The sequence below is a fragment of the Setaria italica genome, chromosome III (genome assembly GCF_000263155.2).
Source record: "Setaria italica strain Yugu1 chromosome III, Setaria_italica_v2.0, whole genome shotgun sequence".
NCBI classification, from domain to species: Eukaryota; Viridiplantae; Streptophyta; class Magnoliopsida; order Poales; family Poaceae; genus Setaria; species Setaria italica.
Window position 1 is genome coordinate 21,157,051 of NC_028452.1, and position 133,455 is coordinate 21,290,505.

The following is a 133,455-nucleotide window of genomic DNA, read 5'->3' on the forward strand; positions in this document are numbered from 1 at the left end:
TGGAAACAGAGTATGATGGACAAAATCTTATGATCCATCAAGTAGGACCACTGAAGCATGAGCTGAAGTAGGGCTTGCATCATGTGGCCCATATGTAAGTCAAATGGAAGGGATTTATACAGGAGTTGTATAGCCTAGTTTTGAAAGAAAGAAAAGGCAGGCTTCCAATCTCATACTATCCATCTATTCCCGGGACTCATTCTTGCTGCTGTACCACTGTTCCTCTTAGGTTATGCTGCTCATACCACAGTGCTGACAATATGAGTCCTCAGACCTAGTCAACACAAAGTGTTCTCCTTTCCTCCTCTCTTGTCCCTTCCATCTGCCCTCCTTGATATTTCCTGCTTGGGCTGGTTGTACCATACAGCAGCATTTTTGCAAACTCAACCAACACTGTGATGTGTGAACCCCTTGGAGTGGAAGGTGGACACTGGGACTGGTAAAAAAGGAGTGTGCAGCTCAATGGTTCTTTAGTCAAAATACCTGTCGATTGGGCTCCTAATGGACCCAGCTGCAATGCCTCGTCTCCTCATGCTCTGCACCCACATCCTATGGCTTGGTTGATGAGTTCCTCTTCTTGTTGAGGGTTTTAAATATTGTGGGTGAGAAGTGAATTTTCGTGAAAGTCGACGGGAGTGAAGCTGACTACTTCTTTCAGATAGTATCCAAATAAACTAGGCCACACATAGGAAATGTCTCCAACTGTGATAACCTTTTTTCGTTTATGCTATTTGTTGAATATTTTTTATGATAAAAAGGGTAAAATAATGTTTTAGGATGCACATGCATCCCACGGAGGGGAGTAATATGTGCCTTGTCACAGCTACCGAAACCTCACTAATTTGCTATTCTGTGATTGTTACCGTCTTGATAGTCTTTCTATACTTCATATTTTATCTGTTGGTTTACAGAATGATGTTGTCATTCAATTTTCATCTTTTCAGTCTGATGTCAACACAGTAGCATTTGCTGATGAAAGTGGCCATCTCATATATTCTGGAAGTGACGACACTTTATGCAAAGTAGGTCGCTGTTCTAAATTTTGTAAACTTGTCTCCATTAACATATTTGATCGAATTATTTCTCTGATTTCTTCATCATACCTTGACATACGTATTTCTAAGGTGCCTTTTGTGCTACTCCATTTTCTTTATGGGAAAAAAAATCAATTTTACTTCCCTGGAGACTTTTAGTTGTCTGGATAGCCCCTCAGAACTATCCACCTGAACAATTAAAAACAGGGTCACTTTACTACCACCTAGCACATTTATCCTCTTTCCGTTCCACACAGGCTGTGTTACAAGTTGAAATTTTGTGCGATGATATATGGAATCATGCCTTTGTTACAAAATATTTTCATGACTATCAATGTAAGTTTGGAGCAGTGAAACTGCTTTAACCCTCAAGATATGAAAATGTTTGCTAACAGTAAAAAAACATGGAACTATTTTGTAACATATTGCATGATGTTATCTACCATCAGCCAAACTCAAAATACAACTTTTACAAGGAGAAAGAAAAAAGATAAATGCCAGTAGGGGTTGAAGTGTCCTTGTTTTAGCAGTTCAGAGGTTATATGGACCAAAACCTCGAGGGAGTAAGACCTTTTCTAAAGTGGGGACATACTGATTCTTTATTATGCTACCTTAATATGAAGTGCTGGTCAAATATTTAGCGTTTACTTAATCTTCTTATTGTTGCTACTTGATACCATATGCTTGGTATTGTTGCATGAATAAAATGAGATGTTTTGACTATGTTAGATGTTAAACTAACTACTGCAACATTCTAGCATGGCATGCTTATTTCTTTATTTTTATTGCATATCACTCTGACTTTAATTCTCAAATGAAACTAGTGTCCAAATTTAATTCAGGATAACTGATTCAGATGATGAAATTGGCACATCAAAACCTCAAATCTTTCTTTTGTGCCCGTGATTGTATTTTCAACCTTCTGGATTTTTTCGCAGTCTGTTTCAGTGCTTTAGGGTTGGATATTCTGAAGTTTCCCTGGGAAAATACGAAGAAAAACGTTTGATGTTCTAAATTCTGCTCATTTCATCAGTGCTACGGTATGTGATCTTTGTAGTCTGCAGGTCTGGGACAGACGATGTTTGTCTGCAGGACAAGCTGCCGGAGTTTTGTCTGGACATTTGCATGGGGTAACACATATTGATAGCCGTGGAGATGGCCGAAGTTTCATATCCAATGGAAAGGACCAAGCAATCAAATTGTGGGACATTAGGAAAATGATGTCTAATGCTGATAGGTACTCTCATGGAATCGAAATACAAGTCCATCTAGCCATTCCTGATCTTCTACCAATATAAATTTATATACAACTTAAAGGAACATTTTTGCTGCCTCCTTTTCTGCTTTGCTCCTCTTTTTATCTTAATATTTTGACAATCATTGATGGACCACCCACTTCAATTCATGTGCACACCAAATGTGGAAACCAAATGAACATATATGTGGAATAAGAGGGAGTATGTGTTGAGATACTGATCTAAAATGTGTCTGATGTACATGAGATGAGGGTCATGTGTTGTGGGCCTCCCTCAACAGTGGCCAGTTTGCCGACTCCATTCTCTTATCTTAAAAAGGTTTTCAGATTTTGATTTATTGGCCATCTTACAGTGTGATGCTAGTCTATTCTTCCGTGCAGTTGTGCAGATGATGCCCCCACTTGGGACTACAGACTTTCGAGGTATCCACAGCAGAATAAACAATTAAAGCATCCCCATGATCAGTCATTAGCTACATACCGGGGTCATTCAGTCCTCCGCACATTGATCCGTTGCTACTTTTCTCCTGCGTATAGGTAACCTTTTTCCATTTATTCCATTTATACGGTATATCTAGGTGCTTACATCATTGATGTATAATTTTTCTGTTTCTACAGCACGGGGCAAAAGTACATATATACAGGATCATATGATTCGAGCATTTACATCTATGATGTGGTATGGCTGATCTTGGCATGCACTTCATTTATAGAAATTAATCTCCTTGTCGCGAGGAAAGCATGCCATTTTGACAGCAAAACTTTTAGATACACGCTGGGAAAACTTGTGCACAATCTGACAGAAGAAAAGAGAGCAAAAAGTTGCTCATAATTCATAAACAACGTCAAGAACTCTTTGCATATTTGTTTCTCAACTTCGTTTCATGTTACAGGTAAGCGGATCGCAAGTAGCGAAACTTAAAGGGCATCAAACGGCGATTCGAGACTGCAGCTGGCACCCATTTGAACCCACGCTTGTGAGCTCATCCTGGGACGGCCGGGTCGCTAAATGGACCGGTGCCCGTGACGAGAAGAGTTCTGATGTCGATTGAGCCTAGTGTGCAGTGATCAGCAATACTTCGTGGTCTGCGAAAACATACGCAATCTTATATACGGGAAAACTAAGAATAGCTCTTCAAAACAACAGAAGGATCATGTGTTGTAAATTGTAAATACTGAACACAGAAACCATGTTGAGTGCATAAGCACTACTGTGTCCTCTTAAATACTCTGCATAAAAAGCTTCCTGTCCCTACGGACGTGTGTCCTCTTAATTGTCGATGTTCCGCTGATTATTTGGTTCTTAGATCATCGGAAGCTCATCCTTTCTGTAAATGAATTTTCATGGGGTCGTCCTTTTGTAAATGAAAATTACCTTAGCATATCTTTTGATGGGAATGCGGCAAGTAATCGGTATTCTAACCCGGTAGATGCAAGGCGAACACCGACGAAACCTAATTCCATTCCAGATTTTTCCATATCCAAGCAACACAGATCTTCCAACACGGACAGAGAGAGATTTCATCGTCTATCCGCTACGACACCACGCAATTTTAACAGATCCGGCGACACCGGCTAAACCCGATGCCTCCTCTCTAAATCTGAAGATCCCCGGCTACTTCTTGACGCCGTTCTTGCCGGCGCCCTTGCCGCCCTTGGCGTCGGCGCCCCCCGCAGCCTGCGCCGCCTTCCTTGCAGCCTTCTCCTGCAGCGCCTTGGCGTCCCGCTCTCGCCGCTGCTCCGGCGTGAGCCCGTCGTCGCGCCCCTTGGCCACCGGCCGCCGCGCCTGCGCCCTCTGCCGGTCCCGCTCCCGCTGGTCGCCGCGTGCAGCCCCCCGCTCAGGTCAAGGACAACACCATCCAAAAACACACCGAAACAAAAGGAAAGAAAAAAAAAGATTCTACCAAGATCTAAGGATAACAGAACAAGAAGATGAAAATCCAAAGAGAGAGAGAGAAATTCTACGCATGGTGTGGTGGAGGATATGAGTCATTCTGCTGACTTCTGAACTGTAGAGAGAGAAGGAAGATGCGTGTGAATGGCGAGGAAGCGTCTAGACGCAAGGGGAACCGTGAGGTCGAGACGGGACGGTGGGTGGGGATTTAAGCAGCTTGAGAGAGCGGAACGTCTTGTTTCCGGAAGCGTCTGTGGGTTCCGGAACCTTCCGAGCGGGGGCAATAGAGTAAAATCCACGCGACGCGCACCGACCAGCCGTTCCTGCTGCTGCGTGCGCTCTTGGCGATTGTGCGAGCGGTTACGCGGAATATGATTCTGGTTGTCACGCTAACATTTTATATTATAGGTGGGAGGGTGAATCTTGTCAAAATTTTCCCTAGCAATGATGCACATTAAGAGAATTTGCATAATCCCACCCACCTTAAAAGAGAATTAGGATAATCCGTGTCACACCCGATTTTAAGGACAAAATCGAGTGCATTAAATACATGTGCGCCAGGATCAAGTTACACACATGTACGACAATAGTGAATATCAAAGACAGTGTTAAATCGAATAAAGAGAGTATTAACCATTATTACATGACCGAAAGTCTCACATAAACCACAAAGTCTAATTATTACGCAGCGGAACTCCAAAGATGACGACGACTCCACAGGCAGCTGACTGAAGAAACGTACGCCTAGAACTCCTCGAAGTCGGGGTAGTACTCCTCTTCCCAACTAGCTTGGTCTGAACAGCGGTTTTGCAAGGGTGAGTACACTTATGGTTGGTACTCAACAAGTCGTGGGGAATAGTGTAGTGTAAGGCTAATTCAAGGTATGGCTAAGGCATAAATAGCATTCGCTTTTAATTAAGTTGGTCAAGTTTTATTAGCAATTAACTAAGTATATGTTCATACCACCCGAAATTAAACATGAACATAAAGTAAGCAACAAATGCATGAAATGATAACAAGTTTAATCCATCTTTCGATAATATTATCATGTGAGGGTCCAGGCCGCTCTTAACCGTGAGCACGGCTGATCGATCAGTTTAACACTCTGCAGAGGTGGCACATCTTTACCCACAAGTCGCGTAAAAGTTCAAAAGAACTTTGGACCCAACCATGCGGTGTTTGCAAGGCACCATACCACACTTCCGAGGTGTGATTGCATAGGGACGCTACGAGGCCTTTACAAAGATTCGCTAGCAATGTGGTAACCCGCTAAGGTTTCAGGTCGAAGCGAAACATAGCAGTCCCCTAGAGGGCATAGTGTCTTAGCCAAGCCCACTTCCCAAGAGAGCGAGTGCTATATCCCATCAACGCCTCCCCTCTTGCCCTTCCGGTAAGGTAACCCCACGCTAGAGTTTCTAATTAATCAGCCAAGACCAGAGCCATTTAGTCTTGTGGTAGCACTGTTTTCCTGGGTGGTCGCTCCATGTTCCGATTAACAAATAATGGTCTTGTCTTAATGAAAGGTATAACATAAGTAAAACAAGATTAAGCATTATGTTTGGTTAAACCACCATGTACCGAGTAAGCACTAAGCATGAGCTACCCAACATAAAGTAAACCGGTTGGTCAAGGCAAAGGTAAATCAATCTAGGCGAACCTTAATTGGGACCCATCAATTTAATCCTAACATGTGCATAGCATAAATGTTAAGTACGAGAAAGTAAAGGTGTATAGGACAACAAGGTAGTGATCAAGGACACGACTTGCCTTCTTGGTCTTGCTCCTGCTGTTCGTACTCCTCGAAAGCTTGATCGGCAACTCCCTCGAACTGCGGGGCGTCTACACGCGTCACACGAGCACATACAAGCAAACATGGGCAAAAGTAAGAAAACAGTACACCAAACATAGTTAAACAGAGAAAATAAGCTTGAAAAGATGATCTACGCTTTAAAACGAACACGTGGATATAAAGAACACGAAAAACGGAGTTAAGATGCAAAAGATATGAGTAAAACAAGATCCAGGGACTTTTCGGTGAGAAAAACAAAAGTTTCAGGGCTTATCCGCGAAAACCGAGGGCTTATACGTAATTATGCGTATAAACCGAGGGTCTGACGCGTAAAAACATCAAACCCGGACGGCGGGTTGATTTCTGGAAAGCTCAAGGGTTAAACCGAAAAAGGCGAGGGCAGATCTGTAAATATTTTCAACGCGATCTGGACCGCGGGTTGATTTGCGGAAACTGCGGGGGCTTAAATGCAAAAGCGGCGCGGCGTGGCGTAGTTGACCGGTACGCTGCCGGATTGACTGGCCGTGAGCCGTCGGATCAAGATCCGACGGTTGCGGTCGTCGATGACATAGCGGCGGCGGCGGAAAACAGACGGCGGCGGCGGCGAGCGGCGGCGTGCGACGGCGAGCGGCGGCGGGTCGCCGGAGTTAGGCGAAAACGGCGCTCCGGGGCACCAATTGAAGCGCGGGTTGCACCAACAGAGAGCGGAGGGCACGGCGAACCCGTTTTGGGGGTCCTCGTCGTCGGGAGCTCACCGGAGGAGGCGGGCGACGGCGAGGAAGAGGCGGCGGCGCTAGGAGCTCGGATGGCTAGGGTTTCGGGTGCTGCGGCGCTTGCGTTTGGGCGGAGGAGACCGGGGGGTGGCGGCGGCTTTTATAGGGGCCTAGAGATAGAGCCCCGGGGGTTTAAACCCCTCCGAAGGAGGCGGAGCGGAGGGAGTCCGCGGCGGAGACGGCGCGCGGCGGTTTCGGGAGAAGAATCCGGCTGGAGGAAGGAGAAGGCGGGTGGGGTCCACCCGTCAACGGCGCGGGCGGCAGGCCGGAGCGGCTGTTGGGCCGGCGCACGGTGCGCGGGCCGCGCGGAGTAGCGAACGGTGGAGCGGCCGAGCGGAGCTGGGCCGTTACTGCGGGGAGCTGGGCCGCTGAGGGAAAATGGAGGGAGCGAAGCGGCGGGCCGCGGCAGCGGGAAGCTGGGCCGCGCGGAGGAAAAAGAGAAGGGGCCGGCGGCGGATTTGCGGGCCGGTGGAGCTGCAGCTGGGCCGGAGAAGAAAAAGAAAGAGGAGGGAAGGAAGGTTTCGGCCCAGGTGAAGAAGAAGGAAAAAGAGAGAAAGAGAAATAGAAATTGATTTGGAAATTGAAATCAAATCTGGAAATTCAAAATTTAAATCAAACTCAAGCAATCAAAATAAATGCACCAGCATGAATGCACAAATAATTCCTATGATGAATTAATTGAATTAAAGAAAATGAATTTAAATGCCTAGAAATTAAATGACACCTTAATTTGAGCAAATTTTAATGAATTTAAATTATTGAAATTTTGGGTGTTACAATCCGTACGCGTGCGTATACTGCAACAGTACTGATGTTTACGGTGGAAGCACGGGTACACTGGATGTGCAAATTAACTCATCTTTGAGAGATTGATATTTTGCATATCCGTTGATTGAATTTCAGAATTTGTGAATGTTTGTGTAAAAAAAGAATGTTTCACTACCCGGGAAAAATAAAGAATGTTTCACATATGGAGAAATGTATTCTGCTTAAGAAAAAAAAAGTTCCACTAGTTGAATCTCGTGAATGTTGGCTCAAGAAAAAAAATTATGTGTAAGAAAATATTCCAACTTAACAGCCCCAGCACCGTAACTTTGGTTGAATCCTAGATTCAGGCTAAGGGTCAATAAAAAATTAAATTTTTTTCTTTCAACTTGAAAAAAATTAACTATTGGGTGTAACTTGTCAGCTTCCGAGCCTTAAAATGATTGAATAATCAAGGATCTTAAATCTTCATGCAAATCATCATCCGAGTAGTTTTGCGGCGTCCAGCCCCCGAGCTTATGCGCCAGGTAAGCCCTGTAAGTCACGTCGAGTAGTTATTGGCGCTTAGCCCCCAAGCTTGGAAGCTAGCTGAGCCATTGGAGATATTCCGAGTAGTAATTGGCGTTTAGCCCCCGAACTTGGGAACTAGCTGTACCTTTGGAGGTACACTTAGCGTCCTAGAGCGTTGTCGCCGAAGCTTGACTTGAAAGAAAAAAATACATACATTATATAGCATATTTGTAGAATATTGAAAACTACTGAAATTTATTTAGTGATCGACATAAAATGTTTGTTTCGGCCATATTTCTCCCGAGTAGTTAGCCTGTTGCGTTTAGGCTCTCGATCTCTGTTTAGCTATAGCCAATGCGTAGCGAGATCTTTGTCTCCTGTACACGTACGGGCACTGCCATTTGCACAACTGAGATCTTTGTCTCGTGTATATGTGCTACCATTTAGGCATGACAGATGATCCGAGGCTTTTCACGAATTAAGGCGTGTTCTGCTCGAGGAGATTAGTGACCTTAAGAGAAGACAGAAATGAGTAGTCATCGTTGCGACAAAAGAGATTGCGTGATTGCGCGTAAGAGTTTGCTGCCCTCCGGCGAGTAGAGCACGTGTAGTGTGCGTAAGTTTTGTGCCTCCTTAGGGTGTAGCCATTATAAGCCTCCAGTATTGAGTGCATCAAATTTGTGGTTAATGCCTCCAAAATTCAATGTACCAAGCCCGTGGCGGTGCTTCCACAACTCAGTATACCAAAACTATGGCCGTAGCCTCCGTAATTTGGTATACAAAGCCTGTGGCTATCGGTCAACATGCCCCAGGAATAGTTGGCAAAATGTAGCTTTGGAGGGTAATTATCATCGAGAGACATACACAAATAAGTAGTCTGTGCATTGGCCAATCATGCTGAAACAAGCCAGAGAAAAAATAATTATTTAAAAAAGTGGCTTAGCTCAACTCGATGAGACCGCGATGGTTTATTAATGACGCCGACTAGTTGGAGTCGATTCCGACGAGTTGTCGGTCACGTGGAATACGCTCTCGACTAGTTTTCTAGTCGAGATGAATAGTTGAAGTAGTCTGTCCTCGACTAGTTTTCTAGTCGAGACGAGTAGTTGAAGTAGAACGTCCTCGACTAGTCGAGACGATTGGTCGAGGTAGTCGATGGTGTGAAGTCTATCCTGACTAGTTTTTCAGTCAAGACAAGTAGTCAAAGTAGTTGTCAGCGAGTCGATCCAGCCGGATGTTGGTATAATAGTGCCCGCGTACATCTTCTGCGTGTGTCAAGCGAAGGTCTTGGAATCTCTTTGGTAGCTTTTTTGTTGTGCGCACAATGCTCCAAGATTTTGTTTTTTAGGAAGTACTCAGATGGCATCCTTGTCTTGATCTTGAGTTGCGGCAGGTCAACAAATTTTCTTCATTGCCTCCGAGATAGCCCAGAGACGGTGGCCAATTTTCTTCCGGTGGCGCAGCTTTTGGTTTTGAATTAAGCCAAGTACAATTTGATGCCGAAGAGCGCGATTCCGACTAGGCTCCGCCTTGTACTTCGGGACACGGGACGCCCACCGCCCTAATCAATTCTGCGGAATGTGTCATCTAGGTGTGATCATTAATCAGCCTTCTTCGACTCTGCTTGGGATTTGATGTGAACAAGATGAGTTGCTGATTTAATCGACCAAAGAAAGCAACCACACCGTGCCCGTAATCGATTTTTATGATGCCCGACTAGTTGTTGATCAAATGGAATCCGCCCTCGACTAGTTTTTAGTCGAGACGAGTACTCGAATTAGTCATCAGCAAGTCAATGCAGCCGGACGATCGGAGGTCTTTGCTAGAGTCTTTGGTTGTACGTAGCTGTTTTGACATCTTTCTTGGTAGTCTTCCATGTGCATCCTGCAAAGGTCCATTAAATTGCTCTTTCGGCTCCTTTTCCTTTAGCCTATGAAATTTTTTGATTTGACATACGCGTGCATAATCGCAATTTCTTCTTCTTATTTTTTAGGTTGGCCAATTGGATTTGACTTCTAACTTTTGCTTCTAAGCTACCGCTTGATGATTCCGATTCAATTATGATCCGAACTTGACCTTAGGCTGAAACTCAGACTCTGCTTCAGAAACAGTGCCTCGATCCGCTCATGAGATCAACACCTTGTCGGTCTCCACCAACGCCAACGTAGAATTTTTTTTTGATGGTCCCACACCCGCATAGGACACAGCCGACGACCTGGTTGTTTGTCAACTCGGTGATTTGCTTCAAATTGGAACTTGGCGACTTGTTTCTCGTTGAGTAGATTGATTTTGAAGATGAGGTCCTTCAAGCTCGCCCAATGATCTCGATGATCTCCCCTCTCTGGCACGCCAAATATCGGTGTTTTATACCGGCAACCTACCAAGGGGTACCCGAGGTAGTAGATTGGTTGGTGGGGAATCGCCGGACCTAGAACTTGAAGGTAAAAGCGAGGACACAAGACACAAATTTATACAGGTTCGAGCCGCCTGAGTAGCATAATACCCTACGTCCTGTTTGGGGTGTTGTATATTGGACCCTGCGCTTGGGTGTTGAGGTATGAGGATTTGGTCCTCTGTTGTCTCCGCTGATCTAGGTACCCCTGCCCTCCTTTACATACTCTAGGGGGTGGAATAACTAGTCGGTTACAAGGAGGAGTCCTAGTAGGATTACATGGCATGAGTCTTAATAGGATTATAGAGAAATTCTAATAGGAGTCCATCTTCTTCCTTCATGACGGGTACTGGGGATCTATCCCCGACGCCCGTGCTCTTTCCTTCCTCTCATCCCATGGATTTTGGTGCTTCTTTCTGGCCGGTGGCCCTCCAGGGGCATTGTAGCTGCTTGGAGATACGGCCAGGCGCTAGATCCAGCCCCCCAAGGGTTTGATGTAGCAGCTTGGCGCCCGTGCCCCTTCCTCCTCACGCCGCTGCACCATTCGGAGGGAGGGGCTTCACGGCTGCCGTCGGTGCGTTAGCGCGAGCCTCTTCCATCGAGTCCTCGTCCTCCACCTCCCGCTCCTCGTCCTTGACATTGATGCCAGACGCTAGAGCGAGGCTCGATGGCGCGCTGCGCTTCTGCCCTCGGAGGCTTGGACGCCCGGGTCATCGGCGTCCTCGCCCTCGTGGCCGCCGCGGGTCCTCGGGCTCCTTTGCGCTGTGTTGCGTGTTTGCCTTACCATGATCCAGCCGTGCTACGGGTCCTCAGGCTCCTTCGTGCGTTCATCCCCGTGCTGCGTGTTTGCCTCGCCGTGGTTGCACCAGCTCCGCCCTGGTATTGTCGTGTTGCTGCTTGGGTGGACTCGTGCCCCACCTTGGGGGCATGAGTTTGTGCCCCCTCAACTGCTTCTGTTGGTCCCAGATCTGGATGCGGCCCTACCCTACCACCGTGTCTCATCAGCAACAGCCCAGCAACGCCTTCGGCTTCCCTCGGCTTGCTGCACTCCCACTCCTTTCTGACCAATCCCACCTTCTTTGGATGCGGTAGCGCTTCGATCGCTGGGGTGGGCCGGTGGTGCCTCAGTCCTTGGGCACCAGTGGTCATGCAGCGAAAGCGGCGTGCTCGGTACGTGAGGAGGTGCTTCACACCTCCGCACGACCTTGGACTTTGGTGCCTTTTGCCGTGCAATGAAGGTGTCGCGCCCAAGGCGTGGGGAGGTGCTTCACTTCCGCATGGTTTGCCCTTCACTCTCCTGCGACGACCTCCGTCTTAGCTCAGCTGAATTTCTACCACTGCTAGCTCTTGCCTCGTCTTCACCCCTCCTTGCTTGTTGGCATTGGTCGCTAATTTTCTGCTGCACTCCCCTCTGAGGATTCCTCCCCCAGTGCGTGTTGTAGTGCACTGGATTTGTTAGCATCCTGTTTAGCTTTTCAAAAGTTGCGGGCGGCCATGACCAACCTCCAGCGCAAAGTACCAGTCGGTTTTCTAGCTTGTGGCGAGGAGTGATTCAGGGCAAAGTTAATCCTTGCCCGTTGTCAGCCTCCCTTGCTATGAATTGGGCTGCCTAAGGTGCTTGGCGTTTGTATGCAAAGATGGTGTTGTTGGCATGCAAGGTTGCTGCGTGGTGGTTCTTCCTTGGTGCTTCCTCAGCTTTCGTCTTTTGGAGCTTGAATTGGCTCAGCCCATTATGCCTTTTCTGTCCTTATTTTGTATCCGGTGTGGTGGGTTTGTGCTGCGATTTGTAATCCCTTTGGCTCTCTCTCTTTTCTGTCCAACTATGCATCCTGATCACTGTCCTTAGCAACAAGGATGTGTGCTGATCTTGTAATCCCGATTTTGTTCAGGTGGGCTTTCTTAACCCCTGTTGATTCTTAAAAAAAACGATTTTGTGAGACATGTTACATGCACTGTAGGCACTGTTCTGAGTTCTCAGTTTTTCGTAACTAGTCTACTTGCACACATCTTTTTCTTATGCATTCAAGAGCAATTTTTTAAATTATATAACTGTATAGCTTCTAATCTCCCATACGGACAGAGAGGTGGCCTTGTGGGCTCATGAAATAATGAATTCTCAGCCCATCACCACGCCATGGTGCACACACACAGAAGGGAGGAAGGTTGCGTTGCGATCGTCCGCAGCGCCCAAGGACCGGCCGGAGGTCCGACCTCCGACGCAAGAAGGAACGGACGAAGCGAACCGTGCGTACGATCGTGCAGGCTCGCTCTGGCATTCGTACACCTGCCATGAGTATTGCGTACTCTCCGCCGGGCAAGCAGGTGGATTTTGTGGCCAGGCCTCGTTCATTTCGCGGTCGGTTTCGCCAGGAGCCGTCGCAGCGTGCGTGTGTGAGCCGATCAACGAGAGGTAGTGGATGGCCAGCCAGCCAGCCGGGACGACCTCAGGCGACCGGTGGCAGGTGGGGCTTGCCTGGACATCAAGAGGGTGGGCTACGCGACGAGGCGCGTACGGCCGGCCGTGTCCGTGGTCCGCCTGAAATGGCCACGGGACAAAATCCAACCGTGTCGGATCGAATCCCACCACTGCCTCGGTCTGGACCATCGAGCAATTGGGAACCCCGATTTCAGTCTCGACCACTAGAAAACTGGTCGTTGGCATCGCAATTTTTGCCGGTTCACGTACCACACAGTGTTTTGCTTAAGCGACACTCCTGTGGTGCGATGTACGAATGGAACAGCACTTCGATCTTCGAATCTCGGAGGTATTAACACGGCAAGCACATTATCATTCTTGTCTTGGAAGGTTTCGAGCATTAATGCATTATATGATGTCGTGTAAAGCGTTGTTGTTTGGATAGGCTGACGAGACAATGTTTGGGTAGGTGCGGGAGCGAGCGAAATAATTCCAATTTATCAGATTCATTCCGTTTTCATACTCCCACATTGACCGAGAACGCCAGATTGCCACAACGTGGAACAGTGATGGCCGTTTCACTAAGTGCCACTGCCACACCAGCCAAGGCAGCCACCAGTCTCACCACCGCACATGTCAGAAAAAACAAAGTGAATTGAAGTTTCATCGGGCGGCAGAGATCTTGCCGCGCCGCCGTGCATTGTTTTTGGCGGAGCAAGAACTGGCCTCGTGCCGGAGATGAAGGAAAATGCCCGCGGAACGAAGGACCCACCCATCTCCTGCCATGAACAGAAGCGGCAAAAGAGTTGGTGAGTTCGTGCAATCGTGCTATGCAGAGTTTACCTGATGTGATACGGTGATGCTCGCCTCGAGTCGTTCTTTTAACCCAAGTCAACGGCGACCAAGCTATGCCGCTGATTCGGAGGGCGATTCACTGCACGTCTTCTGCGATCGTGCCCCGCGACGCGACTCGACTTGTGAATCTTACCGTTGTCTTTCCGGGACTCACGACCTGACAGACTGTTCCCTCCCCCGCCTCCTCTCCTCTCCTCTCCTCTGGGGCTCTGGGCAGGTCAACCGGCATCGGCCCTCTTGTTGCTCCTGCTGCCTCCATCACAGGAAGAGACAACGACGAAGACAGGAGAGGAAGAGGAGACACGCCGGCGCCGGCGCCGGCGGTCCATGAGAGCCAAGAGAGATGGTACAAGACTAGAAGCCAAACCAAAAACCAATCAGAAAGGCGCATACTTGTACCGTCCATGGACCTCCACCGTTGCCGCGCCGGCGTGTGTATTAATCCTCCGTCAAGTGACCATCATACCACCAAGCGAGGCAGCCCCGAACCAGAGAACCCTGCTCCCTTTTTTTCACGACTCCCCGTCCTCTGCTTTCACGACAAAACGGTGCTCCCACCCTGACGCCACTGCGCGTCCCTCGAAAATTCTCTCCGAGTCAGTCGATGAACGCCGAAAAGGGCTACGCCGTCACGCCGCCGGGCAGTCAAAAGAGCCAGCAACGGGGATGACCAGTCGGCGTCAGGCTTTCGGAGCCGGGGAGCGAGCAACCGAGCTGCACATGCCAAAGCGATCCCTCGGACTCTACTTTGGCGCAGCAGCCAGCAGGTGCCTGCCCGCCGAAGCAACAGCAAACCAGCCAAGCTTTTGGCAAGCCGTACCGTGTCCCCGTCCCGCGGGGCCATATGCCATTGGCCAATGGCCATTGTCAGGGTAGCATGAAACACCCATCCTCTTATCCACTTTAACACCCCCCCATCTCATATGATGCGTCGTCGTCGAGCTGTAATCGCCTCTTTACAGTCTGATGACGACGGGTCCATGCGCTCCGGTCGCCGGTGAGACGGACGAGCAGCCACCTGCCCACCTGTACGGCCGTGCCGTCGTGACACGGCAAGGCGAGGGTTCACGAAAAAGAAGCGAGCGAGCGAGCGAGAGAGAGAGAGAGAGAGAACGGGGACGGGAACGGCAAAGGCCGAGAGGGAGGTAAATGCCCATCATGCTCGGCACGCGGCACGCCGGGGGGAAGCAGTAAAGCGGCGCACCCAACCCTGCACGGGCGCCGCGATCACTGCACGCAACAACCGCCGCCGCCGCTCGCCATGACGGGGCCGTAAGATTAATTGTACAGGCCACACCTGCGCGTTGTGCTCCTCCCACTCCCCGGCGCGCCGTACACGAACACGGCCCGGGTTACAATACAGCACAATACATGCGGCGCCGGGCGTGTACGTGCTGCACTGCGTACGTATGTATCCGAGTTGGATCCCCGGGCATGTGGCTGCACCTGCACGTCCGCGGCGCGCCAACCCGTGTGCAAGGTGCATCGACGCGGCCGGCGTACGGGGGGGCTCGCGGCTCCTCGTACGCGTTCCCTAATCAAGCCTTGGCACCGTGACGTGACAGTACTGGGCGGGCACGCGGGGTAGGGAACCGTGCGGTGCGACGCTTGGAAAAGCAGCAGGGCCAGGGCCAGGGGCCTTAATTACGTGGGATAACGCTCATATTAGGGTGGGATTTGGTGGCCGTGCAGAAGCAGAACAGTGCGGTACGGTTCGCAAGGGTTTAAGTGCCGCCAAATCCAGAGATGGAATTGCCGCCAAATCCAGAGATGGAATTGCCGCCAAAATCATTGGGTCATGTTTAGTTACTCCCCACCTCCCAATTTTGATACTATGCAAAAAGAAGATTCCCCATCACATCAAACTTGCGGTACATGCATGTAGTACTAAATGTAGATGAAATTAAAAACTAATTATATAGTTTTGTTGTACTTTGCGAGACGAATCTTTTGAGCCTAATTAGTCAATATTTGAACAATAATTCATAAATACAAACGAAACGTTACAGTGTGCTACAGTGCTGGAATAGGAATTTTGTGTCTCCCAAATTGACCAACTAAACAAGGGGTTCGAATTGCTGCCACTGAAATTTCATAATGGCGATCCTGAGGCAAATCCGCAGATGCGTGTCTTGAGAACTGCACAGAGGCGGCTCTCTGCAACTGCTAGAATCCGGAGGCCAACTTAACGGTGTGCTGGTTGCTTTCACCCACCGGTAGAGGATAGCAACGAAAGCAGAGTATGGGAAGAGGAAGCAGTGCAGTGCAATTCAGTACGGGATAATACCGAATTAGGGTTGTGATTTGGTAGCCGTGCATATCGGTGCAGACGTGCAATACGGCTCGAAAGGGTTTAAGTGTGTCCTAAGCTACTCTCTATGGTTTCAAGCCTCCCGTGTTTATCGCTATCCATCCTGTTTTAACTCTTAACCGGCCATCTCCACCTCCAGATTCACTGAAATTGCACAATGGCTGTCCTGACTCCTGAGCCAAATCCGTGTCTTTGAGCGCAGGGGTGGCTCTCTGAAAGAATCCCAAGGGAAAAGGAGTACGGAGCAGAGACCTATCGATTGCCTGCACTGACGGAGGAACAGAGTGTGGGAAGAGAAAGCAGAGCATCACATTGCCTGACATTCATTAGAGGAAAACCATTAATCCACAGTACCTAAATCTGTATCCCCAATGATCGAGTTCGATTGCAGTCAGCAATTCAGTGACCGCGTGCCAGATTGCCAAGCCAGATATGTTTCGAATAGAATGATTGCACACACTTGGTAGTCCTATCTCAATGAAGCGAAGAAGAACATCTGGGGGCTTTCCACACCACGAGCCATCCAATGATTTCACGGATAAGATCACAGCAAAACGCGACCAGAAGAAAGCATCCTTCAAGACAGCGCTAACAACTAAAGCAACAAAAGGATCAGCAGCGCACTGTGCCGAGCTTCTGATGTGGCAAACAAAATCAAGCACAGTGCATGCTTGTTAACATTGATTTGTTCAGTGACATGATTGATAAATAACGTCACTGGCCCTTTAACACCATATCATCTGATCCAACAGCATCAAGAGCCAGTGTGATCACAGTAACTAGCTCACTATACAGCAGGGGGAGACACAATGCACGTACACCTAAACAAAAAACTTACACCTGTAATACCCGATTATTGAGGCACTTACTTGTCTGTAACTATCCTCCCAAACCAAAAAATAAAATAAAATAAGAACACTAGTAACAAACTGGACAAATCAATCAAAGAATCAGAGACCACCGCTTTGCAATCTCCACTGTTCTTCAGTTCTTCTGCTTTCCCCGCGATTTCCCACCGATGATCCGAGGCGATCCGGGATTGGCATTGGCGTTGCCGCTGAGGGACGATCAGCCTGGTATCAAAAGCTCAGCCCCTCCACTCGGGGCACTGGTCGGCCGGCCGCGTGTTCTGCGACCCGGCCTTGATCGGGCACGGCGCATACACCGGCGGCACCATGCAGTTGTACATCAGGCAGAGCGAGACGGTGGAGGGGAGCGACGACGACGGCGATATCTCGATGCCCGTCAGGAAGTTGTGCTGCAGGTAGAGCACCTGCAGGCCGCCGGAGCCCACCAGCTCCTGCACCAGCCGCGACGGGACCTCGCCGGTGAACCGGTTGTTGTTCAGGTACAGCTGCCCGACGCCGGCAAGGAGCGGCGAGAGCTGGCCCCAGAACCGGTTGTAGCTCAGGTCCACCACCGGGATCGTCACGTCGTTCGCCGGCTGCACGGGCCCCGCGAAGAAGTTGCGCTGCAGCTGCAGCACGGAGAGGGGCAATGCGAACACCGCCGGCGGGATCGGGCCATCCAGCTGGTTCATGCTGAGGTCGAGGAAGTTGAGCCGGGTCAGCCGTGGCAGCACCTGGTCCACCGTGCCGCTCAGCTTGTTGGCCGACAGCGAGAGGTACTGCAGCCCGGCGGGCAGGGTGGGCACGCCGCCGGTGAGGGCGTTGTGCTTGAGGTCCAGCCGGAGCAGCGGGGACGAGTCCTGGAACGCCGGGACGCCGCCGGTGAGCTGGTTGTGGCAGAGGATGAGGTTGGTGATCGACGGCAGCGCGGCGATGGACGGCGGGATGGCGCCGGAGATCTGGTTGAAGCTGACGTCGAGCGTCCGGAGGTTGGTCAGCGCGCCGAAGCCGTCCGGTATCGAGCCGGACAGGAGGTTCTTGCTGACGGCCAGGAACCGGAGGTTCGAGCACGACGCGAGCGACGCCGGGAGCTGCCCCTCGACGCGCCCCGGCACGAGCGAGAGCTCGGTGAGCGCGGACAGCCTGCCCAGCGCCGGGTCGAGCCGCCCCGTCAGCCCCGGCGACCCGGCCCGCGGGTCCCCGAGCGCGAGCGACGCCACGCGGTCCCCGTCGCAGAACACGCCGGGGAACCCGCAGGGGTCGGCGGTGAAGTCCCAGCCGTCGAAGAACGCCGACCCCGGCATGTCGTCCAGCGACCGCCGCACCGCCTGCAGCGCCAGGAAGTCGACCGGGTCGAGGATCCCCGCCGCGGGGAGCGGCGCCGTCGCCACCGCCGCCAGGACGACGCACGCCACGACGGCGCGGAGCCGCGCGGTCACTGCCATTGCCGCGACTCTGCTCCCACCTCTGCTCTGCGGAAACAAGGAACGAAATCAAAAGCACCGATCAACCTCGTCCGTGGCGCAAAGACGAGCGCGCGGGCGGTCGCGTGGGAACCTTTAAGCGTGGCGCGCGATGTCTTTAAAGGCGGCCACGGCGTGGGGCGTGGTGGTGCGGCGAGGGGGGCGCTGGGCGTTGGCGAGCGGCCTTTGTACGTGGCTGGCTGCCCCCGTGAGGGAAGTGAGGAAGAGAGAGAGAGGGACTTGACGGCGAGTGAGCTCAGGTGGCGTACGCCCTCGCCCTCCCTCGCCTCGCTTTCTCGTGGAGGCGGAGGCGGCGCGTGAGCGCCTTTAATGGAGGTGGTGGTGGGTGGTGCCGCTTCCTTCCCCCCCTCCCTGTGGCAGCACAGCACACGTACCGGTGCTCTGCTCTCCACTCCAGTACCCGCAACCGCAACGCTTCGCCGAGAAGCCAAGGGGAGGAGGAACAGTTAAGAATGCGCAGCTGGGCTCCCGCGGGCGGCGCGGTGGCGGCAATGATGGTGGCTTGGCGAGGACGGGTCGGACGGAGGTGGAGAAGACGTGGTGCGGTGGTGGGCGCAATCAATTCGCTTCGCCTCTCGCTCGCTCGCCCTCGCTTTGCTTGCTCTGCTCGCTCTCCCAGCCCAGCTCTCTGCTCCGCCTCCACAAGCACTAGCCCACTACACTACTACCAGGCCACTCCCCCTTCTCTCCCCTCCTCCCATAGGCTCTCCTCTGCTTTTCCGCTGGTTCTCCGAATTGTTTAGTGGCTTCGGGGTCGGCGTCCCCCTGCGCGGTAGGCTCGGATGCGCAAACGGCTGTCCGAGCCTGAGGCTCGGATCGGGCCGGGCGCCCGGGTCAGAGCATGACAGGTGGGCTCTCCCGTCTCACGTGGCAGTTGGCCGCTATCAATGCGACCGCCTCGGGGGGCTCGGCCCCGAGCCTTTCTGGCACTAGAGACCGAGGAAACGGTACGCGATATGCGGGATCCGGCCGTGGTCACGCTGCGCGTGGGCCTGGAGCACGCTGGACCCACCTGGCATTGGGGCGACGGGCTCGTGGATCTACCCACTGTGTGGGGATTTTGCGACGGGGCCGGAACACGACGACGCGGGCGTAACGGGCCGGTCACCCAGCCCGGGCCCAGCCTTTGGCGTTCGCGTCTCTCTGATCTCTGCTCTGTTCGCCGCCCACGCTGGCGCTGGCGCCGGTGAAAAGGCTTCTCGGCTGAGCAGGTGGGGGCTATGGAGATTAGATTGGATTAGGTTAGGCTTTGTCGCCTGTGATGGGAACGGCTGAAGCGCCGGAATGGAAGCTCGAAGCCTGGATTACCTGCTAATGCCATGCGTCTTAGCTGTGTTACCACTTCGCGCCAGGAACGAAAACGTACTGGGCTGGGGCTGGCTCGTGAATGCGACGCGCCGTTTTGTTGCGTACAATCGTGTACAGAGTACGGGGACCAGGGGATAAGCACGACGTGCATCGATGGCATGGCAACTAGCTGAAGGGCGAGAACTGGATGCTGTTCAACTTAACCTCGAGATTTGTCGCAGCGATCATGTGATGATCTTAGTTGTCGTTTGAGCATTAAGGGACCTGATAGCCGGACAGGAAAATATACGGCATGAGCAGCGATTTTTTTTCCTGACCTTTTCTTTTAACCAAATTCTTTTCCTGATCTGGATTGCTGGATAACGATGCACACACGTACATGGCTCGCTTACGGAGTACTCCTACCTACAAAGGGATGGTAAGAGCAGTGCTTCGTCGATTTCTGGAAATAAACACCGATTGACGGATCCACGTGTACAATGAAAAATTCCTTTCCCCCTCATCATTCCTCCTTCACGCATGCAACAAACTATTGTTTATTTGCCTGATTTGGTGGTCGTGCCATGCTCCGAGACAGGAAGTATTATTTTATTCGCCAGGGTTCAACTTTTGTTTGGAGTTCGACCTTGCGTTCTGACACATAGAAATCGACGCTCACTACGCGCTGTGTTCGTTTTTTCTTGCTCACGGTTCGATTTTTCCTCACACTGGAGCTGCCATAATATCCTCAGTGATTCCCGAAATGCACATGCTACTGCATGGCTACACGCATATGCGAAAAGGTTGAAGGCCATGGCCATGGGGACATGGGGTTTCCTTCGATCTCACCCAAAGGTGAAGGCCACGGCCCACGGCGTCTCTGGCCAAACCGTGCTTACCTTCCCGCCGGCGGGGACCGACATGTCGGAGCCCGGTCAGCGGGCCCACGAGCCAGAGACAGCAACGGCAACGGAATATGGTGAACGGGGGGGAGTGTATCGGCGGCGCAACAGGGAAGCTAACTACTAGCCTACTGTAGGCTACTAGCTTAGGTGGATTTGGTGGCGTGGCACGGTCTCGTGTGTCGTGTTCCTCATGCATTATTTTGGCAGTTTCCTCCTGTGACGGAGGCAGCACCAAGTGGGGTGTCCCAGCGGTCAGGCCGTCAGGGGTTCAGGGGGAGGGAGGGCGTCAGGTCGTGGGCCCGGGGGAAGCCAACGGTAAGATTCACCGCACCACTACACCAGTGGTATACTGGTATGCGGCGAGCTTGCACACGTGCGGGCACGATCACAGTAGCCTCACAGTGAATCGCTCTCAGAGTCAGAGGCTCGGAGCCTGGCTAGTGGGGGAGGCCGTGGACTCGGGTTAAAAAACGAGCAGGAGACGTGGCGAGCATTACCGCATCGGGTAAACTACTCGCCGATTCTCTTCTGTACGCTCATGCCAAGATATGGGCTGCTCTTCGTTACGTTTGACCGGGCCTTTTACTTTAATCTCCACCACGAGGCCACTGCTCTCGCCCGGCGTAAAGCAAGCATGAGGCCTCCAACCTGGCGCGAACAAGCATACAACAACCTGGATGCAGTTGTGTTTCTGAACTTGGGAGCTGGTCGAGAACTGAACAGAAACGGCCATCACTGCTCCAGCATGTTCTCGGTCTTCGACACCGAAGGGCATGCTATTTTAGGAGTATGAACGTGGAATGATTCAGCTGAAATTTTAATGATCGTACTCGCTATACTGCCCGTGTTCAATGCAAACAGCGTTCGATCTGCCGGGCCAACAAACGTTCCGGAGGACATGAAACATCATCATGGTACCGAAATCTTCGAAGGCACGAATAATGGCGTACGGGGTGCTAGTTAACTGGATGGAGTCATGGTTGTTAGCTGCGATGAGAGCCAACGCTTGATCAATGTCGAAAGGTGTGGCCACGCAGACTGCACTTGGCACCATCATTAGGGGATTTGTTTGCATGAAACCAGCAGCCCAGCACGCAGAGCGGCAGAATTGAAGCGTACGAAGTTTCTGAAGGAAAGTTCGGACGTACATGACATCATTGTACCGTGTTATTTGTTTTAAAAAAAGTGCTGTACATCTTTCGTGAGAAAGACTCCACAGGATCGATTTGGCCGGTGCTTCTGCAGTGGCTTTCTACACGATGGAAACACTACTGTACTGTGCATCGGGCAGCTACCCCGACGTCGACCGAGTGAGTCGTCGGCGTCGAGATTTCTCACGAGGCTCGCTCCATTCGGACGATGGTCCAGGCCGGCGGTGGGATTTTAGATGCGATCCAAGACGACTTGGATTTTTCCGTGACCATCTTCGCGCGGACCACCACTACACGCTAATTAATACAGCCGGAGCCGGGCCGCACGCTACCACGTTTGCCTCGTCGTAGGCCGTAGCCCCGTGTGTGGACGTCCATGCGGCCACCGGTGACCGGTGTGGTGGGTGGTCTCCTCTCCCTCTCGGTCGAGATGTATCGTCGTCCCGGCTGATCGCTGGCTTGCATGCATGCCGCGACGGCCGTCGTCGCCCTGGCAAGAGACCGACCGCTAAATGAACAGGGCCCGTACGCCAACCAACCATCACCGCACCGGATCGACCTGCTCGCGCGGCGTCTGTGTGGCGGATGTGTACGGAATACCTATGGATACGACCGCGGAAGACGACGCCATGCTCGCCCGGGCCGTCCACGACGTCCGCCGCGCGCGGCAAGTCCGTAGGGCGTGGTGATGGGCTGACCGGGCCCCTCCCTAGCCCGAACGGTCAAACTGGGCTGGCAGTCACATTCAAGGCCCGTCACGCGGAGTGTCATAACTGTTGACATAATGGGCCAACCACACGCCACCGACCAATTTGGCACACACCACCACAGGATCATACTGTTTGCTCCTTCTACACGGCCCAGAGCCTAATGGGCAGAACATGCAGGTACTAATCCTCCAAATTTAGCCCAGACAAAGTTTACCTTAGCTAGAGAGGAACTTAGAAGTTGGCAAAGAGAATGAAATGTTTTATCCAATGACCAGTCTCCCCCACCTCGCTCCTCACCGATAAATCTCTACTGCAACTAGTGGTCAGAATAACACGTTAGTGGCAAATGTTGACATCAAAAGCCGGCACGTATAAGAGTGCATGAATACGTGTAAATATTTTCTAGTTTTTTAAAAAAGAAATTAGTTTCCGAAAAAATGTGAGTCCCGATAATCCGTTATGTGTCACCAGTCACCACCACCGGGAACTCTCAACCTGGAACGGCCGCCACCTCAGGCAAGCGGGTCGTCTGAGCCTCACAAAATCCGTCCTAATTTCCCAACCAGCGCACCTGCCGATGGTGATTAAAACGTCTAAAGACCTTTTGGAGGAACTGGACAAGCTGAGGAAGAGGTCTGGGCGGGCGACGGAGGCCTCGCATGTGCAAAATGTAAAGTTAACTGGGTGCGCAGCTGCCTCCCGAAGGAGAACGGAGGTCTCGGGATACTAAGGCCCGGTTTGGAAAGGGGGTGTTAAAGTTTAACACCCGACTTTTAACACTTTTTAACACTTTCATATCCAAACACTTATGTTAAAAGTGAGGTGTTAAAGTTTAACACCCTATTTTTCATAAAGGGGTGTTAAAACTTGCTAAAGGTGTTAAAAGTGGTCCCCCTTTTCACTTTTTTCCAGGTTACCCCTTCTCTCCCCTCCCTCTCTCTCCGCCGGCCATAAATAAGGGGGTAATGGAGTCATTTCCCACCAAAAGGTGTTAAAGTTTAACACATCATCCAAACACCCAATGTGTTAAACTTTAGCACTCTATTTGAGAGTGTTAAATCTTTAACACTTGTTAAATTTTAACACAGGGTGTATCCAAATAGGCCCTTAGATAGCTTTGCGACAGCACTACTGCAGTGGCTATGGCACGAGTGGGCAAATGACGACAAGGCCGGGGTTGGAACCGAAATACCATGCGATGACACTGGTCGACTCCTCTTCGCTGCATGTACAACTATAAGCGTTAGGAGATGGAAGGAAGACTAGCTTCTGTCGCTCTGGTTGGGTCGAGGGTCGCCGACCAAAAGACATTGCTCCGAACCTTTTTGCCCGCGCTAGAAATAAAAAGAGGAAAGTGGCGGAAGCGCTTAACGGCAACAAATGGATCTCATACCTCAACATGACCAGTGGAATCTCACTTATACATCTCAGCGAGTTCATCGATCTTTGGAATATGATTCGGAATGAACATCTATGACCGGAAATCGACGACCAAATACACTGGAAGCTCACCAACAACGGAATATACACGGTGGTATCGGCTTACAAGGCTCAGTTCATTAGCCGCACCAAAGCGCCCCGCACCAACACCATCTGGCAATAATGAGCACCGTCAAAGTGCAAATTCTTTGCGCGGCTCATCACCCAGAATCATATCCGGACCTCAAATCGACTCGCTCGACGTGGTTGGACTTACAGCCCATCTTGCCTTCTATGTTGATGAACAAGCAAAACGGCCAAGCACCTACTAGCAGACTGTCGATACACGAAAAGAATCTGGTTGCTGATGGCTCAATGGGTAGGGACCCCAAGCATCCACCCCTCAAAGCAGAGACCATGCGCCACACCGCTCAAAATGGTGGACCAACACAACTACCTCGCCGAGCGTACTGCGAAAAGCTCTGTGAAGCCTCACGCTACTAATTATCTAGGAGTTGTGGAAGAAGAGGAACGCAAGAATTTTCGATCGCCACGAGGCTTCTCCGACGTCCCTTTTTGCTAACATCAGGCAGGATCCTAGATCCTGGCCGATGCAAAGGACCTAGCGACTCTTTTATCCCGCGAGTAGTCTTTTCTATTTTTCGAACCGGCTAGCCGGCTTGTACACATCTTTGCTTTATCAATGAAATATGCACTGTCTTAGTGCCCGTTCGTTAAAAATAAAATCAGTCAATTGGAGTTGGAGATTGCACGGACAGTAGTCCAATCGTACATACGCAAGCAGCTTTACGTCAGCAAACTCTCTCTCTCTACAGAGTGCAATCAGCTAGCGGGTATCACGGGTCAATGATTCACGTAATTTGCTCCATGCTGACCGCACATGCATGCATTGCATCATCCATCATCACAGACTTGTTCCTCCTCCGCTCCGATCCGGTCGTCGGCGTGATCGTGACTCTACGAAACTAACCACCTTGTCAGTTGTCACCACTGGACCTTGGCCCAACGCCCGTTTTTGTCCGATCCGGTCCGGCAGGGCAACTCATGCACGGGATCACCTCCGGCCCCGAGAGGGCCAGAGGCCGGATGCCACGCCGGCCAGTCGTTTCGAGCCGAGACATGGGCCGGAGGGAGTAGGGGGTGTTTGCTAACCATAAGTTGCCACATCTAATATTAAACTTGCCACGTCTAATTTGGTAAGTGTTTAGTTGAAGAATAAAATGGGGCCACGCCATAGCCAGTCCGCATCGCTACAGCGCGAGAGAAGATAATTCTTTTTTATCGATTTCTTTAATGTATTGTTCTGCTGCCTGTCAGAGGAGCAGCACTGGCGCGGAGCCTCTAGCTCCTCCATCGGTGGAGAAATATGTTGTATTTTTCTTTTTTAGCACCATTAGATTAATTTGGTAGCCATGTTGATTATATGTTTACAATAAAATCTGGACAACACGAGGTGTTCATTCTTGAATGTAAAAATGGGTTAACATTCATTCTTATTTCAACAAAAAAATTACAGATAAAAAAAAATCCGTTGTCTCATTACACTCGTTGCAATAGGAGTTTTCACTTTAACAATATTTTTACTAACACATGTTAGTATGTTGATTTACCTGCTGAAAATAAATGATCTGAGGTGTTTTTACTAATATATGGCTAGCAACTAAATAGATGTCACAATTTTTTGCCAAACATTCATGGCCGGCAATCTAAACAGCGACCACACTAATTTTGCCACACCTTAGTTACCAACCAAGCAATTTATTTTTACCTTACAATGTGTCTTGCCACGATGTAGCTGGTACCTAATGTCAGGTGTGGCGAATTATGGCCGTCAACGGCGGCACGTTCCGGATGGCACCAAGGCAAGAGGGCCTGCACGTACGAGAAGACATGGAGCACGCGCGCAATAAACAACGTGCTCCAGTCGCGTGTGCACAGTGCACGGCACAGCCGCCTCCCCGGCCTGCCCTACGCTGACACTCGTGCCCTCATTTAATAGCTCGGCCCGGTGTGTTGGCTCGCACGCCTCTCCCGAGTGCCGCAGCAGCCAGCTCCGTCTTCTCGTCGGTAGACGACGATCAAGCTAGCTCTTTGCGATGGTGAGCGGGTGGACGAAGAAGACGACCTCGTTGCTGCGTAAATGGAGGGCGGCGGCGGCGGTTCTGGTGGTGGTCGTGGCGGCCGTCTTCGTCGCCGGCTGCGTGGCGACGGAAGAGGCGGCGCCGCAGCGGATCCTGCTGGACACGGACATGGACACCGACGACTTGCTTGCGCTGCTCTACATCCTCAAGCAGGACCGATCCGAGTTCGACCTCAAGGTACGTTAGCGATGAGTGCTTAGTAAGTACAGTACTAAAATTTTTCGATCTCCTTGCATCGTCGTCTGTTGTGCTTTGCATCCGGAGCATCAGGCATCAGCTAGGATTGTAATGCGCTTCAAATATGGCGTGGTTTTCCTCGCTTCTCAGAGCAAGAAAGCAAGGATTTCGATGCTTTCTGTTCAAACTTAGCTTAGCATACTAGTGTCGCCGTTAACTAACTAATGATCGTAGCAACGCAACGAGAGATGATCGCCAGATCTCTTTGAAGGAGCAAAGCAAAATGCGTGCAACGGGAGAGAGGTATAGATCGATCGACGAAGAATATCATCGTACTCTGCGTGTATGTTCATTCGTCGCGTCTGTATCGTCGATGCACAGCCTCTGTAGTCCGTGCCAGCTTGGGCCAGGCATTCATTAATTCATTCACCGCCTGGTCTCGATGGCTTGGTTGCACGTCCAAACAAGGCCGCGTCTGTTGCCTTTGCCTAGCGAGTGTAGCTGTGCAGAGCGAGAGCACTGCACACTGCAGCCTGCAGGAGGACAGGACTCCAAGGTCACGTCATTGATCAAATGATCAGCATAGTTACATATTTGCCGGAGATTGTTCGATCTAACTCCTCACATTGTTCAGTTCTCAATGAACCCTAATCTTTTTTTTTCGGCCACAAGAATTTCCGTGCTTAGAGAAGTCTACCATTCCCGGTTCTCAAGTCAACGAAATCTCACTCAATCCCCGAAATATCCCATCCAAGTTGGGTTCCCATTTCCCAAATGAGTACCTCTACAGTAACAGCGTTCCAAACCTTGTAAAAAAAAGGAATTGTTCCTTCAAGAGTACTTCCACTGCACCTCGGTCTATGAACAGATTAGCACACGATCGAAGAGAGAATCAATCTCCCAACTGCAAAATCTTCTTGCCTAAGATAAACAAAAGCACTGATATAGTTCGATGCACTGTCATTAGTCGAGCATGATATACATATAAAATACAGTATATACTAGCTGTAGATAAGACAGTGATAGAGCATCTCGATCCCTGTCTTAGGCTTTGACCAAATGGTTCTGCATGTGTATATATATGTAGTGTTCTTAATATATACACCGCCCACACCGCAGCATATCCTCGAAAAGAATCTGTGAGAGAGGAACTATATAAGTAATTTACAAAGAGAATTTTGTGCGGTTTAAATTGTCGGTTGAAAATGCGTGTAGTATATATACATACTCTATATGTAGTAGCAAAACTTTCTGATTCTTTTCCTCTTATGCTAAGAGATGCACCGGATCATCACCCATATCTGTATCGATTTGTTTAGGCTACTGCCGCTCTTTTATATTAAAAGGAGATATTTCACGGGGAATGCTTTCGTGCTTGAAAGGAGGGGAACGTATTTGGTTCAAACCATCTAGTCCGTGCAACCTTGAAAACTATGGATCAAGACCACAAGATGCTAATCCAATGGATAGGATTAGTGGTGCTGCCTCAAAAGTGGCTGGTGGGTGGAGGAGCTTAGCTGCAAAATATTCCCACCACTAATCCTATCCATTGGATTAGCATCTTGTGGTCTTGATTCATAGTTTCAAAGGTTGCACGGGGTAAATGGTTTGCACGAGATACGTTCCCCGACGAAGAGCGTGCAACTTCTAGAGTTAGTAATTCAGTGGCAAATCAGGGATCAGTCGTAGGGTCAGCTTAGACCATAATTTTGGGTAGACCGCATGACTAACGAGAACAGTTTCTTCATATCCTTATATGGACTTCAATTAACCTACTAAGAATACACGATCACCTAACTAGCTCTGCAACTAGGTGATGAGGCTGCATGGGGTGGTGCGTGTTGCATGATTGCATCCTAAACATGGCCTTTCGGTACATGCCAACAATCCGTCAGGCAATTGGTCAATGGGCTAGTTATAGTGAAAAACATGTTAAATTCTGTAATATTCTGTGCATGTTAAGTTCTCTGCATTTTAAAAGGTGAATATACAAGTGTTTCATGAATGGATTCTAGCTTGATTTTCTTTTGAGCATAATCTAGCTCGATTGCTTCGGTTATTTTTTTGAGAGTTTTTTTCATTACTTTTTTTTTGAGAAAGGGTTGGATTTAATTGATACAAAGGCTATTACATCCAGCACCTTGACAGGGTACCCCTGAGTAAGAAAGAGTTAAGAGTCGTCAAAACTGAAAAGCCCAGTTAGTTCTGAAATGTGGGCTCAGGTTGGGCTCCCGTAGACAGACTCAGGTCTCTCGATGGCCTGCCTTCTCGTAGATGGGCCGGCGAGGTGAGGGTGACTGACTGGTGGGAGGGAGGGAGGTCAGGTGGTGGATGGCATGCCGCCGGCCGCCGCAACCGCCAGGCCGCGCGGCCGGCCGGTCACCCGAGACGAGTGCTAGGGCACGCGCGGCGAGTCAGAGTGCCTTGCGATGCCGGTCACTGAAGGGAGGCGGAAGCCGGCTGCGGGGCATCATGGCGGCGCAGCCTCGGCGGCAGGCGAATCCAAAACGGGTCGCGCCAGTGCGCTCTGCACCTCTGCGTTTTCTCCACGGGTCTCAATGACACCCGCGGATGGATGAGGAGCTCGCTTGAGTGGGGTGGGGCAGAGGCCAATCGGTTGAAGTGGCAGAATGGTGAGATACCAAGGAGGCCTGTTCTCTCTTCACCATCCACCACAAAGACAAATATGAGATATTTGGGATCAAATGTGGTCCTTTTGAGGAGTCTCAGTAGTCAGATTGGGATATTGTCATACTAGGATAATGCACTTAGTCAGCTACTTTGCCTCTTGATTCTGCATATTTCTGATGGTATGGATGGTGCACTGGTGGTAGTGCTCCAATTGATCAGCCCGTTGTAGTTCCTAGAAGAGCCGTCGGTCGCTAGCTGAATGTAACTGGTGCTGTTAGGAACTTCAAGTTTGAGAAGAGAATGCACAGTGATTGATTCGAGGAATCGAGGGCAATATGTGTGGTGGTCCTCGATTGCTGTAATCATGATGGTGCTGCCAAGCTTTGTTTATTGTGTTGATCTCAGAAGAGGTTGTCTCTGGAGGCTTTGCCAGGGAGTGTAAAGCTGGTAGTTTTAGTTGAATGTTTCTGTTCTGTTTCACTTGTTTGTTCCAGTAACCTCACTGCATGTGTGAGTTTATATGTTTCTATTACCAGACCCTAGACACTGCTTTGTATCACTATCTCTGCTTCAGTCTTTTTTTAACAAGATAAACTTCAGAGCTGGAGCAACTTTTGCTGGAGTCCAGTTGTTCTATAATGCATGATACATTTTCTTGTTTACATAAGCAGGCAGTTACCATCAATGTGAATGCGTGGAGTGATGCTGGACATGCTGCGAATCATCTGTATGATATACTCTATATGATGGGCCGTGATGACATCCCAGTTGGAGTTGGTGGTGATGATGGAATATCAGATTCTGGCACCATACATCCAAATGTCGGTGGTTATTTTCCACTGATTGATCAGGTACAAAGTTCTATCTTACCGTCCTCTGTAACTTTGTTATCTAGAGACTACTCATCTCTCAAGAAAGGGGATTTATCATTTCTCTTGTTTAATTCCTAGAAACTAACATTAGGTTAATATTTAGGGCATGGCAACATTTGGAGGCTGTCGGTACAGGCAAGCTATTCCACTAGAAGGTGGTGGACGGTTGGATGTAAACACAAACTTTGGAATCAGAAGGGGTTTCCTTCCACAGGTAACGCATCACTTTTTGTTTCCCTTGTCGATGCTCAAGTAGATCTCTATATGCAGTGGAGGAGCTTGGATTGAAAATGAGTGGGGGTCAATCAAGTAACAGAGGGGGGCAGAATTAAGGGCTTCTTAAAGAAATTTCCTAACCAGGGTGGGGCATGTCCTACTTTGGCCAGCACTAAGCTCCGCCCCTGTCTACAGGTCTCTCAGAATGAAAATGCACATGTTGGCAAATTCCCATGTCCTAAAATTGGTCAATTAGTTTATCGCTGCAACATCTGACAGCTTATTTGATTTCTAAAATAAATAAATTAAAGTTTGGCTGTTGACTCAGTACTATCACTTGAAAAAAAAAAGATCCTAATCCATATGGAACATGTGCCAAACACACTTTGGTCCTATGTTTCCCTTTTATTTTCACTAGCTTAGGCATTTCATGCTGCTAAGTGGAGTTGAAATTGTGTAAACTATCAGCATGAATTATTTACCATGAGAGCTTGCTCTGCATTCTTCTTGTAATATATATTTTCGTTAGTCTTGGGAGCTCCTTTCAGGTTATTTCATGGACCTTTCCATTATCCTTTGAGACTTATGGAAAGCATATTGTAAAGATTAAAAATATAGAAAGGTGGCCACTAGAACCTACTGATGTGTCTAAATGTTTTGGGCAATCATTCATATTTCAGCTGGTGTCAGATTGTTTTAAACTTTGAAGATAACCTGATTAGTGGGAAGTTATTCACAGTAAGGTACAGCACTTGTATTTGCACTTTGTGTGAGACAGGCTGATGCAAAATAAAAACTAATTTAGGCATACTTGTTGCTATATTCAGTGATCACGTTAGTGTGCTTTATGGAAGACAAGCATGTCTACTTTGATTGATTTAGTATTTACAATCAACTCTGTGTCACTATTTTAATCTGTAAAACAGGGTCACAGAAGATACATACCACTTCAGCAACCTACAGTACAACAAGTAATGATAGACACAATATCTGCTGGCCCTACAACTGTTATTCTCATAGGAGCACATACGAACTTTGCTATTTTTCTCATGACAAATCCACACCTAAAAAGAAATGTGGAGCACATGTACATTATGGGTGGTGGAGTGAGATCGAAGAACCCTACAGGTTGCTGTCCAAAAAATGCTACCACATCATGCACGCCAGAGCAGTGTGGTGACCATGGTAACTTGTTTACCAGTTACTCTACCAATCCAAATGCAGAATTCAACATATTCGGAGATCCTTTCGCCGCATACCAGGTATAAGCTTTACATTTGCAAGACAATATCTTTTGTACATCTTTCATGGAAGTTTGAAAGTGGATTTTGTAATTTCATTTCAACTCCTGCATTTCTTAATTTGGTCCCCTTTATCTCTTTTATCATTTACCTTTTATTTTGTCTACCCTCCACGACAAATTTTTTTGTGAGATTATAAATCACTTGTTAGTAGTCACTTTGTTACTCATTTTATTTTATGGTTAAGTGTGCTGTAAACTCTTTGGTACCTATATGTGCTTAATCTTGCATTCATAAAAGCCAGTAATGCATGAATCTATCTTCAGTTCATTTCAGCTGTAGTTAATTTCTCATATGCCACTGGGATAATGCCCAATCCGCCACCAAATAACTCACGCACCCTTTTAAGCCATCACTTTGCAAAAATTCTATCCCCTCCATGCCATTGCTGTCACTTCACTGTTAATTTAGCTACTGAGTAGAGCATAAAGGTCACTTTTGCTCATTATTTCCCAGAAATGATAACATAAAAGAAGATAGCCCCTCACTATGACACTACAACGAGATTCCTCTTGCTCTCATGCTTACACTTGGACCCCCATCAGAAATAGTCTTTTCTTCATTTATCCCCAAAGTTTATAATGATGGGCAAAGCGATCTTACATATTTGTTGGCAAATTGTGGACTGAAGAGCTAAGCAATAGCATAGAAGGATTTTTTTTTCCCAATTAGCTAACATACAAACATCACCAGGTGTTTCATTCTGGCATTCCAATCACGCTTGTTCCTCTTGATGCGACCAATACAATTCCAATCAACGAAAAATTCTTCTACGAATTCAAACGTCATCAAAGTACGTATGAGGCACAATACTGTTTCAAGTCTTTAAAGATTGCTCGAGACACTTGGTTCAATGATAAATTCTATACAGTAAGTTCATGCCATTTACTTCATTTCATTTGCCTCATGTTTTTTTTTGAAAAAAATTCCTGGTTATTTAATTTTTTCTTGTCTTTTCCTTGTTTAGAGCTATTTTATGTGGGACTCCTTTACTTCTGGTGTTGCCATCTCCAGCATGCGCAATGATAAGAAGGGTGAATTTGGAAATGATTTTGCTGAGCTTGAATATATGAACATTACAGTTATAACTTCAAACAAACCATATGATGTGCATGATGGTTCAAACCCATTATTTGATGGTCGTACAAATCCTAAGTTTGGTCTTCAAAAAGGCGGAGTTCATAGCGGTCATGTTCAAACTGGAATTAAAGATAGCTTCTGTCATGTGAAGGGAAGTAATAAAGGAAGATGTGAGGTACTCCAATATAGCAAAATTATTCTTAGGGAACAGTTACACAATTCATTCTTTTCCCTGATAAAAAAGTTTTTGCCGATATTGATTAAACTTGCAAAAAATTCCATTAACTTCCCTCATGTGCATACCTTTATGATGTTGCTAGGCAGGCAGAGATAAGTTGTAAAGCATATTTGCTCGATCAAACTCAACTTTAAGAACCTCATGTCCAGCATGCCTTTAATTCTTCGATTTTAACTTGCCAAAAAGAAATCTCCAAACTGGCATGCCTCATAGCAACCTAGGGGTATTGTGGGCACTTTAGACCTTGATGATACATTTAAAAAGTTTAAGGACCCCACTATGCAATTTCCAAGTTAAAAGGACGTAGATGACATCCCACAACAAGTTTAAGGACCACCTATGCATTTCTTTTCCACATATAATATTTAGTGAATAAGAGATTATGAGAACAGTGCAAATGTTGCTTTGCTATTTAGGAGTATTGGACATTGGACAACTTACTCTTCCATTTTGCAAGTGAATAAGATGAAGTGCGGTGGAAACACAATTTCTGACTAATTATTTTTCTTAGGATGGATACACTAAGGAAGTCTCTGGTCCAGAAGCAGCCCACATTCGTGTTGCTACGAAGGCTAAACTAAACGTGGATAAGAATAGCCCCCTGGACAGGGAGTTTTTCAAGAGCTTCCTTGAGGTAAGCTCTTCTGCCTATCGGCTCATGTCACAAGATTTGCATCTTTAATTTTTTCATTATACCTATTCAGTGTCTACTATGTAAAGTTCAAATGATCTAATAAGTTTGATTCTTTATATATTGCACATACCAGTTGCATTTTTTTTGTTTCTTCCATTTTTCACCTTTTAGCTAGTGCCAAACTATTTACTCAACATCATCTTACCATCACAGAATTACACCACCATGAGCCTGTACTTTTTACAACTTAGTGCTTTCATTGGATAATAGGTTACCCCCTCCTATTTAAATAGACATGTTTTAGAGTCGGCCATAAGAACTTAGAAAAATGACCATCTTACCCTCATTTAGTCCTTTCTAAAGAGTTCCTAATAATTGATGCATGCATGGCTGTTTAGGTGAAACGGCATGGGAAAACAAGTTAATGATGAAGCTAAGAAGGGGTAAGACTGGAAAAACTAGGATGAATCTGTCTAGAAGTTGTGCAATGACATGTATTTTGAAGATAGTAGAAGAGGCTAAAACGACATTTATTTTAAACCGGAGGGAGTGCTAAACTTAAATCTTGTGATCAGGAGTCTACTAATAATATAACAGAACCTTATTTGATGTGTCATTTTTCCTGGCAATCCTGCATGCACATTAGCCTTTGGTGATCAGCTGCTATTTGGGTAACTGATATTCTGTCACAAAAAAAATTTTACAGGAAGAGGTGATGCACCTACATGCATGTGTTAATCTATGAAACTAAAATTTTTCTCCAATCATTCGTCAACTTCATTTATGTGGTATTGGTTCTACTCTTATAACTAAACTATGACCTGCAGGCACTAAATGTTCAGGAGAACTCTGGTCGTTTTGACTTTAAGGCACAATTTCCATTTTACAGAGAGATTCTTTACAGGCCAAACTTCAAACACAAAAACATCAGCAGACCTGTTATTGTTGACATGGACATGAGTCCTGGAGATCTTATCTCCCTAATATACCTCTTGAAGGCACCTATTGAAGCAATAGATGTAAAGGTACGGTTATCAGGAATGGCACAGTGTTGTGCTTCAATGCAGTTAAAGGTTGTTTTTTTGTATTTATTTTGATGCATATAATTTACTATAATGGTTACAGGGGATTTTGGTCAGTGGCAATGGTTGGGCCAATGTTGCAAGCATTGATATCATTTATGATATTTTGCATATGATGGGACGGGATGATATTCCTGTTGGGCGTGGTAATACCACTGCATTAGGCACTCCAAGTTTTGGTTGCGACTATGTCAGTATTATTCCACAAGGCAGTGGAGGACTAATTGACTCGGACACTCTCTATGGACTAGCTCGATCATTGCCAAGAAGCCCTAGAAGGTATCTTATAGTCACCAGATGACCATGTACAAATGAGTGCACATGGCCGAGATACTTACAATTTTATGATTTCCATTGCTAGGTATACTGCTGAAAATTCAGTAAAACACGGTGCTCCTAGAAACACTGACCATCCAGAACTTCGACAGCCATTGGCTTTTGAAGTTTGGCATTCTATTAAAGAGCAGCTTGATCCAAGTGAGAAGATCACTATTCTCACCAATGGACCTCTTACAAATTTGGCCAATATCGTGCTGTCTGACAGGGATGCAAGTTCTTTAATAGAGGTCAGCTGTTTGATACCTTCTTTCAGTTTTATTGCTATTAATTTCAGTTCCAACAGTATTGATCTATGCTAATTGCAGAAGGTTTATGTTGTTGGAGGCCATATCAGAGATGAAAATGATTCCAAGGGAAATGTGTTTACTGTTCCATCAAACAGATATGCAGAGTTTAATATGTTTCTTGATCCGCTGGCTGCGAAAACAATCCTGGAGTCCTCTCTGGATATCGCACTGATTCCTCTTAGTTCTCAAAGAAGAGCTGCTTCCTTTCCATCTATCCTTGAAGCTTTAATGCATGCTGATCACACTCCTGAATCAAGTTTTGTGCACCACTTGTTGCTCTTGCTGCATGATCTTCAACTGAAGCATAGGCTTTACCGCCACATGGTAAATGTCTGCAATTTATTTTCTCCAACAACTTTATCTTGCCAAAAAAAAGAGAATCCCAGAAATTTCGTTCGCGACATAGTATAAATGACTCCATAAGGATTCACAAATCCATACTCTGCAATGCCTTGCAAACTGAACTTGCCTATCAGGAGCTGTAGACTAAATCATCTAATTGATAGCATGGCACTCAACTTTTCGGTCGAGGAAATACTGTGTATACATTCGTTCCTTTTTGCTTAGGTTAACCTGAACCTACCTAATTGCCAATCTAATGTCCGAGGAGTCTCATAACCGGGGGATTACTGTACAGTCACCTGGCACTTCCATTTTCCTCAGGTTTTTCTTTCAAACATTCAACAACTATCAACTTGAAATAGCATCTAGATGACAGTGAACAAAAACAGCTTGAAATAACACTTTCACCTCTGGTCGTGTGTTTGATAGCTTGTGGCGCTCCTGTTGTAATGGTTTAATATCATATTTTTCTTCTCTAATGATATGATATTTGCAACTCTCCTCTGAGAAAAAATTAAGATACTTTCATATAGAGCTTTCTGGGATTTAGATCCCTTGCCCCAAGAGCTATTTGAAACAGAGCCTAAAACTGCAGCTGTGAAAAGATGTCCTAATTGTCGTAGTTGATTCGCTACTGATTGTTTTTTTGGGGTTTATATCATCATAAATATAGGATATGTTTCTGGGAGAAGTTCTTGGTGCTGTTTACTTGGTGGAAGGATTAAATATAAAACCATCTTTGCAACTGAAGCCAATAAGCATTGTTACCAACAGCACAGCAAGCACGGATGGGCAGATTGTTCTCGACAAGGGGACTGCAGGTTCAGTGGAAGTATTAGCTGATTTCAGCACTGAACAATATTACAGTCGGCTCGCCAATTCTTTAGGCAACAAAGAGCAATCTGCTGTTATTGGTAGTTTTGAAGAACAGATTGCTGTCTGGAGCAGGCCACCTCAGAAATTGGGGACCTGAACATACAGCATAGCTTTTGTGCAGCAGTGCTGGTGAAGCACGAACCATTAAGTTTGATTCCAGAGTACATACCTAGCTTGCATTCTTTTCTTTTCTTTTCTTTCTTCTTCTTGTCGTATCACGATACCTGAGCACACTAGTATAACAGATATAATAGATTTGTCCTGTTTATTTGGGCACCTGTAAACATATTTGTTTCTCTTTAGATGTAACGGCCATCATTGTTCAACAATATATATCTATTTATCTACCTCTGTAAGATTAAAATTGCTTGTTTTCCCTAGTTTGGGTTGTTTCTTTGATTTGCTATTTGACTCTTTAAGACGAGGATGAATCATTGACAATATTTGGTGGGCGCATGGTTAAAAATAGAAAATATCGAGGCTTTCCAAACTATGGTGCGTCAAAGAACTCAAGATCGTGGTGTTATCATAAACACTTGACTCTGGCCACTTGTCTCGGTAGAATGAAGGAACTGCAGTCTTGTTTACGGAGCAGAGGCGTGTGCTGGCGCTCTTCAGTGTATATCTTTCCACACTTGTTATTCCTGTGCAATGCGACCGATAACTGCAACTGGAAGGGAACGCCAAGGCAAGTAGCTGCTCAGAATGGCAGGCAATGCACTCTAGAAAGCCAGGTATATCAGTTCATTTGTCACAAGACTCTGCTTGTGCAATGCTTCATGGACAGGCATAACTGAAAGGTAAAACCTTCTCCTTGTTGATGAATGGGAGGTATACGTTGGAAGGTGAGCTTTACATGATCTGTCTGTTGAGAGTGTGTGTGTATACTAAAGCTACATCTTTACATATGCCAAGGATGGATATGCCTGTATCTTTTGTTAGACGATACTATGCATCTTGGATTCTTGGTAAGTGGTCACGCACATCCAAGTAGAATATATTGGTTTCGTCTACTATCCCTTCGGTAAGAGGAGATATATAATTAATAAAAAGTCTCGTACATACGGATCAGGCAGCCGTTTAAACATCTAAATTTCAATAAGCTAAAATTAGTCCTGTCCTGTTTGAATCCGTGACTAATTTTTAGCCATGATCGAAGTCTATTCTATACCCTAGTGGGACCTGCCGCAATGCATTCCCGCGCTGCTTGTTGGAGGGAAGGTATTTTAGTCTTTTGTCATCTGTGGTATGAAACTAAAATTTAGTTAGGAGTTAACTAATTTTTAGCCCTACCTTTAGTTCCCTGTTTGGATTATTAGGAGATAATTTTTAATTGACTAAAGTTTAGCCCTAATGGCCATAGTTCATAGGACATCGATACAGTCTCAAAAGAAAATGTATTACACTTCTAATAGCATTGTATCTAGAGATGTATCTTTTTTCGCAAGGATAGAGATGTATTGTTTCAAGTAGAAAGAATTATATACTATAAAAGTATTATTTATGATGAATCTCATCTCATAACACAAAGTGTAATCCTATATGATTTCTTATGTAGCGACTGTCAAATCAATGTTTGATGGGATCAATAATAATCCTTATCTGACATATAGTTGAGACTTGAGAGCGGTTGTAGGAAAACAATTCGGTTTCCATAAGTATCTGCAAATAAATATACATTTAACAGGTATAAGTGCGGCATGAGTGGGCTTGGTTGGATTCATGCAATCAAAGCAAACCATATATCCTTTTCTGTATAGGAAACCATAGTTCTTCGCCACTTCATTTTTTTAAAAAGGTTACCGATCGAGCGCTCAAAAACCTTCTTTTCTTTGAAGGAGGACTCTAAAGCCCATTTAGAACTGCAGGCCCGTGTTGTGCTCTCAAATAGGCCCAATATACAGTCTTTCACAGTTGATGGGCCTGCACGAGGTGGGCATGGATAGGCATGCCGCCGACCCCTCGCCACCCACGCCGCGCTTGCCGGGGGCGAAGACGAAGCCTACTAGCCTAGGGCACGTGCCGCGACGCAGAGAGCCTTGCAATGCCGGTCGCCGAAGGCAAATGCCGGCTGCAGGAGAGAGGGCATTTGCCTTCGGTGACCGGCATTTGCATATTCACCTGCCATGAAATAGGTCTCTTCGTCTCTGTATCGTCTGGCAGTTTTTTTATTAATTTTTACATAAGTACATTAAATTTAACAATTGACATGCTGCTATCTCTTGATCCTTACCTTACTAGCTCTGGCTTTCATGTTTCTAGGCAAAGGAGTTGCATTTGCACTGATTGTCAACATGAAATCGCACTAATTATCAACATGAGTTATTTACCTTAACAGTTTTGTCTGAATTCTGCTCGTATATTTGTTTTCCACTAGGCTAGGAACCTCCATGGGATTATGGTTACTTGATGGACATTCCAATTACTGGGTGGACTGTAAACAAAGCATATTGTAAAGACTAAAAATATAGAATTGTGGTCACTGGAACCAACCAATGTGTCTGGTTTGTATGCACTTTAATGATATGATAACTAGTGGTAACATATTTGGAGTCAGGAACAGCTGATCACTTATATTTTCAGTCTGTGTGAACCAGACCTGAGGCAGAAAAAAAACCCAATTATAGGCAAACTGCTTGATATATTGAGTGATCACCTTAATGCGTTTCTTTGGAAGACATGCATGTTTACTTTTATTGATTTAGCATTTATTACCACCTACTGACTATATTTTAATCTGTAAAACAGGGTGGTAGGAAATATACACCACTTCAGCAACCTAAAGCACAAGAAGTAACGGCAGAAACAATATCTGCTGGCCGTACAACTGTCATCCTCACAGGCACACATACAAACTTTGCCATTTTCTCATGACTCATCCACACCTGAAAACAAACGTGGAGCACATATATATTATGGGTGGTGGAGTGAGATCGAAAAACCCTACAGGTTGCTGTCCCAAAAATGCTACCACATCTTGCACACGGCAGCAGTGTGGTGACCATGGTAACTTGTTTACTAGTTACTCTACCAACCCCAATGCAAAATTCAACATATTCGAAGATCCTTTCTCTGCATATCAGGTATAAGGCTTAGATTCGCAGGAGAACCCCCTTTTTGTACCCATTTGCTTGAAGTTTGAAAATGTTTTTTTCTTATCCCATTTGCATTTCTTAATTGGTACTACCTCCGTTCCAAATTGGAAGTTATTTTAGCTTTTTTAGTTTCATATTATTATGCTAGTGTATGTCTAGGTGCATATAATATCTATGAACCTAGAAAAATCAAAACAACCTACAATTTGGAACGGAGGGAGTACCCTTTACCTTTGAATCCGCTATTGCATTTGTAGCACTTCTCCCAAGGAACAACGGCAAAATTGCATCCCATATCTTCTTTTTATTTTTTATGTAGCAAATTCTTTTGCGGGATTATAATTCGCATATTTGTTCATTTGTTACTCACGTTAATAGTTAAGTGTGCCATGAATTCTCACATACCTGTCTTTAGTTCATTGTTATTTCACTTCAATTAACAGATCATCTAATCAGATAGAGAGAATTCCTTCTATACCTCTGGGATAATTATCCACTGTCACTGAATAACTCTCATGATCCCTTCTCTGCCCCCACTTCGCAAAAGTCGGATCCCCTCCATGCTTCACTCTTAGCTTGGGTACTGAGCAGGGCATAAGGGACATTTCTACCCCTATTATTTCCCCAGAAATGAGAACTGAAAAGAAAAGGCCCCTGCTATGACACTGCAATGCTATTCTTCTCACGCTCACACTCGCACTTGGGTACCACTAGAAAAGCCTTCTAATTTCCTAATATACCCCCATCCGTCCCTCCCCAAAATAGTATGTTGAGGTCAGCAACATTTATCTGCTCTAATTGATGGCTAAACTAACCATGATCATCTAGAGGGTACCAGTTTTGTCAAATGATAGCCCATAAGGAAGCATGAGTTATTTGGTGGCAGATTGTGTACCAACTACCGACTGAGTTAATAGCATTGAAGGAACCTTTCGAATTAGCTAACATATATATAACCATCACCAGGTGTTTCATTCTGGCATTCCAATCACACTTGTTCCTCTTGATGCAACTAATACGATTCCAATCAACGAAGAATTCTTCTATGAATTCCAACAACATCAGAGTACTTATGAGGCACAATACTGTTTCAAAGCTTTGAAGATGGCTCGAGACACTTGGTTCAATGATCAATTCTATACAGTAAGTTAATGCCATTTGTTCCATTTCATTTGGTACACGTTTTTTTCCCTCACTTTTCCTTACTATTTTCAATTTTCTTGTTCAGAGCTATTTTATGTGGGTTCCTTTACTTCTGGTATTGCCATCTCCAGCATGTGCAATGACTTAATCGGAAATTTGGAAATGATTTCGCTCAGCTTGAATATATGAATGTTACAGTTATAACTTCAAACAAACCATATGCTATGCATGATGGCTCAAACACATTATTTGATTATCGCACAACTCCCAAATTTGGTCTTAAAAAAGGTGGAGTTCATAGCGGTCATGTCCAAACTGGAATTTCAGATAGCTTTTGTCGTGTCAAGGGAAGTAATAAAGGAAGATGTGAGGTAAATATTGCTGAATTACTTTTAGGGGACAGTTGTACCATTCTTATTTTTATGATAAAAGAAGTTGTTGCTGATATTGATTAAATTTAAAATAATTCCATTAACGTCCCTCCTACACATGCCTTTATTATCATGATATGATCTCGCCGGACAGCCAGAGATGACTTGTAAAGTGCAGTTGTTCATAGAAAACTCAATTTGATTTGAATATACATATAAAATCTGATGAAGAAAACATTAAGGGAATGGTGTAAATGTTGCTATTCAGTTATGGTCAAGTAAGTTGCTCATCGATCAAACAAATTATATGAATGGACAATCTTACCATGTAGGGAAACTCAATTTTCTGACTAATTGTTTTCTTAGGATGGATACACTAAGGAAGTCTCCAGTCCAGAAGCAGCCCACATTCGTGTTGCTACAAAAGCTAAACCAAACATGGATAAGTACAGCCCTCTAAACAGGGAGTTTTTCAAAAGCTTCCTAGAGGTAAGCTCTTCTGTTTGTCGGCTCATGTCGGATGACTCGCAACTCATGTTTTTGCATTATTTCTCTTCTATTTCAAACTCTGTCTAGTGTGTCAAGTTGAAATGATCTAATAAGCTTGATTCTGTGTACACTGAAACATGCCAGTTGCACGCCTTTATAGTTGTGTATTGTCAGTATAAATCCTTGGCGAGGTTTCAAATTTTTCATTTTTGATTTGATGTATCCTATGGTAATATAATCGACACATGACAACCAGCTTATCAACATATCAGGATTTACTTCCGAGCTACTTAACATCATCATGAGCCTATATCATTGCAACGTAGTGCTGAACTTCTCTTTTCATTGGGTAATAGATTAGTTATCTTGAATCTCGTGATCGGTAGTACACTGATGACAGGATCTTATTTGACATGTCATGTTACCCTGCAATCCTGCATGCAGATAAGCTTTCAGTACACAAAGTTTCTGTATGCATCTATCAGCAAGTGTTTATGTGAATTGGCCTGGTTTTATGACTAAACCATAATCTGCAGGCACTAAATCCACGTGAGAACTCTGGCCGTTTCAACATTAAGGCACAACTTCCATTTAACAGAGAGGTCCTTTACAAGCCAGACTTCATCAAAAACAAAAAATTGGACGACCTCTTATTATTGACATGGACATGAGTCCTGGAGATATTGTCTCCCTTGTATGCCTCTTGAAGGCACCTATTGAAGTAATAGATTTAAAGGTACGATTATTGGGAATGGCACAGGGTCATCCTCTATGCAGTTACAGGTTTGGTTCTTTGTGTTATTTTACAAATGCAATCTCATTACAATATATATAGGGGATTTTGGTCAGTGGCAATGGTTGGGCCCATGTTCAAAGCATTGATATTGTTTATGACATTTTACATATGATGGGCCGTGATGACATTCCTGTTGGTCGTGGCAATACCACTGCGTTAGGCACTCCAACTCTTGGTTGCAACTATGTCAGTATTATTCCCCAAGGCAGTGGAGGATTTATTGACTCCGACACTCTTTATGGACTAGCTCGATCATTGCCAAGAAGCCCTAGAAGGTATCCTACTATAGTCACCAAATAAACTGCTAACATATTAGAGCACGTGCTCTAGATACTTACAATTTTGCTGTTCCATTGTTAGGTATACTGCTGAAAATTCAGTAAAACATGGTGCTCCTACAAACACTGACCATCCAGAACTTCAGCAGCCATTGGCTTTTGAAGTTTGGCAGTCTAGTAAAGAGCAGCTTGATCCAAGTCAGAAGATCACTATTCTTACCAATGGACCTCTTACAAATTTGGCCAATATCGTGCTCTCTGACAGGAATGCAAGTTCTGTAATAGAGGTCAGCTATTTGATACCTTTTGGTTCTATGCCTTTCCAGCTGTATTTTGATCTATGCTAATTTTAGTTTTGTCGATGTTAGTATTCATGCGCAAGGTTCCTTCTATGCAGGAGGCTTATGTTGTTGGTGGTCATATCAGAGATGAAAATGATTCGAAGGGAAATGTGTTTACTGTTCCATCAAATAGATATGCAGAGTTTAATATGTTATTTGATCCCCTGGCTGCGAAAACAGTCCTGGAGTCATCTATAGATATCACACTGATTCCTCTTGTCTCTCAAAGAAAAGCTGCTTCCTTTCAGTCTATCCTTCAAAAGCCCTAGAGCATGTTGATCACACTCCAGAATCAAGTTTTGTACACCTTTTGATGCTCTTGTTACATGACCTTCAGCAGAAGCATCGGCTTTACAACCATATGGTAAATGTTTGCAATTTTTTCTATTTCTTTGGTACAACCAAAATTTGAGAATCCTGATATTCTTTTTCTCACATCAGTCTATAACCGTATAAGTCCAGAATGATTCACAAATTGATGCACTGATTCAAAATGAACTTGCCTGTTGAGAGTCCTAGAACATCCCAAATTTGGTCACAGGATTTGGGATCGATGGCATGTCCAAATGAAAGCAGGGACACTCATAACTGAGCTTGCCTTCTTTCCTTTTTACTTCGATTTATCCAGCCATCCTAATTTCCAATACTGCTACAGTTAAATCTTGTGAATCATGAAAGTTTTGATGGGCAGCTAGGGTATTTGATGGACCAAATACTAGAACATACACTAAAGTTCTCCTAATCTTGGGTTTTAATAGGAAAAAGGATCAGGATGGGTGCCATGGCCCCTGCAGTCCCCTACTTGTTTCGTCACTGCTTAAACAACGTTAGAGGACATGGACAAAATTATACATGTCACAAGCTGGGTGGAATAGTATTCTATAGCTACCCAAAATTATACATGTCACAAGCTGGGTGGAATAGTATTCTATAGCTACTGCACGAAATTTCAGTAGCAACTGACGTTGACTACTGGCTACTATGGAACGCAGTTCAGTAGTAACATGCTTTCATTTCAGTAGTTCTAAGTGCTTTGTTCAGTACATGCTGGGGTATTATTCTACCTCAGGGCGCAGTATGTGAAAATCTTTCTTAATTTTCCTAGTTGATTCACTACTAATCCTTCCTTGTGGGGTTTATATTCTCAAAATTGTAGGATATGTTTCTGGGAGAAGTTCTTGGTGCTGTTTACCTCGTTGAAGGATTGAATTTAAAACCATCATTGCAATCGAATCCAATAAGCATTGTTGCCAATAGCACAATAAGCACGGACGGGCAGATTGTGGTCAACAAGGAGAGTGCGAATTCTGTGAAGGTATTGGTCGATTTCAGTAGAGAAGAATACTACAATCGAGTTGCTAATTCTTTAAGCAACACGGAGCAATCTGCCGTTATTAGTAGTTTTGAAGAACAGACCAGAATCTGGAGCAGGCCACCAGTGAAATTGGAGGCATGAACATAATTACACAAATAATGAATTATTTTATGTAGTAATCACTGTAAAAAACGACGGTTTCCAAGGGCGGTTGAAACAACATTTTTAGGGGCGAGCGCTACCCGCTCCTAGCTTTCGCAGCTACAAATAGTTGTTTGCAGGAACGGGTAACAGGCCCACCCCTGTAAAGCTTTTTCCAGGGGCGGGTGATGTCCAGGGGCGGGTGATGGTGTCACCCGCCCTGGAAATGTCGTTCCCGCCAAAATTTTGTGCCATTTTCATTCCAATTTTTTAAAATGTGGTTCAATCAACACATTCAGATCCAACACTCAAAGAACACTGTATATACAATAAAATTATATAACCAGTTCCTGCATCAATAAGGAAAGAGTAGGGGTACATCCATGTCACAATACAATATAACCAGCTGCCTGACAATAGTGCAAGTTCGTATATCAATACTTAAGGTTTTAGTGAGAACAAGTTCAAATCCATAAGAAAAGGGTAGGGTCCATCCATGCATTTTACATATTTCATTCTAACCCGGCTCACTTCCTTAGATATGGAACATAGTTAAGGTCTCCAATCGTCCAGTCTACAACTTCATCAAAATAAGTTGCAGCATGGATGAATGCACTCTCCTTCACTTTACATGGATGGTCACATATACTGCTATAAATCTCGAACAATGGAGAGGTTACATGATATGGCCTATAGAAAGTAAGATGATCCTGGAACTTCCAATCTCTGGTGAATATCGGGTTCCACCCATGTAAATCAAATCACCCACCCATGTAAATCAAATCAAACACATCCAAGACTTGATCCAGATCGCATAAAAGCTCGTTGCCGCAGTGGTAGTACCAAAGAGATCCTAAAAGTTGATAATAACATGATGAAAGTTAAAAGATGTAACATAACTAAAGTTAAGAATGATAAAAGAATGTTCGATACCATATCATGTTGATTAAGCCGACAAAGCCTCTCAGTAGTCACAATCACATTGTTTTCTCCCTCCTCAAGTTGCTTTATTCGAAAATATAAGTCTGGCACAAAGTACCCATGATCCTGCTACTCTAGGCAGGCCTCCACAGCGGTCCTTTCAAAAGTTACCCTATTTGGGGCTATTTGACCCCATGCGGCAATTGAAGCCATCGGGATGGTTTCTCCTTGTGATATCGAGGTTAAATTTATTTCTCGAACAGATACTTGAAAAGAGATACGTACTCTTTTAAAATGAGGTTCATTAACAATCTCGGTTTGTACTAAAGGAGAAGTACCAACTATAGCTTCGACAACATCTTTGAGCCATCTAATAGGGTTGATAAGCTACATTGTATGTAAGTAAATTTAGAATTTATTCATGTATAGTAAATAATCAATTAAAAGAAGGAAATAATATTACTATGTTGGGAAATGATCCGTTCGTTCGATCGCCTGTTGGCAAGTCAATGGCGCCATTAGGGAAGTGAAGTTCTGGACGACGAGTGGGAGGGTCCTCGAATATGTACTATCCCCTGCCACCTTCACAGCCGCCACCACCACCACGACCACCTCCACGGCTGCCACTCACCATAGTTAGCCAAAACTATCCAAATAAAATTGTAGTAAGATAGATTATTCCACAAACATCAACTTCAATGATAATTTAGACAAGATAGATTTTTCCAAAAAATCAACTTCAATTATTGTCCAAAATAATGGAAGAAATTTACAATTGTTGGTTTACAAAATAATGGAAGAAATTTACTTGGCGGCGGGTAGGCGGTGGCCTGGCGGTGAGGCGGCAGGGACGAGGCAGCACTCCGGGAGGAGGCTGCCCGGGCCCGGTGGGGAGAAGGAGGCGGCGCTCGGGGAGGAGGCTACCTGGGCCCGGCGGGGAGGCGACGTTCAGGGAGGAGGCTGCCCGGGCCCAACGGCGGGGAGGCGGCGGCACTCAAGGAGGAGGCTACCTGACCCCACGGCGGTGGAAAGGAAGGGAGGAGGCGGCCCGGTGGGGAGGTGGTGATGCTCAGGGAGGAGGCTGCCCGGCCCCGTGGCGGTGGAGAGGAGGGGAGGAGGCGCGCCCCGTGCTGCGGCCCGGCAGTGGAGAGGTGGCGCGGGGAGGCGCCGCGACGGGAAAGGCGACGCTGCGGCTCGGGGGTGGAGGCGGCACGGGGAGGCTCTGTGGTGGTGGAGACCGCGGGGGAGGGGAGCCGCGCCGGTGCGGGGAAGGAGGAGGGATTTTGGCAGCTTGACACCACGTCCCGCGGCTTCTAAAAAATTTAGCTAACTCCCCGTGGGCATTACCATATATAGTGCCATTAGTAGGGGCAGGTGACATCATCACCTCTGTAAATCGTTTACACCCGCCCCTGAAAATCATTTCTCAATTTTTATTTTTCTTCTAAATGTATTTTTAAGGTATTAAATGATCTCAAATGCAAAATTTATCAAATGTCTCGTTGAGCTCTACAATATTGATATAAAGTTTATATTCATCCGAGATAATTTTCATGGATGTGTGATGCCGTCACCCGCCCCTACAAATGGTTCTCTAGAGGCGGGCTGCATATTACAGTACCGCTCCTATTTTATAGGTGCGGGTAGCAATTTCGCTCGTCCTTATAAAAAAATGGGACGCCCCTACAGCCGTTGGGTTTTCTTTTGAGAGTAGATCTCTAGGCTATAAAAAGGTAGCGCACTTTTCTTTTTTTAGACTGGTAGGAAATCCACACTTCCATAGAGTTTGAGCATGTAAGTAAACTGATGCAATGGATATATCTTTTCAATATTTTTATTAGTTTAGTTAGACCGGTCTCAGTGTACAGTTTTATTGCATAATTATCTAGATTGAGAACTAGGTAACTGTGCTAGATGAGTGTCATGGGGATGAAACTCCTGTCTCATCTGATGAAACTCCTTCTATTAATTACCTTGCCAAGTCAGCAATTTTGCTGATGTGACATTGAATTTAATACCATGAAACTCTCATGAAACTCCCCATTGAGATTGGCTTTAGACAACTCTGTTTCTCATTTATTATAACAACCATAATTTGTTCACCAGTATAATTATTAGGTCCGAATTCGCAAGGCTCTCAGAATTTGACACTTTGATCCACATGTCAATGACTCTGAGTGATCCCACATGTCATTGTAATAGGGGTGTCAAATTCTGAAAGACGTGCAAAATGAGACCCAAATAATGAAATCTCTTAACCTATCTACTTTGGGCTAGTTTGGTAGGGCTCTAGCTCCGACTTCTCCTGCGGCTCTGGTTTGGTCAAAAACGGCTCCACCCTTGGAGCACTAGAGGAGTTAAAACCGTTTTATACGGAGAAGCCGGAACTAAAAAAAGTAGCTCCTCCGACTCTAACTCTTTTTAGGAGGAGCTGGAGCCCCCTTATTTTGGAGAAAGCCTGCTGTTTGCGTGCTATTTGATTCTCCAACATGACAAAACATTTAAAAAGAATATTTAATGGGCCCATCATTAATTGGCGGAAACTATCGAGGGTTCCTAAAATCTGGCCTGTCAATATCATGGACTACCATAATACACACTTGACTGAAATGTCTTTCCCACTCGTCTCAGTCGAATGAAGGTGTTGCAGTCTTGTTATTGGAGCAGTAAATATTTTTTAGAATGGCTCTGGTTCTGTTCAGTCCTTTTTTCCACATATGTGCTCATTCTCTTAAGGAAGATGAGAAATCTAACAGTGACAGAGCCATCACCTGTCGGGGAGTTCTCAAGCTGCTGCTGCTGCGAATGGCAGGCAACACACGATGTTATGTTGGAAAGGCATCAATTCATTTGTCACAATGTTCAGATTGTGCTATGCTTCATCGACTGGCACAACGAGGGTAAACCACCCTTTCTTTCTGGCTGGCAGTGCATGGAAAAAAACAGTTCAACCTAAACATAACAACAATTTAGTTGATGCTACTTTTTTATTCCTTCCCAAAGCATAGTGCACCCTATCCTTAGAAGAACTTCCTAGAGATTGTGACGTCATATGTTGAGATCGGTGAGAAGTCACCGGTATGCATGCTGCCCGCCACAAGAGTATGAACCCCAGCTGTGGGCAGATTCCACCGCAAAGGAGCTTTTAGATAGCTCAATGGACTGTTAGTTGATGTTTATGGTACTCTCATATGAAAAGTAAGTTGATTGTTACTTACCTTCGGTTACTTTCTAATATGTCGGGTATTTACTTTGATTCACTTGATCCCCTTATTTGGCCTTTGGCATGGCTCACAGTATACCTTTGATGTGTTTCAGAATATGCAAGCACTCGGTAGCAACAAAATTGTAATGCCTTGGGAAATGAGATTCTACCGTTTTAAACCTTGGCATGCGTAGATTTGTCTCGGAACGAAGTATTTTCATGATATTTTATACAATAATGTAGTATATTTTACCGACTCACCGCAACAGAAATTAGCGGGAAATTGTATTTATATTGAATCTTGGGCGTTGAATCTTCATACAGACGAGTCCCCTTTTTTCTTTTTTACCGTTCTCTTGATTTTACATTTTTTTAGGACATTGATTTTATATTTATCCCTGCATCTTGTTAATAGTAAGTCCTATAGAAGATATGTATTTGCAAAACACGATATATGTTATTGACTGTCAACTGTTTTCCATATACAATTATACCCTCACATCACTTTCATAGTTTCATGCCACCAACCTAACCCAAAGCTAGTTGTTCCTCGTCAAAAGTAAAAAGAAAAAAAGAAACTATATATTCTAGCCCTTGTTCTCTTACCTCCAAACTCCTAACTTTGACACTATGCAAAAAGAAGATTCCCCATCACATCAAACTTGCGGTACATGCATGGAGTACTAAATGTAGACGAAATCAAAAACTATTTGCACAGTTTTGTTGTACTTTGCGAGACGAATCTTTTGAGCCTAATTAGTCAATATTTGGACAATAATTCACAAATACAAACGAAACGCTACAGTGTTGCTACAGTAATTTGCCACCTCCCAAATTCGCGAAGTAAACAAGGGCCTACTTCCACATGACATGCATGTCATCGTCCTGTGAGTCTGTGACTATTATTGCACGACACGCCTTGGTAGCTACGTGCAACTTCGAAGTTCTGATTGGTGAGCGTAGCGTCCCATCGCACTTCATTACGTAGACGACGTGTTGCCGAGACACGAGTCCTATCCCGCCGTAACCATCGGCACCGATCAGCTCCGTGTTTCTCCCCGCAAAGTTACGTTCCTGTGGACGATCAGCTCAGGAGTCAACAGCGGGGGGTCCCTGTCATCGTCGCCACCGGGGGCCACACGTAGGTCGTCGCCGGAAAGCGCCCCGCCTTTGCTGCCCGGCCACCTTGCTCCGCCGGGTCGTTTTCGTCGTCGACCGCGCGTCCATCCATGTTCCACAGCTTTCCGAGCTCCAAGGGCAGCGCGGTGGTGGCCTGGTGGGCGCCGCGCGTCACCCGAGAGCATCGTCGTGCTCGTGCTCCGGCCGAAGGGATCGGTCCATCGGCCTTGTTGGTCCCTGATGCGGCGCTGGTCCAGCCCAGCCGTCGACGATAGCGGTGTGCCACACGCCCAATTGCCTAATTCCCATACCGCAAGAACGGTTCATGAATCTGGAGCGCACCAAGGGGTGTTTTGCTAAACTTTAGCACCAATCATATCGGATATTTGGATACTAATTAAAAGTATTAAACATAGTCTAATTATAAAAACTAATTGCACAGATGGAGTCTAATTCGCGAGACGAATCTATTAAGCCTAATTAGTTCATGATTTGATGTGTTGCTACAGTAACCATTTGCTAATGATGGATTAATTAGTCTTAATAGATTCGTCTGGCGAATTAGACTCCATTTGTGCAATTAGTTTTATAATTAGCTTATGTTTAGTCCTCCTAATTAGCATTCAAACATCCAATGTGACCCTACTAAAGTTTAGCACCTCGTATACAAACACCCTCTAAATTTCTCTAAATTTTATAGAACGGTTTACTAGTTGTGAAACCAAGCACCAGGAAGCATTTACACTAATCACTCGTTAAGAATGTACTAACTGTCTTTGAGTGATCAACGATGATATGGCGCATACATCCTTTCTACACGCCGGGATATATGGCGTGTACAGCAATCCAAACTACTGTTGAATCTACTTATCTACACATTGTCGCTAGCTACATGCCGGATGATACGGTGCATAATATCGACGTATACTATGTGCAGCTCCAATTGTCCATTGTGTACAACTTTTCCTTCTCCAAGTCACTCCTTCTATGCACAGTGACCCCGTGAATGCTACGGTCCGTAGACATTGATATTTTCGCTGTGTACGGCGTGCACATCTTGTCTTAGACTCAATTTGTATCATCTCGGCACAATCATCCTGCTAATAATATGACAAGTATTCTTCTTCCCATCGTATCATACCAAGCTTTTATTTTCTTGCTTACCCCTTGCCTAGGTCTTCACCAATGGTGCGGCACGTATTTCTTCAGTGGTGCGGCGTGGATTTCAGTAGTGCGGCTTGGAGTACAAACGATAGAGCGGGGCCATTTTAACTCATAACTGTTTATTATGATCTCTTCTGTAGAATTTTTTTATTAGAGTAAAGTGGGTGATCGGACTTTAAACTTATTAGACTATGTCACTTAATTAGGTCCCCTGCTCTCAAATTGTAGATCTGCTTATTTAAACTTGGCATTGGGGTCATCTTAGTATCTGTCCTTTCAAATTAGATCCGGCCGCTAAACTTAGTTTTGGGGTGTCATCTAGGTCCTATAGTCTCAAAATGAAATGTGATCCGAACAATCAATCATGATATGATCAAATATTGTAAATTAAGCATGACATTTTTAAATGCATAAATTTGGTACCAAATCAAGTGTCCAATGTTGATTTTGCTAAATTTAACTTAGATTTGTAAAATTGAGTGTATATAATCCAACTTATTTTTAAGCACTATATATCATCACAGCTCGACCATTTGAAAGGTACAATGTACTAATTACATTACTTAATACACAAGAGCATGCATAAGAGTAAAAATATCATATTAAATTGATAACATTTCTTTATATTAAAACGTTTGCTAGATCTTAGGTGGTTTGGATCCTGCAAAACCTAGGAGAGGGATACGAGAGGGGATTGATTTGAACTATTGAATTTTATCTCTTTATAAAGGTTATATTGTTTAATACTTGTCATTTCTAGATTCATAGGTTTAACTATGTATCTAGATATGGTATATGTATGTTTAGGTGCATAGTATGCCTATAATTTAAGAACATACGGATTTGCAAATTTAATGTTGTCCTTTCTCTCTTTAGATTATGGCAGTTACGACCTGTACACAACCATACATTCAACCAAAGCTGGTTGGGACAGATCTACAGAGATAGTCCAGAAGCAAATACGTCAAGTTTTCAACAAGAATCATAAATTGCTTTGGCTGGAAAGTTGAAAAACCCTAGCAGTAGGACACAGTACCTGCCTATATTGCCGTTGTACAGCGACTGCAGCCGCTGCTCGCCAAGCCATCATCCGTTGACGTTTTGACGCCCACACGCGCACCCATCAACGTGCAAGTCGCTGCTAGTTACCACACTACGAACTTCTCCCTGGCCCTCCGCGTGCACACCGAACTCTGTGTCATCCATGGCCACGTACGACGGCGCCGAGGAAGGGGTCGGGATCGGAGCAAGAGCTAGCACCCAACCAAGAACGGCCGGCGGCGGCCGTGGCCGCGTGTTGCTACGCTAGCTCCTTGCGGTAGCAGCTAGCCGCCGGTGTGGGGTGGCGCCGCGCGCTGGTCCTGGTGGACACGCACCGGACACACACCGACGACGTGCGTGCTCGCGCGGGGTTCCTCAACAAGCACAACGACGGGTCCATCGGATGAGGCCACCACGCGGGAAGGACACAACGATCGGCGGCCATGGTCCCGGGCCGGCCACGCACGGACGTGGGGCGGCTGCTCCGCTGCAGTTGTCGACCAAACTGCGGGCCGCACGGGCATCCGGCCGGACTGCAGCACGTTTTCTTTAAGGCTCCCAAATCCACCTCATATCTCATACATTTATACTTATCCATCCTAAATTGCAAGTCATTCCAAGAATCTTAGAGAGTCAAAATATCTCAAGTTTGACCAAATTTATATGATAATATAATAACATTTATGATATCATCTAAGTATCATTAGATTCTTCATCAATTATATTTTCATAGTATACCTATTTGATGTCATAAATCTTTATAATTTTCTCTATAATTTTGGTCAAACTTGAGATGTTTTGACTCTCCAAGATTCTTGGAATGACTTACAATTTGGAATGGAGGAAGTATTTAATTATTAATATATCTGATATATGTGAAGAAATATACGCAAGCAAACGGGGAAAGCATCTTTATTATTATCAAACAATGGCAAAAAATAATGGCAATCAAGCCCGATAATATTTTCCTCTCCACGATAAACACGAACAAGCATGGATTGCTTGGTTGGAGATTCCAACATCCTAGCAACAGTACAAGCCTACCCCTACTACTACTGTACAATACTACAATGACTATCAGACACTAGCAAGAAGGTGAGCAAGTCATCGTATTGCGATAGTGAGATGTCATTAGTACGTGCCTACCATACTATCGTACAGTGTGATTAGGGGCGGAACCAGACAAGAAAACCATCAGGGCCTCCTCTCGGTTCTAAGCCATTCACTATAAATGCACATATAGAACCAACCACAACATTACGTGGTTGATTCTATATACTACCCGGTTCTATAGGAAGTGGTTCCAAACAATAATAGAATATAGAGGAAAAGATAAAAAAAAATAAAGTGAGTATGGATTCTGTTTATAGGTTTTATACCTTGGAACCAATACAATATATGACATCAAATTATTGTAGACACATTTAAGAAAAAGAGGGTGATTCTATACATTTAGAGATGATCTTAGACAACGTTCATATTTACATTAGAGACAGTGTTTGGTTCGCGCTAGGTAACGTAAACGCAAAGGGAATCAGATTACAGTGTATTTAGTGGTGGAATGGGTGATTAACCTCTTTGTTTGGTTGCACTCTGGCAACGTAATCAGATTACGGTGTGGGTGTTGTATCTGATTACAGTGGGGGGAGGGGTAACAAGCTTGTATATATATTATTTAGGTAAGGGATTAGATTACAGTGTAAATTGATTACAAACCGCCGCAACCAAACATATGTAATGGAATTCGTTACCTTCAGTAATCAGATTACGTTACATTTGTGCCAACCAAACACCACCTAAATGCATGTTTTGTCTAGTTTACATGTATGTACATTACAGAGGTCTTACATATATCTTGAAGTGTCTAAAGATGCTCCGGATAGATCATGTACACACGTGAGGCAAAATGATCTTGTTGACCTCTCTAATGTACATAAAAAGTGTCTAAAGATGGTCGTACATATGAATAGAGGAAAAATGATCTTGTTGGCTTTTCGATGAGGCGTCCACGTGAGCTTATTTGTGCTTTTGTTTGCTTGTAGCTAGTTTCGTGCGCTCTAATTCTTTCCCCTACAACGGTTGATCACACTTCCACCGGCTATCTTTTTTGTAACAACACTTTCACCAGCTATCCTCTCACTTTTCATGAGGATGCAAGTAAGGGCGTCTCACATCAATAGCATGCGTTTAATGCCGTCCTCAGAACGCCACTATGCCAATTGCCACCTCTCGAAAAAAAATAAAATGATGCAGCAAGTTACGTCTGAGATACTCACATCAGAAGATCATCTGAGACCCGTGCTGAGAAATCTAGCAGGTTCATCAGCTAGATTAGAGCTGGCGAGAGAAGATCATCGCAGATTCTCCATCTGATCGAGAAGCAATTACGTCTTGTATTTTTTGGAGTTTTCAGGCTGGATCATTAATTGCTAGCCGGATCGGATCGGACGCGTACTTGCCTATACTGCGAGGCCGCTGCAGTTGTACAGCGACTGCAGCTGGTGCGCGTTCATTGACGCCCACGGGCCACGGGAGGTGCTGGAGCGATAAAACGCAGGCACCCCTCGGCCCCCCGTCATGCAGGAAGCCATCGAGGAGAAGTCCTCGATCCTCTCCAGTCTCCAACGCGCCACCGCCTCCGCCGCCGCTAGATATAGTTCTACCACTCTCTCTGGCCCTCCCACGCGCGCCGGCCGGCAGCGAACTCACGACGGCGGCGCCGAGGAAGGGGAGCATGGTGACGATGAGCGCCGACACAAGGGCCGGTGCGGCGGCCGTGGCCGTGTTGCTGTTCGTCGCGGTAGCGGCCGCCGCCGGTGTCGTCGCGGCGGCGCCGCGGCGGATCCTGGTGGACACGGACATGGACACGGACGACGTGCTGGCGCTGCTCTACATCCTCAAGCACAACCGCTCCGAGTTCGACGTCAAGGTTGGTGCCATGTCACCCTCTTTCTCGTGGCTCCTGCGGCCGCGTGCTACGTGTCACCTCCGCCTGGCGCCTTCCCCGCGGTAGTGATTCGCCAGCTAGGGAGTGTGCAATCGAGTAGACCGTGATGTTGTCCATGCAAAAATTATTTATCACGCCGATCATGGCGTCGATTCTGGAGGGGTAATGGATCACTGTGCTCTGAAGATGGAGACATGGAGCAGCGTATGGTCGTATCGTATGATCTCATCTTGATCCTGCGCACGCCGAGATATTCAGATATATACAATCCCATCGCATCATAGTATTATTCCTGGTCTAGCTCCAATTGATCCGTAGCCGCACGCGCCCCAATTGTTTATTGCATCGCCATTGTTGGATATCTCATTAGATAAAAGAAGAATGGAGAAAAGAAGAGGTGATGGAGATAGATACGGGCAGCGAAGGCGCATCTTGGATTTGACTCTCGTCGTCGTCGTCGTTGTTGCAGCCAGCGGCATGCCTAATTTCAACGCCTCGTGGCCGTCAATTTGATGAGCCATCAGATGCCCCGTATCTGATCCACATCTCTCAGTCAAGGCCCCCGGCTAGTGCGTCACTATTGTTGCTGTGAACAATCCAGGCCATTACCATCAACGCCAACGAGTGGAGCGACGCCGGGCACGCCGTCAACCACGTCTACGACATCCTATACATGATGGGCCGCGACGACATCGCCGTCGGCGTCGGCGGCGACGGCGGGATATCCGGCGCCGGCGACATACGCCCCAACGTCGGCGGCTACCTGCCACTCATCGATCAGGTACCTCATCAACTGACGCAATCTTATCAAAGTCCAAGCTAGCACACCATGCATTTCACCACGTGCGCATCGATAATGCAGGGCATGTCCACGGCCGGCGGCTGCCGCTACCGGCAGGCCATCCCGCCGGGGCGCGGCGGGCGGCTTGACATCGACACCAACTCCGGCGTCCGAAGGGGCTTCCTCCCGCAGGGTCCCCGGGGGTACCGGCCGCTCCGGCAGCCCACGGCGCAGCGGGTGATGGCGGACACGCTCTCCGCCGGCCCGACGTCTGTGCTCCTCCTCGGCGCGCACACCAACCTCGCGCTCCTCCTCATGACGCACCCGCACTTGAGGCGGAACGTGGAGCGCATCTACGTCTCCGGCGGCGCCGTGCGGGTCGCCGGCAACCTCTTCACCGCCACCGCCGCCAACCCGTTCGCCGAGTTCAACTTCTTCGGCGACCCCTTCGCCGCGTACCAGGTGCTCCACTCGGGCGTGCCCGTCACGCTGGTCCCTCTCGACGCCACGAACACGGTGCCCGTGACGGAGGAGTTCTACTCCGAGTTCCGGCGGCGCCAGAGCACGTACGAGGCGCAGTACGGCTTCCAGTCGCTGGACCAGGTCCTGGCGCGGCGCAGGAGGCGCTCCGACAGTCATAACAACACGGCAAGTAGTCTGAAGCTCTGAACACCTTCCACCTCCGGCCCTTGTAATAAAACGTCGAGTTCTCCACGAATTCCTTACGCTTCAATGAATTTGCAGGGCTACTACATGTGGGACTCCTTCGCCGCCGGCGTGGCTCTCTCCAGCATGCGCCATGGTGAGACCAACGGCGGCGGCAATGAATTCGCCGAGCTTGAGTACATGAACATCACCGTGGTAACCTCCAACGAACCGTACGGCGCGCGTGACGGCTCCAACCCTTTCTTTGATGGCCGAACTAAACCCAAGTTTGGGCTGCAAGAGGGCGGAGTTCACAGTGGGCATGTTCAGACTGGGATCAGAGATGCCTTCTGCCTGGTGCCGGGAAGCAACAGAGGAAGATGTGAGGTAATGGAATGCACTGGATGCAGAAAGTTATCTAGCATGAGAACTTCTGAATCCTGAAAACCTGCATTTCTCCTTAGGATGGATACACTACGGAAGTGTCCGGTCCAGAAGCAGTGCAGGTATATGTCGCAACAACCGCGAAGCCAAACACCAATAAAAGTAGCTTACTGGATAAGGAATTTTGCAAGAGCTTCCTAGAGGTAACTAAGCAGTATACTTGGCGTGTTTTTGAGCTGAAAGCTCAGAACTCACAATGTCGAACTTGAAGCACAACAATGACCAAATTTTTTGTTCCTTTTCAGGTTCTAAATCTCCCTAAAAACACTGGCCGTTTCAACATAAGTACACAATTTCCATATTACAGAGAGGTTCTCTACAAGCCGGATTTCAGGAATGTGAGCAGGGGTAAGCCAGTCATTTTTGACATGGACATGAGTCCTGGAGATTTTGTGTCCCTCATATACCTCTTGAAGGAACCGAGAGAAGTACTTGATCTAAAGGTGAGAGAAATATACGTTACAAATTAAACTGCATAATTTTTGCAACTAACAATGTGGTATGCTGTTGTACACTGAATGCCTGAAAAAAAAACTCAGTTTGCTAAACTGTGTTTTAGGGTGTTTTGATCAATGGCAATGGCTGGGCTAATAGCGCGAGCATCGATATCGTTTACGACGTGCTACATATGATGGGCCGTGACGATATTCCAGTCGGTCTTGGAAATACCAATGCATTGGGCAATCCAACCCTTGGTTGCAAAAATTCCTATGCCATTCCCCACGGCAGCGGTGGATTTGTTGATTCAGACACATTGTATGGATTGGCTCGGTCACTGCCAAGAAGTCCTAGAAGGTAACCACTCTTCCGATTTCTTTAGTCACTTTCATATCTATGCTAATGCTATAGAATTGTCATAATACATTTTACATCCGTTCATCCCATGATTAGGTACATGTCTGACAACTTGGATCATCCGGAACGCCGGCAGGCACATGCTTATGATGTTTGGCAGTCAGTCAGGAAGCAACTTGGTCCAGGTGAGAAAATCACGGTTCTTACCAGTGGACCTCTCACCAATCTGGCCAACATTTCACTATCTGACATGGATGCAAGCTCTGTGATAGAGGTTTGTTCCTTTTGCCCCCTAGTAGTATGAAACTTCATCAATATTCATTAGATAAAATCTTATAATCCTCTGTACGCAGAGAGTTTATGTCGTCGGGGGACACATCAGAGATAGCGATCATGACAAGGGAAATGTGTTCACTGTCCCATCGAACAGATATGCAGAGTTTAACATGTTCCTTGATCCACTGGCGGCAAAAACAGTCCTAGAATCCAGACTGGATATCACACTCATTCCTCTTAACGTGCAACGGAAGGTTGCTTCATTCGAGGATGTCCTTGCAGCTTTGGAGCAACGCACGCAGCATACTCCCGAATCAAGGTTTGTTCATGGTTTGATCTCGATGCTACAGGAACTTCAGAGGAAACAGAAATTGTATCACCACATGGTAAATGGCTCCTTAAGACTGTCTGTATATTGCCCACGTTCAATTGTTGACGTCTGATGTAGTCTTTAATCTTTTTTACACATTTTTTGTTTCCAGGACATATTTCTGGGAGAAGTTCTTGGTGCAGTTTACATGGTCCAAGGATCTGACTTGGAACCCTCTGTGGAAGCAAAGGCAGTAAGCATTGTTGCCAACACAACCGAAAGCACGGATGGGCAGATTTTGGTCAGGAGAAAGAGTGCAAACGTACTCAAGATACTGTATAATTTAAACAATGGAGTATACTACAACCATTTGGCAAATTCGTTGGTAAACAATAAACAATCTGCCATTGTTGGGAGCTTTGAAGAGCAAAAAGCAATTTGGAGCAGGCCGCAAAAACAATTCATGGCGGACATAACAAAGGATATGAAATAAGTAATTCTATGAAGCAATACTGTTGCGAAAGGATTAAGATTAGATACCAAAAGGTCAAAACAGTTTACAGTATATTTCAACAGTTCAGATTCCAAAAATAGAAAGAGATATCTGACAGAGTTACACGTAAAGGGAATTAATACAGAAAATAAAATATATATTTCTCCAGATGGATTCATTTACTCTGGTGAATGTGAGAAACTTATATTCTGCAGTTGTTTCAAAGTCACAACTTGTCTATTATGTTCGAGATATAACACACCTATAACACATTTCCTTTTATTCCAATATTTTCTCCATTTGTATTGAAGTGTATAAATTGTAGCTTACAGACAACCCATGACTATATGGGCATAAGCAAAAAAAAAATGAGGAAACTATATACCAAGAACCTTCAATGGACTACAGACTTCAAATACAAAAAACGACCAACATCATAATCACAATATACCGGTAGAACATGGGTCGCAAGTAGTCATGGGAAATGTTTAGCCTCGAGGAATCTATTGAACATTACGAGTAATTAGACTCTCAAAGATGGTGTACAGGTCCTTGTTTTCTGGACCAAAGATCTCATCTGCCTTTCTTAATGTATCCTGTAATGGACAGAAGGCCCAGTAAGTACCACTACAGTTCATACTCCTTCCATCCCATGAAAAGTGCAATCCTAGCTTTTGAAAAAAAATCCCACAAAAGAGTGCAATCCTAGAAAATAGATCTAACTACCTGCCTAATTAAGTGGTGAGATCTAATTTGTATGCCAAAACTTACCGCATGTAGCCAAGTTGCCAACAAATGAGGGTATTAGAGTCTTTTCATGCCACCACTAATCTGCCTTAGAAAAACTAGAATTGCACTCTTCATGGGACGGAGGGAGTATGTCGCAAAACTGATAGTAATTTTAGTATATATCCATTTATACCTCTCTGGTCTGCCTCTGTGCATTCAGTTCCTTCACATTAGCCAGGAATGCACCAAATTGCTCATAAGACAAGCGGTTTCTGCATGAGCAACAGTTAAATAGGGAAGTCAAGAGTGCACTTGGATAAGTGAAAAAAAAAACTGTTTTTTCTGATAATTAAGCATCATTGGAGTTGAAAAAATATTTCTTTCTAGATTCCTGGAAAACAAGATCCTCAGGGTCAATTGGACCTATTATGTGGCAAATGTGCAGTTCCTAAAAAATAAATACATCAAACTGGAGACTCCAAGCATCTCCTGTCATTCATTTTAATCAAGTATGTATCAGCAAACAATCCTTTGCCTGAAAACATGGAAAAGAAACCTTCTGCACATACCTGACCTGACGAAAGAATTCTTTGCCATCAACTCTCGTCCGCCCTGAAACAAATGAACTCTCAATGAAAAGGAGTTTATGGGTAGCTTATTTATGATTTTGTGTTGAACCTCGAAATCAAAGAGCTGAACCTGGTAGAGAACACATAGTTCATTTTTTTTGTTCAGTGAGACTGTAATATATCTTGAAGTCTGCTACAGATGGTAGTGAAACTGTAATATACCTTGACCATGAGAATGTAATATACTACCTCTATTCCAAAATATAAGACATCTTATTTTGTCCTAAGTCAAATTTCTCTAACTTTGACCGAGTTTATTGAAAAATACACCAACATCTACAACATCAAATTAGTTACATTTTGGAACAGAAGGAGTACATTATAAAAGCATATTTTTTTGTCAAAAAAGAATGTTAGCTATATAATTACTTTTACATAATCATGTGCATGCAATTGCACTTATTTCACAAAAAAATAAAAGCAAATTTACATTCAGGTAAGTGAGAAACAACATAACTAACTCTTGGGTTTGTCAAAGTTCACCTGTTTGACTTGCTGCGTCAAATGGAGAGCTATAGTGACCAGAATAGCTTGAGGGCCTGTCATTAAACATATTCATTGATGTAACGGAGATCGAATGTCGCCTTGGCGGTGATACCGACGCATAACCACCCCTTGGAGGTGAGCCTGGCGGCGTCATCCTTGGTGTGTTGTTGTATGACGGCAAAAAGACATGCGGACGCGGTGGCCTAGGTGCTGCACGTACAAAAAGGGGTTTGGGCGTAAAACATCATTTAACAGATTTTCATATAGATATTAACTAGATGATAAGATGTAAAGAGAATGTACCATCTGGATCAACTTTGCTACTTTCCTCTGAAACTGAACTTGCAGTTTCTGAGAACTGTGACGATTTGGAAGTTGGAAGTGCAGAATCTTCATCTGCAAAAATCAACTGTCTAGATTACTCTTGATTAATGTGGACGGTGGACCTAATAACAAAACTATGATAATTATGTAGCACCTGATGGCGCAGAGGAGAAATTCGGACTTGCAGCAACTCTTGCACTGGGAGCAGTATTCTACAGCAAAGTAATTATAAAAATAAACCACTTTCCATTAAAATGATTTAAAAATACAAACAGGGGAAGAATTGAAATGCTCTTGTCATGGCTGGGTCTTCAAACTAAAAACTAGAGACAACTTGAATGTCGATGCGAACGACTAACATCACTGCCATCATCTTCCTGGAGTGACTGCATAAGTGTCTTCTTGAAAACTTCCAACTGCGCAAGAATGTAGAATATAAGCAGTAAGGTACACGCTTGCGAAGTTCGAAATGGTACCGGCTAGCAATAGTCATGTACAGCCCTAGCAAGTTGCTGGACTTGGATATCAGAGAAAAACGACTCCAGCAAGTCCAAATGTACTCAAATTTCAGTTTGAAAATATGATTGGATTGCTACGCAATTGTCCCGAATGGACACTAGAAAACACATGAAATACGCTATCAAAAGGTAATCCCAAAGTGCAATGCAATGATGTCCTGTTACCTTGGCGACGTCTCTGTTCAGCTTCCTGACAGTGTTGGACAGTGAAGAGTTCTCGCGCACCAGCGTCTCCTGTACATCCGTCGCCCACGACCAAAGCATACAGAAGCGTCAGATCGCAAGTAACTTGCCCAAATTACACAGCATAACACACAGCTGCTAGCACGACGACTAGAGGGCTAGAGGCAAGCGTCGCGGTCTCCGCGGGCCCACCTGTCAGCGAGAGCTGTTGGCCCGTTCCATGGAATGGAAGGCAGAGGCGCGGCAGAGCTGAGCCCGGCAGCTAAAAAGCGCGACTAGTCCAGCAGCCAGTGAATTGCGTACCTTCTCCTCCTCGACGCGGCGGAGGCGGCCGGTGGCGACGGCAAGCGAGGCGTCGAGCTGCTCGACGCGCTCACGGAGGTCCTCGGCCTCGGCGTCGCGCTCGGCGAGCTGCGCGCGCAGGCGCGCCACCTCGGCCTCGAGGCGGCCGAGGCGGCACGACAGCGCGATGGAGGTGATCCTGCGCGCCACGTCCAGCTGCGCGTACGGGTCCGACGGCAGCACCGCCATCAGCTCCCCGGGCAGCCCGAAGTCCTGCTGCTCCGCCGCCTCCCCCGCGTCGTCGTCCCCCACCACCGCGGCCGGCGGCACCGCCTCCTCCCCTTCCTCCGCCATGCGTCCCCTCACCTGCTCCGCGCTTCTTGGACTTCTGCTCTGTGCTCTCCGGCCCCTCTCTCGCCCGCCCTTCCCGTGCCGCGGCCGTTATCTACCCGCCCGCGTGGGGATTAGGCTGGGGGCGTGCCCGCCCATTCTTTGTGGTGGACGTGGAGGCGTGTGCGAGGGGGCGCCCCGCCCGGCTGCCCGTCGCCAAGGGTTTGGGGTTTGGAGGCTTGCGCTTTTGCGCCCGCGTCGCCCTCGGTGCGCGCTGTGCTGTGCAGGCGCGGGGGGCCGGGCGCGCGCGCGCGTCTGGTCATCGGGGGAGGCGCGGCGCGGGGCCGCCTCGGCCTCGGCCCTCGGCTGCGGGCTGTGTGGCCGAGTCGAGTGTGGCGAGCACGGCTCGCGAGGCCGGCGTGTGGATCGGGGCGCCGTTCGCCGGCCCTCCGGTTCGGAAGGCAGCGTGGTGCACTGTTCTCTGGCCTCGGACGGCGATTGTACACGTTGGAGGTACGTGGTACACACAGGGCCCGGGGACACCTCGCAGGATGTGAACAATTCGAGCCAGGAACGAAAATCCCTTCCGGAGGTTGTTTACTCCAGTGGGCATTTCAGCTGCCGTAGGATTTCCAATCAACGGAGAGAGAATTGAGGAGAGATTAGTGGAAAGATGACAGATTAGGGAATAGATTATTCTCTCCTCATTTAATTTTCCCCAACGCCTCCTGCCGCAGTCCGACCCTTCCCCTTCCCCGACCCCGATGCGCTCTCTCCCCTCCCTCGTTCATCCTCTCACTCTCTCTCTCCTTCCTCTCACTCCAGCACGAGGAAGCGGAGGGGCGAGGTGAGTGGCCGGCGACGTCGGCGTGCTCCCTGCTACGCGTGAGGCCGACCATCTCCTTCTCTATCTCTCTTCCCACGGTGCGCCGCCGGACCTGCCCATGGAAGAGGACCCCGGCTTCCCCAAGACCCCAACCTTGTCGGTGTGTTTCCGTCCTTGGTGAGCACAATGGTTTCTCCAATCTCCTATCCTTCTTCCCTGCCTTGCCATGGCCGTCTTTTGGCTGGATTGCCGGCAACCGCAACCTAATATTCTCTCTCAGATCTGCCAGTTCCATTCGCGGGGAGGCCTGGGAGTGCAGGTGCATGAGCTCGTCACCGGAGCCGAAGCATCCATGGAGCCGCCCTTCCCCGACGTTGCTCGCTGGCGGGTAACCAATAAGCAATGGTGATGGCGAGCGGAGGACCACGAATTCGTGAAAAGGTCCATGGCGGCACCAGGATCGCCACTGTCCCATGCTTCCCGCCGGCCGCGGCGGCGGCGGAGGAAGCTCAAGGCTGTCAACGAAATCTTGTTGCGTTTCTTGAACATCACTGAGAACTTTTTGGTGATTTTTTGCAGTGACTTGCAATTTTTCTTGGTGTGCGCATGAACATTCTTGAATCTTGTTGCTTTTCTTGAACATCACCAAGAACTTTTTGGTGATTTGTTGCAGTGTGATGCAATTTTTCGGTGTATGGATGAACATGCTTGATGATGGATGGTATTTCTTTAAACTAGTTCATATGCGCATTTGTTTTTTTAGATAAATATGAATTTTCAATTTCTAAGAATTATGATGTAAAATTGTTGCTTGTTTAAAAAATAGAAGAAATATAAAGGTAAAATGATGATGAGGATGAAATGATTTTTGCAATTGATAAATGCAAAAAATGTTAACTCTAAGTTATTTGTGAGAAAGAAAACGCCAAATATTTTAATATAAAACAAATATAAAGGTAGAAGAACCTCGGTGACTGTGCGCAAGTACCAGGTGGAGTTTAGGCAATTTTAGTTCAGTTCAAAATCCCAACTTTGACACTATGCAAAAAGAAGATTCCCCGTCACATTAAACTTACGATACATGCATGGAGTACTGAATGTAGACGAAATCAAAAACTAAATCAAAAACTAATTGCACAGTTTTGTTGTAATTTGCAAGACGAATCTTTTGAGCCTAATTAGTCAATATTTGGACAATAATTCACAAATACAAACGAAATGCTACAGTGTTGCTACAGTATTTTTTGGCACCCGAAAGTTGGGCAACTAAACAAGGCCTTAGGTGGAGTTTGGATCTTCATTCCTGACTTAAAATTCATGTCACATTGAATATTCGGAGACTAATTAGTAGTATTAAATATAAACTAATTACAAAACCAATTGCACACATGGAGGTTAATTCGAGAGACGAATCTATTAAGCCTAAGTAATCCATCATTAGCACATGTTTACTGTAGCACACATTATCAAATCATGGACTAATTAGGCTTAATAGATTCGTCTCGCAAATTAACCTCCATCCGTGCAATTGGTTTTGTAATACTCCTAATTAATATCTAAACACACATTCGATGTGACAGGAATTTTAGGAGCTCACGAAGAACCAAACGCCCCCATATAACATGTTGGATGGTGTCTGATCATTAGCCTTAAAACAATAAACTTTAGTTTTATTAGGTTGATCAGCCTTAAAACAATAAACTTTAGTTTTATTAGGTTCTGTTTGGATACACAGTGCTAAATTTTAGCACAACACTTTTAGCACTTGTGCATCCAAATGTGTGCTAAAGTTTAGCACATCCCTCTTCATTAGCACACCCAAGGGATGCTAAAACCTGCTAATAGTGCTAAAAGTGGTCCCTAAGCCCACATTTTCCCTGATTCCCCCCTCCCTCTTCTCCATGCCACACCCCCGCCGCTCTTCCGGTCGACCACCGCCGCCTACCTCACCCTCGCCTCCGCCGCCGCCTACCTCATCGTCGACCACCGCACCGGCGCGCTCGCGGGGCTGCTCTTCCTCGCCGCCTGGACCGCCATCCACGCCCTCGCGGCCCGCCTCGGCTTCACGCCTGCTGGAGCACGCCTCTCCCGTCGAGACCCTCACCAGCTGCCTCTGGGGCGTTGCGGCGTTCCTCGCGCTGCCCCCGATGCCGCCGGAGGCCTCGATCCCCTCACTCTCGGCGCAGGGCCGGCCGTCGTCAGCTCCATCGGGTCTATCTCCGCCTCACCGCACTGCTTCACCGCCACCAAAATCCGAGCGCGCCCTCCGCTTCGTCATGGCCCATGGCACTGGACGCACCCCCTGCCGCTGGTGACGCCACGGCGACCGCTGCGGCGGTTGCCCCCGCCGGCGACGAGAAGGCGAGCGGGTGGCCTAGATATGCGATGGGGGTGGGGGCTCGAGGCTGTGTGCTGCTTGATCTGCTGGCTTTGTGGGCGGTTTGGCTAATGGCTAATAGTGCTTGGCTAAGGGAGCGTTTTCTTCCCGTGTCTTATTTTTAGCACGTGTCACATCGAATGTTTAGATACTAATTAGGAGTAGTAAACGTAGACTATTTACAAAACCAATTACATAAGTGGAATCTAAACGGCGAGACGAATCTATTAAGTCTAATTAAGCCTAATTAATCCATCATTAGCAAATATTTACTGTAGCAACACATTGTCAAATCATGGACTAATTAGGCTTAATAGATTCGTCTCGCCGTTTAGATTCGTCTTATGTAATGGGTTTTGTAAATAGTCTACGTTTAATACTTCTAATTAGTATCTTAACATTCGATGTGACGGGTGCTAAAGTTTAGCAAGTGGAAGAAAACAGGCTCTAAGAGGGGTAGTGGATTGGGGGCAACGTTGACATTTTTCCTCAAAGGTGCTAAAGATTAGCACCCCATTCAAATAGCCCTGTGCTAAAATAAAGGTGCTAGCACTTGCTATTCAAATTGGGCATTAACTACTTTCATTAAACCATCCACTTTTTCTCTCTCATATACGTGTCCACAGGACAAAGATGCCCGCCGGGGCACATACCCACCGAATTGCCTCGTCCAGCCAGGAATACGGGTCAAAATAGAAGCTACTCCGTACCAGTGAATGTAGTACCGGTGCTACTTGTTTTCTGTAATTTTGCGTCTTTTTTTACTTCCTCTATTTATAATGCGTGTTCCTGCTTTATTAGGGTTTTAAAAAAATAAGTTAGATAAAATACCATCTCACTATCTTAGTTCATTTTAGACTCAATCTCCTTCATTCCACCTGTATCCAAACAATGAGGGGAAAAACCATCCCAGCCATTTGTTTCAGTGTCCCCACATTGGAACTTTGTCAATTGCCATCCATGGCCAGTACATGGAAATAAAAACACCATCGTGAATGAAAATCCTTTACTGAATCTTTATACAGTTATGTCACATTAATTTTTGCTAGATTTTCCTTTTTTCCAATAAAACAGAAAGTATGTACAAATAAACATGGAACATTCACAGGCCTTGGCAGGAGGAGGTCAACAAATATGGCTGCCAAGGTACGGGGATTCAGAACCACCCAATGTCCCGGAAGTATGGCACAAAACAAATGGGTCTTACAGTATATGTACAAATCAACACAAAGGGAGCGGCGTCGCGGCAGGCAATGGCAACTTCTCGACAACATCCAGCTCCCTTAATCGTGAATCCGCGGATTAGTAAATTGCCTGGAGGGATCCTGGCCTCAGATTGGAGAGAAGAACTTCACTTCTGGAACGTGAACATCAAGCACAAACTTTACCATGAGAATATGTGCGCACCTTTATTCCATGAAAGCCTACTAAAATTTCACCAAATCCTCTACATTATATTGCACACTGAATGTTGTGGGCACTGTTTTTCATTATATCTTAAGTAAAGCAGCATAGTAAGTTCAACCTGCAACATGAGAAAGGGGCAAAGATCAGACGGAAAAACTGACCGACGGACAAACATTAGTAACTTCAATTATGAGTTCGTGGCTCAAACCTTCTTCACTGAAGGCAAAAACTCCTCCAAGCATGTCATCATTATCCCCATCTTCCTCAGGCTTCTCTCTCTCGCAGTGGCTGCTGCTGCTGTCAGCATCAGTAACAGCTTCAGTTAACTCACGGCAGTCATCGAGTTCTGATATTTTACAATAGCCCTCTTGGAAATACTGGGTAAACTCCACTGAGTTGTGAGAATCAGACGCCTCCTGCTGTCCTGAATTGACAGTGGCGAGACACCCATTTGGTATATCAGTGCTTGCACCGTTGCTGAGCACAGAATTATTAGTTGTTTCAGGCTTGCATGCGCTGTTTGCAGGAGACAGCACTCCATCAAGAGGTCCATCCAAGAGGGAATAGCTGTTCAATGGTCTGATAGATGCATTAGTTTCAGGTGGCATTGATACATAGCCGTTGCTCTTGTTCTCTGCTTTGTGATGGGCAGACAAACTTGCAGCATCAGGAGATTCAATAGAGTTGCACTTCCCCACTTGCTGCAGATTAACAGTTGAGCTAGGTCCAGACAATGGTTGACTAGCTACACCATTCATGTTTGCTGTTTTCCTCATACCTACAAGAGTAAGATTTCTGATCAACGATGATATACCCCTCCATTCGCAAATAAGTGACATTATGGACATTGACAAAATCTCTAAAACAACACTTTGACTAGTAATTTTTGTTTAACAATATTTACAAACATAGCAAAAGTATACTTCTATGACACTACTTTTCGAGACAAATCTATCCGTGTCATTTTCAAAAATTCAAGTCAAAACATAAAAACTACTCCCTCCATCCACTTTTACTGTGCTTTTTTTAGTTGCACATGAATCCAGGATTGTTAGGCGGCTTTTGTTCCCAATGTAACTTGTTTGTCACACAAAATGCCCCTGCGCTTTAAAATGTGCATGCATGCACATGCAGCTAGCACTGGTGAGCTAAACCATAGTTAGGGGCATTTGGGTTAATTTAAGAGGATCATTGATATAAGTGCTGGATGAAAACATGGCCAACTTAAGTGCACGGAAGTTGTAGTTTGTAACGAAAGTTTGAAATGGTTGACTTAGGACAATCACTAGTTTGTGACTGGAGGGAGTAATACAACAAGAAGTAAATTCGACATCATATTCTTACCAGTGTAAAATCCAGATATAGGGGCCACTGGCTTGGGTTCATATTCACCATTATCCTTTACAGAGCTATAATGTGCATCACCAATGTGGGACAAGCCATTCTGAAAGCCTCCATTTGCAATATTCCTACATCATTGTATCATGTTACATGCAATGACATAAAAAGTACTAGGAATAAACTTCATTTAGACTCATCCGAAGTTCACACAAATTAGTTGAAGTATTTTAGGTCGAGCATTCATATCCCATTTGCAATATTCCCACAAGAGACTAACTATTTGCAGGTTAAATCTACTGAACCAAAGAATCCTGTAAGATGCAGATAGGTCTCCAAGGTAGGAAAGGGAAGTGGAGAGACAATGATAAAAGAGTGCTATACTCTACTTTCCAGAAAGGTGTGTCATGGGCAATATACTAGCATTTAAGAATACTTGAGTTCTGTTTTGTTGTGCAAATAAATTAACCCACTACATAATTTCCCCGAAGCTACAAAACATACAGAAAACATGACAATCTATTTCATTATTGAGACCATTTTCTTTCCTTCCTGCATTCATTGCCACCCACAGCTGCATGTTTGGGCCATGCGTCTTGCCATGCAACAACAAAACAATAAGGCAAAATAGCCAAATACATCCCTCAACTCTGCTCTAGGGGTCACTTTGGTCCTTAAACTATTAAATAGACCACATTAGTCCCTCAAGTTTCTCTTTTGGATCAAACTGGTCCTTAGGCTGACTTGGCATGCCATGTGGTCTTGCCATGTCAGCGGTGGACAACCTTTGGATGACTCAGCATAGTAGAATTGTCTCTTTTACCCCTTCAATTCACCATGTCTATTAGAATGGTTGCGTATAAGATTGTTGCAACGAGGCTACAATTCATCGCACCTTGTATCCTATGTTCATGCATCTATAGCTTTAGTTTTTGTTGAACCTTAGGTATGACATCTAACATATGACATTGTTTAGGCTCCGTTAGAACATTTTGATCAATTTCATTTTGGAAGAAAAATAAAGAAGATGTGGCATAACATACTATGCCATCACTTTATTTATTTTATCTTGCTTGAGCAGGCGAGTATGAAAAATTCCTTGTAATATGTGAAATCCACATTGGGTATTATTTATTAGATGAAACAAGGGGTAAATGCGACAATTATAACAAGTTGACTCATCTAAGGGCAACCAAAGCTCACATGGCATGAACACGTGACATGCCACAAGCTCACATGACATCCAGGGACCGTTTTGATCCAAAATGAAAAGTTCAAGGACTAAAATGGACTATTTGATACTTCAGGGACCAAAGCGACCCTTGGACTAAAGTTGAGGGACACATTTGGCTATTTTGCCAAACAATAACCAAACAAGCTGAAATTACACTAGAAAAGTAGTTTTGCATGTTACAAAGACACAATTTCACCATAAATGGACATATTTAATGAACACCAATGCAATGTTTGATATTTTCAAATAATGGAAAAGTTTGCCAAAAAAAAAACCAAAAACAGAACCTGATCTGACAAAAATACCAGATAACTGCTCATCTACAAAAGTTACAAGAAGCCAAGAGTATAAAGGTAGTTTCATTGACAATACCTGTCACTAGAATTTCGCTCAGTATAGTGGAACTGCTTGAATACAGGGAGCAATTCCCTTCTCCTGATTTCAACCTCGTGAAGAGGTAACTTCTCAATCTCAATTTCTCCACCGCTACTGCTAACTGTTTCCCCTGACTCCGCAGCAGGATGGTCCATCACATAGAAGCAAATCTGCCAAAACACAAATAATTGTTCAGTCTAGTTCTTGCATGATTTAGCAAATCGTTTAAAGACACGGCTGTGTACCTTAGATTTCTGCCAGATGGGAATCCTCCATGAGTTTATTTGTACTTCTGCATTTGATAGATACCAGCTTGACCTTTCTCGGACTCTCGTAATCTCTTTCCCAGAGCTACCATCATTTGATGGAGTGGAATCCGAGTGTTCGCTGTCTTCACAGTCAGAAGCATCCATAGCCATCATACAGTTTCTTTGGTTATATAATACAATGTTTGCAATGTTTTCATCTCTTTCCGGCCAGTTTGTCCTGCGGCACACATCCCACCATTGAATTGGTTCAGCAGTAACATGCATCTCATCATCTTGGAGTTGTGAATTAGGACCCGAACCAACTCTCGGGCTGTTACCAGAGGACTCAGAACCCGAAGGTAAAAGTTCATGTTGAATAACATGACCTGATGGTGAATACACCAACAGATGCTCCAGAGCATTAGCCTTCGATGGAACTGGCAAAGAACCCTGGTAGATGGAATTATGGAAAACAGCAGTAACAGAACCAGATGGTACAGATAGTTTTCCACTTGCAGAAGCAGCCACATTGCTGACAGTATTTAGCCAACCAGAAGTGCTATTCTTTATTCTACTGACTACTGAGTTTGTTACAGTTGAAGGAACTTGGTGAAGCTGTTGATCCATAAGAAAGGACGGCTTTGACCACCATGGCCTTGACTGGCATGGGGCAAGAGGTGGCCCATCACTGTGCGATTTCTGTGGCTGCAGACTGGCATCACCACCAAAAGGGGACAATGTAAATATATGGCAGGTACCTCGAGATGAAACAATAGATATCCATTGGCTAAAATGGCTAAAAGAGATGTCTTGTATGACCTGCATGCAAATACAAGGTAATTAACTAAATGAATAAAACCATAAAACATTCCAAAAAGGCTTGTTAATTGCTCAGAAAACATACAGCCGAAGTCATGCCACGATACAGTTTATAAAGATGAACATGAGATGCAGTACAATCATAGCGTGTTGTGCCCGAGCCATTAGCAATGCAGGTTGGCATGATCCTGAAGACATTTATGTTATGGCCATGAACGGAGGCTGTCACCAAAAGTGTTCCACTAGGGTCGAAACAAAGAGCAGATATGGGACTTGTGTGAGCCCTAAACTGCGAGATAACAACTTTGGAAGTGAAATCCTTGATGACTACCTGCAGACATTCAATGAAACTGTCATTACTATAGGATACAATAGCATTGAAGATTTGACTTTTCCATTTACTTAATTTGACAAGGGGAAAAAAGCTTTGTGAGGCTTCCAACTAACCATTCCTGCATTGTCAGCTTCCACTGGATGCACAGTGGAAGGAATTTTACCAGATCTCCTTCCTGGGCTTGATGACAAAGGGGAGTTGGAACCATCAGGCAAAAGCTCCTGGCAATACTTTGACAACGTTTTATATCCCATGTCACCAAGATTAATAATACCGGTAGCTAATTGCTTGCTAGACTCCATTGCATATCTAGCAACTAAGCTTCCGCTGCTAGGAGAAGTAGATGGGCTCACTCCTGGCGAAGGTGTGAGGTTCTGTGGACTTAAACGGCCTGTGTTTGACAACAAAGGAGAATTTGTGGCATATGCTAACCATCTCGGGCCAACAGCCATCGGGCCATACCCAATATTTACCCCTGGTGCACCTTGCAAAGGATATGACAAGACGCTGAGCTTGTTCTCAAGAGTAACAGCATCAAAGCAGTAGATCTGGAAGGCAGTAGAATAAGATGAGCATTTCAAAGTGTTATCTAAAAAGTCCATTTTTTTTGTCTATTTCAATTCACAATACAAGACATAAATCAATGTGCCAAGAGGAACTTACTTGAGCTGCAAGAGCTACAGCAACAATCCGTGGGCTGCAGCGAACTAAATATACAGCAGACCGAAATCGAAGAACATGCACATAGGTGTGAGACCTCAAAGAGTAGAAACGAACAACTGTGGGAGTAGAAATGCAATTTCCAGCTTGAGGCTCACTGTTTGTGTCTCTGATCAGTGCACTTAAGCGGCCACCTTGAACCGCACCCAGGCCATTTGTCTCATCACCAGCAACAACCAGAAGCATGGGATGTGATGCTCTGAATCCTTCAGCACCTTCAGAGCTGACTGGAGTGGGTTGCATTTGTAGAAACGTAACTGGGCCATCGCGTTTTGAAACCAATTCACAAACATTTGCAGCATCCTCAACATCAAGCACTTGAAACCCATTTGAATATCCAACGAGCAGAACATGCTTGAATGATGATGGATGAAGCTCTAGTTTATCGAATCCAGCCCACAAAACCTGTTTATAGATGGAGCGTCATAAGCACTCCTGGATAAATTAGCATAAACATACACTGGCAAATACCTGCAAAATGTGGAATTGAATCGAGCCAAGCACTAACAAAATATGGATAGACAAACATTTTTGTATCCATAAACAGCACCACTTTGTTAAATTAGCAATCAAATAAACAAACACTGAAGAAAAAACAGACGCAAAAACTGTTCACAGCAATAACAAGGCAACCATTAGCCATATGCAATAACTGTCCTTTCCTCTTCAGAGTAACTGTCAATTCCAGTATTTCACTAACTTCTAACTACATTAATTTAACTCATGGTCAACTCACTTAGAGCTTGATTAACTACCACTGGAATTGAGATAAAAAGAAAAACTGCCGCCAGAATTTCGAATCTATGAGGACACAAGATCTACAAAATGACATTATTGAGTACAGATTCCAAGAGCAACAATCCATACATTCTAGTATGTTCTAACTTTTTGTAACTAGTTCAACATGGTTCATGGTCAACTCACTTGAAGCGTGAGCAATTGCACTAGAATTGTGAATCTACTGGAACAAAGGATGTGCATCCAAGCACTACTGAAGACCTACTAGCGCAGAATGCCGTAATTGAGTACACGATTGCAAGCGAAGCGCTAAAGTTAGCAAACCCCAGCACCGAACTACGGATAGTCATGCCTGCAGCAGCGTAAAAATGAAATCTTTGAAGGGGTAGGAGGCAGGGGTGCGGTGCAGCCGACCTGGTCCTTCTCGTCCTCGGCCTGGGGGGCGATGGAGGCGGCGACGGAGGCCCCCGCCGAGCGCACGGTGGACGCGACGGAGCCGGCGTTGGAGGACACCGTCTTGAGGCAGGACGATATGATCCGCAGCGAGCTCGGCAGTAGTCCATTCCTTCCCCCCTTCCCCCGCCTCATCCCTCCCCGCCGCTCCCTCCCCTCCCCCAGCCCGGAGACCACCAGCACGGGCACCCGCTCCGACTCCGACACCGACTCCCCCGCGGCCTCCGCTCCTACAACCCCCGCCCCGCGACCGCACCACCGCTGCCGCCGCCCATCCGCGATCGCCGCCTCCGGCGCCGGCGAAGCCCAATACCATCCGAGTGCCGCCCCCCGCTCCCGCCGATCCCTACCGCCGCCGCGATCCGCCGGCTCAGCTCGCCACCATCTCCCTCCTCCTCCCTCGCCGCTCGACCGTCGTCCCCCTTCCCCTCCGACGCCGACCAGAACCAAAACCAACAACTCCCTGGCTTCTCCCTTTTCCCTTCTCTCTCCCTCCCTTCCCTCTCTCTCTCCTCGCTGTTGCTTTCGTGTGCCTATCTCCCTCCCTTCCCCTTTAAATAATCCCAAGTAATCCCCCCGGTTTGGCTCTCCCCGCCCTGGGCTTCGCGTCCCCGGAACCAACTCCTTTTCGTCCCCCTGCCACCCAGGCCCCCCACGGCTTATCCGCGAGCGCACGGGTCTCCTCGCCGGGTGCCCGTGGCGCGGGCCACGGGGAGGGGAGCTTGCACGCAAGGGGAATATGAGGAGATAGATCCCTTGCCAAGCGGGCTTCCTCCGCCGCTGCGACCTACGCTGCTGCCGAGCCGAGCGAGCGAGCCGTCTGTTTTATCCGCATATCCTCTCGCTCCCTGCAAAAAAAAAACTTGAGCTTCGGCAAGGGGGTTTTTGCTTGGCCTGGCTTTGGCTTGCACACTTCACACGCCGGTGAGGTGGTGAGCGGCGCCCGGTGCCCTCCCCGGGCGGGCGGGCTTGTCTTGGAAGCTCGGCGCGGCTGCCGAGAAAACAGGGCGGGGGCACGGGCTCGGCACCCAAAAACGCGCTATTTTCTGGGCTCGGCGTGGGTATGGTACGGGAGGTGGTTACGCTTCTGCTGTTGCTCGGGTGGGACGACGGCGGGGGTGACGTGCCGGCCGCGGACTTGCTTGGATGCAGATTCGTTGCGTTGGTGAGGTTCGGATGCAACAAACAAACCAGGGAGCAAACGTTCGTTCGGGGAACGCATCCAGCGCTGGATAACCTTTTTGGGTTGGGTTTTCTAAAAAAAGGGTGAATGTATAACTTGTATGCAAAGTGAACCCCGTAAATGCGTATGTAGTACCCGTACTGAACAGCAGCCATGACCCATCTATCGGATGAATCATCATAACGGATTTGCTTTAAGTTTTTCGAAGTTTACGTCTTGGTTTATTTTCGAGAGGAAGGACGAGAACTTCATTGATCGAGTGCTCGTATCCATACTACCCATATATGCTTAGCTAATTTACGGGCGAGTATGTAAAAACTTCGTGAGCTACTCTGTTCTCATCTCTTTTTGTTTCTCCGGGTTCGCTTGCGCAGCACTCCAGCAGGCCATGTCGCCGGGAGCTTATCGTAGTGCCACAGTCCGCAGACACAGTGAATCGTCGTAACACGCTACTACTAACATGGGACCACCGCAACACCTGGGCTACCATACCTTGCCACCGCTGCAACAAGGCTAATGAGTCCACTTGTTAAGTATCAAATTAAACACGTACAAAATGATTCAAAAAAATGAATGTTGACATCCTTGATTTTCTTATGTGTATATAAACAGGGACGAAGCGGATCGATACACACATAATCGAATTTGAATGTTACTATTTTCCATATTTCAATTTGAATTTGAACTTTCTATCACCCAAAAACAATTGAATTCAAGTATGAATAAGAATATTGAGTAGTATTAAAATCAATATCACTAGTCATAGAGATAATTTATGAATAATTTCAATGATGTACTATCATTAATAATATTAAAATTAATGTCATTTATCATTAGTTATAAAGATAATTTTAAATAGTTTCACGTGCTATTTTGTTCTTCATGGACACGGATGGTGTCAAATTGAAGGGAGCGTAACACCCGAAGAGAGGGGTGAATTGGATGGTTTAAAATGTAAGACTCCAAGCACATATAAAAACCTGTTTCAATTTCTATCTAGATGTGCACTAAGTTTTTCTATGTGTTGCTATCTCTACCATAAAAGAGTTTTGCACCCTAGGTTCCAATCCTATAACCTACACATGACAATTCTAAGAAACCTACACATGACAATTCTAAGAAAGGTAAATATGGAAAGTAATGCAATAAGAAATGTGGAAGGTAAATGAGGTAGAGAAGGCAAACTCGCGACGTGACGACACGGCGATTTACCGAGGTATCGAAAAGCAAATCTTTCCACTAGTCCTCATTGTTGGGCCCCTCTCAAAGGGAATGCCCATGTGTCTGTATTTTATACCTAGCAACCTACCGAGGATATCTCGAGGTAGTAGATTGGTTGATGGGGGATCGTCGGATCTGGAACTTGATGGTAAAAGCGAAGACACAAGAACAGATTTATCCAGGTTCGGACCGCCAGAGTAGCGTAATACCCTATATCCTGTTTGGGGTGTTGTATATTGCGCCCTGCGCTTGGGTGTTGTTTCGTGTTGAGGATTTGATCCTCTGTTGTAGTCATATGAGGTCTTCGCCTACCGATCTAGGGACCTCTGCCCTTCTTTATATACTCCAGGGGCGGGATTACTAGTCAGTTACAAGGAGGAGTTCTAATAGGATTACAAGGTATGAGTCCTAGTAGAATTACAAGGGAATCCTAGTAGGAGTCCGTCTTCTTTCTTCCTTGCGGTTACTGGGGATCTATCCCCGACAAGCCCCCGAGCGCTTCATAGTTGAATGCAGCAGTCTTCGAGTACTTTCAGATCCTCACCGAGTAGTTTAGTGCTTCTCGAGTACTCTGTCTAGCTGAATCTTTAAAGTTCCTCAAAGCTGTCATGAGGCTATGGTGTGCTTAAGCCTTTGTCATCTTGATTTTGTAATCTTCATCTTTGGAATGTGATATGGAGGGCGGCGGAAGTCGCACTCAATATGGAGTAACTCCCGAGCCTTAGGTTGAACCGAAGAATCAGGCTGAGGGTCAATAAAATCTTGAATCTTCTTTCTTCATCTTAAAAAATCAACTGTTGGGTGTAGCTTATCAGCCCCCGAGCCTTGGAATGATTAAATAATCAATCTGAGGGTCTTTTAGTATTCACGCTAGTCGTCATCTGAGTAGTTTTGTGGCGTCCAGCCCCCGAGCTTATACGCCAGGTGAGCCGTAGCAGCCACGTCGAATAGTTATTGGTGCTTAGCCCCCGAGCTTGGAAGCTAGCTGACCCACTGGAGATATTTCGAGTAGTATCTGACATTTAGCCCCCGAGCCTGGGAGCTAGCAGAGCCATTGTAGGTACGCTGAGCGTCGTAGAGAGTTGTCGTCGAAGCTTGACCTGCAAAAAGAGATGAATACATTATGTAGCATATTTGTAGAATTTGGAACTACTGAATTTTCATTCAGTGATGAATATAACGTAAATGTTGTGTGTCATACTCTTGTTTCAGCCATATTTTTCCCAAGTAGTTAGCCTGTTACGTTTACGCTCTCAGTTCATGTTTAGCCATTCTACTATGTGTGAGATCTTTGTCTCATGTACGCATACTAGCACTGCTACGACGGAGATTTTTGTCTCGTGTCCTAGCATTTAGGCATGCCAGAAGATCCGAGGCTTTCACGAATTAAAGCGTGTTCTGCTCAAGGAGATTAGTGACCGCTAAGAGAATATATTTAAAATAAGTAGTTGTCATTGCGATAAAAAGAGAGCGTGATTGCGCTTAAAATAGTCATTGAGACTTTTCTGCCTTTGGGTGAGAAGAGCGCGTGTTGCCGCGCATAGGATTTGTGCCTCCTTAGGGTGTAGCCGCTGCAAGCCTCCGTCACTCAATGCAACAAACCCGTGGTCGTAACCTCCAAAATTCTATGTACCAAGCCTGTTCATGGAGCTTTCGTAACTCCGTGCACAAAACCCGTGGCTATAGCCTCCATAATTCGGTGTACCAAGCCCATGGTTGTCGGTTAACATGCTCCAGGAATAATTGGCAAAGTGTAGCTCTATAGGGTAATTTCCATCGAGAGGCATACACAAAAAAGTACTCGGTGCATTACCCTGCATGCCGAAAATAAGCCGGAAAAATTATATAAAATAACTAAAAAAGTGACTTAGCTTGATTTATGGACGACTGTCAATGAAGCCGTGGCGATTGTCGATGAAGCCGCGATGGTTGTTGATGAAGCCGACTAATCGGAGTCGATTCCGACTAGTTGTCAACGGTGTGATGCTTCTCCCGACTAGTTTCTAGTCGAGACGAGTAGTCGAGATTGTCTGTCTTCTTCCTTCCTTGCGGGTATTCTGGATCTATTCCCGACACCGCACAAGGGCATAAACTCCCCGGTCAAGTAACTCCGTAGGATAGCCAATGAGCCTTCCCCACGCGCAAGTGGGTCTCCGCCTGTCGGTTTTTATACCCAGCAACCTACCGAGGGGTATTTGTGGTGAAACCGCCCAAATTAAACAGGCTCAAGTGCGCTAACCATTCTCTTAGTAGTTATTCCTGTTACACGCACTTGAAACGGTGTAATTCGACAGTCCGTCGGGTCAAGCCCGATTCAACCCTTAAATACATCGATCGAAACAACATGCAACAAGTCTCACACGAAGGTGAGCACAGATGATACAACACAGTATTTCAGTTTACAACTATAGAGTTCTTAATTAATTTACAAACCAAGTTCAAAGTTCATAAAAGATTACAAGCCAGAGTTCTTAAATAAAATACAGCGGAAGTCTAAACGATAAAGTGTGAATAAAGATACATGACGACATGAGTAGGCCGCTAACATGTCATCCAACATGAGACCACCTTAAGGCGAGGTCGAAGACCACTCAACCGACCACCCTTCAGGTAAAGGACGGCCATCCCAAGGTTAACCGGCAACCAACTCTATCATTTCTTCACTAAGACCTGAAAGTAAATAACAAAGCAACGCTGAGTATACTAATACTCAGCAAGACTTACCCAACTATAGTATATACTTAGCCAATTCCTAGTATGAAAGGCTTTTGGCTGAGGGGATTGTTTTGCCAAAAAGCAACTAAGAGTGGATCCTTACTTTCAAGTTTTAGCATCCAAATTAAAGTTGAGCTAACCATTCTAAGTGAGCAACATTTTCAAAACTTTTTAGTGTAGAAAAATAATTGATTAGATAATAATATCAACATCATTTCACATTTCCTTTCATTCCACTTCTTACTACGATGTGACGCAGTGATCAAGGTTCTCTTAACCAAGAGCGGTGGCGAATCGATTCGATTTATTAACCTTGTAAGGTGGTCCTATACACACGGCATATGCATGCTCCGTCGAGCTGCATATAGCAAACAGTTCCCTTAGAGAATGATGGCAATTGTGACCTTATGCGACCCTCAAGTGCTAATCCCCACCGGTACCTCCCCGGGTCAGCCGTGAGTTACTGACTAGCACCCGAATAGGAAATAGGACCAACTCAATCTACAATCGTGCCCTTAGGTATTAGGTTTTACCAGTTTCAACTACCTGTTACTTCCAGCATGTGTATAGTACAGTTCAAACTCGATCAGCAGGGCCACAATGAACGGACCTTAATCGACACAGGCGGAGCACAACCACAATACTAACTTCAACTTTATTTCTATCTCCGCATGGCAGGGAGCTCGCCCCTACCATCTGTGGCAAAGAGCAAAGGTATGGGAGGAAGGAGAAGATGAAGGTGACGAGTGGGCCCGTGCCAAAATTTTGAAAATAACTTTCCCCTTTCAAAAGTGCAAGGTGTAGCTGGTCAAAAATCCTCCAAAAATACCCATTGGAAAGATAAAATCACCAAGAACACAATGAAACTTGAACCAACTATAGAGCTAAAAAGAAATGCATAGAATTTGAAAAGGAAAATAGTTGAAATTGAAAATTCACTAAATTTTTATCACTAGCACACATCACCCAAAAATTAGGGAAAATTTTGTAAATTCATCATTTTTCATCAAGTATTTAAATAAAATAAAAGGAGCCACATCTGTATAGCAAAAACTGAAGTTGTTTAACATAGTTGCATTTGAACCATAAATGTCAATTTAAAGGAGTTTAAATGATGCAATGACATGATGCTCATTATGCACTAATGAAGTTCTCTAATCCTAAGATTAACACCCAGGGTGTTACAGCCCTCCCCCTTAAAAGATTCTCGTCCCGAGATTCCGGTGCAACAAAAGTTGTGTGGAAGAGTTTTCGGAATACCTTGGCTTGGAAGAAAACCTGCATATTTAGAATTTAGGAATGATCTTGTTCCCACATGGCTTCATCTTCGGTATGATTACTCCATTGAACTTTATAGAACTTGATAGTTTGATGCCTAGTAACTCGTTCCATATGGAGTAGCCCCCGAGCCTTAGGTTGAATTCAAGATTCAGGCTGAGGGTCAATAAAATCTTGAATATTCTTTCTTTATCTTGAAAAAATCAACTTTTGGGTGTAGCTTATCAGCCCCCGAGCCTTGGAATGATTAAATAATCAATTTAAGGGTCTAGCGAGCTTTAGTCTTCATGCCAGTCATCATCCGAGTAGTTTTGCGGCATCCAGCTCTCGAGGTTATGCGCTAGGTGAGCCGTAGGAGCCACATCGAGTAGTTATAGGCGCTTAGCCCCCGAACTTGGAAGATAGCTGAGCCACTAGAGGTATTCTAAGTAGTAATTGGCGCTTAGCCCTTGAGCTTGGGAGCTAGTTGAGCCACTGGAGGTACTCGGAGCGTCCTGGAGAGTCGTCGCTGAAGCTTGACCTGTAAAAAGAGATGCATACATTATGTAGCATATTTGTAGAATTTGGAACTACTTGATTTTTATTCAGTAATGAATATAATGTAAATGTTGTGTCATGCTCTTGTTTCGGCTATATTTTTCCCGAGTAATTAGCCTGTTATGTTTAGGCTCTCAGTCCCTGTTTAGCCATTGCCACTGCGTGTGAGATCTTTGTCTCATGGATGCATACTGGCACTTCTGCTACGAAGATCTTTATCTTGTGTCCTAGCGTTTAGGCATGATAGAAGATTCAAAGCTATCACAAATTGAGGTGTGTTTTGCTCAAGGATATTGGCGACCGCTAAGAGAAGACATTTAAAATAAGTAGTCGGCATTGCGACAAAAAGAGAGTGTGATTGCGCTTAAAGTAGTCGTTGAGACTTTTCTGCCTTTGGGAGAGAAGAGCGTGTGTTGTTGCGCATAGGATTTATGCCTCCTTAGGGTGTAGCCACTGTGAGCATCCAGCACTCAATGCACTAAACTTCGTGGCAGAGCCTCCTAATTCGGTGTACCAAGCCTATGGCGGAGCTTCCGGAACTCAGTGCATCAAACCCGTAGCGATAGCCTCCGTAATTCGGTGCACCAAGTCCATGGCTGTCGGTCAACATGCCCTAGGAATAATTGGCAAAGTGTAGCTCTGGAGGGTAATTCCCGTTGAGAGGCATACACAAATAAGTAGTCGGTGCGTTGCCCTGCATGCGGAAAACGAGCCGAAAAATAATTAAAAAAGTGACTTAGCTTGATTCGTGGACGACTGTCGATGAAGCCGTATCGATTGTTGATGAGGCTGATTAGTCAGAGTCGATTCCGACTAGTTGTCGACGGTGTGGAGTCAGCCTCGACTAATTTTCTAGTCGAGAGGAGTAGTCATCCTTGACTAGTTTTCTAGTCGAGACGAGTAGTCGACCATCCTCGACTAGCTTTTTAGTCGAGAAGGGTAGTCGAAGTGGACCATTTTTGACTATTTTTCTAGTCGAGAAGAGTAGTTGACTGTCTTCGACTAGTTTTCTAGTCGAGAAGAGTAGTCGAAGTTGTTGTCCTCGACTAGTCTTCTAGTCAAGACGAGTACTCGAAGTAGTCATCGGTGACTTGATGCGGCCTGACGTCGGGGTAGCAATGCTCGCGTACATCTTCTCAATCCGCGTGTGACTTTGCCTTGATCGACGAGTTCTATGCAGTAGCCTACGGAGGAAACCGACTTGGTCTTCAACTGGAACGCGGAGCGCCTCGATTTCTATCTTGGCGTAGATTTGTCTGCTCGGAACTCTGACTCAGCGATTTGCTTCTTGTTGAGTAATTGATCTTGATGATGAGGTCCTTCAAGCTCGCCCGATGATCTCGACGATCACCCCTACCTGGCGCGCCAGATGTCGGTATTTTATACCCGGCAACCTACCAAGGTGTATCCCGACGAACTAGATTGGTTGGTGGGGAATCGTCGGACCTAAAACTTGAAGGTAAAAGCGAGGACACAAGACACAGATTTATACAGGTTCAGGCTGCCAGAGTAGTGTAATACCCTACGTCCTGTTTTGAGTATTGTATATTGCGTCCTGCGCTTGGGTTTTGTCTAGCCTGATTGTTAGCTATTGATGATGGTTCTGAGCTGCCGATTTAGGTACCCCTGATCTCCTTTACATACTCCAGGGAGCAGGATTACTAGTCGGTTACAAGGAGGAGTCTTAGTAGGATTACATGGTATAAGTCCTAATAGGATTACAAAGGAATTCTAGTAGGAGTCCGTCTTCTTCCTTCCTTGCGGGTACTGGGGACTATCCCCGACACCGCCTAGCCTCTCTCGGATGCTCATTGCGGCTTTTCACTTGGTAGAGCTTCAGCAAAACGCCGAGGGCCTCTCCTCCCTCTCACAAGCACTGGCAGCCACTCCACAAACGCGGTTGGAGGGTCCGCAAGACTTACAAGTTTCAAATTTACAACTCTTGGTACGTGCAAGCATCGATACAAAGGAGTTGTGCAAACCTCGCCTAACACTAGGCTAAATCCTAAAGTAATGTGCTAATAGACCTAAACTAGCACTAACCAAGATCTAAGCCTTATGCTAATTGCCTCAGTCTTCTCTTTAGCACTTTGGTGGATAGAGCACTTGTGTGTATGTGAGAACCAAGCCTGTAGCTTCTCCAAGCTCTAACACCCTTGAAATGGTCGGGCAAAGGGGTATTTATAGCCTCAAGCCAAGAAACTAGTCGTTGCTCCAACGGTCACAAAAACAGTGATCACCGACTTATACTATGACCCCTCATAGCCATCACCATATCAATCGATGATCACCGATTCATACTATATATTGCGACTGTGATCACCATATCATTTGGTGTAAGCATAAAAACTTCTAGAGCTGAAGTCGAGCCGAGCCGAGCCGATCATACCGATTCATACTATGATTGCGACTGTGATCACCGACTTATACTCTAATATTGCGACTGTGATCACCATATCATCCTATGATGCATGTTGACTTCAAACCAAGCCAATCACCAATTCATACTATGCTCCCTTCATGACCATCACCATATCATCCTATGATCACCGACTTATACTCTGATATTGCGACTGTGATCACCGATTGATACTCTAATATTGCGATTGTGATGAATCTTCACTGTTTTGCTTCATTTCTTCATGTGTCTTTGTCCCAGCTTCTCTTTTACGATGTCTTGGATTGCTTTAAGGTCTTTTAGGGTCTTATACGTGTCCTCTTGACCTTTGTTTTGATGTGTTTGATCACCCAAGTCTATTACCTTGCATCCATGTGATTAAACCTTGTATACTCGCAAATATTGTTAGTCCCATAGGTTAGTGTTGACATACAATTACCAAAATCACTAATGGCCTAGCTAGGACCATTTTCCTTACACAAATATTTTCCAATGTGAACTAGGTTCAGATACAGAAAAAATTAAAAAAAAACTATTTCGAATACATCTATTTTAATACCATATTAGAATTGGATATTCATGGGTTAATGGATACGGATAACCACATTCATATTCCGCCCCTGGATGCTAGAGGTTACCTCCATTATTAAAAAAAAGGAGAGCCCTGCATTGAGCTCGTTTTTATTTATGAACACTTCACAGCTTAAAAACCTTTGATCTTCAACCTTCCATCCATCCTTGGCCAACGACTTCCACTTGACCACTTTCACCTCATCGAAGTTCAAATTTAGAAGTTTGAAAGTCAAATCTAAAACTTACTCCCTCTTCAAATATAAGACATTGAACCATTCAAAATATATCCTTAATATAAGGTACTCTAGTCATCCTTGCACCATTCTCTAGTCTCCACTAATTCATTTAATTCTCCTATAATGCCATGCAAAAGTTGCCGTTTAATTGGATCCGGACACTATGGCCAATCTTAGTGGGAGTTTTATAGATAGTTTCATCGGCATTAATTTCTATGCCACATCAGCATTTTTCTGATTTGGCAAGATCTTTATGAGGAGAGATGGGATGGAGTTTCATGAAATAAGAGAGGAGTTTCATCCCCATGAAACCCAGCAGGCACAATTACCAAGTTTGCAGTCTTAGTAATAGTGTAATGAAACTGTGTATTGAGACTGGCCTAAGAGGGCACCAATAATCAAGACAATCACAACATCTCACATGTATAATGAAGGGGTTAGGTTAATATTTTCATTACCCACTTAATGTGTCCCCTAATCTCTTTAATACCAATATTTGAGGACTACTCCCTCTGTTTATTTTTATAAGGCGTGATATGATATGGCACGGTCTTTCAAATTACACTTTGATCATTAATTTATTTTATATTATATTGTTTATGGTTATAAAATTATAACAATTGGAGAGTACATTTTATTACAAATCCAACCAATTCAAGTTTACATCATAAAAATAAAAATTCATTAGTTAAATTATTGGTCAAAGATAACAAAGTTTGAATCTTGATATGCGCGTACGCCTTATAAAGATAAATGGAGGGAGTACATCTCACATGTAGACTCTATATGATTTTCATTACCCACTTAATCTGTTCCAAAATCTCACATGGATAACATAAATGGATGGGACCATGGCAGTTAGAGGTGAAAAATGGTAGGGGTGTCCGTATTATAACTATTTGCAAATACAGTAACAACCATACAAACTCGTTTCCTAAATATGGAAATAGATACATCCAAAATCGGTTTCTTCTTTTTTTCGAAATACAGTACAGACGCATATGCTTACATATACGCGCAGGTGCCGAGTCGAGAATTCGAACCCAGTGGGAATGTTCTACCACAAGAAACCTTTACAAGCTGAGCCTGAGTTTCTAAAATTTGTATATGTATACTACCTGTATAGGTTATATGAATATTTAGAAATACTTTTATAAAATATAGATGTGAGTAAAGTAAAGCGACCATATTTTCCTTGTTCTCTCACACTCATTTCTTTTGACTTGCACATTCTTCTATATTTGGTATGGTATAGCATACACTGTAGGGACAAATGAAACCTTTTCATATCTTTGAGTGCATGGGTATCCATTTGTCAATCACTAAAGCATTGTCAAAAATCGTCTAGTCTTAGCAAAAGCGACATTCAGGTAGATGATCATCATCTAGAAATAAGATTCCCTATGATTATTTTCTTTTGTAATTTCGAGTCGGATATTTTTCTATTTTTAGCTAAAGTTATAGGACTTGCCTACAATTAGAATAATATATTCAAAATTGAATCTAGGAGTAGTAGCATTCGAGGATATTCATATTCGCGTTAAAATATAGGTACCAATATGGAAAGTAGACTTAGACTATTCTGCCCATTTCTGCCCCTAGTTTCAACCCATTGCAGCAAGCTTTTCAACGATATCACACTCACCAAGTCGAGGAATTCATTCTTTTTTGTAACCGTTTCTCTTCTGGCACCATATTTGAGGGCTCTTGGGTGTGTTAAGCACAACTTTGTGGAAACATGGTGACGACACTATTAGCACAAGCCCTGGTACCGTTGTAGTCAATGCCAATGCAACATTTTCCATCATGCCAGATCATACAAAAAACTGCAGGAATTTCTATGAAACTCATGTCCATTTGTGTGCAATGCGACAAAGACAAAGGGACGGCGCATGATTTGGACAGTGAACATGTCTTTTCGAAGCGCACACGATTACGAACAAATTCCCAAACATTATATTCCTTTAAGCATATAATGTGTGTACAGAGTTTTTGTGAAGTTTAGAAGAAAAAAAAAAGCTCTTAGTTTTACTTTTACATACACGGCTCGTCTCTTCTGAAGCCCAGTTTATCCGCTGATTCACTGAAGGCTGAAGCCCCTCATCAAAACCTCAATCATGCGATCCTGCTGCGTATATAACACGAAGTCCAGCTGTTTGTTTCCCCCATTTGGTGGCGACCACGAACTAAACGTTTTAGGTCCACGGACCTACGATCCTTTGTCTCAAGTTAATAAATGAGGCGGATTAGCCTAACATGGCTGACGCTCGCGGCGCTCTGCCGGTAACTCGCCGCCGCCTTGGCTACCACGGCAGCAGCACGACTGTCTGTTTGGTGGGGCGTCCCGGTCCCGCGTCAGCCCCAAAGCGAATCCCCCCCCCCCCCCCCCCCCCCCCTTTTGGAAAAAAAAAAAAACCCCCCCCCGGCCCAGGGAACCCCCCCCCCCCCCCCCCCCCCCCCCCCCCCAGCGATTCCATGCCACTTCGCCGTCGTGCTCCCGGCGCGTCGGTCGGGGCGGATCGGGCGGGCAAGTGTGGCCGTGGTCCGTGAATGGGGTGGGGGGGCGTGCGACGCGGAACGAGACGGAGCACGACGTTTTTTGATGGGTGCGCGCGGCCGCCGGGGGCGGGGAGCTGTGATGGGCCAAATGATTGTGTCTCGCTGCTAATCCGCACTTGCGCAGCACGCCGGATATACACTGTATTTCGTTGACTTGGTTCCGAAACAGTGAGGTTACCCTTACAATACAATCATGACTCGTTTTAAAATGAGCTTACCTCGCTGTTACCGTCACGACTCGGGATCAATAACATACAAAGTATGATTTATTAGTGTGGAAGCAAATATTGGATCTAGTTCACAGAATTTGGATAAAATCGTACTGTACTTGGACTTCGCAAAAATGATTTAGTGCAAAAAAAAGGCATGGAAATCGACTCGCATTGAGATTTTCCTCTAAAATTTCGGCAGCAAATTCTGAGATTTTTTTTGTTTGGTGTCATCAAGTTAAGGCTTCGCATGGCATGAACTTGGTTACTCACTTGAAATCCCCATTTTTTCAGAAGACACTAAGAAATATCTCAAATCTGGTATATATTAAGGAAAATGAGACACCATTGAAGCATTTTTTAAAAAGAAAAAACCTATAAAAATTACAAAGAGATCAACTAAGGTCATCTTCTCTGTTCGAAAACATACTTCTCACCAGAGATTCAAGCGCACACTGTAGATATAGCAGATGTAGTTTTTGCCTGCAATTGTTGATTTTAATATCCACTTGCCGCTGGCAGTAAGAATGTAAGATCTTGCAATTACAAGTAGTTACCCGATATAGAGGCCAATGAGTGGTGATAAAATAAATAGAAATACAGAGCCTGTGACAAAATAAGTAGAAATACAGAGGCCCATGCGGTCCGTAACCATTTCAAGCTACATGGGCCGGCCTAGTCACATGTAATGGTTCTATCGATATCGGAGCTGGACTGTTTGGTTGGATCACTGGTTGCAGTTCCTTTTCGCTCCAATTTCATCAGTCTCGCCGTGATCCTCCGACAGTTTGTGCTGTCACCGTCCTATGTTCAGACCCCGGTGCTGGCGTGCTTCAGATGACCAGATCACCGGACTGACCGGAGGCTTGTCGCTCAGTTTGGCACTCCAGGCTTGTTGGATGAGCATACAAAACAAATGAAAAAAAAACTACAATTGGTGCAATAATTTGCTCGGGAAAAATCCTTAAGTACCTGTCAGCTACATGCAGAAAACAAGCACACCAGCTGTGTTACCCAAAGGAAGAAGGATTACAGAAGCCTTGACTGATAGTTACTTGGTAGTAGCGTCTCCATGGATCATGTGGCCTGAACCTGAAGGACTACAAGTGCTTTCGGTCTGTAACTGTTCAGGCCTCAGAATCTTAACAGTCTTAGGAGTAACTCCTATGGAGCTCTCAACTAAATATACTAAAATGCGTCGTTTTGGTGCAGGATATGAGGCTAACTACAAGCATTAGGCTGCTGGAATACAAAATTGGATGATCTCAATTGTAGTAGATTATATTGAAATTAAACCATATCAGTAAATATGGAGAGAAAAGGATGGAGTTTTGTCCCACTACAAATTTGGCCACAGATGAAACACGGCAATGATTACAGCATGCCTTGATCTTGACAGTGAGATTCTATGGCCTACGCAAGAATGATTTCATTCCAGAAGATTGAGATCTCACTCCAGTCATTAAGTGGGACAAAGATTCTGTTTCTCTCCATATATGTGAATCTTTCAAATTTATCTTACGTACCTTGACACTATCTGGCAGACGGCACATCGATAGCATAGCTCCTTTCAAACTGCAATAAAATCCATTGGGTGGCATATTTACAATTACGGAGAGATCAGATCAGACAACTTTTAAATGACAAGAGGAGGATTTCAGCTCAGCTGAGCAGTACAAAATAAAATCACAGTTTCAAGATCAACAATAAGTCCATTCCAGTCATAAGCATATGATTCACAGAATGGCGTGGGAATTGGCAGGTCACATATGCTACATCAATTACAACTGAGAACATCACAATGTCCATGCTCCTTGATGATAAATTGCAAAATCATAACAGTCAACATGGCCCCAAAAATGGACATTTGCCTCAGTATGAATGGAACAAGGTTAGAATTACAACATGCCATGATCTTAACAATGGCATTGTATAGCCTAATTGCCTAACACATAAGCATGATTTCATTCTAGAGAGCTGAGCTTCTGGCTTTAGTCATTCAGTGTGACAAAAGTTCAAACTCCCGATCCCCAAATCCTTGAAATTTAATCTTACCCTCAAATGCCTTAACAACATCAGGCACATCCTTAGCATACCTCCACACAAACCTCGCCGAGAAGACCTTCAAATTGCTGAGCAATGCCGGCATCAAATTCAGTTTCCGCTCAATTTTGCCCTCCCTCATCAAAACGCTCAGGACGGCACACCTTGGCATGATGTTCTTCTCCAAGCTCAACGACAGAATCATTGGCTGCGCCATAACATCACCTATCCCAACCTTCAGCACGTCCAGGTAAAACCTGATCTTCTTCTTTACGCTCTCGTCAGAGACGAGCAGTATGGTGGGCTGCGTCTTGAACGCCCTGAGCAGGTCAGCCTCGCACACCCCGAAGCTCCGGTACAGCGCCACCTTGCGGACCCACGTCTCCCTCTTGAGGATAGAAATCACGCGGAAGCCGTAGAGGAAGCCCGTGTCCGTGACGCGCAGGCCGAGGTCCTGAAGGTCATCAAATGCCTCAGCGATGCGGTCGACGGGTACCATGAGCACGCCCAAGTGGATGAGGAGGAGCTTGGCAATGGACTCCTCGGGGAGGCCGTGGCGGCGGAACGCCTCCACGGCGGGGCGCATGCTGTTGTCGAGGTCGGCCAAGAGCGCGCGGGGCACGCGGTAGACTGCCGTGCGGACACACTCGTCAGAGCCGAGGATGCTTCGGAGGAACTCGATGCAGGGGGCGAGGTGGTTGTCCAGGCTGCGCGCCAGGATGTGGGGCTCGGCGGCGAGGAAGCGGGGCTGGAAGCCGAGCGAGAGGAAGAAGTCGAGCTTGGGCCGGATGATGCGGTCGGCATCGAAGTTGAGGAGCACCGGATCCTGGCGCACCGTGCGGGTGATTTCCGCCTCGGAGAAGCCGTATTCACGGAGGACGGCCCGGACGGCGTCGGCGCGGTTCGTGTCCCGGATGCGGACGTTGCGGGCGGCGGCGGCGGCGGGGGAGAGGCCGCAGGAGACCAGGTAGGAGACCGTGGCGGGGCAGGGCTCGGGGCCCGCCGCGACGGCGGTTGAGTAGTAGCCGTGGGAGAGGAGGACGGCGACGGGGCTAGAATGGATGGGGTTCTTGCCGCCGCCGCCTCCGGCGAGGACTGGGGCAAGGGGGATGGCGAGCCGCCGCCGGCATATGGAAGCGAGCATGCTGGAGGTGGAGGTGGACGGCGAGGATCCAGTGTTGACTTGTGTAGCTGTTGTTTTTCGAGGGTTTTAGTTTGCTATACGGGCCGCAGCTCAACGAAGCCCCGCAGCTTAGCCCACGTCAGCCCAACTGCGCCCCAGCGCTGCCTGGGACATGGTCCTCTCAGCGCAAAGCGATGGCCGATGGCCCACTTACCCAGTCCTCCGTCACGCACAAAGACACTGACACTTGACATGTGATTATTTTGCTTGAGTAAAAATATACAAGCAAAATAACCACAAAACTCAATGTATCATTTGCAGTACTTAGTCTATCAATGGAAATTTCAGCAAAGCAACGTATACATGGTTCTGTCACTTAGCCTAAATGGAAATTTCAATAAAGCAACGCATACATGATGCCGTCTATCCCAGACAAACATATATCTATCCAGTTTCCAGAGAGTTTCAATATACAGCACCTCTAAATTAATGTTGTCACGACTTTGGAGCTTTTGGGAAATGAAGCTTAACAATCATTGGGAGTTCTAAGAGCTGCACTTTGGACCTCCCCAATAATACAGTCTTCAGCTTCTCATCACAGTTCACAATATTCTTATTCGTTGGGTCCTGCAAAAATCAGGATAGTTACCATCTAAAAATAAAATAAAATTAAAACAACAACAACAACAATAATAAAGTATAGCAGTAACGTAAGGGGAAACCGTGTTTCTGTAACAAAACGGTTCTTTGTTTTGAGTGGCAGATAGAAGGCCTCGATGTAGTGGCAGAAGCTTCTTGTTCTTTCCTTCAATTTGCTTATTTACTGATTAGCTTGGTTGTGACCCCAGTGGATTGCAGTAATTGACAGTTAATTGTTACTAATGTTTTCCCATAAAATGAACCAAGGTTTTCTTTCTTTCTATTAAATGAGTTTCATGCTGAGAGAATGAGTTTCAGAATTATTATTTATGCGTTATCTGCATGGACATGCAGGCAGGAAGGTACCAAGAATGAGTTGCTTGTCAGTTTTTCCTCACACCAGTCTAGCCAGCGCAAACCATTGGAAACACAAACAGTTTGGTCATGAGGATGAACTGGTATTCTGACATACAAACGAGCTCACTAACATATAACATTTGACACGTGGGGAAAAGTCGCACCTAATAAAGGATTTCTGAAAATGAAAGACCAAAATAGTGGTAAAATGAAAACAGACGCGCCAAAATAAAGTTCCCATTCTTGTTAAAAATTGACAAAATCACATATGGACAATTACCAATAAAATGATAGAAAAGTAGACCCAAATTTCCTGATCCTACAGAGCATAAAAGACCATTTCAAACTGAAAAGCACTGCACTGTCATTTATTCACACACAATCTAAATAGACATGTTGTGAATGCTTTTTTAGAAAGAAATACATGTGTGGGAAGAATACGCCGTCGGCCTCAGCATCCACAACATCCTGAGCACGCAAAGCTATCGTTTGATTGGATTAGTTTGAGTTGATGCTTTGCTAGCTACTTGTTAAGAGATTTGGTTTGTGTTTTGTTTGTTGTTAGCAAGTGTTGTTAGGGCCATCTCTATATGAAGAGCATGGCAGAACATTTGAAATTAAGCATGGAATTATCTAGCCACATAAACCAGCTGTTCAGAACCTCTCACAAGGGAGAGCATGCCATCAACTCCTTGATGAACCCCTCACTAAATCAGCACGTTACAGTATGCTAGAAGGTTTCCACTAATAATTGTCGAAAGGTGGGGCATTAGAAACAAGGAAATCATTAGGTGGTATAGAAGAATTACATGGCATGTTTCTGGGTGTAAACAGGTATAAAGGAATCGACATAGGCACATAACTATTTCTTAGCTCCAAATTAAATCAAAGTGGTGACCATAACTGTGCCACCCCCATTGTCAACTTATGTGGAGGATTTGGAAACAGATAGAATGGCAGGCAATATCAAGGGAGCGAAATTGTCCCACGATGAAGTTACACTCCACAATCCAAACGTTAATGATTATTTATCATCTTAACAAAGTTTAGACCATCATCTGAAGCTATACATATACATATGACCATTTATTATGCATCTTTACACATGTAATGGCAAAGTTGACAAAGTCCTTAATTAGAATTATTGACATTATTTGCGGCCGCACTGATCAATTCCTAGATCATAATGTGCACACTTCAGCAAAGATTAAGGACCATGACATACTTTTTCAGATAATAATAATAATATTCTGAACTCTCATACCGTAAATCTGATAGCACAAAACAAAATGTTGGCCAGCACCAGCTGCCATTCTGCTGTTTTCCCATTAGCCTAAACCAGCGTTCTATCAAAGATCTGTGCAAACTAACTCTGGAGAACGAGCAACCAAATCCTGCCGGCTGCCGCAATAAATAACGAGCTCAACCAACACCGAGCACCAACCGTTGCGACTAATTACTGTTTTCTTCGCAAGAATACATGGCAAGTAGTACCTGTAGGTTGTGTTCCTTGATGTGAGACCATACGCGGAGGAAGAAGGAGAGCTGGGACATCTGGGACCGGCCACCGGCGAACTCCCGCAGCGCAGTCGGCAGGTTGACCAGGTCCACCAGCCTCGCAACCTTCTTGGGGCATTCGGCCACCGCTCGCTGCAGCACCATCTTACGCCCTTTCACTCTGACGAGGCGACTCGATTCGGAGGAGAGTGAGCTGCAGCGATGCTGCGATGGCCGCGGTTCGTGTCGCGGATACGGACGTTGCGGGCGGCGGCGGCGGCGGCGGCGGGGGCGGGGGAGAGGCCGCAGGAGACCGTGGCGGGGCAGGGCTCGGGGTCGGGGGCCGCCGCGACGGCGGTTGAGTAGTAGCCGTGGGAGAGGAGGACAGCGACGGGGCTAGAATGGATGGGGTTCTTGCCGCCGCCGCCGCCTCCGGCGAGGATTGGGGCAAGGGGGATGGCGAGCCGCCGCTGGCAGATGGAAGCGAGGATCCAGTGTTGACTTGAGTTCAGGAATCAGGGAGGCTTGTTGTTACAGGGGCCGACAACGGGCAGCTCGAAGAAGCAGCCCCCGCAGCTTAGCCCACGTCAGCCCAAATGTGCCCCAGCGCTGCCTGGGCCATGGTCTTCAGCCCGCCCCGTCTTCCGTAGCAAAGCGATGGCCGATGGCCCACTTACCCAGTCCTTCGGCACGAAGACACTGACACGTGTATGTGCGATGTTGTAGCATGAAAATTAGTTTTTTTTAATCAAATATACGCAGGAGAACCGAATGTTTAGTTTCTCACATAATATTTACCTAATATCATGCCAACATTGCAAAAGGATTACTCAGTACTCATTGTATAAAATGTATACATGTATGAAATTGTTGTACAGGTAAATGGACTTACAATTTTGAGATTGCTCAGGTTTCAAAACTCTTACATTTTTTTTCACAAGTAGATATGTCAAAAAATGAAAAAAAAATAATTGGAAAGTCTTTGGTATGTTTTAATTAATCCGTACTACCCTATAAGATTACTAAACTTGGTGATTTTGTCCCTTCTATCTTATGACGTTCGTGCGTGTTGACACCTGTCTGTGAGAGGAAGCACTGCTAGAACTACAGTAGTCCATGCTAGCCGTTCGATACCGCAGCTTCGCAGCATGGTTGTTCGATCTTTACCGCTCCTGCACCGTTATCCAGTGACCGTGTGCATGCGTCAGTACCCAATCCACCTCCTCTCGCTGCATCCCAGTAACCCTTTCGGCGTGGCTGACACGTGTCGTGCCCGCACCATTCCTCCCTCTCCCATCTATTGGCCGGCCATGCCCTGCTGCCGAGCACCGCTGAGGATTCATCCCGCTTTCGCCCGACCACCACCGACCTCCGACCACAGCGGCTGGCTGTCGCCCCTGGGATGGTGCTCAATTACTTCCTCACTTCTCTTTGCCACGCAGTTCCTCACTTCACCCCTGGAATCGAAATCAGTTCGATACCAGCACGCGATTACGGACTCCAGCCGAAAAGCTATAGCTGGGTTCCTTCCTCCGTCAGTACCACTCTGACTACAGGATTAAGAAAACATCCAAGTACCCACAGCAAATACTCTATTTAAGAAATCCTATTATGCAAAACGGCATATACGTACAAATTTGTACGAGCCTGACATTAATAACAAGTTCTACAATTAACGGGCCAATTGAAATCTTTCCATGATACAGATTGCATCTCCCACGCGCGTTGCGCGGGGTTTTATATTACTCCTTCCGTTCCAAATTATAAATAATGCCAACTTTTTTGAAGAGTCAAACTATTTTATGTTTGATCAAAATTATAAAGAGGATCACAAATAGATATACTATGAAACTATATTTAATAAAAAACTAATGATATCATGAATGAGTACTTTATTGTATAAATTTGATTAAATTTGAGATATTTTAACTTTTAAAAAAGTTGGAACAACTCATAATTCGGAAAGGAGGGAGTAGTTTTTAATGTTTGTGTAGCAGAAACGGGCCTGGATCTATAGCTTATTGTCGTTGATCTCAACTGCGGACTGCCTCGAACTCTTGAAGTTGAAGCCAGTAGTACAAGCCAAGAACAAGAACCTTTTTTCTTGGCTTTCTTTGGCACGGCCTCGCACTTACAAAAAGTCAAAAACGAAAGGCCCCAGCTTCGTGCTAGTCAACGCTCTGCTCCTCCTCCATCCGAGCCATTCCCCCCGGTCCCAACTCCGAAGAGCCGCAGGGGAAATGGCCGCCCTCTTCTCCGCCCTCCTCCTCGCCGCTCTCCTCGCGGCCGCCCAATACGTGCTCCGCCTGCTCCACTCCTTCCTCTGGGTCCCGCTCCGCCTGGAGCGCCGCTTCCGGCGGCAGGGCATCAGGTGGCCACCGCGCAGCCTGCTCTCCGGCAACGCGGCCGACTACCGCAACCTTATGGCCGCCGCCAGGTCCGCTCCCCTCGCCTCCTTCCGCCACGACGGCGTCGTCTCCCGCGCCACGCCGCAGTACAGCGTCTGGCCGGCGCGGTACGGCCGGCCGTTCGTGTACTGGTTCGGGCCCCGCCCGCGGCTGGTGATCTCCGACCCGGAGCTCGTGAAGGCCGCTTTAACCGACTCCACGGGGGCCTTTGATAAGGCGGGCTCCGGTGGCAACAACCCGCTCGCCAGGCAGCTCATCGGCGAGGGCCTCGTGGGGCTCTCCGGGGAGACGTGGGCACGACACCGCCGCGTGATTGCACCGGCGTTCAACATGGAGAGGGTGAAGGTGAGAGGCGTTTCTTTAGTTAACTTGACTTGAGACATGAAAACTGGTGATATATCTGATATAATACACCTGCTAGCAATTTTTATCTATCTCAACAATTATAGCCAATAGGGTTACTGGCCACAGGATTCACATGTGTACATCTTGGTAAAATCTTGTGCTAATGTTAAACTTAAGTTGTTAGTCGTGTCGTATGCGAGACCAGCATTATTTTAACTCTCATTTATGGAAGGTCTAGGTTTGTTTTTGTTGATAAAGACAATATACAGACTTTCAGTCAATTCTGCTGAAAACGTTACTCCCCAATAACAGTGACCCTAATGCTCCTTTGATGTGACAAGTGAGGAACTTCGCTTGATTTTTAATGATTATACAAGAAGAAACTTATATGGATTGGTTAAAGATCCAATTGTTGCATGACAAGTTATAACAATGTACAGTTATTACAGCATATCCAAGCTGCCTCAAGCGATGTCTTTGGTCAATGTTTCGTCTCTCTCATCAATGTTTCTTCTTTCTTATCAGCATGGGTACACATTTTGTGCTGCAGGCAACTAAACTTAATATTTTCCTTTGTAGGCTTGGATACCAGAAATAGCAGCTACCATCTCATCTGTGCTGGGCAAATGGGAGGCTCAAGGTGAAAGCCGAACTGAGTTTGAGATCGATGTCCATAAAGGATTCCACACTTTGAGTGCAGATGTCATTTCCTGTGTGGCATTTGGAAGTAGCTACGAGGAGGGAAAACGAATTTTTCAATTGCAAGAGGAACAGATGAAACTTGCTCTTCTTGCAATGAGGACTGTTTATGTTCCTGGCTTCAGGTAAGATGCCTCTTTCCATTGCTTTCTTGGGACCCATGCTCTTGAAATGGCACGGCCGCTTTATAGATACATCATACATCATTATATGAGCTTTTCCCCATAGGTTTGTACCAACGAAAAAGAACAGAACAAGGCAGAAGTTAAACACAGAAATCCAATGTTCCTTGCGCAAATTGATTGAAATCAATGGTAGGAAGTGTGAGGATTCCAAAAATTTGCTTGGGTTAATGCTGTCAGCTAGCAAAGCAGGGAGCGAATTTAAAATGGGAATCGACGAGATAATTCATGAGTGCAAGACATTTTACTTTGCTGGGAAGGAAACAACCGCTAACTTGTTGACATGGGCAGCACTTCTTCTTGCATTGCATCAAGAGTGGCAAGATAAGGCCCGTGAAGAAGTACTTAAAGTGTGTGGAAAGTATGAGCACCCTAATGCAGATAACCTGAGCAATCTCAAAATTGTGAGTTTTTCTATTTAATTTATACATCTTTTAGTTCTTGTGAGATTACTATATTTATAATACTATCTTTTCGCTTGAATAATGTAATGAGTAACGCTTTTGCTATGTTGTCATGGGAACAGATAACTATGGTGTTAAAAGAAACCCTCAGGCTGTATCCTCCAGCTGTCTTCATCAATAGGACTGCCACTAAGGATATCAAGCTTGGTAAACTAGACATCCCGGGTGGCACACGATTTGACTTCCCTATTATCGACATTCACCATGACCATGATGTTTGGGGCAACGATGCAGACGAGTTTAATCCATTAAGGTTTGCAGATGGCAAGAGCTATCATCTTGGTGCTTACTTGCCCTTTGGGATCGGTCCTACAATCTGCGTTGGCCAAAATCTTGCAATGGTTGAGGCCAAGGTGGCACTTGCAATGACCCTTCAACGGTTTGCGTTTACCGTCTCGCCATCCTATGTTCATGCACCAATGATGTTGTTCACCCTCCAACCCCAGTATGGTGCTCAAGTTCTTGTCCAGAAGATGTGAGCCTTCTTTTTGATATAGCTAATACGGGCATAAGGCTCCGGTATCTTTGTGAGCAGCCTGAAGGTGCCATGAGCCCTCTACTTGTTTCAATCCAGTTCTTGAAAGACTCTTATAGAAAATAGACTTGTTCTGTACAGTAATAATTTGCTAAAGGCTACAAACACTTGATACTAAAAGAGCGTTTGTATCGTACAAAGACCGTCTATAATCTGCATGAATGTACCACAAATAGGATTCTGTAACTTGAGAACTCCTTACAATGTTCTCTTTTTGAAAGAGGATTGTGTGCTTGGGTTTGTTGAAATTCTTGCGTAAGGCTTCTGATTGTTCTCTTACTTTGTAATTGTAGAATTGTGAATGATCAGATCGAATAAAATCCCAATGTTGTTCATTCCTGGCCAAATTTCTGGAGGAAATATTGGGCGCCAACTAGTTGCTGTCAATTTTTTAGAGCAAATTAACCGACAACGTAGAAGGAGAGGCAAGGAACTTCGATCAAGAAGCAGCGGGATGTCTAAAGTTTTTCCTTTAATCAGATCGAATTAACCACATCACATGAAAATGGCATCTCTCCCTGTAGCATGTTTAGGTCCCTGTATCTCTGACGACCACGAGCCACCGCTCCTCGCCTCCCTTTGTCCTTCACAAAAACATCAGGCAAAGGGAGGCGTTTGGAAGCCGGCACCACGCGGCACGGCCGGACAACACCGTCGGAGAGAGAAACAGGGCTGCAAACCGAAAACGAATCGATGGAAGAGACACCACGCATCTGAATCTTGCGCGTGCGTACGTGTTGCTGGGCTCATGGACAGCCATGGCTGCTCTCTCCTTTACTCTCTTTACAATCTGCCTGGTCTTACGTCAATGGAGGCCCAGCAGCCGCCGAAGCTCCCGCGTGGCGGCGTCGTCCACGCCCGGCGCCGCGTCAGCGGCCGTCCTGGGGGTGAACCGCGGCAGCGGCAGCGCCCGCGGCGACGGCGACATGGCGCCGAACGCCGGGCCGGCGTACGCGTCCGCGGCCGCGGCGGCCACCTTGGTCCGGACCTGCCTCGGCGCCGTCGCGGCCGCCGCCGCCGTCGCGGGGCCCCGCGCGATGTCGCCGCGCGCGCCGTGGCGCTGGCCCTGGTGGTGGCGCGCCGCCACCGCCCTCCTCCCGGCGGGGCCGGGGCGCAGCGGCCGCCTGGCGCGGGCGAGGCAGTCGTGCGGGCGGAGCACCTCCGCTGTCCCCATGGCGCCGATGCGTGTGCGCGTGGTGTGTGTGGGAGGAGGAGGAGGGGGGCGCTTCGTCGGAGGGAAGCGTGGGGAGGCTTCCACACCCCCTCTCTCCCGGCGCCGGTCGTGCCTAAACGGTTGCTTCTATACGTTGATCGCCTCCGTGCGTTTCCTCCGTCGTCGCTTTAAAGGCCGGCGGGTCCGCGGGTGCCCGCCTCCTGCCGGGGTGGCGGGGGTGCCTTGTTGGCTCGCCGCGGAAACGGACGAAGGCGCGGAGAGCGCGCGCGCACGCGCAACGCTCGTTCATTCGCCCGTTTCACGGCGATCACACGCGCGCAAGGAGAGGAGAAACCACGCGCGGCCGCGCGGGATTGGGCCTCTTCTCGTCTTCTGTCTGCCAAAGCTTCCGCGGCGACGGCGGCCCACCAGGCCGGGTTGGGTTGTCGCAGACAGAACTGGAACTTTCTTGAATTTTTTTTATATTTTTTATTTATGTACTAATAAATATATTAGTACATAAGGAACGGACTCTCGGAGATTTTTCTATCCTTCTTCAGATGCAAAAGGGTATTTTTAGAAAGGATATTTTCTATTGTGATTTTTCAGAAGGAAAGCACCCTTAGCTAAACCATTATTCGGCATGATTGGTACTCTACGGTGTACACACAGATGACTAATCAAATCAGACCAGCTACGGGTTTTTTTTTTCAATTCCTACAGTTATATTCTTCATACAATTTACATGGTTGATTTAGAACAAAACAAATTGTTTGTTCGAAGGTGGCAACAGCATCTAACCACAGCACTTTGCAGCTAGCACATCCCAACAACTGCAAAAGTAGCAGTCGGCAAGTGCATGGAGTAGCAGCACTGAGCCACTGACCACTAAGGAGCAGCAAGTAGAGCTAACACCACCATGCAGCACAGCAGCATGGTGAGCTAACACATGTAGCACGTACGAAGGAAAGCAAATCACATATCAACACATAGGGCAAGCGTCAGACCTGTTGGGCAGGCCGCGCTCGACCAGGGATGCCATGCGACGACGTGGCAGCAAGGCCCAAGAAAAGGAAGATGTGCGTGGCTGTGACGCCCTCTCGTTGCTACCGCGCCAGCACACAGCGTACGTGTAGGCAGCTGGGCGACGGCGCACAGGAGGGTAGGAACCACGCGCAGGAACAGAACGGTGATAGGAAGGCGACATCTATGTTTTTTTCAATGCGTACAGGGGCCACGCGCTCTGGCTTTCTAGTGATGCTCCTTGGCGTGCCCGCTAACGTGTAACACCCGTGTTTTACCATGCATACAAATCACTAAAAATTTGAACTTTTTATAGAAAACGCGAAGAAATAGGCAACATCCCGATAGGAACATCTCTCTTGCATATTTGTGTGTTGAACTAAAATGGTGATACAAAAATTTCCAATCCCAAACTCATCCCAAAAGGAAAACCCTTTCCTTTTCCAAAACCCCTTACGCCGAAACCCTTCCTTCTCTCCATCCAGCCCACAATCCCGTAGCCCACCAACAGCCCACACCCACTCCACTCTCCTTCTCTCACTGACAGGCGGGCCCGACCTGTTAGCCACCCTTCTCCCTCCCCCGTCTTCTTCCTCCCGCGCCTCCGCGTGCGCCCATATCGCCTTGCCGGCACCGCCGTCGCGTCCCATCGCGGAGGAGAAGCTTCCCGAGCGCCGCACGTGTTCCGCGCGAAGTCGCGCCGACCCATCCCATCCTCAGCCCGAGCCGTCCCTTCCTCTTCCTCCCATCACCTCCCCATCTCTTCGAGCTCAGGGAATGGCCGCCGCCTGCCGCCCCGGATTCTCGCCGGAACTGAGGACGAATAGCTCCGCACCGCCTTTAATTGAGTCCGTCAAGAACTTCCGTGATGAAGAAGGATTCAATCTTGATACGACTCCATGGCCATGGGCCATACGTTCCCAAGCTACTTCTTGTGGTCATTCCGAAGCCCCCAACGACGTCGTCGTCTTCAAGTGAGTCACGCAGATCGTGGCAGACAGCCCTCCGGCGTCCAAATCTGAGCATTTGGCCTTACTGCTATGCAAGACAACGACCACAGGCGAGGCCAGGAAACCACGTTGGCGTGAATCCACAACCACAAGGACCAATTCGTTCATCGCGTGCAAGTACCGAATGGATCAACGCTACCGTTTGCCGCCGCTACGATGATCTCTCGCCACCCGCTCCGCTCGGCTCTCCCGGGATTCGCTTTCCTTCGACGCTCAAGATGACGGCCATGAGGGGCAGGATGGCGTCGCGATAAGCTGATAAGGCAGCCTGTGCTCCCACACTCTTTCGTCTTGTGCATGTTGGATGGTTCCTCGCGCTGACAGAGCTCGCCCTTTTTCTTTCCTTCTTCATGGTGCTCGGAATTTGCCTGATCTAGCTATTGGACTGCGTGTGTGCATGCTATTGGAGTCAATCGCCTTGGCGTGCGTGCAGGGCCGTACCCAGTAATTGGAGGCCCCGATGTGAGTTGCATAACGGGAGTCTTATTTTGAAGACACGATGATTAGACGACACAAACAAAATAACAAATGAAACACCTCGGTGCTCATATGAGGTTTTGACTTAGCTAGAGAAGAACTAAACCTTGTGATTATTGGGGCTTGTATTCTGCTGTTAGTTAAGTAAGACAATTAGTATTGATGTCAGATTTGGAGGCCTCTAATTTTGGGGCCTGAACAGTCCCACACCTTGCTCCTGTCACTGTACGGCCCTGCGTGCGTGCGTGCATGCCCAATTTGAGTGCGGTGACATCGATGCTATTGGAGTTGGATTAGAATACAGCTAGGGTCCGTACGGAAAGGACAAACTAATGTGCAGTCCGAACAAAACTGAGGGCCCACCTTGTCAGTGAGACAAGATGGACCAAACCAAAAATTAAAGGCAGAAATCTTAATTAATAATATATATACACGTAAGATTTTGCAAAAATATATATCCTAATAAAAAACTACCAATCTATACGCATATAAACGGCTATAGGCAACTGAAACGGCGGAATGTGCCTCAGACATACCTTATCGCTAGTTGGATCGTCGGAATTTCCCTTCTCTAGGCAGGACATCTTAAAAAATTATAACTTTTTCATATAAATTCGGATAGAGATAAATTTTATATAGAAATTTTATATAGAACTTTGTAGTTCAAACTTTTTTTATTTGATTATTTGAGCATCAAGATGGTTCCAAATAAAAAAATTGAATTGCTTATAATTTTTATACAAAATTTATCTCCATCCAAATTCATATGAAAACCAGAGAAGCTGCGGTTTGTTTTATATAGACGTCTTTTCCTTGAGCTGTTTCATTCCTTGACTGGATGACCAGTTGGCAGTGTGAGGTCGTGAAGTGACAGCAAAGGGAGGTTGACGTTAACTGCTACTAGCAGCACAAGCATTCTTTATTTTTATTAACAATAATTTCTACAACATGTCATTACAAATATTTTATTCGCGAGATGCGAGGGCACGCCAAGGCCCGGAGTCTCGAGGAGGACGACATCGTGAGATGAATGCATATGTCTCCTTGTGTTGCAAGGTCACGAATGGAAGTATACTTGCTAGGGCTCATCTTGTTCTTCGACGAGTGGACGAGGACTCGAGGAGTCCAGCTGCGGACTGCTTCGGCAGACGGACACCACGAAGGACGTACCCTCCTTCCAACCACTGGTCTGTTTTATCCAAGATCTGAGATCAAGACGAAACATAACTATGGTTGCAGCTTCAATTCTTTGCAACCGCTGAGTGCAAAACATTTTATGCTGATGTAATAATTTCTATGAGAAACGATAATTACGATGCTTATGTGTGAGCTTGCCATATGTGCAATTAATGCTTTATTTTTTAAGAAAATAATATCTTTTCTATGGCAATTTTATCCCCACAATATTAGCCCGTAGCAATGCACAGGCACTATCCCTGTACGTATATAAACGACTATAGCTAATTGAAATGGCGGAGTATGCCTTGGACCCACCTTACTGCTAGTTGAATCGGCGAAATTTTCCTTCTCTAAGCAGCACATCTTAAAAAAATATAGGAACTGTTTGGCTGCACAGCACTGCAGCTACAGCTGCTGCTGCCAGCGTTTTAGCCTACTGTAGCGGTTGCAGCAAGGCTGCATGCTAGCAGCCCGAAAGTAGCACAGCTAAACAGGCCCAAAACTTTTTCATATGAATTTTAGATCCGAACATTGTGTCGATTATTTGAGTATCAAGATGGTTCCAAATAAAAAAATATGAACTACAAAGTTGTACAATGTTTATATAAAGTTTATATTTGTCTAAGTTCATATGAAAAAGTTATATATTTTTTTTAAAAAATGTGCTGCTCAGAGAAAGAGAATTCCACCGATTCAACTGGCGGTAAGGTCATAAATTCCGTTGTTTCGGTTAGATAGCCAATTCAAATGTCTATATGAGTATAGATTTGCAAACTTTTATTAGAACATATATTTTTACAAAACATTAAAAATACTTTTTACAAAACATATAGATTTGCAAACTTTTATTAGCTGGCTGCTGCAGCTGCAGCCAGCCGAAAGCAGCACAGCCGAACATGCCCATAACTTTTTCATATGAATCTTAATCTGAACATTGTGTTGATTATTTGAATACTAAGATAGTTTCAAATAAAAAAGTATGAACTACCCAGTTGTACAATATTTATATAAAGTTTATCTCTTTTTGTGTTTGCATTCGTATGAAAAAGTTATATTTTTTTGAAAAAAATGTGCTACTCAAAGAACTGGCGGTAAGGTCATAAATTCCGCTGTTTCGGTTGGATAGCCAATTCAAATGTCTATATGAGTACAGATTTGCAAATTTTTATTAGAACATATATTTTTGCAAGACATTAAAAATAAAAGACATATAAAAACAAAACATAATCAACTTTCCTTGAAGCCACACCACTCGCCGCAGCCGCGCTCTCAAATTTCCTGGAGCCAGAAGCGTCGGGGTCCGGAGCCAGACGGGCGGCAGACGCGGCCGGGAAGGTGGGGCCCCACAGGGATAAGGTGCGATGGGGGCGCGTGTGAACCCCGTCGCGCCACCTGACGGTGCGCCACAGGTACGGTACTGTATATTCCAACCTGCCGTTCGTCTCCCATTTCCCGCGAACTCACTTGCCTCGCGCGCTCCCGCCGCACACACCAGACCCTCCTTCCTCATCAGAGGTAAGCTCACTGCAGCCAGAGTTCATCAAAGTCTTTCCTTTTCCTTGTCCATGAATCCTGAATTCCTGACCATGGAGCTGAGCTGATGCCTCGACATGAATTTGTGAGCGAAGGCAAACACAAGCGCGTGCGAGGGGAAGGATGGCGTCTGTTTCCAGGGCCGTGTGGAGCCTGCAGAGGCCGGTCTCGAACGGCACGATGACCAGGGAGGCGCCCTCCGGCCGCCGATCGGTCGCGGCGCCGAGGTCCCGGCGCGCCAAAGCCGTCGTGGTTCGCTCCGAGTCCGGCTCGGGACGCGGCGAGCATTGCGCCCCTGCCAGGGCCGTCGCCGACGTCGCGCCGATTCAGGCGACGAAGAAGGTAACCGCGTGCAACTCTTACAAACTGAATTGTTGGAAGCAGCCAATTGGCGAATTCACTTGGTTCGGCAGGAAGTTGCTTTTAGGCGCGTACATCAGCACACACACCAGTACACCAGCACACGTAAAGTGATAAAGGTTCGATGCTTTTCATAAAAGATAAAAGATAAAAGTTTTTTTTATAATGAACAAGAAAAAAGGTTTGATTTTGATGGTTCCATTTGACTTGGACCAGTTTGGGAACAGTTCCGTTACAGCACCTTTGGTTCAACTTGTGTCTGCTTTTATTCAAAAAAAAAAAAAGAACGGCGGCCCAAAACTTTTTCGACCAGTTTAGGAACAGTTCCGTTAGAGCACCTTTGGTTCAACTTTGTGTCCATCAGAACGGCAGGCCAAAACTTTTCCAAAAAGAACTTCCGACCATAAAGAAGCGTTGTAGTCTCACAGCCACAGCACTGTGAACATATAGCAGACTACAAACCGTTAAGTGCAAGTTTTTAACTGGCCTACGAGGGGCTCATTCCCCCTTCTTCCTCCCATCCTTTCTTTCTCTTCTTCCTCCGTCTCCTTTTTTTTTTCTTCTTCCTCTTACATCCATGGTTAAAATTTTCATGGGCTGCGCGAGGTAGGGGCTCTAGGCCTGGGCATTTCTCAGGCTGGGTCGGGCTTTAGCCGGACCAAAAAAAGTCCAGTTCATTTCGGATTGAAAATTCGTGCCCACAATTATCCCATAGGCGTTCTCGAGCTAATTTTTCGAACTAGGCCACTCGGTTTCCGTTCTTTTTAGTTGAAAAATAAATCAAATAAATTGTCTAGGTGGGTTTTGGCCGGCCTGAATTTTTTTAGACTTAGTTTTAGCTGACCACGCTCAGTCTCATAGGAAGCATGGGCGGGCCAAATCCTAGCAGGCTCGGGCCGAGCCCACAGGCCGGGCCAAGCCAAAAATCTCAGGCAACCCCGCCCCTAGGCATAATATTAAGTTTTCCTCATGTTTCTATGAGTTTTTAAATATCGTTCAAAGGTGATTGAAGTCTAGTGTTTGAATTACTAGTTATCGTTCGCCAACAAAGAATTGTAGTTGAACGAATCTGACCAGTGGGTACGGTTGATCTAGAATAAGGATACTATCATGGGCCTTCTCTTATCATCTCCATCTTCTTTGACAAGGCCCAGCACCACTCCAAAGTCCAAACAGTCCGCGCGTTGCCTTTGTTCAGCGCAAACGCAGCGCAGAATCACGGCGCCCGCATTACTACTCGCCCTCGTGAGCCAAGCAAAGCAATATATTATTGTTTTAAGCATATTGATAGTATCCAAATGATATCTGACCATTACACACAACACACTACAAAAATCACTAACATGTGTAAGTGAAGACTATAGATGTTTCGAGACTTCAAAAATTTACTCTATAAGAACTAGGTTTGACATATTGATCGAATGCCAAGTTACTTTGGGCAAATCATAATCATAATGATACCACAATGTTAATAATATATTAATACTTAATGATCATGGAGCCAATAAAAAACTCACGAGCTGGCCTTTTAAGAAAACTTGGTAAAAATGAGGCTCGACTCGGTTTGTTTTAAAGGTTGAGCCGAACCTAATCAAGCCAAGCTATGAACAAGTCGAGCCAACTCGCAAAGCTTGAGCACTTTGCTAGCATTAATCATAACCCTATGAACACCTATAGGAAATTGGGTTAGTAGATTTTTAAATTTGACAAAGTCGCCATATGTATCTTGATATTGATGACAACATCGCCTAATGAAAAGTAGCCATATTAATGTGCCAAACCTGATTGTATCTCTTGTGGACACGGGATATAACCAACTCCGATGACCAGCCAAGTTATTTTGCTATCGAGTGAATTTCATAAACAAATTTAAAAGTACTTTTTTGTTTAAGTCATCAGAAATTCACACCATATATCGCAAAATGTCAAAACCACATTTTTAAATATAAATATGGAATAGAAGTTGTAGTTATAATTCCTTCTATTCCGACGCTCTCCTTGCCACTGAATCTGCCCTTTTCCGGCATATCAACTACTATCTACATGTAAGCAAACAAAAAACGGCATAGGCACATGAGAGTGACGAGTATGCCTGCTGGAAGTGAAGGCAAATGCTTTAAAAGTGTGGTTTCGTGATATGATGAAAAGATATGCAAGTACAAGTGTGACTGCCTTAAAACTGTTGCTTAGAAGTGCGATGCTGTGATGGAGTTGTGACAAAAAGTAGCTAGTTCTTGTAAGATTTTCTCTTGATCGTTTCCTCCCATTAACATTTGTTTCTGAACTCTAAGCATGCTTTTATTATAATTTATAACCTATCCGTGGCATTCAACTCAACTATAGCAAGAACCACGAATGGAAAAATAAAAAACATAGTAATGTTTTTTTAGAAAAACATCTGTGATATTGGCGTGGTGATCTAGTCACTGTAGTTCAATAGCAGCTAGGTTCATAGGTCTAAATACTGCTGAATCATTCCATTATTTGGAATCTTTGGAGCAAGACAAACTGCCGCATGACTACCAATATAGAGTGACGCCGCCTATTTTGTAGCGATTCTGTTTACCTTAGATAAGGATAATATAAACTGCTGCACACTGGATCGCTCGTCAAGCCCATGGTTTCGCCAAAACCAGAGAAAACATATAGCACTTGAGCTCTGCCCATGCAAGGATTTTTTTCCCCATGGTTTGGTACGTGCATCAGGAATGTGAACGGAATTGGGCATGGAATCCACACGAGCCAGAATGCCAGATGCATCTTGGCAAGCCTAGCAATTATTTGAGTACAGCATGCCGGTAGATAGGCTGCTCGATCGTGCATCCTGCAAGTGGCCAAGGTTTTGCTGCATGGGCGCCACCACGTAGGGACATGTTATACGTCGCATTTTTTGGTTTCAATCAACTTTTCAGTAAAAATAATACCTCCATGCTCATTCATAGAGATTCCTAGATGGTCTTAACTTGCACTAGGTGTTGCCTGCAGCAGAGCTCATTCGGCTATTGTCTTGTCACTACCAAACCCTTAGACCAACAGAGTGTTAACTGCAATCCACGCTCCTGTTTGTGGATTTGCATTCTGACGCATCATGTGTTCATTGTTTGGTGCCCAAAGAAATCACTTGCATAGAAAACAAGGCCTCTCCACTTCCCCACAAATTCTACCGAGAATAATCAGGGGCAAATTCTGGCATAAGGCAGACACCAGACAAAGATGCTGAAAGGTACTCGTGCAAGTTTTCTGCAGTTGTTTTGTCTGAAATTTGTCCAATGTTTGCCTCCCAGGGCTTGCATCTTTCGACTTCAATAGTGCGTTTGGGTTTGGGATGAGGTCATAAGGCCCCAAAAAATCTCATTGATTTAGACAGATGTTAAAAGTTGTATACAAGTGGTACATCGTACATGATAATTTCGCTAAAGCAAGGGTAGTAGGTGACAATTCCGCTGTTCGGACCCATCTCATTTTTTAGGTGAAATAGTAGGGGAGACGTACCTGAAAATTATTCCTCCATAATTTCACTTTGAATGATATGTGATAGAGGGGCATTAGTATAATAATTTAAACAAATCTAGTGATGTCTGGGGATTTTTTTTTCCAGGAAGAATAGAGACTTAAACTGCAAAAAAGTTGTAGAAACAAACACATTTAGCCCTCAACTCAGCAGGTTTGACAAATTCTTGTGGTTATAAGATCTTAGAGAAAAAGAAGAGATAAATTTGAAACCTATTTCAGAGTGTCATGAACCATAAACAACTCCCATCTGATGCCGTCTGCAACGTACTTTGAACTGAAGAGCTAAGAAAGAGTAATTAGCCATAGACACAACTCAAGTCAAGATAGAGTTTGGGCTAAAACAACTTTATCTTAGAAATCGTTATGATGCAGACTTTTTCAGTTTGGGCTGCATTATTGAAGTGTACAATAATAATAGGTAAAATTAAAATAAACAAGTTTCATGAATCATTTGAACAACTCATTGGATGTTCTTGTTGCAGTCATCTGGTGTGGCATAGCATAATTCATTCTCGGAAACGATTCATTTGATCAAATGCATGAATCCGAGAGTTAAGTAATTTCTGTTGCATAGGATAGTTTTGCATTGAGGAAAGCTGAGACAACCAACTGTTCGTTGGATGTATACTTGTTGCATTGCAGCCATCCGGTGTTGCAGTGCAAATCCACAAGGCTAAGATAGCTGACAATTTATTTTTTCAAACATTTAATTCTTCTTTTTTCCCAACCTGGAAGTTCATTTTGAGTTGCCCATTTGATTGAAACATGGAACACGTTTTGCATAGATTTATTTTTCGTAGGTAAAGATTTTGCAGCGAAGATCTAGTTTCCGTGATTTTCAACGGACGCACTCCGTTTTTCCTTGTGGATACGTAAGAACAACGACGGTCCACTTGAGTCACCGATAGAAAGCTCCGAACGGTGTACCGCTCTCCTTTGCCGACGCCGTCCGTCAGATCACGAAAACGTGACGGACTGACGGGCATGGGCATGAATTGCCCCATTTAACGAAACTTAACCCTGTTCACACAATCACATAGGATGAATTCGGATAAAATTTTAAGGACTGGCCCCAGAAATTTTAGTTTCTCTCTTCCCATCTACACATGGATGTGAGCAGCGTGGTTCACCAGGCTCGCACAACGGACGAAGCCACGGCAGAGCGGCTCGCGCGCAGCCGTGCACGGCGCGGCAAAACAGCCATCGGCGCCTCTTTCTTCTGCATCGCCGGGGCACATGCGCGCGCGCCCTGCCGGGGGCGGGGAACGGGATACCAGGCGGGGACGGCCGCGCGCCCGCGGGTTTGCGGCAGCGTTGCCCCTGCCCGGATGGTTGTTGTCGCGGCGTGGTGGCCGCGCACGGAACCGCGGTCGCGTGTCAAGCCAATGTCCCCGGCCGCTGCGCCACACCGATCCAAGACTTGGATGGACAAAAAAAATCACAGGAGCACTCACTGGCTGTCGTACAAAATTCATCAACACTTTTGGATTTCGAACTTTGAATTTGTTTAGGCTAGACGAACGCAGATTGGGCCGAATCTTTTCGGAACGAAAAGAAGAAGAAGATGAAGAAGAAACAAACAACCAGTGAGATTGACAGCGGGGTCCGAGTCCAACTCCGAGCTGGATGACGTGAACGATCAGACTGCGCGTTACGCTCGGCAAGAAAAGAAAGACAAAGACGGCCGCCATATCCATGGATCCCTGCCGAGACCGTGGACGGGCGGGCGTGTAGCTGAGCTGCGCAACGGATAGCGTTGTCCGTCGTGGCAGGATGGGTGGTGCTCGTTCCGTTCCGTCCGCGTTGGACGCCGGGGTTTCGCAGTCGCAGCCATGCACGATATATGGCCTGCCGGCGCACGTGTGCTTTATTGACACTCCACCCTGATCCGGCCTTATCTAATTCTTATTACTGTGCTAGCCAAATCCAAGAACCACCCGAGAAATTCAGACTGCAACACAGTTAAAAAAAAGAGGATGAAACAGGTTGGGCAAAGTGCTTTTGGTTGCGGCATCTCCCGGTGCATCACCGAAAACAAATTTGGGTAGCGGAGAGGTGTACAATTTTGGTTGGAGCATTATATTGCTCCCCAACAAGATAAAGCACTTCATGAAACGGAAAGGGCGCCCCCACCGTGTCTTGCACGTAGCGCGTCACGTATGCCGGCGGCACGTGCGGGAGCGATTCAGTTCCAGAGCTTTTCTGGGAATGGAACAAGGGTGACGGGGTTGTTCTGGGTCTCTTTGATTGTGTCGCACTCATTTTACTAAGGTCAGTTGGGAGTTTTATGACACTAAATTCAATATAAACATCAGCAAAATTGCTAGCTTAGCAAGATAATTAATAGAGGGAGTTTTATAAGATGAGAGAGGAGTTTCATCCCCATAACACTTATCTGGCACAGTTAGCTAGTTCTTAGTATAGGTAACTGCGTACTGAGAATGGTCTAAGTAATTCAGTTTTGAAACTTCAGTTCATATGTTCGTATCAAGCAGTTCTATTGATGTGGCTATATAAAGTGTTAAATCTTTCAAGGGATCTCACTTAAATATACACTATTAAATACCGCAGAACTTCCGACAAAAAGCAGCTCGCACTCGGTTTTGGGAAAAGATAAAAAAAAAAGACAGCCTGCGCAGCGGTGTTTCCGAAAACAAAAAACAAAAATGCGAGAAGCGCACAAAAAGAAACAGATTGTTGGTTGGAGCATCATCGCTCACAACAAATCTACCGTAACACTTGCGCAAGCGATGGACACCAGCTGGCTAAGCTTTTTGTGTCGATATGGAACAGAAAGGGGCACTGTAGTGTTGGTACCTTGCACGTATGCGTCCGTTACATGTTCGACGAACGTGAGTCACCCGTCGTCGTAGATGAGACCACGCCAATTCAGTTTGATGAGAGCCTTTTTTTAATTCCTCTGTGGAGAAGACAACAGCAACCGTGACGTGTTGGATTGTTGTACGCGCCGCGCCATCAGCTTTTTGCACTAGCCTGAGACCACTTCCAACTTTGCAAACTTGCTCGTATTACGTGTAAATCTCATCCGAGCTGGGATTATGCCCAAGTGCCCAACCGATTTTGTGCACGCACGTTTCACTTTTAATGTTTGCGGTGGGCTGCTGACCCTGGGTTTGTGGCCTGTGAAGAAAAAGCGTTAACTAGATGCTTGCAAGCTTCTTCATCACACACTGTTCGTTGCGCTCGTCGCCCTGTCACCAACCGGTCCCTTCAGGTCGATCACACCACCGGTTCGCCACGTCAGTGTCTCGCTTCACTCGCTATAAATAGAGCCCGGCGCCGGCTCTGCTTCATCACCAATTGTGATCTCTGCTAGCTACCGTACCTCCAGTGTGTGCTCGTGCTAACAGCAGCAATGGCGCCCGCTCAATGTGTGGCCTCGCAGAGGGTGTTCCACTTCGGCAAGGGCAAGAGCGAGGGCAACAAGACGATGAAGGAGCTGCTGGGCGGCAAGGGCGCGAACCTGGCGGAGATGTCGAGCATCGGGCTGTCGGTGCCGCCGGGGTTCACGGTGTCGACGGAGGCCTGCCAGCAGTACCAGGAGGCGGGGCGCTCCCTGCCGCAGGGCCTCTGGGACGAGATCATCGACGGCCTGGCGTGGGTGGAGGAGGAAATGGGCGCCCGCCTCGGCGACCCGCAGCGCCCGCTCCTGCTCTCCGTCCGCTCCGGCGCCGCGGTAATGCCATGGCCATGCCATCCTTGTTCGTTTGGTTCATTCGCCTGCTCGCTTCTGATCGCTTTGCCTTTGTGTTATGTGATATGCGCAGGTGTCGATGCCCGGGATGATGGACACGGTGCTCAACCTGGGACTCAACGACGAGGTGGCCGCCGGGCTCGGCGCCAAGAGCGGCGAGCGCTTCGCCAACGACTCCTACCGCCGCTTCCTCGACATGTTCGGCAACGTCGTGAGTATCTCCTGCCCATCTGTCCTAATGACTCATCAGCGCCTCGTCGGATCGGAGACGATCTCGCATGTTAAGCTAGCTTGGTTGTTGATCACTCTACTCGCTTACTTGTATGACTAGCTAGCTTGGTAGGTAGCTTAGCTAGGCGGCCTATGCCTAGTTGTGCGTGCATCGACCCATGATCGCTTCCGCGGGTGACCCGCGTCCGTCCGAGACGCCGGCGGCTGCGTCGCACGCTTGCGGCCGCCGCCGGGGGCCACCAGCGTCGGGGGTTTCGTCTGTTTTGCCAGGCAGGACGCAGGACGGTGGGAGAGTACTTGCAGCACAGTGCTCTGTTTTCTTGGGTTAACCGAACGTGTGGGGATCATTCGGCACGGTTAAGCCAGTGAACGTGCTCGATGCCCCGGCGTTGGAGTTAACCAGTGAAGTGATTGGGCCAAGCACCTTTGCTTTTTGCTGCCAATAATAGGCAAGGTCCAAATCAGAGAAGCTTTTCTACCTTTTTTATTTCTTCTTAAAAAGTATTTTTTTTTTGCGGACCTAAAAAGAATAAAAAATATTTTCCAACGCAAATGGAGGAAGGAAGTTGACGGTTCAAGAAAGGAACACGGCGACGGCATCGTTGTATCAGGTAAGAGGAATTCGCAGGTGTGTGCATATTCCCCTGCAGAAATTTAACATGGACGGAGCAGTATATACAAGGTCATTGTCAGTGTTCAAGCTCATGCTAGACAGCCCTGTACGGTATGTCGGTTGTCGGAGGTACGCCTCGTTTGTGGGGCTGAAGGACCGATGACGGCGGCGCCTGTCTTCACCAGCAGAGTTTGACACTCTTTCCACCCGGAAAATGGGTACAAGACGATGAGGAAAAGAAAGTTTCTTGAAACGCCATAGAAAAATATTTTTTAAAAACAATGAGCATTTAATATGGTCAGTTGGGGGCTGAGGGGAGAAGGTTGGTTGGTTCAACCTGCACACACAAGTGATGACATCTGCTATGGAGATGCTCAACCAGAGTTGGTTTTGGTCATCTGTAATTAGTTTTTTCAATGACACTTCTAACTAGAATGCTCAAACAGAGTTTTGTTTGTACTATAAGATAATTGTTCCTCAGCAGAGCCTTTCTTTACCACCAGGTCATGGACATTCCCCACGCACTGTTCGAGGAGAAGCTTGAAGCCATGAAGGAAGCCAAGGGGGTGAAGAACGACAATGACCTGACTGCCTCTGACCTCAAAGAGCTGGTGGCTCAGTACAAGGAGGTCTACGTCGAAGCCAAGGGGGAGCCATTTCCCTCAGGTATGCCCACCGCAGCCTCACCCTCAGTTGATAATATCTGTATGAAAAAAAAAAATTCTCTTGAAACTAAAGCTGTTTCTTTGCATCAAACTTATGCATGCCTTTACCTTGTTTTGTCTTGCAGATCCCAAGAAGCAGCTTGAGCTAGCAGTGTTGGCTGTGTTCAACTCGTGGGACAGCCCCAGGGCCAACAAGTACAGGAGCATTAACCAGATCACTGGTCTGAAAGGCACTGCTGTGAACGTGCAGTCCATGGTGTTTGGCAACATGGGGGACACTTCTGGCACTGGCGTGCTCTTCACTAGGAATCCTAGCACTGGAGAGAAGAAGCTGTATGGCGAGTTCCTGGTGAATGCTCAGGTATGGACCAGTTTCTGTTGTGCCTATTTGATTCTCAATCTTAGCTGCCCTGTTTGATCAAGTTATTTTACACAAGTTATATTAAACATGCAGTAGTATCAACGAATCTGTATAATGTATGTGTGTTTCTGGTTCAGGGTGAGGATGTGGTTGCTGGAATCAGAACCCCGGAGGATCTTGATGCCATGAAGGCACAGATGCCGGATGCTTATGTAGAGCTCGTTGAGAACTGCAAGATACTGGAGAGCCACTACAAAGAAATGATGGTACCTTATTATTGCATTTTCAACCTTTACTGCACCATTTATTTTTGAGCTATATTTAAACATGATCTCTTTAATAATTTGCAACATAAGCGCACTTGAATACTGGTGTTGCTTCAATGTGTTCTGTAGATTGGCATTGTGTCTCTGTTACTGCCATTGGCCATGATCTCAGACTTGCTTGCTTTTTATGCATGATGCAGGACATTGAATTTACCGTTCAGGAAAATAGGCTCTGGATGTTACAGTGCAGATCAGGAAAACGTACAGGCCAAGGGGCGGTAAAGATTGCTGTGGACATGGTTAATGAGGGTCTTGTTGAGCGCCGTCAAGCGATTAAGATGGTAGAGCCAGGCCACCTGGACCAGCTTCTCCATCCTCAGGTAATGGATAACCATGAGGCCCGTAAACTGATTGTGCCTTACTTGAAATTCAGTACTCTTATAAGTTTGGCCTTACTTGGAATTCACTTTATAAGTTAAGTACTGGATATGTATTAACATCACTGTTTTAATCTTGTCCAATGAAAACCAGTTTGAGAACCCATCAGCATACAAGGATCAAGTAATCGCTACAGGCTTACCAGCTTCACCTGGGGCTGCTGTGGGCCAAATTGTATTTACTGCAGAGGACGCTGAAGCATGGCATGCCCAAGGGAAAGCTGCTATCCTGGTAAACACCATTTTATCCTCATTTTTAAGAAAAAAAGGTCTTCTGCAGTTTTTGTGTCATTTTGATCTGGACTTTGTGCTTCGATGAAAAGATCTGTTAATTGAGCAAAACTGGTCTATTTACTGGACCTGTTAGAATAGTTGCTTGCAGAGTTACAGTCACAAAAATCCCACTTATCACAGACAGCCATTTTTGAAATGCATATGGAAGCTCCAAGTCGTATCGCTTCATCTTTTGCATTCTGAGAATTTTTTCTTTGCAAATATATAGGTGAGGACAGAGACCAGCCCAGAGGATGTTGGTGGCATGCACGCAGCTGTTGGAATTCTTACAGCAAGAGGTGGGATGACCTCTCATGCTGCTGTGGTAGCACGTGGTTGGGGAAAATGTTGTGTCTCAGGATGCTCAAGCGTTCTCGTAAATGATGCTGAGAAGGTGAATAGAATTCTTGTTTGCACATCTTCTTCTTTGTAGAAGGTGACATGCCATGTTAAAGTTTGTAACAGGATTATGACATTCTTTGTAGATGTGCTCCGTCCGCCATTTTTAAGTTCTTATTAACGAGATTTTGAGGATGTAGATGTTTCCTTACTTTGCTATGTCTACATTTACAGTCTGTAGTGATTGGAGACAAGGTGATGCATGAAGGTGAGTGGCTATCACTGAATGGATCTACTGGTGAAGTCATCGTGGGGAAGCAGCCACTTTCCCCACCAGTCCTCAGTGGTGATCTGGGAACCTTCATGTCCTGGGTAGATGAAGTTAGGCAACTGAAGGTAAATTCCTAGAAATAACAAATATGTAATATTAGTTAAAACATGGATACAAACTGTTGGAAGTAGAAACCAACAAAAAGGGCATCAGATTATTTATTCAGACAGGCCAAAGCTAGTCAACCCCACTACACATTTTTCAACAGAAATGCTTATTCGTACATATGATCCACCTTCCAGGTTTTGGCTAATGCGGATACCCCTGAGGATGCACTGACAGCAAGAAACAATGGGGCAGAAGGAATTGGACTATGCCGGACGGAGCACATGGTATGTATTTTAGTTACTGTCCAATATCTTTTGGGTGGGATCTTGGAAAACTTACTCTTTCTTGAATTCCTTCGTCGAACAGTTGGGTAAACTTTAAGGACCTCCCGTTCTAGTCTCATGTTCTCCTTTTCTGCACTTTGGCAGTTCTTTGCTTCGGATGAGAGGATTAAGGCTGTGAGGCAGATGATTATGGCTCCCACACTTGAACTGAGGCAGAAGGCACTAGATCGTCTTTTGCCTTATCAGAGGTCTGACTTTGAAGGCATTTTCCGTGCTATGGATGGTATGTGAAAATCACGATGCATTCATTTACATGCTCTCCAATTGAACTGGATGCACTAGTGTTACTGAACATAACAAGAGTAAGCAACCTTCTTAAATAGACAACATTGACTACTAATGTAAAGTGAAAAGGTAGACAAGTTTTAAACCTTAGGATGCAAAATACTTCAAAAATAAGAACGAAATTGGGCCAGTAACATATTGCATCAATTATTTAACTTGGTAACATAAAGTTCTGCTATGATTTATCCATTAGTTTTTTTTAATCTTTTATAGCGAGTGGTATATGTACATGTTTCATGGAAACAGATATAGAATTAAACTACTAGAATAAATTTTAACATGTATTGTAGTTAGTTCCACAGTATGTATTTTAAAGTGCGGAATGGATTTGAACATTATTTTTTTTGCATTTCAGGGCTTTCAGTGACTATTCGGCTTCTGGACCCCCCACTTCATGAGTTTCTTCCTGACGGGAATGTTGAAGACATTGTGCGTGAATTATGTTCTGAAACTGGAGCCAATCAGGAGGAAGCCCTTGCAAGAATTGAAAGTCTTTCAGAAGTAAATCCAATGCTTGGTTTCCGTGGGTGCAGGTTGGTTTTTGTGCTCCGTTTAAATCAGTCACCCCCCCTCCTTGATCCATTTGGTTCCCTTGTTAGTGAAATATTAAAAAGAATAAACTCTGTATATTTACCTCGACTAATATTGGAACTGCTAAAATTCCAGGCTCGGTATATCATATCCTGAGCTAACAGAAATGCAAGCCCGTGCCATCTTTGAAGCTGCTATAGCGATGACCAACCAGGGTGTTCAAGTTTTCCCAGAGATAATGGTTCCTCTTGTTGGGACACCTCAGGCATGCATCTTTATTTCCTTATTTGTGCATATGGTATCTCTGCAGTTCATGGTGTTCAAAATGACAAAATCAAAATTGAATAAACAACCAAGTTCTGTACACATGTAATTTACGATTTTATGCAAACATCAAGTTGACCTACACCCAATTTCCCACCAAATTCATTTCTTGAAATTTTCTCTCTCGAATTCTAAGTTTATTGCTTTCACTTGATTTTTCCTTCAGACATCTGACATTTGACTTTTGCAGGAACTGGGGAATCAAGTGGCCCTTATCCGTGAAACTGCTAACAAAGTTTTCGCTGCTCTGGGTAAAACCATTGACTACAAAATTGGAACTATGATTGAAATTCCGAGGGCAGCTCTAGTAGCTGATGAGGTAGGAAGCATCTAACTCCCTTCAGAATAATCTTAAATATTGCTGTTTAGGTTTAGCTTTTAGATCATATTTTTCATGAATGGTTTAGTAATAGAACCCCGGATTTTTACTCTAAAACATGTGAATAGTAACTGATGGTATGAATTTATTAAGTGCAAATAATAAGTTTATCCTCTAATTTTAAAAAAATCTGACATTCTTGTTTTGGTTTCACAACCTGACAGATAGCAGAGCAGGCTGAATTCTTCTCTTTTGGAACGAACGACCTCACACAGATGACATTTGGCTACAGCAGGGATGATGTGGGGAAGTTTCTTCCCATTTATCTGTCTCAGGGTATCCTCCAACATGATCCCTTTGAGGTAAAATTTTAGCAGCTCTCACCCTTCAGTTTTAGATGATATACCTGCATTTTCATCATCCACTCTTGTTTTTCAAGGAATAATTTCCATCATCCACAGATGCGAGCATCTCATGTCCTCTAGGCATTTTTCATGTCCTTGACTTTTGGTTACGTGCATGCTCTGGTAAAATTCAACCTAGTAACTTGCCCATTGAATGTTGATAAACATATCAGGTGCTGGATCAGAGGGGAGTGGGCGAGCTGGTTAAGTTTGCTACAGAGAGGGGTCGCAAAGCTAGGCCTAACTTGAAGGTTAGTTTTTGGGACTTGTGGACATTGGCTCTTTTCCTTAGAAATCATGGTTTCATTGTTTGGTGCTGTCTGCAAACAGGTGGGCATCTGTGGAGAACATGGTGGGGAGCCTTCGTCAGTTGCATTCTTTGCAAAGTCGGGGCTGGATTATGTTTCTTGCTCGCCTTTCAGGTTGGTCAAGTGATTAACTCAAGATACAACTCCCAGATTCATAACTGTAGCAAAACCTTAACTACTTTTTATGAAATATCTTGTGCAGGGTTCCCATCGCCAGGCTAGCTGCAGCTCAGGTGCTCGTCTGAGGGCACCGCCTCATCGGCAACCGGATCACCTGCTGTTGGTGCGTCTGGTGAAGAATACTAATACAAAGCCATGGAACGGTGGAACTCTGCTGCCTGGCAAAGGCCCGTTGTATCTTGTATGAAGTCTCCGTGCGCGTGCGCATGTAAGACTTAATGTGTGGTTTTCTGCATTTTCCCTTGAACTACCATGGTAATGTAGTACCAAACAGAGATGATGACGAAGAACAATCGAATAAATTAATTGGCGATTACCTGTGCTGTCAATTTTGCTTTCTTGTATGAGTTGCTAGTGGAACTGAAGCATTTCAGATTTGTTGGCCAAGGTGGATGGTAAGTATGAATGCAACACATAGTACTGGTTCCTTGATGCCTGGGATCACTATTTTTCGGTCCTACTAGTGTACCCAAGTCACATAGAGATACTAAAAGGTAAAAGATAATCTCTATGATGCAACAGGACTACAGGAGTGATTAGCCTCTTTTGGCATTAACCAGTACACACTACACATCAATCACCTTTTGCCGTTCCTCCTTATCTAAGATTTTCCACACTTCTGATCGCAAGGAAAATTATTGGCAACCTTCACTACAATGCATTCTCTCGGTTTTTGTTTCACCTTCTTGTCACGACCCTAATCGCGGTTTTGTTTCATCTTCTTATCACGACACCAATCGTAACTAACTCGTTAAGTGAGCATAATTAATCATTAGGAATGGTTAGGGAACTAAAATAATGAAATTATAGAGCTACGCCATGTTTTCCTTTTGCACAGGGCTGGCGCTCTCGGGTCAACACGTCAGCACTGGTTACCACTTCAGTGATTCATCAGTTCACAACAAACAGAAAGTTGCATACATCCATTCCAAGTATCACACTAGACTCATAGGTTCCAAAAGAAACTTACAACCAAGTCGCATACATCCAAGCAAAAGTATCACAATAAACTAGTATCAGGTCCAAGGTAGCAACATAAAATGCATAGTCTCGGTCCAGCCAGCAACCAGGAAGCAAATGAAAATGCCAAGTCTTAAGTCCAGGTAGCAAAATGATCCAACCACAAGAATCTGTTTGGAGTTTCCTAGGTAGCAATGATTCGGTCACATGAATCCGAGTTAAGAAATCACATACTCCTCGTTGAGGTGCATCAAACGACGAAAAAGAGCATTGTTCTCCGCTCTTTGCTTCTTCAGACTTCGTATCTTTTCTAGCTGCTTTTGCTTTGATGCTTGTATCTTCAATTTCAAGGCTTCCAATTTGTGGTACGGAAAATGGTACAAAGGTTATAAGTCCCCGGACGTTTATACCATAACTTGTTGCTTGCCTATGTTCATTTGGTGCTGTGTAGGTCGCAAGTTAGATTCCGGTGGAGGCTTCGACATTTTTTTTTGTTTCTTTTTGCTGCTGGGCGTGGACAAGTGGGAATCCAGAGGTGTTGGGTCGGGTTGCTGCAGGGCGCTAGCGGACCGTAGACCACCTCGGTTTGCTACTGCTATACAAGTAAATGAATCAGATGACGTATTACAAGCACGTTGCTATGTTCCGGGATCGAGTCTTGCAAGGGCTCTCCACATTTTTTTGTTACTATTTTGCTGCTGGGCGCTACACATTCTGGTGCAGGCCTCTAACAGGCCAATAGGCCATGGTCCATTTTGCAAGTCAAGGCTTGGCTCTATTGTAGTGCTGAGCTGGGCTGGGCTGATCAAGCCTGTGAATACAATGGAGGTTGGACTGAAAAAGAAGAAAAGGCAAAAGATGAAAAAAAAATGACGTGTGGGACCCACAATAGACCTACTTGTCAAAGTGATGCTAGGACCCACTATAACAGGCCAACAAGATCCTTTTTTGTTAGAAAAATATATCTACGATGAATCATCGTCATAAAACTTGTGACATTTATCTACTGGCCTTTATGACAAAATAATAATGTTCGTCATGACATGACATTAGACTAGCTTAAAACGATTAAAACGATTTCTAGTTGGTCTTAGCGATGAATACCTCATTTTTGTCATTGCAGTGCCTCATATAGAATGTCATAAAACATAATATCATAATGACGAATAGTTCCAACCTCACGTGGTATTTGTCCCGAAAGGTCATATTTTTTTTAGCGAGGGTTGCGTGCATGTATCATAGGAGTGAGTATGCATGTGTGTATGTGAGCGTCTACTTGTGTTTCGAAAAAAATGGATATGGATGCGAGACATAAATTAGATAAATTAGATAAGTGAAATCTCGTATGCTAGCCTACGTGATCTTTGGACTTCGTTAGGCTTGATGCAACCTAAGTGCCAGCATGTCGCCCACTCACTCCTATGCTTACTGTGTAGCTCTCAGTTAGACATTCTCCCTCTTCGACGTCACTGAGAGTCTAAGACTAGCCTCCACCTGTGTTGCCATGTCCGGTGCATTCCACGGTCTCTCTTTCATACGCCGTGTTTCGTCATCCTCCTTAGTATCCTGTGCGCGCACCAACTATTGATATCTTATGCTCTCCTAATACGAGGATGCAATCTTCATCATCATCGACCCCAATGCCCATGACCACCAGTGGCCTACCACCACGGTTGGTCATCACACACCTTCTATGCTCGTATGTCATTTCACAATTATAAACGTTGTTTAGATAAATGATGATTCTTCTCACATCTATATTATATATACGTTTTAATGAAACACACGTGTCATGGTTAGCAGAGAGTTTGCTGATGTATGTTTTTTTAACTTGTCCCTCTAAATTTTAGGGTAGTGAGCTATTTAAAGGTTTACTGGAGTTGCTTACCATTGTGCTTGTGAACGTGCCAGCTGGCTTGTGGACGGGTGATTCCGGCCGGGGAAAACCCTCTCGAAAACCCCAAATCTGCTTCGTCACTTCCGGACTTCCGGTTCCGGCCCTCGTCATATGCCGGGGGCACCGACTGCCACGCGATTTCTCGCTCTCCTGATCCCCTCGCCCTCCCGTCCGTTGTTCCCCTCTCCCGCATCGACGCCAATCGCCAGTGGCCCCTTCAGGCACCGCGCCGCCGGCATGACCTCAGGGTCCCCCCCGGGTTCGCCCCCCTCCCCTCCTGGGTCCCAGGTCCGCCCTCCCTCGCACCGATAACTGGTACCCTTGTTACATTGTGGATTGGTATTTGCCCTAGCTTTGGTTTCTGCCCCCAATTCTACTTGGCCCGCATGTCGATTTGCGTGTTTCTTTGGTGCCGGCCGCATCATGATCAGGCGTTGATTCGGTTGGATTTTGGGGGCCGACTCTTGTAAATTGTAATCATCAGGTTGTATCTGGTTGTTTTGTTTAGAGACCCAGTCGCTCACTAAGGTTTGGATGGATTGCGTGCTCGAGATCGCAGTACGCGTGTTCGTTTCTTATGCGAAAAATGCTGGCCGCAATTTTAGTTCCAAACGGACTGGAAGTTTGGAGTCGGCCGATTCAAACACAGGTTTTTCCGCAAAGATAACATTTTGTGAGGTGAATCGACGCAGACAATAAGTCTGACTTTTAAGGTCGTCGCATATGTGTTACATCTGTTCATGTGTGCTGGTATGCGTTGGTTCATATTTTAGGTGCAAATGCCTAATGCCATATGCCAGGGAGGTAGAAACTGATGAGAACAACAGAGTATTTGACCTTGCTCTTAGTAATCCTCCTGGTATATAGAGTCTAAATCAATTTAGGCAACTTATGAAGATCCATGTGTTTATGTGACCCTGCCATTGTGGGGATATTAGTAATTTTGCAATTCTTAGGATTTCATGATATATGTTCTATAACCAGCAACAAGCAGTAGAGTGTCTGAATGGAAGAAGTGGCATTAGTTTTGCCCAAAAAGTGCTTTTAGGTGCTGCTGGGTACAAACAACAGTGTGGGATATTGCTTCTTTTCCAACTGCATATCAGCTAAAGACAACTGTTTCCATGGAAGATAAACATACTTCTGCAGCAGATTCTTTCATGTGCATGAGCACCTTCTTGTTTGATTGGAGTGGTAACTTTGTTGCATGTATTGTATTTTACATGCTTTGCATAATGCATACACATTTCTTGCCACTCATGTACAATTGGGAGAAGGCAGAGTGGAACAGATTTTAGGGGGATGAGAATAACTGGGAGCCTTAGTACTTATATGTTATTTATACCATAGCTTTTAGACCAATGTTGTTTCTGAATCTATTTTAGTTTATGTTCTAAGTGGACTTTGTACAAATGATTGTTGAAAATTGGGAGATTCAACCTTATTTTAATTTTAAGTTGGACCCACTTGTTCATTTGCTGCAGTTATTTCTGTGCAATGGAATATGGCTTCTGTACAGCAGTACGCAAAAGTTGCTACAAACACTGTTTAACATAAGGTTTGCCATAAACAAAAGCCATTTTGTGCATATAGTAGACAGAATCAGTCGAATCATATCGGCAGCTTTCTTTTTCTTTTCCATTGTGCTTGCTGAAAAGCAATATTTTGTGCTTGCTGAAAAGCAATGTTTTGTTATTCTACTAGCAGTAATGGTCTATGCAGTATTATATTAGCATCTTCCAATTTGCTGTTCTTGTTCAAAAGATTTTTCACTTTTCTGCTCTACAGAAGCATGATACGTGAGGCTGTGACACAAATTGTTTGCTTTACATGCTCACTTGAGATAGATTTTATTTTACCTTTGTGGAAAGAGATAAAGAAAATAACGAATACCTTTCTGGATTTGACAGAGAAAACGCAGTGCAACCAAAGATTCAGTTGGCTTGTATGCGGCGCAATGCTATATGTGCTACAAATGGCGTATGATTCCAACTAAAGAAGAATTTGAGACACTTCGTGAGAACTTCACTGAGGATCCATGGTTCTGCAGCAGAAGACCAGATTGCTCTTGTGAAGATCCTGCTGACATTGAGTATGACAGCAGCCGCATCTGGGTCCTCGACAAGCCCAACATACCAAAGCCCCCACCAGAGACAGAGAGGCTAGTGATTATGAGGCGTGATTTCAGTAAAATGGACACCTACTATGTCATGCCAAATGGGAAGCGTGCACGGTGTGCCGGGGATGTAGATAAGTTTCTGGAGGCAAATCCAGAGTACAAGAACCGCATATCCGCTTCAGACTTCAACTTTGCACCACCCAAGGTTGTTGAGGAGACAGTTTCTCACAACTCTGCCTGGAAGGCTGCCAAGGCTAAGAAGCAGGACAAGGCAGACGCTTCTAGTGCACAGAAGTGATAGAAGCTCTAAACGGTGCCTGTGCTATGTTTAGGTGTTAGTCCTCTTAGGATCATGTCATGTCTAATGTAGGTTTTATTGCTGTGAGCCTGTGACTTTGCTCTGATGCAAGTGCAACTGAACCCTTGTGTTGAGCTTCCTGGGAAATCTCTGAGATCGTTAATAAGTTCTGTTGGCCTCTTGCTCTTTTCCAATAAGCTGCTTGCATATTGCCTTACTACAACATCCTCAAGTTTTGCTTTTCAGTTCCCAAGTGCATGCATGGTGGTCTCATTATCTAGCACCATATGTATGTAGCAGATGAATGCTGCCCAAGCTTGGGCATTCCTACCAAAGCCATTTGAGCTCGTCCAGTGCAACACTGATTTAATGTCACAAGACATATAGATGAGCTGATGAGAGTCCACAAGCTTGTGAAGAAACTAGAAATGCTCATATAGGGTAGCACATGGAAGATGAGAAAACTAACGACAGATCAGGAGCATCCAGTAACAATGTAGGACATTAGGACCAACACTACATGCAAAATTAGCAGAGATTCTTGGACTTGCTGCTGACATGCCATAGAGTCAGTCGTCTTGGCGACGTTGATGGTGCACTGATAGCCTTCTCTGACGTCATTGTCCCTGCAGAACTCCTTCCACTCATTGGCCATCCTAAAGGTCGCCTTCCATGATCTCTTGCTCCTTGCCGATGTTTTTCAGTGTGACTCTACAGCTTGTAGGGAGGCCAATCGAAGCGCATTTTGTCCGTCCAATCATCTGCATTGTGAACTAGAACTGCATGAAGCCTTGGCGTACAAATTCTGCATGTCGAATTCCCTCGGTGTGGTGAAAACAACTTCTGTGTGCAGGCGAATGGAAGTAAACCAGTGCTCACGGATTTCTGTTTAAGCGCGCAATGCATTGGCTTTTTATGTCTCTTCTTATTATTCAAAGAAGTTGGGGAACGCTCTGGTTTCTCATCTCCTGAATGAATTGAGCTTTTACACACGCATTTCCTCTTTCTGACTGATAGATGATGCTTCACGCCGCTGCTTCTTTGAACAATCAAACAAACAGTGTGAAGGAAATTGTGCAATCATGCAAATGGTTTGAAATAATCTCCACATATTCAAAATTCTGATAATAGAAATCCCCTGAAAATCTTGTGGTCGATCATCTGGGGTTTTCTCATCAGCGATATCCCCTGAAAATGCTGTGCCGTTGTAATCTTTCTGCAACCCGCTTGCCTTGAACATTTTGTTTTTCATCGTGAACAGCATGTTCCCTTCGTAATTGAACAGGAAAAGGTGGCCACGAGAAAAGCCATGAACTGTCAGAAACTCTGCCCAACCACACCTGAAGAAGACACCATGGCCTCTTGACAGTCATTGTCTTGGGCCATAGATTTCGCATAAACAATGGAGGGATTGGCTGCAACAACAATTTATCAGAATTCAGAACATGCAGCACCAGCAAGCAAACATACAGAGGCATGGCAGCAAAATACGAGAAAATTTCTGCAGGGAAGAATGTGGCTGGAACTTGGCAGACCATCTTGTTGCAGAATTCAGGGACAAGAATTCCGGTGAAATGCAGCCTCCCTACCATGCTCTTGCCTGTCAAACCTGTGCATGGAGTATACAAGTTACTGCAGGAACTGCAAGAGTCTCAAGCCAGAACTCGGTGCTCTTAGCAGCTACATTGACATTCGGCACTAATGAATCACTACTTGAATCTGTTGATGCCAATTTACTAGAATTCGCTTCATACTTGAACAGGTAGAAGGTGGCTTCAGAAAGACCATTGAAAACCACTCCAAAGTATGCTTTTTCTGAAGCCGCTCCCAAAAAGCCCGATGCACTGAAAGCCTGAAGCACCAAACACGCCGAGGGGGCTGAAGACCGTGGCCTCTTGCCTCACATCGCCTTGCGCCATGTGATTTCGTGCAAAGCTTGGAGGGATCGGTTGCAAGAACACTGGATCATAACATGCAGCAAGCAGACCTACTAGCCTGCAGATACGGCGCTACACAGTAAGAGAAAGTCCGAGAAGGAAAGCATGTGGCTGTCACTTGGCAAGACCATCTTCCTGGAGAATTCATGGAGCAGAAATCCGAAATCCGATGAACTGTACAATAGCCACCTGAATTAGTTGATGCCAACAAGATTGTGGCATGCTTGATACAACAGCCACGTACGATGCTTGCTGAAACCTGAAACAGTGCCAATACCTGAACAGAGCGCAGAATTCAAGACGGAAGAACCACCCGCGGCGCTCGTGCCTGAACACCGCCAACCAACCACCCGACGCCACGCTCCAAGAACATCAATATAAACCCCGAACCTTCGCGCCCTGCTGCCCACGAAAACAAGAATCCCCTCGCCCTCCTCTGCCTTCTCCCTTCCACCACGTTCATTGCCGAACAAGAAGCTTCGCCTTCCTCCTCACAACCTCCCCACCCCGCTTCCCCGCAGCAATCGAGGCCAGCTCCCGTTCTTGAATCAAGAACGTCCCTGCAGAGTTCTTGAATCAAGAACGCCCCTGCTGGGTTGATCAAGAACGCCCATGGAGGAGGCTTGGGAGGAGGAGGGCCGAGCCCGAGCCGGTAAGCTCGCCGAGCCGTTGGGCGTCCGCCCCGCCGCCAGCGCAGGAGGCCACCACCGCGAGGAGCCTCCGCCGCGGCGCGCGCGTTGGTTGGACGTGCTCCGGTATATTTGGATGTACGCGCGCGGCTTCGCGCACGGCGTCGGCCGCGTGCTCTTATTGCTGAGGCGCCAAAGCATCGGCGCCGCCGCCGGTGTCGTCGTCGCCATGGAGCGCAGCGGACGGCACGAGGACAACGGGGGACAGCGCAATTACTCCTTCATGTACGGCAAGCTGCTCAAGGCACACCGCAGCGATAAGCTGGCGCACCACAATGATCCGGCGCCGCAGGTACGCCGCAGCGATGAGCCGGAGCACCACGATGATCCCGAGTCGCAGGATTCCAACAACGCCACAGCCGCCGGCTCGGCCCCCACCCCGGCCCTCCCACTGTTAATCCGACTCTTGCATTTCTTAATCTGAAATTGTGCCGCGGTTGCAGTTCAGCTTTAGCAGCCTGCAAGTAAATGAGCTTAGATTGCAGATTGCATTTCTTGCTCTGAAATTTGTCTTGGTCGCTGCTCTGGTAGCCATTGAGAAAATGTATTTAGACTGCATTTTGCATTTTTTTTCCTCTGAAATTATGTCTTAGCTGTTGATTCAACATATACTTCTGCATTCCATGGATGTGCACAAGACGCCTGGATTTCCGTGCAAGACTTGCAAGGTTCGAGTTGGAACGCCACATGAGCTCCTGCTGCACGCTCACTTCTGCCGCGCGCTTCAGATAGATGAGTTCCTCTGTCAACCATCGTAGGCCTAAATTGACAACCGTCATATTATTTCGGAAAAAAAACCCGTTGTAGGCCAAATTGATATGGTTGCCTTTTCAAGTAACCTTTTTATCTAACTTGATGATGGCTGCATATAGGTTGGTGGAAGCTGATTGTACAGAAGATGAAAGTCATGAAGACAGATTGATTTTCGGAAGGCAAAGGATGACTGTAGGAGAAGCTGCAAAATTTTGGATGTAGTTTACTGTGTCGTGTATTAGACATGATGCCTTACATCCCAGTCAAAAACTACATATAGTTGTTGGGGGCTACATATTAAAAAACTTAGAGAAGTTTGTTCATAGCTCATTTCATTTTCATTCATCGTATAAGGTGTTTGGATACGAGGTACTAAACTTTAGGAGGGTCATATTGGATGTTCGGATGCTAATTAGGAGGACTAAACATGAGCTAATTATAAAACTAACTACAGAACCCTTATACTAATTCACAAGACGAATCTATTAAGCCTAATTAATCCATCATTAGCAAATGGTTACTGTAGCACCACATTGTTAAATCATGGACTAATTAGGCTTAATAGATTCGTCTCGCGAATTAGACTCCATCTGTGCAATTAGTTTTGTAATTAGACTATATTTAATACTTCTAATTAGTAACCAAACATCCGATGTGACAGGTACTAAAGTTTAAGGGGTGTATCCAAACACCCCCATAGTCAATCCCGTGACTAAAGATACTGGCAGCCAGGATCATGTTGCTGAATTATTACTGCATAATGCACTAAACAGTTAATAATATTGATATCTATAATCTAATAATGAACTTATATAGAGATGGTGGTGAATGTTGTTTATCATTCAATTACTTATGTTTCTTTTTTTAGTTACTTATCATTCCGTTTATGAAAGCTTCCTAAGATTTAAATTGTGCAAACAAGCTTGAACTAAGTTTTGGTTGAATTTTTTCATTCCATTACCCTTATTTTTCCAATTCGAAACAAACAAAGACCGCCGTAAATAAACAATGTATTATGTTGGGGATTTGACTCCGGCAGAGTAGGAGAATATAGAGCTAATGGAGAAGTCATAGCTTAGGGATAAGTGTGAGAGTGCTAAAGAAATGAGTTCCCTCCTTATGACCCCATGAGATCTTTATATAGAGGAGGAAGGAGGTGGCGATTAGCCCCCAAGCCCCTGATGCGTACAAGATTTACAACTAGACCTTTTGATCTTTACATTGGCTGCCCTTTTACTCATAGGCTGGACCATTTCCCAACGGTAGCCCCTCAACTACTTTGGTTTGGCTGGCACAACGAAGCGAAGTAGCTGAATTCATGGAAAGGTCTAGCTACAACTTTAACTTCGGCCATAAGGAAAAGCCCTCACTACCGCATCCGCTTCACCGCTAGACTTTGCTTCACTAATCACCTTCTATTTCTTGAGTTTAGCTTCACAACTTCACCTTTTAGCTTCAACTTTAACAATGTAATCGAAGTAGCAAATTCCGTCGAAGTAGCAGAAGTAGATGGAGTAGAAACACGCTCTTCCGCGTAGTTAATGTAGTCGAAGTAGACAGTCCGTCTCTTACATATTCGAAGAAGAAAGTCCATCTTTTAATGTGGTTGATGTAGTCGAAGTAGAGGAAGCAAAGAGCTGTTGCCTTTGTCCTATCGAAGCTAGCAACACCTTTGAATCTTCACTCACATGCGTCGGGCAAGATTTGAATCCCGTGGTGAATTGGTTCTCTATGATCCCGCCATAGCCCCTCTTGGCCGATGCATGTAGTGAAGATGGTAGTGGTACTTTGTACGTAGTTGAAGCAGTAGTGAAGGTGCAATAGACGAAGCGCCCCTCTCCCCGAAACAGTGGTTTAGACATAGTCGATGATGAGCACATCAAGTTTAATATTGCCATCGAAGATAAAGGTGAAGTAGTATAGACGTCTCCGAAGTTGTTGGAAAGCCCCTCGAGCCGAATGATGTTGCGAGGTTGAAGTCAAGTAGTAGACGATGACGAACTTGCTAGCGGACCCCACGAGATGAAGTAGTGGTGGAGGCGAAGTTGATGTTGACGCTAATGATGACAGCGAGCCCCTTGATGGAAGCACAGTAGCATGCAATGCCGAAGTTGGCCCTCGGTGACTTTCTTCATGTCGGCAAGGCTAAGCTGGAAAAAAAAACAATTCAACTTGCATTTTTTTTCAATATCAGCTTTCCACTGAACAAGTGTGCCTGCATAAGAGTGTCTATCATCCCACATAAAGATAATACAAAATACAAGCAGTAACAAATGTGCCCAAACAAGGCTTTAACAGCATTACGGCTCTATGGATTTCTGCACAATAGATGTAACATCCCAAAATTTGAAATTCAAATTTGAAAATAGGGACCCAAATTTTTTTTCTAAAATTTGCATAGCAAATTTAAACCTAGAATCCTACACTTTAAATTTATGCTCAAAAATAATTTCTACAAATGCATATGCGTATGCCTGAGCTAACTACGTACCTTTACTCCAAAAATATTATATCTTTGAAGCCTACACTACAAACCCTAATCAAATTTGAACTCCATTTCAAATTTGAATCCAAAAGTAACTTTGAATAATGAAAAATCTGTGAAACTTAACCATGCCGACACCCCTTCACTTCCGGGCCATTCTCCCTTCTAGCCCGGCCTGCCTCCACTCTCCATTCCGCTCGCACGCGCGCGCTCGAGGCCCAGCTCACGGCCCAGCAGCAGCCCGGCCCATGACCTAGAACCAACTGCTATGTGACTGGAGTTGGTGGATAACACTGTTCGCTAGCCTGAAGGCATCGCTGAAGACGTATCTATGAAGACCGGAAATTACTTTGTCCTTGTTGACTTCGTAATACTCGAGATGGGTGAAGGAGCAAAATCATACAGGGAAGGCCGTTCCTGAAGACATCAAGAACAAATATAGATGTTGGAAAGTGAGAGATCAAGTTCGATATTAATGGCACACTGAGCGCATTCAAGTTCCGTCCACGTTTTGAGGTATGCAACATGATTTCTAGCAAGTATATACTGCCGCATGCCATGTCAAGTAGGAGAAGAAGAACAAGAAGGTAGAAGAGAAGAAGCCAGCGCAAGTTGCTATCATCCAGAAAAAGGAAGAACACCAGTCTGTAAAGACCAAAAAGATAGCCAAGCCTATGCATGTATCGAATCCCAAGATGGTGCAGAAGTGGGTGCTGAAGACTGCAGTGCTGACACCGAGCGCTGGTCCAAAGTGAAGAATTGAAGGGTCTAGCTATAGACTATAAACGAAGCGCTTTGCGGGAGGCAACCTGATCATTGAGTCAAGAATAAGCTACTGGGAGGACAACCCTGGAGTCATTTGAATTTTCAAGTAAGTGAGTCGCAGATTTTGCTATTGGGATTTAATAAGTGGAACCTTTGATCAAGATAATTTTTGGAGATTTATTCGCTCAGTCATTTTTGTTCCTCTCTTTTTAATAAACCAATGACATGAGTCATCCCAAGCTTTACTTAATTTTTCTTGGAAAACAGAATCAAATATCCAGACCCTATAAGACTTTTTATCCTGACCATGATAATTAGCCAAACTTGTTTCTCATGATAAACACACGAGTAGAGCCCGCGTTGTTCTTACATTGCAAATTTTGGCTAGGACTCGTGTAACCCTAGGATTTTTGTTTGCTTAAACTTGAAAAATTTACCTGTTTTCCTAGAATTAGAATTTTTCTCATCCATCTTTGATTTATTTCATTCAAAATTGCTCTCTCATTTTTAGCCAAAATTAGAACCTAAACCTACTACCCCACGGTTGAAATCGAAATTGCTTCATCTCAATTCATGAGAATGAACGATACCGGTGCAACCAAAATTAATATAGTCGGAAATATTTTTGACTTACATTTTTTTTTGATGCTTCAAAACCCCTCTAACATATATTTGAACTCATTGCTAGCTCTGAGTTATTTTCTTAATTTTTAAGATTAGAGGAGGATTAAGCATCTAAACATAATTTGGAGGGTTCATGAGCTTCATTAACACTAATGGTTTGATTTGAGATCACGGGAATCATTATGGAGGCACTCCCGACTACCACACATGCATAAAAAATAAAGATTGGCCTGCCATGTTTGTTTGTTGCAGATCAAAGGACAAAACATTGAGTATGATTGAAGAAAAAAATAAGTCTATGACACATAAGTGCATGATTTTGAGCAAAGTGGCCACACAAAGGACATGTGGAGGTTGTTTTGACGGTGCCCTTCACGTGAAGACCTTAAATTTGGATACACTAATGAGCAAATTGCCATGTGAAGAAAGATGGAAACTAGAGGAGGCAGAAACACACTAGGCCGATCGGCCTGGGATCTTTTTAAGCCCTCTCGTGGTGCCCTTTGCTAGGTAAGTCACTTAGCTCATTGTTCATCTATTTCCACACAAAGAACACCTCAAGTTAGCCTCTGAAAAATTTAAAACTCCATTCACACATAAAAATTCCAGTAAATAAAAATTTCAGAAAGCACCTCTTGCTAGTCCTTGCTCTTGTGCAATTTCTCGTCGGCAAGAAACCCCGGCGAGGAGTTTCTCTTGAAGTGTGCAAAAATGAAGAACATTGGAAGGCTTTTCAGGAGGTGAAGCTTCGTATACGTTGAGTGCTTCGTGGCGGCACTCGGTCTCTGAGTCACCGCGAGGCGGTGACGGTGACATGGCGCCACCACGCAGCGACCGAATGTTGCTTGGTGGAATGAACACTAGAAGCTCATCCATGCGGTTCGATGAACGACGTGGAATACCCAAAGCTGCACCGCAAGCTTCAAAGAGAGCACCTCGCTCTCAAAGTGGCTAGATCGAAAAGAAGTTGATATACGACTTCACAATAAAGAGCAAGGAGGAAGAGGAGATTGAAGGAAGACTTGTTGCCAACCACAACTTCGATGATGAATTTCTTCAGAAGATTGGGTTTCACAATGATATCTACAAGCTTCTGAGCAATATTGGTTGGATGCAATTTTCTCTCAATGGTCCCGTTAGTGTACAAAAGGATGTGGTTGTCGAGATGTTCATGACTATGAAACAAGTCATGAGGTGGAACGATGAAGGGACCGAGCAAATTCCATACTTATCCTTCAGGATAAGAGATGAAGAAAAGATTATCACATATGGCGGGACCGTAGAAGTTCTATGTTTCAATCCACATGCCCCGAAACTTAGAGAAGTAGAAGAAGACTTGAAGGAGTTTTGTAAGAAAATTTTCAAGGAGGATAATAGGCAAAGGAAAAATATTTGCAACTCCATCCTACAGATATTTCATTTCTGGATGTGCCATCGCATCTCGGGAAGGATGAAGGAAACCAAGATTATTGACCTAGAAATGAACTGGCTTTATTGTAAAGTTGTGAAAAAGCAAGTCATTGACCCCTGTTATATGATGATCAAAAGATGGCTTGCTGAAGCTATATCTGGAACTGGAGTTGTTGGGTTACATTGCTATCTCACTATTATAGCATCATGTTTGAAGCTAGATATTGAAAGGCTCCCTGGCTGGTTTATAAAAGTTAGAAGCATCGACGCCAAGACCATGAAGACTGTACATTTGATTGGCGGCAATGAAGAAAATGGCTATGCAGTTGGGGTCCCTAATGTCAAACTTCCCGATAGAAGACTGAGAATTTATCATGTGGGCAAAACCAACTGGCGTGAAGAGGGAATATTAATTCAAGCGAAGAAAGATAAAAGAGAACAAAGAATTGAAGAAGGCTCATCCTCACAAGCAACTCCAGAAGTACCACTACCTGCCCCCAGTTCAAGCTAGTGGCAGAATAATTTTCGAAATATACCATGTTACGAGGGAGTTCTTGAAGGATGGCAGCAGGAAGAATGGCCGGAGGCACCGGTAGAAGCATGGGTGCAAGGCCCATTTCAGCACATTTTCAGCAGCCGGCGTATCAACCATGATTGGAATTCCAGCAACCGGCGCGTCCACCACCGCCACCACCATATGTTTCTCATGGTTACCTACCACCTCCTTTTCAGGGGCGCCCACCATATGTTTCACTGTGTTCTTAGATCAACCACCTGCCACAGCCATAGAGAGGTGCACGCACCATAGGCACATATGTACAAAAAAATTTACAAGATGCAGATGTTGTGAGGCAAGCCACTGATAGGATCGAAGAAGGAAACATAAGCATCATTTATCAATTCGGCATGATGGGAATTGTGCCTCCAGATCATTATCAAGGTGGAGCGCAAAAGTACTACTGTTGACGGTCCTTCAAACCAAATCTAACCGTCAAACTTCTGTATCAAAGCAACTAAAGTAACATTCACCAACATAGAGATAGGTGTTATCCTAACCATTTCCACAAAGCTTTGGTGAATTGTGGTATGCAGGAACCCATAAGTGAATATAAGGAGAAAACATGCACAAACACGGATGAAACACACCAAAACACACATTACGTGAAGCACGAATATTAAAGGGTCCACATACCAGGGCAAATCAGCCCAATTCAGAGGGGATCCACCAAGGACAGCACCAAGGCCCAACAGGAGGCCCATTAGCCAAAGGCGATGGAGAGACGGCCCATCCATGGGTCGGCCGAACCCATGGGTCGTTTGAACCATGGTGGTGCCCGCTCGATCCTATCCTCCATGTGGCAGCCTCTGGTGAGTTCCTAAAGGCGGTGGCATGGGGTTGGCCTGAAGGAACGAACCTGGACGCAGAATCTCTCATTGTTGGAGGGAATAGAGGGAATAAAGGGAATATTCCTAGGAGCATCTCCACTCCCCCAAGGCTCCTCTCCACTATAAAAGAACCCCCTCTACCACATAACCACCACACCACACCATGTGACACCATACCACAACACACCAAGGCACACAAGAGAAGAGAGGGACTCCACCACAAGAGCTACTTCAGTAGCATAGGATAGGGAGTGAGTGAGGATGTTGTTCGGAGGAGGAGTCTCGGGTTTGTCGGTGACCTTCCTCAGCTTGTACCTTGTTGGATACGATCCACTTGAGTAAGTATCATATTCATGTTAGTGAGTCCAAATTGAGGTCTCATCTGGGAAATGGAAAGAAATTTCGAACATTTTGTTAAGGAAACATGATTACGAACGTGTGGCCGAATGATTTTTTAATTCTAAAAAATACAAACGAAGTTTGAAAATCATGAGATTTTCCAAGATGCTATGATTTCATGTGCGGAGGCTGTGGTAAAAAACAGAGAAGGTTTCGCACAAATTTTGACATATGATGCTTAGAATTCGAAGCATCTCCGGAGAGGATTCGTAGAAGTTGGAAGGATCCGGTAAGATTTTGAGTCGAATCGATACTTGAATTTGTCATTGAGTTCAAATTTATTTTTATAGGCCATAGACAACATAGATTGGTTCATGTCAAATTTTGGGAATTTTTCGGATCCGTTTGATAATTTTTATTTATTAATTGCAAGTATATGAATTTAGTAGATACAAATTCAATATGAGCTATAAATCCATGAAATAATGGAATAATATTAGTTAAAAAAATGAAATATGCAATATTTAGTGAATTTGACAAGGTTTTTGCAAAGTTTACAGACTTTTAATTACTAAAACAGTAGTTTGCACATGGAATATAACTACTCATTTGCCGAGTGTCGCAATGAGGCACTCGGCAAAGCATTGGTTTGCCGAGTGTCACCCCTAGGACACTCGGCAAACATGTCCACGGGTCCACTTCCCAGCGACGGTCCCATTCCAAAATCCGAAAAAAATAAAAAAAGCCTTTGCTGAGTGCCCCTGATCTAGCACTCGGCAAAGCCTGGAAACTCCGAAAAAATTAAAAAAAGGTCTTTCCCAAGTGCGCGTGATCTAGCACTCGGCAAAGCCTGGAGATTAAGCTGGCCCACACCTCCACCCTAACTCACGCACACGCACACACCCACACACCCACACGCGTCGCACGCGCTGCCCGCCCACGCCGCTCGCGCCGCCTGCCGGACCCGCGCCACCCCCGCGCCGGCCCCCGCGCCGGCTCGGCCGGCCCCCGACCCCCGGCCGCCGGCGCGCTCTGCCCGCCCCACCGGCGGCACCCCGGCCCCCGATGCGCCGCCCCCGGCCCCGGCACTAAGGTGAGTTGATTAAACTGAATATTATCTGCAATACCTGAATATTTGAAATATTATCATGCTTGAAATATTATCTTGCTTAAACTGAAATTTGCTGTTAACTTGTGCTAACAGCAACTAATGATGTATTTGAAATATTATCATGCTTAAACTCCATTGTCTGAAGGAGTTATTCTAATACACCATCTTTGTGTGGCATACATGAAAATGAAATCCCAGGGTAGCTTATAACTAACTTGTCACTTTAGGTTTGCATTAAGTATCAGTGCTTGTTGTGGAGTCGGCCATCGTGCCGTTGTGTTGTTGTAGATGTGATTGTCGGCCATTGAGCCATTTTATTTGATGCAGGTTATGGAAACATCCCCGTGCAGGGGAGGTGCTGTCGAAATTTTAACTTGACAGTAGTATGTTCTTTTTTTCAGGAAAGCCTACGTTACCGTCCTCAAGTCGTCACTTTGCAGGATAGCAAGGTGAGGCATCCTACACCTCTCTTTCCGTATGATGTTCATATATCACGTAACCTAGTTAGGCGTCTCCTGTTCGAAAGAGATACGGTTGGAAATATGCAATCTTTGCATATCTATAACCGTATCTGTTTCGATTTGTCCATGTTTGTTGGACAGCCCGAGGATGTGTAGGTGGGTTTAGTATCCATGGTCTATTCCGATCCGAGATAGAGTTTCGGCAGCACTTCCCTGTTGTTCTCCGGATACACAATCTCCCATCAATGACGTGTATTTGGAGACCAGCGGGGAGGTGCTGCCAAAATTCTATCTCGGGTCAGA

At 45.6% G+C, this 133,455-nt stretch overlaps 12 protein-coding genes, 1 long non-coding RNA gene and 1 pseudogene across 18 annotated transcripts in view; 8 read left to right on the plus strand and 6 right to left on the minus strand.

Annotated features, from left to right (window-relative positions):
• Positions 1 to 3,563, plus strand: part of LOC101755792 (LEC14B protein) — a 7,992-nt gene extending 4,429 nt beyond the window's left edge. The window contains exons 6-10 of the mRNA XM_004962060.3: positions 945 to 1,022; positions 2,099 to 2,271; positions 2,671 to 2,826; positions 2,908 to 2,968; positions 3,183 to 3,563. Coding sequence (XP_004962117.1) covers positions 945 to 1,022; positions 2,099 to 2,271; positions 2,671 to 2,826; positions 2,908 to 2,968; positions 3,183 to 3,341 — 627 coding nt within the window. The 3' untranslated portion in view covers positions 3,342 to 3,563. The remainder of the gene's footprint in view (positions 1 to 944; positions 1,023 to 2,098; positions 2,272 to 2,670; positions 2,827 to 2,907; positions 2,969 to 3,182) is intronic.
• Positions 3,564 to 16,636: 13,073 nt separating this feature from the next.
• On the minus strand, positions 16,637 to 19,042 carry LOC101756593 (LRR receptor-like serine/threonine-protein kinase ERECTA). Its single transcript, XM_004962062.2, has 2 exons — positions 18,400 to 19,042; positions 16,637 to 18,314 (listed from the first exon to the last, which is right to left on the minus strand). Exon 2 carries the CDS (start codon positions 18,285 to 18,287, stop codon positions 17,082 to 17,084), a length of 1,206 nt encoding a protein of 401 aa, XP_004962119.1. The 5' UTR covers positions 18,288 to 18,314; positions 18,400 to 19,042; the 3' UTR covers positions 16,637 to 17,081.
• A 6,825-nt stretch (positions 19,043 to 25,867) lies between these two features.
• Positions 25,868 to 36,382, plus strand: LOC101757009. 5 transcript variants are annotated; one of them, XM_022825621.1, is made up of 12 exons: positions 25,868 to 26,137; positions 29,440 to 29,619; positions 29,744 to 29,854; positions 30,783 to 31,118; positions 31,851 to 32,027; positions 32,125 to 32,412; positions 32,987 to 33,109; positions 33,937 to 34,134; positions 34,235 to 34,470; positions 34,553 to 34,757; positions 34,839 to 35,141; positions 35,833 to 36,382. In XM_022825621.1, exons 1-12 carry the CDS (start codon positions 25,916 to 25,918, stop codon positions 36,130 to 36,132), a joined length of 2,679 nt encoding a protein of 892 aa, XP_022681356.1. In that variant the 5' UTR covers positions 25,868 to 25,915; the 3' UTR covers positions 36,133 to 36,382. The 5 variants fall into 5 exon arrangements, with proteins under 5 accessions (XP_022681356.1, XP_022681357.1, XP_022681358.1 ...); XM_022825622.1 differs by lacking the exon at positions 35,833 to 36,382 and adding an exon at positions 35,385 to 35,814 and having other exon boundaries at positions 34,836 to 35,141; XM_022825620.1 differs by having other exon boundaries at positions 25,869 to 26,137; positions 34,836 to 35,141.
• A 1,697-nt stretch (positions 36,383 to 38,079) lies between these two features.
• Positions 38,080 to 44,004, plus strand: LOC101780388 (annotated as a pseudogene).
• A 9,974-nt stretch (positions 44,005 to 53,978) lies between these two features.
• LOC101758353 lies at positions 53,979 to 58,323 on the plus strand. The gene is made up of 10 exons (XM_004962067.4): positions 53,979 to 54,383; positions 55,003 to 55,182; positions 55,264 to 55,830; positions 55,927 to 56,214; positions 56,292 to 56,414; positions 56,517 to 56,714; positions 56,831 to 57,066; positions 57,163 to 57,340; positions 57,420 to 57,728; positions 57,825 to 58,323. Exons 1-10 carry the CDS (start codon positions 54,189 to 54,191, stop codon positions 58,143 to 58,145), a joined length of 2,595 nt encoding a protein of 864 aa, XP_004962124.1. The 5' UTR covers positions 53,979 to 54,188; the 3' UTR covers positions 58,146 to 58,323.
• Positions 58,324 to 58,399: 76 nt separating this feature from the next.
• Positions 58,400 to 61,803, minus strand: LOC101757937 (uncharacterized protein At4g15545). Its single transcript, XM_004962066.4, has 9 exons — positions 61,318 to 61,803; positions 60,997 to 61,065; positions 60,673 to 60,729; positions 60,468 to 60,525; positions 60,293 to 60,385; positions 59,987 to 60,199; positions 59,444 to 59,486; positions 59,068 to 59,146; positions 58,400 to 58,741 (listed from the first exon to the last, which is right to left on the minus strand). Exons 1-9 carry the CDS (start codon positions 61,648 to 61,650, stop codon positions 58,649 to 58,651), a joined length of 1,038 nt encoding a protein of 345 aa, XP_004962123.1. The 5' UTR covers positions 61,651 to 61,803; the 3' UTR covers positions 58,400 to 58,648.
• Positions 61,804 to 62,203: 400 nt separating this feature from the next.
• Positions 62,204 to 63,196, plus strand: LOC111256622. Its single transcript, XR_002676709.1, has 2 exons — positions 62,204 to 62,629; positions 62,733 to 63,196. It is a non-coding gene; the product is annotated as an uncharacterized LOC111256622 (long non-coding RNA).
• A 2,611-nt stretch (positions 63,197 to 65,807) lies between these two features.
• LOC101758758 (autophagy-related protein 18h) lies at positions 65,808 to 73,030 on the minus strand. Of its 2 annotated transcripts, XR_214870.3 has the most exons (10): positions 72,457 to 73,030; positions 71,248 to 71,709; positions 70,698 to 71,132; positions 70,336 to 70,581; positions 69,429 to 70,250; positions 69,181 to 69,353; positions 67,581 to 67,705; positions 66,445 to 67,014; positions 66,237 to 66,354; positions 65,808 to 66,154 (listed from the first exon to the last, which is right to left on the minus strand). XR_214870.3 is itself a non-coding variant. In XM_004962069.3 (9 exons), exons 1-9 carry the CDS (start codon positions 72,628 to 72,630, stop codon positions 66,350 to 66,352), a joined length of 3,012 nt encoding a protein of 1,003 aa, XP_004962126.1. In that variant the 5' UTR covers positions 72,631 to 73,030; the 3' UTR covers positions 65,808 to 66,349. The 2 variants fall into 2 exon arrangements, 1 of the variants encoding a protein (XP_004962126.1); XM_004962069.3 differs by having other exon boundaries at positions 65,808 to 66,354.
• A 14,052-nt stretch (positions 73,031 to 87,082) lies between these two features.
• LOC101759700 (transcription termination factor MTERF8, chloroplastic) lies at positions 87,083 to 88,801 on the minus strand. Its single transcript, XM_004962070.3, has one exon. The coding sequence runs from the start codon at positions 88,589 to 88,591 to the stop codon at positions 87,404 to 87,406; it is 1,188 nt and encodes a 395-aa protein (XP_004962127.1). The 5' UTR covers positions 88,592 to 88,801; the 3' UTR covers positions 87,083 to 87,403.
• An 83-nt stretch (positions 88,802 to 88,884) lies between these two features.
• Positions 88,885 to 91,592, minus strand: LOC101760107 (upstream activation factor subunit UAF30). Its single transcript, XM_004962071.4, has 2 exons — positions 91,061 to 91,592; positions 88,885 to 89,197 (listed from the first exon to the last, which is right to left on the minus strand). Exons 1-2 carry the CDS (start codon positions 91,226 to 91,228, stop codon positions 89,066 to 89,068), a joined length of 300 nt encoding a protein of 99 aa, XP_004962128.1. The 5' UTR covers positions 91,229 to 91,592; the 3' UTR covers positions 88,885 to 89,065.
• Positions 91,593 to 93,205: 1,613 nt separating this feature from the next.
• On the plus strand, positions 93,206 to 95,944 carry LOC101760518 (cytochrome P450 734A1). Its single transcript, XM_004962072.4, has 4 exons — positions 93,206 to 93,816; positions 94,396 to 94,640; positions 94,744 to 95,101; positions 95,224 to 95,944. The coding sequence occupies exons 1-4, from the start codon at positions 93,304 to 93,306 to the stop codon at positions 95,638 to 95,640; spliced, it is 1,533 nt and encodes a 510-aa protein (XP_004962129.1). The 5' UTR covers positions 93,206 to 93,303; the 3' UTR covers positions 95,641 to 95,944.
• A 557-nt stretch (positions 95,945 to 96,501) lies between these two features.
• On the minus strand, positions 96,502 to 96,870 carry LOC101780790. The gene has a single exon (XM_004963722.1). The coding sequence runs from the start codon at positions 96,868 to 96,870 to the stop codon at positions 96,502 to 96,504; it is 369 nt and encodes a 122-aa protein (XP_004963779.1).
• Positions 96,871 to 101,911: 5,041 nt separating this feature from the next.
• On the plus strand, positions 101,912 to 116,247 carry LOC101760933 (pyruvate, phosphate dikinase 2). The gene is made up of 20 exons (XM_004962073.4): positions 101,912 to 102,053; positions 102,167 to 102,413; positions 109,351 to 109,641; positions 109,733 to 109,870; positions 111,007 to 111,169; positions 111,294 to 111,529; positions 111,667 to 111,795; positions 111,996 to 112,175; positions 112,327 to 112,464; positions 112,735 to 112,899; positions 113,079 to 113,240; positions 113,418 to 113,507; positions 113,652 to 113,790; positions 114,208 to 114,385; positions 114,519 to 114,648; positions 114,898 to 115,026; positions 115,251 to 115,388; positions 115,604 to 115,681; positions 115,761 to 115,852; positions 115,941 to 116,247. Exons 2-20 carry the CDS (start codon positions 102,195 to 102,197, stop codon positions 115,981 to 115,983), a joined length of 2,838 nt encoding a protein of 945 aa, XP_004962130.1. The 5' UTR covers positions 101,912 to 102,053; positions 102,167 to 102,194; the 3' UTR covers positions 115,984 to 116,247.
• Positions 116,248 to 118,859: 2,612 nt separating this feature from the next.
• Positions 118,860 to 121,389, plus strand: LOC101761336 (methyl-CpG-binding domain-containing protein 4). Its single transcript, XM_004962074.3, has 2 exons — positions 118,860 to 119,063; positions 120,686 to 121,389. The coding sequence occupies exons 1-2, from the start codon at positions 118,887 to 118,889 to the stop codon at positions 121,190 to 121,192; spliced, it is 684 nt and encodes a 227-aa protein (XP_004962131.1). The 5' UTR covers positions 118,860 to 118,886; the 3' UTR covers positions 121,193 to 121,389.
• The last annotated feature ends 12,066 nt before the right edge of the window (positions 121,390 to 133,455 follow it).

What these genes read in the sequence shown, in the direction of transcription:
- LOC101756593 (XM_004962062.2), bottom strand. Translation starts at nt 18,287, where the DNA reads ATGGCAGTGACCGCGCGGCTCCGCGCCGTCGTGGCGTGCGTCGTCCTG.
- LOC101757009 (XM_022825620.1), top strand. Translation starts at nt 25,916, where the DNA reads ATGGTGAGCGGGTGGACGAAGAAGACGACCTCGTTGCTGCGTAAATGG. An exon ending in GATCCGAGTTCGACCTCAAG is followed by an intron (nt 26,138 to 29,439) that starts GTACGTTAGCGA and finishes TTACATAAGCAG; the next exon opens with GCAGTTACCATCAATGTGAA. An exon ending in ATGCAAGTTCTTTAATAGAG is followed by an intron (nt 34,758 to 34,835) that starts GTCAGCTGTTTG and finishes TGCTAATTGCAG; the next exon opens with AAGGTTTATGTTGTTGGAGG.
- LOC101758353 (XM_004962067.4), top strand. Translation starts at nt 54,189, where the DNA reads ATGGTGACGATGAGCGCCGACACAAGGGCCGGTGCGGCGGCCGTGGCC. An exon ending in GCAACAGAGGAAGATGTGAG is followed by an intron (nt 56,215 to 56,291) that starts GTAATGGAATGC and finishes ATTTCTCCTTAG; the next exon opens with GATGGATACACTACGGAAGT. An exon ending in AGAAATTGTATCACCACATG is followed by an intron (nt 57,729 to 57,824) that starts GTAAATGGCTCC and finishes TTTTGTTTCCAG; the next exon opens with GACATATTTCTGGGAGAAGT.
- LOC101757937 (XM_004962066.4), bottom strand. Translation starts at nt 61,650, where the DNA reads ATGGCGGAGGAAGGGGAGGAGGCGGTGCCGCCGGCCGCGGTGGTGGGG. An exon ending in GCCGCGTCGAGGAGGAGAAG is followed by an intron (nt 61,066 to 61,317) that starts GTACGCAATTCA and finishes ACGGATGTACAG; the next exon opens with GAGACGCTGGTGCGCGAGAA. An exon ending in GAATTCTTTCGTCAGGTCAG is followed by an intron (nt 59,147 to 59,443) that starts GTATGTGCAGAA and finishes TTGCTCATGCAG; the next exon opens with AAACCGCTTGTCTTATGAGC.
- LOC101758758 (XM_004962069.3), bottom strand. Translation starts at nt 72,630, where the DNA reads ATGAGGCGGGGGAAGGGGGGAAGGAATGGACTACTGCCGAGCTCGCTG. An exon ending in CCGAGGACGAGAAGGACCAG is followed by an intron (nt 71,710 to 72,456) that starts GTCGGCTGCACC and finishes ATCTATAAACAG; the next exon opens with GTTTTGTGGGCTGGATTCGA. An exon ending in GAGCGAAATTCTAGTGACAG is followed by an intron (nt 67,706 to 69,180) that starts GTATTGTCAATG and finishes ACAATGATGTAG; the next exon opens with GAATATTGCAAATGGAGGCT.
- LOC101759700 (XM_004962070.3), bottom strand. Translation starts at nt 88,591, where the DNA reads ATGCTCGCTTCCATATGCCGGCGGCGGCTCGCCATCCCCCTTGCCCCA.
- LOC101760107 (XM_004962071.4), bottom strand. Translation starts at nt 91,228, where the DNA reads ATGGTGCTGCAGCGAGCGGTGGCCGAATGCCCCAAGAAGGTTGCGAGG. An exon ending in TCAAGGAACACAACCTACAG is followed by an intron (nt 89,198 to 91,060) that starts GTACTACTTGCC and finishes TGATTTTTGCAG; the next exon opens with GACCCAACGAATAAGAATAT.
- LOC101760518 (XM_004962072.4), top strand. Translation starts at nt 93,304, where the DNA reads ATGGCCGCCCTCTTCTCCGCCCTCCTCCTCGCCGCTCTCCTCGCGGCC. An exon ending in TCAACATGGAGAGGGTGAAG is followed by an intron (nt 93,817 to 94,395) that starts GTGAGAGGCGTT and finishes TTTCCTTTGTAG; the next exon opens with GCTTGGATACCAGAAATAGC. An exon ending in GTTTATGTTCCTGGCTTCAG is followed by an intron (nt 94,641 to 94,743) that starts GTAAGATGCCTC and finishes TTTTCCCCATAG; the next exon opens with GTTTGTACCAACGAAAAAGA.
- LOC101780790 (XM_004963722.1), bottom strand. Translation starts at nt 96,870, where the DNA reads ATGGGGACAGCGGAGGTGCTCCGCCCGCACGACTGCCTCGCCCGCGCC.
- LOC101760933 (XM_004962073.4), top strand. Translation starts at nt 102,195, where the DNA reads ATGGCGTCTGTTTCCAGGGCCGTGTGGAGCCTGCAGAGGCCGGTCTCG. An exon ending in GGGGGAGCCATTTCCCTCAG is followed by an intron (nt 111,170 to 111,293) that starts GTATGCCCACCG and finishes TTTGTCTTGCAG; the next exon opens with ATCCCAAGAAGCAGCTTGAG. An exon ending in CAGCTCTAGTAGCTGATGAG is followed by an intron (nt 115,027 to 115,250) that starts GTAGGAAGCATC and finishes ACAACCTGACAG; the next exon opens with ATAGCAGAGCAGGCTGAATT.
- LOC101761336 (XM_004962074.3), top strand. Translation starts at nt 118,887, where the DNA reads ATGCCGGGGGCACCGACTGCCACGCGATTTCTCGCTCTCCTGATCCCC. An exon ending in CCTCCCCTCCTGGGTCCCAG is followed by an intron (nt 119,064 to 120,685) that starts GTCCGCCCTCCC and finishes TGGATTTGACAG; the next exon opens with AGAAAACGCAGTGCAACCAA.